A 141,753-nucleotide genomic window follows, 5' to 3' on the forward strand; every position below is an offset into this window, starting at 1 on the left:
CACACCTGCACCTGTGCAGAGGTTGAAGGAATGGACGGATGGAGGCCCGCGGACCCGCCTGCCTGGAAGCTCACAGCTTTCCGTAGCAGCCAAGCTGGCCACACAGTGGCCCCGGGACCCCGGCGGTGCGCAAGTGGGCTGCTTGGGTCCGCGCCAGAGCCCTTCTCTAAGGAATGCCTTTCCCCCTCACTCCCTCCGTCTTGCAGCTGCAGGGACCTCTTGTCTCCCATGTCCTTGTACTCCAGGCGCCCTGCAAGGGGCCGGGTTTCCCTCAGCCTTTGTTAAAAGAACCAGTGAAGGAACAAAAGTTTGGCGGCCTCCTGCTCCAATACCCACAGGCCAGGTCACCGACTCCCTTGGTCCTGCTTGTGTTCAACTCGGGACGAACCTCCAGAAGGCAGGCTTTGTCTGACAACTAAGGACACTCCTGGAAGTCAGCACCTAGGTCTGTGTCCCTAGCCCCAGTCAAGCGCACAGTGGGTACTCAGTAACTGAACAGAGGTTTCTAGGAGACCCTCTTAGTGTCCTTGCCCCGGCCTAGCCTGCCTTTCTAGCCTACCTTTCCTGCACGACTGCCACCCCTCCCCCAGCCCTTGCCTCGGCCATGCTGCACTACAGGAAGCTTCTAGGAGATGCACAAAAGCTCAGTTGGTTAAGCATCTGCCTTTGGCTCAAGTCATGATCCCAGCGTCCTTGGAAGGAGTCCTGCATCAGGCTCCCTGCTCAGCCGGGGAGCCTGCTTCTCCCTCCCCCTGCTCTCACGCTCTCGCTCGCTCTCTTCCCCTCTCAAAGAAATAAAATCTTAAAAAAAAAAAAAAAAAAAAGAGGATGCAAAGTAGGTGTCCGCAGCAGAAGCCACACACAGTCCCGTCCAGGCCACCCGCCCGGGCAGACAGACACCAGCAGACACGGCTCGTAGCACATGGTACTCTTTATTGTGGTGCTCGGTGGAAACATCTGTAAACCAGCTTACTGTAGTGGGAACAGCTGTAACACATGCTAAGGCACTTTTATTATATAAAAAAGGGGCGGGGCTGGGAGCTCCATTCACTCCTTTGTGACAGCAACTGGGACCTGAATTCAGAGCTTTCTAGGCATAGCTTTCATATATCTTCATGATTTGTTGAGTTTTTCTTTAAAAAAAAAAAATGCCTTCTTTGCTATAAGTAAGTCTAAATGCAGCATATACAAAACAGTTAGGAATACAGGTAAATTCAGCAACCAGTGTAGACCAGTGTAGGACAAGCTACTCTCTTCTAAACGTGGTTCCCAAGGAAAGGCAGTGATAAAGACTTGGAATTTTATCATTTATTATAAGAAGGGGGCGGGGGAAAGAAAAAAATTTTTTTCTCCTTTCAAACACATCCGTGCAGCTGGCAGATTTTTAAAAAACCACGCTGAGTCCACGGTGCAGAAAATCTGCCCTCAGGCCCCAGTCCTAGAGTAGGTACAATGTCGTGTTGGAGGGCCACCGGCCCTTCACAACGCTCTGGCTGTCAGACTTGGGACAAGCCCCTTAACCATTAAATACATTTGGTCCCCAAGAATGTTGGGAGAAGCCACGGCTGGCCTGTCCCGCTTGGGCCCCGAGGCCCAGCAGCCCCGCAGTGGAAGGGGCCGGCTGCCCTTGGCAAAGGAGGGAAGGGGCTCATTGCACTGGAGACACCCTGAAACAGGAAGAGGACCCCTGTGGCGCTGCCCAGAGCGGGTGGGGAGGAGTGACTCTCCTTCCCCGCCCCCCGCATTCTGTGCCCGGCACAGAGGGGGCGTCCCGGGGCCTGCTCTCACCCAATCGCCCAGGGCCCACGGGAGTGGGGGGCCGATGGGGCGGAGGTTGTGAGGTCGCCGTGTGTGATTGCCAACAGCAGAGGAGGAGGGGGAGCTGGTGGCGGAGGTGGGGGAAGGTGACAACTCTTCTGCGGTGTCGGGCTATCAAAACTTCTTAGTCTGAAGAAAAATAGATTCGTAGAAAACTCTCTTTGCCCATCCCCGGTGGCCTGCCCTCCTTGCCTTGCCATCTTGTGCTGTGCGGCAAGAGAGGGCCAAAGATCCTGCTGGTCGCTCTGTTCCCAGGCCAGGGGCCCAAGACTCGGACTCTTTGGTATCAGGTTCTGGGGGTGGGAGGGGTGCGGGAGGGGACTGCAGTGGAGGAAGCCAAACACCCTCAGAAAGGCCTGGGGGCGGCGGGCGGGGAGGCGCAGGCCTGAGGTCCCCTCCCCTGGCCTGGTGGGACTGGGTGGGGAGGTCACGGTCACGGCAGTCCCGAGAAGGTGGAGGAGGGTGCTGCGGGGGCTGGAAAAGGGAGGCGGAGTCATCTGTCGGTCTGTCCGTCCGTCCCGGGCAGCAGGAGAAGACGTTACTCGGCAGCTTTGGCCTCAGCCCCGTCCGCCTTGCCGTCTACCTCCTCGTCCGAGCAGTCGCCAGCACCTTTGCGGGCCATCCGGCGGGGCACAACAAATGGCAGGTCCCCTCGCCTAGGGACAGAGGCACAGGGTCAGCCGGGCCGGCCAGGGTGGCCAAGTACAGCTCGCACACTTCGAGGCCATCTGTAGAGGGACACCGGGTCCTAACATCCTGGGGGAGGGTGGGATGGGGGGGGCAACGGGGAGCCTCAGGGACCACAGCCTCTCACTTCACTTCAAAGTGCTGGTGAAAAGACATCAGGAAGCTGACTTGACTGCAAGGGAGAAAGGCCCAGAAGCGGACAGAGTCACCCTCTGCAAGATGCCACCCTGCACACAAATGATCAAACTTCCTACAAAACAGGTGAAACCACGAGATGCAGAATAATCCCACCCGGTACGCAAATACCAACGCCTTCTTCCGGTCACATTAATATTAAGTACGGACTAGAATGTCTGCTCTTGTTGCTTTTAGGCTTAAGGGAGAGAAGTGAGAATTTTGGAGAAGAAGAAAAAGACCCTCTGCCTCCGCCACCTGATACTTCTTCAATGGTAACGTTAACGCTCCCCGACAACCGCACAGTAGGCCTCCCTGTTGGCACAGGCACGGGTGGGGAAGGACGCCGGGCCGCACTCGGCCACCACGGACCAGTCCCCTCAAACGTGCCAGGGACCAGCCGGGCCACCTCAAGCCTGGAAAACGTCTCACCAGGTTGGGAGCTGCCCCGTGAGCGAATTTTTCAGACGAGGTGGGAACGAAGGAGCCCAAGGGCTCAGCGTTTATTCAGAAGGCCGGGGATCAGCGCAGGGGGTGAGCGCCCGCCCAGCAGCGGGAGGACAGCGCAGCACCGGGCGCCAGGCCCAAATGGAACCAGCTTCTGGGAGCTTTGTTTGAAACACGCTTTTTCAAGCACATGAACTTTGGGGAGGAGAAGCAATGGCGCGACGGGGGCAGAGGAGGCGGTGGGGCTCACCTGAGCTTGTTCTTGAGGGTGCTGACCTCGCGGTTCATGGCATCGGCGGTCTCGGTGGCGTCCTCCAGCTCGCGCTGCAGCTTCCGGCGGGAGGCGTTGGCCCGCTGGGCCTCCTCCTCGGCCTCCTCCAACTGCCGCTTGAGCTGCTTCAGTCGGGTGGACGCCTTGTCGGCCTGCGGAGATGTGCGGCCAGTGGCCCTGGTCAGGGACTCTGGCGCAGGAGGCCCACCAGGCCCCGCGGCCCCGCGGCCCAGCGTGCGCGCGCGCACACACACACACACACACATGCACGCACGCACGCACACACACACACACACACACACCTGGTCCTTGAACTGCTCCGCGTTCCTCCGCTCATCATCCACCTGCAGCAGCACGTCCTTCAGCTTCTTCTCGGCCCGACGCACCTGCTTGCAGGCCGCCTGGCGCTCCCTGCGGGGCACAGACACGGTGGCTCAGCGACCCTCCTTCAGAGGGTCTGGCCACACGCCACCGGCTGGACACCCCCATCCTTAGGCCTCACTGGCATCTGCCCCTCGGGGAGGCCCCGAGCCATCCCCACTGAACACCCACAACGTGCTTGGTCTCCTACAGGGGAGGCACGGCGACTACCCCATTTCACAGAGGAAACGGGCTCAGGGAGGGAGGGGACACAGTCCAAAGAGCAGGTATGTAGCAAGGAAAGGGAAAATTGAAATCTGGGGCCCAGTGTGACCTGCCCATTGCCTCTAAATAAGCGTCAGTCTCGTTGAGCCCACAACCTGGCTGCCCAACCGGGCAGGAACCCCCACCTCTGTCTGATTCAGCCCCCAGAGACAGTCGTCCAAACCCCCAACTGTGGAGGTGGGCCGGGGTCTCCTACGCAAACTCCCGTGAAGCCCCCGCGGAAGGGATGAGCGACCGTCAGGAGGGGGACAAAGGCCTCCGGGACTCGGGCAGGAACAGAGGAGGCTGCAGGCTGTCACAGGTGATGGGCAGGAACACCTACTTGGTCTCGTTGTCCAGCTGCTCCTCCAGCTGTGCGATCTTGGCCTCGAGGGCGGTGATGGAAGCCTTGTACTTGGACTTGACCGTGCCCTCCATCTCCTGCAGCTTGACCTTGAGCTCCTTGTTCTGGCGCTCCAGCTGTTGCCGCATGTTCTCGTTCTTCTGGGCGTGGCTGCGCTCGAGGTTCAGGTCGGTGTTGATCTGGTCGATCTGCGGGAAGGAGGGCTGGTCACCCCAGGAAGGCCGGGGGGCCCTGGCTGGGGCAGAGGCGGGCCGCTGGGTCCCATAGAGCCCCTGAAAACACCAGGCCCTGGGGCCCCAAGCTCTGGACCACAGCCAGGGTCCAGAGAGCGAAACCAAGGGAGACCTTCACAGGTGCTGGGACACGCTCCCTGAAAGCCGTGAGCCCCGGGCTCCCGCCAGCCACTGTCTGGAAGGTGGAGAGCCTGGCGCGCAAGGAACGCCCAGGCAGCCCCGGCCCCGCCCACCTGCAGGTTCGCCTTCTTCAGCCGGTCGTTCACCAGCTCCGTGTTGCCCTGCTCCTCCTCCAGTTCCTCCTCCAGCTGAGCAATGCGGGCCTCCAAGCGCCGCTTCTCCTCCAATGCCAGGGCTCTGGGTGAGGGCAGGGAGCAGTGAGATGGGGCCTGTCCCAGAGGATGGGCACCCCCTGCCCTCAGCCAAACACGCCGCCCCACGGCTCACCCTTTGCCACTGCTGTTGGCAATCTCGTCGGCCAGCTCGTCCCGCTCCTGCTGGGCCTGGCGCTTGGCACGCTCAGCGGCTGCCAGTTCCTGCCATGAAAACGCAGACCGTGACCCGCTCGGCCCGAAGCCCTGCGAGCCCCCCACCCCCATTCCTGGTACTCTGCGGCACCATGCTCCCCGAGCCCCTGGCCCTTCCTCTCAAACCCCCTCCTACGTCTGCCTCCTCCACGAAGTCCTTCCTCGTGAGCCCCTCTGGCTCACAGGGCTGGGTCCTTCCTCTGAGGCCATGGCTTAGGCACCACATGTTTGCAAAGCCCCTATATCTAAGTGTTAGCAGCCAAGTCACGTGCTGGGGATGTAGAGATAAATGAAAAAACTGTCCCGTCCTAATGGGATGCTGGTCGTCCCTCTGCGTTCCGGGGAGACCAGAAGTCAGCGGGACGAGGCAGGGGTGTGAGTTAGGGCGAGAGCACGGAGTCCCTGAGAGCCAGGAGGGTAAGGTGGCCTCAACGGAGACCTACACGTGACCTCAGAGGGAGGGCTCACCCCAGGCCCAGGCAGGAGAGCGCAGCCATCAGGAGAGAATGGACGAGGACATGCCTGGACACCAGCCCCGCTAGGAACACCAGGTGGCCAGTCACCTCACACTGAAGACGACCGCCTAGGGCGGAGGGAAGCCTTTCTCCCTATGCCTCACGTGTGACGACAAAGGGGTGGGGGGACGTGTGGTGCCTGAGCGTTTGGGAAGGACCCCCCCCCCCCTTGCTCAGCAGGAGGTGGTGATTACCACAAAGCCTCGTTTCATGCAAGGGAGCTGGCCCCAAATGGTGACAATTTAATTCACACACATGTTTCAGTCACACCGGGAAGCCCGGCTACCTAACGCAAGCCTGTAGGGAATGTTTTCACGAAGCCAAAACCACCCCCAACCCACCGCTGCAGCTGGGCTAGGGGGCCGCCAGCTGGGCGGGTGGAGGCTGTGGGCTGCCCCCTGCTGGTGTCCCCGAGTGCCATCCTGGGGCCCGGCCCACCTCCTGCAGCTGGATCATCTCGGCCTCCATGCTCTTCAGCTTCTTCTCGTTCTCCTTGGCCTGCGCCAGGATCTCCTCGCGGGAGGCGCGCGTGTCTTCCAGTTCCCGCATGCAGTCCTTCATCTGCGCCTGTGGCGGGCGGGAGAGGCTTGGGACCCCCACCAGAGCCACCACCCCTCCCCCAGGAGCCTCGGGCCGCTTCCAGCCCCGTGCTACGTGTAACCAACCGGAAGAGGGCCAAATAACAAGGACACAGGTCTCTCTTATCCTGTGTCGTTTCCACACGTTTTTGACCATCAGAATTCACAAAGCACACCTTTGGAAGCTCTGAGTCACTGGCTACACGTTAGCCCAAGCTGCGGTCTGGGCTGCACTTCCTACAGCTTCCTGTTGACCTGAATCATTCCCCGGGGACACCCGCTTCTCTGGGTCAATGCCCACCTGCCAGGTCAGCCCCCACTACACGGCAAAAACTCATTTCCTTTGTTCTTCTCCTGTGATTGGTTTTAACTCTAAAGACCTTGGTCAAATAGGTTTTTCCTTTTTTTCCTTCTGCACATGATCCCAAACTGCGATTCCCCAGGCCAGATGGTACCAAGAACAACCGCCACCAAGAAGGGCATCTACACCCTACGACCTCGTCAACGGACAGAATTTGTTCTTCCTGCTGCTGGTTTTCGGGGTGTGACGTGGCTTTTCAGAGCTGTTTTTTAAAAAATTTGTTCTCTTTGGGGCGCCTGGGTGGCTCAGTCAGTTAAGCGTCTGTCTTCAGCTCAGGTCATGACCCCAGGGTCCTGGGATCGAGCCCCAGGTCGGGCTCCCTGCTCAGCTCAGGGGAGTCTGCTTCTCCCTCTGCCTCTGCTCCTCCTCCCACTCATGTTCACACTCTTAATAAATATATAAAATCTTTCAATAAACAAATGAGTAGACTAGAACGAAAGTCGTTCTCTTTAGCACTTATTTTGATGAGCGCCAAGTAATGTACGGACATAGGGATGAATCACCGTATCGTACACCTGAAACGAATAGAACACTGTATGCTAACTATGCTAAAATCATTATGAAAATAAAAAACATATACACAAAATCTGTCATCTTTATCGGTGAGGTGAGAATTTCCCGCGTGCGTGCTCTGTGCTCTGGGCCACACATGGGGTTCTGTGCTCAGCTCAGAAGCTTCGATCACTGTCCACTAAGACTGGATCGGGTTGGGACCCGGGCCGTATCTGGTTTACTCTGGAAATCTACCACCAAGTGATTACGTCCCTAACGTCACTTCCTTTCCAGGTTTGCCTGGGTTTGTTTCCTTGTTTAATGCACACACAGTCAATGATCTTACTCCAAGTTTGCTCTCTGTTCCAGGGCTAAGGGCAGCATCCGCAGAGAGGGGAGGGTGACGCCTCGCAGCGCTCACCGACCGCCCGGCCGGTGTCCCAACCCACCTGAGGCCAGCGCCACAGGTGCAGCCACGCCCAGTATGGCCCGAGAACTCACCTGCAGCTTGCGCAGCTGCTTGATGGCCTCGTCTCGGTTCTTGTTGGCAGAGTCAATGTGGGCCTCCAGGTCCTTCAGGTCCATCTCCAGCTTCTTCCGAGCGGCCACTGCCATCGAGCGCTGCTTCTTCTCGTCCTCCAGCTCTGCCTCCATCTCCCGCACCTGGCGGACAGGCGGACGGCTCAGGCAGCAGCACCCACACCCCGACCCTGCTCCACTCTGAGCCCGGGGGGGGGGGGGGCGGAGGGGGGCGGAGGGGGGCACCTCCAGGGGCCCATGAAGAGTACTGACCATAAAAGAGCAGGTCCCCGACCCTGGAGACAGGGGACTGGAACCTACAGACATGGGAGGAGTGGACGAGGGGCCCACCACAACCCAGGAGAGGAAAGAAAACGGAAGCCTGCCAGAAAAGGGGGTGAGCTGTGGGGGCCCGTCCACACCTGTCTGACCAGCTGCTTCTTCTTCTCCTCGCTCTGCTCATCGCGGCCCTGCAGGTCCCGCTCGAACTGGGCCTTCATGGCCTGCAGATTGACCTCCAGCCGCAGCTTGGCGTCCTCAGTGGCCTGCAGCTCGTCCTCCAGCTCCTCTAGCTGGGTCTTCATCTCCTCCACCTGCTGCTCCAGGGCCCGCTTGGACTTCTCCAGCTCATGAACCTGCCCCACCCCCACCCCCAGGGAATCCGAGTCAGGAGCGGAGGGACGAGGTCCCCAAGGTCCCTGGCCTCGGTGTCCGCTCAGCCCCTAGTCCCTGGGGACATCCCCACTCGGGTCCCTCCCTGAGCCGGCCGCCGACCCAGTGCTCACGCTCTTGCCGACATCATCCTTGGAGCTCATGAGGTCCTCCATCTCTGTGCGGAGCTGCTTACTGAGCCGCTCCAGCTCTGCCTTCTGCTCCACGGCCTCCTCCAGGGCCCGGGCCAGCGACAGCGCCTTGGTCTCCTTCTCCCGGGCCTCCGCCTCGGCCCGGTCGCGCTCCTCTGCGTACTTGGCAGAGATGGTCTTCTCCTCGGCCAGCAGCTGAGGGGGAGGTGGTCACCATGAGCCTCCTGCCCTCAGGGGGGCAAAGCACCCGGACCCATACTCCTTGGGGACTGGGGGTCCTAGGTGCTGGTCTGAGGGGAGGGGACCACGTAGAGCCGGCACCAAGCCATCGCCTGGGGTAACCAGGCGAGGCAGCGATCAGCTCTGTCAGCACGTTGTGAGGTCTGTTTCGTTTTCATCGTTTGATAATCACGATTCTGTATGAAACACGGCACCCTTTCCATGAGAACCCGCAGGGAACATTACTCTCTCAGAACCATCAAAGGCCCTGTTTTCCTGAACAGCTGATTGGTAGTTCCCTTAAAAACCCTGTCAATATGGGTGCCTGGGTGGCTCAGTTGGTTAAGCGACTGCTTTCGGCTCAGGTCATGATCCTGGAGTCCCGGGATCGAGTCCCGCATCGGGCTCCCTGCTCGGCGGGGAGTCTGCTTCTCCCTCTGACCCTCTTCCCTCTCGTGCTCTCTATCTCTCATTCTCTCTTTCTCTGAAATAAATAAATAAAATCTTTAAAAAAAAATAAAAAAATAAATAAAAAAAAAACAACCCTGTCAATCTGGCTGCTTAGAGGCCCAGCCTCCACCTGTGGCCTTCGTCAAGGATGCCCATTTACACCCAAGTTCTCGGGGTCCACCCTCTGTGTAGGCCCACCCGTGGCCAGACCTCATCTCCCCATCTCCCCAACCCCCCAATACCTCTTTATTCCCCAGACCCATTTCTTAATGGGCCAGAGAGTGAATGCTCTAGACTTTGCCGGACTCTGCTATAGAAACACGGAAGCAGCCAGGGAGCCTGGTGGGATCCAGCGCACCTTTACCCCCAGCAACAGGCACGGGGTAGTGCTTGGTGGGTTTTGGCAACCCCTGATGTAGTCTACTTTCCTCTCCTACTCCACTGCCTGGGTCTCTCTGTAAGCTGCCTCAGAGCTTTTGCAATGAGGCAGAGGGCATGACACATAAATAAAAATCCTACATCATAGGCGCGTCTGGCTGGCTCAGTCGGTAGGACATGTGCCATCCTGACCTCAGGGTTGTGAGTTCGAGCCCCGTGTTGAGAGTAAAGAAAAAAAAAAACAAAATCCTACATCAGAGTAAAACTGGTTCATTACAGACAATTTGAAAGACGTCAGACACAGGAAAAGAGGAAGAAACGCCCTGCCCCGCAAGGGGGACCCCTGCGTGCCTGGCCCGCGGCCCTCCCGAGCTAGGTGGTGAGGTATTCCCAGCCTCGCCTTCCCTGCGGCTGTGCCGGACCGGAAAGGTGCAGGGGGCGGCCCGGAGGCACCCACCTGATCAAACTTCTTCTGCTTCTTCTCCAGGTTGGAGGCAGTCTGGCGCTGGTGGTCCAGGTCCACGAGCAGGTCGTCTAACTCCTGCTGCAGCCGCGTCTTTGTCTTCTCCAGCTTGTCATAGGCAGCCACCTTCTCCTCGTAGCGTTGGCCCAGCCCCTCCAGGTCCTTCTGGAGCTTCCTCCTGGCTTCCTCTGCAGTCTCCAGGCACCCCACGCCGTCCTCCATCTTCTTCTTCATGTCCGTCACCTGGGCAGGAGCAGAGTTAGGGAGACAGCCCAGGCGTGGGGCAGTGGCAGCCAGCCTGCACCCCACGAGCGGAGGCCCGGTCACAGAGACGCCCCTCTTCCACCAGGGTGAGAGAAACGGGGTTTCTGCAGAGGGCATCTGCCTAGTGCGTGCAGCCCCAGGGGCAGCCTCTCTGTCGAGACGTACACCAAGCCACTTGCTTTTCAGACAAGCCCAGAGAGGGGAGCCCCCTCCATTGGCCTCTCGCCAGGGCTCCGTAGGCATCCATCCCGCCGCCCCTCCTCACACCCAGAGACAAAGCTGCCACGACACGCACCCACCAGCCACTCCCACCCAGACTGGAGCACAGGCTACGGGCCCACCCCCAGGAGGTGGTGCAGATAGATCTCCTGGCCTGGCCACTGAGGTCCTACGATAGGATGTAGAAGAGGGCTCCTGATCGATTTCTGGTCGCGGCCCTTTTGATAGTCTAGAAAACACCGACCTCCTTCTTACGTAATGATGTTTTAACGTGCATAAAATATAGAGGATCAGCAAGTAAACCAATACAGAAAAATGCAGTGGCTGGGTACTTCTTTAGACTGTGACAGAGTAACCCGTGTGCTCCTTTGTTAGCGTGTCAAGTACGAGCTCCCAAAGTGGCGGGAGCGCCATGACATCCCCAAAGCCCGCCACAGCTCAGACACGGTGACCGCTGGTTTTCCTTCACGCCACATGCACTGCCGCTGGCGTGGGCTTACGGCCTACGTGCGTGACGGAACAGAACACTGATGTCAGCCAGACTGATGGAAAAACAGACGTGAGGTCTCCTCCATCCACGTTTACAGACTCCTGAATTCTAGCCGGGACCCTGGCTAGCAGCTCTGGCTGGAGAGGGCAGGAGCTCCCCAAGGGAGGGCGCCTGGCTCGCAGCACCTGGGCCTCCCTCCCGTCCCCTGTGCAGGTGGGTGCCCAGCCAGACACTGCCCAGCCTGCAGACTCCCCCCAGTTTCCCTGAGTCTCCAGGGGGGCACAGGGCATCTAGGGCAGAGCCGATACCGAACCTGAGCATGGAGTGTGGTCATCTGCTTTTCCAGGTTCCGCTTGGCCTCCTCCTCCTCTTCCAGTTGCTCCTTGAAAGAGTTCTTCTCATCCTCCATCTGCTTCAGCTTGGTGCTCAGGCTCAGCTTCTGCCGGTTCTCCTCCTGGAGCAGCTCCTACGCCGAGACATGTGGGGCGCCGGGGCTCAGGAGACGCAGGGTCAGAGCCTCACGGGCCCCACACCCGACGGGAGGGAGGAGCCAGTCTCTCTGATTCGGGGGACGGGTCACAGAGGAGCTGGGCCTCGCCGCTGTCTTTACCTGTGTGTCCTGCAGCTGGGACTCCAGGGCAGAGAAGTCCTTGGTGAGTTTGCTGGACTTGCTGTCAGACTGGGTGAGAAGACCTGTCACGTTGTCCAGCTCAACCTGCACGGGCACGGGAAGGACAAGGACCATGACTGCTCTGGCCCCACCTCAGCCATCAGGCCAAGGGCGGGGGGGGGGGGGTTGGAGTCACGGGCCGCGCCCCGAAGGCCTCGCTCAAGAAGAGAGCGGGAGCCCCAGAGATCCAGGCCAAGACTGAGGCGCAGCGGCAGGCATCCCCGCCCAGGCCCGGGTCCCAGCGGAGGCCTCACCTGCAGCTTGGTGACCTTGTCGGCCAGCTCCGTGCGCACGCGCTCTCCCTCGGTGAGCTTCACCTGAAGCTCCTGCAGCTGGGCCTCGGCTTTCTTCCGCTTGTGCTCAGCGTCCCCTTTGCCCTGCAGCAGCACCTTCACCTCGTTGGCCAGCTCCCCTCGCTCGTTCTCCAGGGTCTGCTTCGCCTTCTCCAGGTTGGCTTTCACCTGTGGGGACGCAAGCCACGAGGTGGAAAGGGGCAGCTGTGCCCTGGCAGGAGGCTGGGAGAGCTGCCCGGTCCAGATCCGGAGTCTGCTCTCTCGGCCGCGAGAACGCCAGAGGGCCAGCCCAGGGGATGCATGCTGCCAAGAGCCCCAGGCCGGACGCTCGGGCCTGACCTGCACTCCTCACTCAGCCGGACGGGACATGCAGCACGTTGTCCGCAGCTCAGAAACAGTCCCCACCCGGCCTCCCTCACGCTCAGATGTAACGGGCTATCATCACTGATACTAGGGCTTCAACATATCAGAAGATGAGGGAAATTATAGTTGCTTAGAGTTGGGCTTCCAGTAGAGCCTCTTTGAAATCTGATGTTCCGAGTGATAATGTGACGATCTTCCAGAAAATATAAAAGCGGCATTTACAGAATCCACTCAACCACCCCATTCTACCGTCCACCAAGCTGGCTGCAGGATCACAGGCACGTGGCAAGGGGGACCACACAAACTCGAAGGTGTGTTGGGTGGGGAAAAGCTGAAGGGCAAGGGAAGGCTGCCACCAGAAGGCGCCAAGATGGACAAGGCATGCCTCTTGAGAGCATTTTACAGGCCGCCACGCAGAAGAGTCTTTGACTTGTTGGGCCGCCACCAAGAGTGGCTTCGCGCTGGGAGCCACGGCAGGCAGAACATGGTCTTGAGAACTGCCTGGCCCGGCCGCCTGCCCAAGACTAGCAGGATTAACATCCCAAGGCTTCCCATCAAGACTGCAGCTGACCAGGTGTGGGTGCTCCAGAGAAAACCCTAGGGTCCTCTGGCACTTGGCACCAGGCCACTCCAATTCCTGGAGGCCTTCTGGTCTGGCGGGTCCTGGACAAAATACTGACAGTCATTCTCGAACAACTTACTGAATTCTTACTGTTCATATGCTTTACTGGTCATCAACTCCAACTGTCGCGGATTTTCATGACACAGATCTATCACTTGCCTCCTCTACAGATGAGAAAACTGAGGCACAGGGGTAGCTACTTGCCCAAGGCACACAGCCGCTTTGGGCTGGAGTCTGGAGCCTCTCTGCTCTGCAGGCCCGGCCCAGGGAGGCAGCCAGTCTCCGGGAGGGCCCCCCCCCACCCCCGGGCACCACCTGCAGTCGTGGAGCCCGGCCCCAGGGAAGCCCACTCACCCGTTTTGCCTGCTCCAGCTGCTCAGCCAGTTCCTCCACGGCCTGTGAGTGCTTCTGCCTCATCTCCTGGATCTGGGCCTCGTGGGTTTTGGCCTCGTCCTCGAGGGTCTTCTTCAGGATGTTCACTTCCTGTTCGCGTTTGGACCTGGAGAGAAGCACCCTCAGGATGGAGGCCGGGGACCAGGCATGCTGCCGCCCTGGACTCTGCTTCCCCGGCTGCAGAGAGGCCGGCAAGGGGCACTGGCCACCCCAGCCTTGCTGCCCAGTGGCCTCCCTCCTTGGCCGTGCACCCTCCAGCCCACCTCACAGACCCACTTTGTGGAGGAATCGGCGCCCCGCCCCGGCCTCACCCCAACTCCAAGCCAGCTTCCTCAACAGGCCTCCCACTCTGCTCCAAACTAGAGAGGAGCTACTGAGGGGGCACCACCCTCCCTGCCCCCCACCCCCATCCTCAAGTGACTTGGCCACTTGGCTGCACGGCGCACCTGAGCTCCTGCTGGGCAGCCGTGGAGTCCAAAGTGTCCTCCAGCTCCGTTTTCAGAGCCTCCAACTCCTCCCCGAGGTCCCGCTTCTGTTTCTCAGCTTTATTCCTAGAAGCTCTCTCAGATTCCAGGTCCTCCTGGAGCTCAGAAATCTGTGACTCCAGCTCTCGAATCTTCTTTAGGGCCATGTTCTTCTGGGTGGCTTCCTCCTCCACTCTGCCAAAGAGACAACAACATCAGGAGGAGGCTCTTTCCACCTTAGGGAGCAGAGTGTGCAGAAAAGGCTTTGGAGAGGAGCAGCCAAAGCCACTTCCAGAAGTCGTAACCATGGCCCGCCCTCTGGTGCTCCTCTCGGCAAAAATATCTGAAGCTTCCCAAAGATTTAAGAGCAAAACCACTCTGTAAACTGAAAAACCCCACAGAAGAATCACTTCATTTTCCAAACTGAAATTCAGTGCTCTAAAACGTAAAAATAAATGAATAAATAAGTGAAAATTAAAAAGGAAATAAAATGCTACAGTCCATCATTACAGCAACTAAGGAAAGATACGAAGGTGCCGCAGATACTCTGGGGGTGATAATCACGTGAGTGCAGGTTCATTAACTGTAGCAAATGTGCCACCCTGGGCTGGGAAGTGACAGTGCGGGAGGCCGCGTTGGGGGGGCGGGGGGCGGGCTGCAGGGGTGTATGGGAAACCTGTGCACTTTCTGCTCAATTTTGTTGTGAATCTAAAACAAAGATTTTCTTTTCCTTTTTTTTTTGGCATGCCTCTAGCCAGAAAGTTTAAAAATGCAAGAACGGCAAGGCCTACGGTGCTGGGTGACGTTGCAGATGACCTCCGGGGGTTACAAACAGACGACAAAGCAGCCGCACACGTGCCCTTAGGGAACGGGACAGGTCTTGCTGTGGGATGGCTCCAAGAGGGCAGCTGTGCGCACGGGGCACACGGCGGCAGGTGCCGGCACCTGCCGGCAGGGGGCGCCGGCCCTCACCTGGCCAAGGCGGCCTGCAGCTCCTCCTCTTTCTTGGCCAGCTGCATCTTGAGCTCGGCGATCTGGGCCTGCAGCTCGGCAATCTGGTCACTGAGGTCAGTAGAGTCCCCCTCTAGCTTCCGACGAGTCTTCTCCAGCTCCTGACGCTGCTTCTCCTCTCTTCGGAGGCGCTCTGAGAAGCAAGCCAGGGGAGACCGACAGAGCCCTCAGCGTCCACAGGTTTTTCCCATCTTTGTTTCTCATTGTTACAAAAAATACTGAAGTTTTTGTTATAAAACATACGTCAGCCTTAAAGGATCATGACACGCAGACACTTGTACCCAAGGCCTGGATGAAGGAAAGAACATCCCCGAGCTGCCACGTCCGGTGTCACCACAAACCCTGCCAACCTGCCCTGCCAGGGACCTACGCTCCCCTGCACATTGTGCTCATAGTTCCCTTGTTTTCCTTTAAGGCTGTACCAGGTCTGCCTCCCTAAAAAATAGGCTTAGTTTTCAAGAACCTAAACTGTGTAAGGGAAAGTCCTGTATGAATTCTACAGTCAGTGCGGGGGGTCAGGGTCCAATGTCTGGCTTTACGATTTCCACTAGGACGTCACTCAGGTAACCTCTTAACCCTTCTGTGCGTCATCTGAATACAAGGATAATGAGACCACGTGCCTCGTTAGGTTGCGAAGCCCATGGGCATTAATATCTGCAAGCACTCACCACAGCTCCTAGCCCACAGTCCGCACCTGCTTTTGTCACTCAAGAGTAAGACCTTGAGATTTAGCAAGTTAAGTGTCACTGCAATTGATCCACGCGGACCAGTCTAGTGTTCCACCGGGTGAACATACCACAGCTTATCTCCCTGTGCTACAGCGGAAGGGCATTCGGGTCGGGCTCGCAGTGCACCCTCCGGAACGATGCTGCCGTGAGCGCTCTGGCCCGGAACCCCCGGTGCGTGTGGCTGAGAGCGTTGGGTTGGTTGTAGGCACGTGAAGCTTCAAAGCCACCAGGCAACACCAGACCGTTCAGGGCCACCTCCCAGTTCATGCTCCCACCAGCCGTGTGTGTGTGCACGCGCGTGTGTTCAGACTGTTTCATATCTTTGTTAACACTGGTCAGTGTCAAACTAAGAAGCCCCTCTCGGTGTTTGCCTGCCCGGTGGCTGTGCCCTCCTAGACCTGGATGACTGTGTTTCAGACTGTTCCCGGGTGAGGGAGGGAGTCCGCGGGGTGAGACCCCTCTAGCACCTCACTTCCCCTTTGCCGGCCTGACTCGCCTCATCCCCTCCAAACATGAAGGGGGCAGGCGGGGCTGGGAAAACCCTCCTGGTGGTCAGCCTGGACAGTTTGGGCCCTACGTGTGCAGGGAGTCGACATCTGTCCTGGACACGTGGGGTGCCCCGAGCCTCTGCCGAGGGAGCAGTGGTTTCTGGCATGAGCTCAGAGGCCCCACAGTGGTCCCCTCTCCCCTCTCCGCTGTCTACACCTCTCAAGAGGCAGGGGTGAGAAATCCTCAGACAGACAAAGGCACAACTGGCCACCTGCCCCGAGTCAAACAACGGTCTCTCGCGGCATCTGTCCAACCCAGCAGAGCACGCATGGTGTGCCTGCATGTGTGATTTAGGGTAGTCCCCGTGGACGCCCAGTCACTGTGACCCTTGGAGGAGAAACTAAAGGCCACAGAGATTAAGGGAGAGCTGCAAGGTGACACAGCTGGTAAGCAGCAGAGCTGGGGTCAGACCTAGGACCTCTTAGGAAGTCAGTCTTGTGCAACTCATGGCACACGACAGGAAAGAAATGCCAGAGTGTTCTTCTGAGAGCCCTTCACGTGGGCTTCCTAGCCCAGCCAGTGCCCGGAGCCTAGACTCCTGTGGGGACCAGAGCTGTCCCCGAGGTTTTCAGGGCAGTGGCTGGGGACTGCAGACTCTGAGCGTGCCTGCACCCAGTGAACACTGAGACCAGCCCAGTGTTCCTGCTCCTGGCGGCAAGGCCCAGGCGGGTCCCGGAGTGGGGACACCTCAGTTCCTGCCCACCACCCTTTTACCCTCCAGGTCGGTGATCATCGCCTCATGCTTGTTCTTGAGCTTGGCGAGGCTCTTCGACTTCTCCTCTTCTTCCGTGAGGTTGGTGGTAAACTCGGCTATTCTGTCTTCCAGAAGCTTCTTCTCCTGAGGGGCCGAGGGTGGGTCAGAGCTAAAAGTTAGTTGAGCACAGAACACTTCAGCTCTCCTCAAATATAACTTGCCCGGAAATTTAGGACTGAACCAAGGGGAGGACCTTAAATACTTGACACACTAGGATTTTCTGGATCAAAGGATAATTCTGAAAGGTCACTAGCCGGCGCCTGCATGGCGCAGTTGGTTAAGCGACTGACTCTTGGTTTCGGCTCAGGTCACGATCTTGGGGTCCTGAAATCAAGCCCCGGGTCAGGTTCCACAATCAGCAGGGAGTCTGCTTGAGATTCTCTCCCTCTGCCCCTCCCGCTTGTGGTCTCTCTCAAATAAATCAATCTTAAAAAAGAAAGAAAAAAAGTCACTAGCAGCCCTGAATTAGCTGGATAAGCTTCCTTAGGATCTACAGATGTGGGTGCCCAAGGCCTTCCTGGACCTGTGTCACCCGTTTGGGCTCAGGTAAGAAGGCACCCAGGGGATTCAGATGCAATGATTCTACCCTCTCTGTGCCTGGCACTCGTCCACTGGGTGGGCTGTGACCTCCGCCTTCCTCGTGCCCCCAGAGCACCCTGGCTGCTCCCCCCCCTTTCTGCCACATGGCGACCGCTGAAGTCCTAATTTCAGCGGGTCCCCGACCAGGCTGACCTCACAGTCCCAGTACTAAACAAGCACCAACACCACCCAGCCTGGGCGACTCCGTCTCGTGTCACAGAGTCTACAGGCAGGTGTCCTGCCACATCCACCCCACCCCACACTCGGAACTGAAGATGGCCTTCTGACCCTGTCTCTCCTTCTCCTGACATGACTCTGGGCTTTTATCTGCTCGCCAGCAGACTGTGACAGGGACCTGACTTGGCTCTAAGAGACTCTTAAACAGCCACTACCCTGGGGACGGCTGGAGGAGGGCACCTGCGCCTCAACACTGAGCCACCGTGGTCCCCAAAGCCCCCCGGGGACAGATGTGCAACACCCCACAGACGGCTCAGCTACAAGTCTCGGGTCTCAGAAACTTGCAGAGAGCTTTACCGAGAAGAAATGCCAAGCCTTGCCCTCGGGCCCCACTCAGCGGTGAGAAACACCCCTTCGGATAGGACGCTGGCACCCGGAGGACACAGACGCCCAGAAGAGGACCCATGACAGCGCAGATGCTGTGACCGTACGAGAGGGAGAGAGGCGGTGGGCCAGGAGTCTGGCCTGCGCCCAGCCGCCCGCCCGCGCGGCTCAGCACTCGGGGCCTCCTCACCTTGGCCAGTTTGCAGTTCTGGTCTTCCATGATGATCTGGTCTTCCTCCAACTTCTTCAGCTTGGCCTCGGTGGTCACCTTCTCCAGCTGCAGCTTCTGGCGGGCGCTCTCCTCCTCCTCCAGCTGCTCCTCCAGTTCCTGCCACGGAGCCGGGGAGATCGTGAGGGGGGCTCACGGGGAGACCGTGAGGTGGGGGGGTGGGGGCAGACCACACGGCCCCGGCCCACCCCACACTTGTGTGGGGTTCCGTCTTTAAAACTGGGGGACGGAGACGGAGACAAGGGACCCTGGCCAAGCGTGTGCTCGCTGGTTCTGAGATGCCTCCTACCAAGCTGCCCACCAGCAGCGCAGGCAGAAGGCAGAGCTGATCGCCCTGGCCCCGCGGACCGACCGCAGCGAGGACGGAGGGAAACTGAACTGGCTTCGCTGCTCCATTGGCAGTGCTCGCTACCTGCACAGAGGAGCTCTCAGAGGCCGCCCCAAGCGAACGGGCCCCAGCGATTTCTGCGCGCTCTCCGGCTCCCGGGGCGTCACGCCCCGCCCCCTCTCCAGAGGGGTAAGGGGGCTTACCTGGATGTTCTGCTGCATCTTCTTCTTCTCGGCCTGCAGGTGCTGACAGCGCTCCTCCTCCTCCTCCACCCTGGCCTCCAGGTCGTGGCAGATCTCTTCGAGCTCCTGCTTCTTGGCGGTCAGGCGGGCCCGGAGCTCCTCGGCCTCGGCGCACAGCTCCGTTTCCGCCTGGAGCTGCTCCTGCAGCTGCAGCTTCTCCGCCATGAGCTGCAAAGAGCGCGGGGACCGCGTGAGCCCCCCGCAAGCTCCTCAGGCCCCGGCAGCACAGAGGCTCCCGCACTCAGGCTTCCATGGGGAGGAGACAGCGACGACCGGAGCAATTCCCGTCTCAAGGGTGCCGAGGCTCCCAGGCACTTCCCAAACGTCGCGTTCCAGATCCTTCACCGCTACCCCGGGAGCTGTGCACCGCCATCCCCGGGAAACAGGCTGGGAGAGGTTCCCCCAACTCCCGTGAGCTTTCCGCCCCACTGGGCGCCTCCCTACATCACAGAACCCCGAATGGGGGTCTGTGGAGAGATGAGCCGCTGGTGACAGTGACCCTCCAAACACGCCCCGCCTGCCGCTGGCCAGCAGGTGGCAGCAGGGGGAGCCCCGCCCCCAACTACCCGGGCGGGGCCTGCACACACCCACCTGGGACTGGAGCGTCTCCATCTCCGTGAGCCTGTTCTCGGCCGCCAGCTGCTTCTCCCGGACCTTCACCAGCTCCTCCTCCTTGGCCATCATCTCCTCCTCCTGCCGGCTCACCTGCAGCAGCGGCTTGACCTGGAAGAGACAGCGGAAGAGATGCTCGGCTGAGGATGCCTGCTCGGGCCCTCCCCCACGCCCAAGGCAAGCTGGCTGGAGCGCTGGGCAACTGGACCCGCTGGGGGAGGAGGCGCAAACACACCATCTTTCTGGAGATCGATTGGGTGCTGTGTGCCACAGGCCCCTGACCCAGGGACACCACCCTCATGTGTGCACGAAGACGTGGACAGCATGTTTACAATGGTGGAACACGAGGAATGAGAGAAACACACACCACGGGAAAAGCAGCCACCTAAAACAGCAAATGTCTCCAGGGAACAAAATGCTGACTTTTTAAAAAATGATGCTCGTGCAGGAATTTTAAATGGAAAATACACGAAACACAAGACTGTTTATGCAAGTCAGAGCTCAGCTAGGTAAGAATGCATATGGTTTACAGAGCGGAGACTTAAAGGGGGTAAACACAGACAGTGGAATAAACAGTGAAACGTCTACTCTGCCCGGACGCTGGCTAGGGGTTGAAGGGGGCATGTGTGAACCTTCGTTTTCTTCTTCACGCTCTTTGTCAGTGTAACTTTTTGCAACGGCCACAAATTATTTATTACAAATGAAAGCAGCCCAAACGACATTCAAGATGGAGATTTTTTTTTTTTTTTTTTTTGAGAGGCTAGGGAGGGGAAAGCCTGTCCAGCTGTGTGCACGTTCTGACCCACCGCCCTGTGGCTGCTTGGGAGGACAGCGCCCCCAGCACCCGGGGAGGCCCGGTGGCCAGGCTGTCCATGCCAGACACGTGCCACGGCGTGCACGCTCTGGACCCCCGACCTCGCAGGGCATGCCCAGGGGCGGGGGGTAGAGGCCAAGGCTACACCCTGCTCCCAGGGCCCTGGAGTCCCGCCCAGAGGCCGGCGGGAGGCTTGCCTGTCCCTGCGCCACAACAGAGGCTGAGGGCGCTTGTGGGGCCGCAGCGAGGGAGGCCCATCGGAACCCACCTTGGTGAAGAGCCTCCACCACTGCCAGTTGCGCAGCTTGAGGTAGGCGGCACAGTTCCTCTGCAGGACTTTCATGGCTGTCAGCTGCTGCTGCCGCTTGGCAAAGGCCCTGGGGAGAGGAACCCCGTCAGGGCAGGGGACCGCACACCTCCAGCAGACGGGAGGCCTTTCCAGGAGAGCTGACCCCTGCCCGCCTGAGACGCCTCAAGACACAAGTGTAGGGAAGGAGCCTGGCCTTGGGGGCGAGTCCTATGGGTGACCCCGCAGAGGGTGACAAGGACCTAGGTCACCAAGGGGCAAGTGAGTTCACGGGGTGAAAGCCCCTGTGTGAATTAGATCTGCGTCCAGTGTGACTCCTGGTCATTCAGGAGACGTACTGACTTCAGTGTCCCACTCTCCTGCCACCCTCCCTCAGTGGTCTTTGACTGGTGGCAAAATGTCAGCAGCTGATGTCCTGCAAAGGTGGGCTTAAGATGTCAACTTGGGGGGCCTTGGGATACATGAAGGCTCCACTGGTCCTAACACCACAAAGCCATGCTCCGCTTCCCAGCGTTCCCAGCTCACAATGTAACATACGGCCCCAAGCACAGGTATCGGGGTTCAGGAGACCAACATGCAGCCACCACACCCACTGTCCTGCGGCAGGTGAGCCCCACTCTCAAAGGAGCTGCTCTGGACTCGAGGACGGCCTCCTGTCCCGGGAGCACAGGGGACTCTGGGGACACAGTCTGGGCATCATCCCCACACGAGGGACACAGTGAAGAATACTGGTACGCAGGACCGTTTGGGGCAGGCAAATCAGGCCCAGAGTCACCCGCTTCCCAGCCGGTCACTTTAAACCTCAGCCCTAAATCCAGAAAGCAGGGGGCAGAGAGCTCCACCTGGGTGTCCCTCAGACCGACCCCCGACCAGCGTCAGTGCCCCTGTGTAGCAGGAAAGCCGGGAAGGGCCCGAGCACAGGCAGGCTGGGCGGAGGCGGGCCCCTCCAAGAACTCACTTCCTGGCCAGGTAGCCCCTGCAGCAGGCCTGGAACCCGATGATGACATCTGTGATCTTCAGGTCCCGCTCCTCCTCCAGGTGGGCCAGCACACCAGCCCGGAAGAAGACCTTGCTCTGGCCAATGCGGTACAGGTTGCTGTCCAGCTCCAAGGCTTTGATCTAGACGGGAGCAGACAGCCCACTCACCACGTGCCACCACGGGGCCCTCGGAGCAACGCTGGAAGCCAGCAGTCTGTCCCAGAGAGGCTGTCCGTCAGCGGCTGCCTCTCTGCTGGGCAGCCTGTCCCCCGGAGCCCAAGAAGGCGGGGCTCAGAGGATGCTGAGAGGAAGGGCTGGGGGCTTCCCGCACAGAGCAGGGGACGCATCAGACTGCAGAAAAACACAGAACCTCGACATCAGAAGGACCTAAGGGTCTTCTCTCCTTCTACCTCCTGCCTCCATGCACTGCCATCACGGTCTACCAGTGCCCGGCTGGGCCACCCTTAAACCAGAGGTGGTTTATCGTCACCAAGACTAAGACACACTCCAGTTCAGGCCAAGCCCAGGACCAAACATTAATTACGTGACCTGGGGCTATAATCTCTAGGAGGAGCCCCTGCTTCCGCAGCTGGAAAATGAGAATAATGCTTTCTTTAATTAGAATAAAGTGAAGAAATCAAGCAAGTAATAGTGCCTCGTCCCCAGTATGGCTGTGAGAACTGAACGGGAGAGCACAGAGCTCGGCACAGGGCAACACGTGCTGCGGACTGAACAGAATTAGTGCTCGTTACCATCACTGAGCGGTTGGGCACAGTATGGGGCTCTCCTGTTGACCCACCGAGGCAAGGGTCTGCCTGTCCGCCTGTCCTCCTGGGAGACAAGGATTCAGAACAAGCTCTGAAAAGGCAGAGCCTGGAATGGGAAGAGTGAGATCGGAGCAAGCTTCGGGGCCCCCAAAAGGCCCCAGTCATCCTGGAGAGGCCAGGGGAGGAGCAGGGAAGAAGGCGGGTAGAGCCAGCATGGGCATCGTCCCTCCCTGCCCCACCCCTAACCTGGACAGCCTCGAGAATGGGTGGCCCACACGCCCTCCCCGGTCACGCCCTCCTTCCCACGGGCTCAGGGCTGGTGAGCGCTGGACAGCAGGGAGTGGTCTCCTCCCTCCCATCCCCACCTCCCTATCACCTAATGCGGGGCTTCCCACGTAGGAGGTGTCAACTCCCTTCTTCCCTTTTCTCTTTCTGACAACTCCCCAACCCATCCTCTCTCTCTCCTCTTTGGAAAGAATGCAGAGGAAAGACAACAGGAGGCAGGGGTCACTCACCCTGGACACATAAGGAACAATCTGACACCTATACAGTAGGAAACAGGACGGGGGGGAGCGGGGAGCGGGGCGGAATCCGGCCCCAGCTTGGCCACTGAGCCACCGGGGGCTGTCATTTATTCTAGCAGAGTTCAAAGAGCCTGCTGCACATCAGGCACTACTCAAAGGGCTGAAAAGAAATGTCCAGAAACAGGCACTGTGGGGGCTGGGGGCCATGCTCCAGGCCGGCTGCCGCCCCCTGCCACCCACGCTGAGCGTGACAATCCAAGGAGATACGAGTGCGAAAGCTCGAGAATGTGCCCCAAAGGAAGGGACCGGCTCCCATCAGAGCCTGCTGTGGCCGCATCGCTAGTCTCCGCACTGGCCTGGTCCCGCACGCCAACCCTGACCATCCCAGGGCCGAGAGGGCCGCCGCTCGGGGCACGCAGCAGAATCAGGACTGGAGCAATGGCAGGACAACAGTGCAGTCGTCTACCAGCGAGAAGGCCGCGTCCAGGCACACGGGCGCCGCCATGTGCGTGCGCACCCCACCCCCCCCCGCAGCAGGAGGCAGAGGCGGCAGCTCTACTCACCATGAGCACGCACGCCTGCTTCCCGTCCATGAAGCCCTTAGGAATGGAATTTGGTGTGAGGATCTCGTACCTGAGGAAGAACAAGAAGCCTGGTCAGTCTACCCCGTGCCCGGGTTCCTGGGATGCACGGGAGAGAGGACCATCCCTACAGGTCAGCGCACAGAGGAATCCCTTCACAGAGTCTCCCAGGGAAGGAAGATATTCAGCAAACCCCACCCTGCTCTTTCCTTAGGCAGAATGACCCAGAAAGGCTTCAGTTGTTCCAGAACGTGAATGGAAACTCACACTGGACTGTTTCGGTCACTCGGGGGCAAGCTTTAGGTTGGGCTCACCAACTGCGAACTGCCCGGTGTCCGCATCTGCCACCTTTCCCCTGAGGCGCTGCAGGGGCCTCTGACAAGTAGGATGGCCCCAGAAACAGAGGGCTGCATCATGCCGGCAATGGCACATAGGACCGTGTCATCGATGTCCCGCTCTGTACACACAGCAAGCAGCGCAGGGCTCTGGGACCTCCAATTCTACAAAGTTCTTCAAGCACCCCGGCCCCCGGCTGATTCCTCTTTATTTTCTCCTCCAAGATCCTCGAACGGTAGCGAATAGTGCCAGGCCCCCGAGTCATGAGGGGTGACAGCCAGCAAGATAACAAGACGGGGAAACCCCTTCTCATACAGAGAAGGAACAGGACAAGCCGGCCAGACCCCAGCTGTACGGGGATGAGGAAACGCTCCCTCGCTCACACGGCCCGCCACAGGAGAGGCAGGCTCCCGGCCCCGGCTCACCTCTGCCGGAACTCCTGGAACACCACCCTGTTGGGGAAGCCCTGGCGGCAGATCCGGATGCCCTCCAGGACCCCGTTGCAGCGCAGCTGGTCCAACACCAGGTGGGGATCCAGTTTGCCAGCCTGGAGAGAGAAACAAATACACGCGGGTGGTCTTGCGTTGGTGTCCGGTGTGGACGGAGAAAGGTAGGGCAGGCCCCTCCCGACTCAGCAGGGTAAACGCCCCTGGGAGTGGGAGTGGGAGCCTTCGCCGAGGCTCTCAGCGTGGGAGCGTGGGGAAGCACCACTTCTGTGCAGGGAGACACACAGGGGCCGAGCACCCGCACCTTCTTCTCGTGGTTGGGGATGATGCAGCGGACGAAGTTTGGGTTGGTGTTCCTCAACGTGGCCATCAGCTTGGCCAGCTGCTCTTTGTAAAGCTGGCCCACCGTCCGGAACATGCCCTTCCGCGTCTTGAAGGCCCCGGGCAACGCCGTCTCTGACATGCCAGCCACCTGGTCCAGGCCGATGATGCGGTCCACTGCAGAGACCACCCAAAAAAGCACATGAATGCCCAGTGGTCCTAGTGGGGGGTGGAGGGACAGGAGAGACAGACAGACACACCCAGACAGGAGGAGAAGAGACTACAGAACAGTGAGACCGCCTCTACTTAGAATCTACACAGAGAGCTAAGGTCAACTCCAAACGTTCAGCAAACTTGACTTTGTAGGAAGAATAAAAAAATTAAAAAAAAAAAAAAAAAAAAAAAAACTTGACTTTGTGAAGAGGAGACAGGAAAGGGTTTGGAGAGCCTGCAAGGCCACTGGGCAGCGGGGTGGGGTGGTCCACTGGCTAACCCCACGTTCATATCACCCATCTTCAGCCCACTGTGCAAGCTCGTTCCCAAAGAGATGTAATAAAGCTGCAACAAGATCTCAAAAGAGCAAGCGAGGCTACCTCACTAGGCTGGCTCGAAGGAGGTGTTAAAACTTGACCTACAGAATCCTGTAGTTCCACAGTCCCATTAAGAAAAAAAAAACCAGTATCCTGAATTCACACTGACCTTTACCTAAGGGCACAGAGCTGGGAGTTAGAAAGTGGGAACTGTAAAGCTACCTACCATGGTTATTAGGACTCTGGATGATTCCCTCACTGTCGGAAGGCCTCCCGTGCAGAGCCCTCTAAATCGGGGACTTAGGGGAGCCTGGATGGCTCGGTTGGTTAAGCGTCTGCCATCAGCTCAGGTCATGATCTCAGGGTCCTGGGATCGAGTCCCACACTCAGCAGGGAGCCTGCTTCTCCCTCTGCCTGCCCCTGCCCCTGCTTGTGCCCTCTCTCGCTCTCTGACAAATAAATAAAATCTTTAAAAATAAAATAAATTGGGGGCCTAGAGCAGCATGTGACATCAGGAGCAGACACATCAGCATGTGTCCCAAAAAGCCTGCAGACCCCTTCCCGCTCTTGTGTCTTGCTGGGTCTCCTAGCTCACAGGTCTTTATCATCTCAAATGCCCTCCCAGGAAGTAGCCCTTAGCGCCGTGGCACATGCCCAGAGCAATGAAGGAACCGCTTCCTCCGAGGTGAAAGCAAAGGAACAAGCAAACCCAACCGCAGTGGCTGGTGATTGGAAGTCCATTTTAAGCAAGAGGCAATATTAAATTTGAAGGCAATATTAAATTTGAAGGCTTCTGCTCCTGGTTGTAAAAGCTAAGGACTCTGTGACAAAAAATCTGTTTCCTATTCCTCTGTGGTCAGACCTCTAGGATTTATGTGAAGACAGCAAAAAGAACAGGTGCTCAAGACAGGGGCCGGGTGCGAGGACAGACTCGCTGAACCGGTCAATTAAAATGGGAGGCATTTCTGACCTCACACACCCAGGGCCCATTTCACTGGCTACGGAAGGCTTCCTGGGAGTGGGTGGCTTGTGAAGGCCACTCCGATTGCTCAGAGGAAGGGTGAATGTGCCCCATGATAACCGGCTATTTCAGGTGAGCGCGTCCTGCCCCCTAGAGGCCTGGCCCAGAAGGAGCAGGCCCTTGCTGAGAGCGCCGAACGAAAGCACACAGGCTCTTTTAGCTTTCGGGTGCACATACACACAGCAGGGCAAAGGACTCCTAAAACTCATGCTAAGACGCCCACAGCCATTCAAGCAGCAAGATGGTGTCGCCTTCAGGGGGTGGAGCTCTGAGAATATGAATTTTTATGCTGCCCCCCCCCCCCAAGATCTAGATTGACAGCCTGCCCACAAGCCAGGGGCAGACCGAGGAAAGGGACAGTCAGGCAGGAAGAGCCAAGGGTAGGAACACTCGGTAGAAGCGTGCCCCCACACAGCCCTGGATGCACCGCACACAAGGGTCAGCACTCCGGGTGGCCAGTCACCTGGTTCTAGGTGGAGAATGGGAAAGCGTTGATAGAAATAGGCTCTCTGGGTGCTCTGCATCTCTGCAACAGAGAGGTTAAAGCAAAACCAGGCAGAGGCAAAGGAGGAACCGAGAGAAGCAAGGAAAAAGAACTCCTGGGCCACCAGCCTGCCGTGGAGAGGTGGAACCACAGGACGAGACACGCGTGTGAGGAGGCGCTGGGCGGCCGTGGCATTCCCACGGGTGGGGGCCCGGCCTTCGTCCCGGGACCGCGGCAAAGGCAGGCAAGAAGAGGCCGGCCACGGCCACGGGGAGGCAAGGGTGGGGGGCAAAGGGCGTACCATCCTTCCACAGCTCTGAGACGAACTTGTCGGAGGACTGGTGCAGAAGCGTGGCGATGTTGTCGTTCAGGGGGTCCATGTTCTTCATCAGCCACTCATCGGCCTTGTAGTCCACCTGCGAGAGTCGGGGGCCCAAGTCACAGGCTGCTCTGGGGACACAAGCACTCCGAAAACCAGCCGGCCCCACGGGCGGAGAAGTTAAAAACACCAACACCCCTTGACCTGGTATTTCCTTCCCCCGGAAAGAAATGAGTGAGGAGGGCAGCAGGGCATCAGCAGGACTTCTCGGCAGTGGGACGCGGAACAGGGAAAACCTACACACAACACAAATATCCAGCAATGGGGGACTACCTGAGAAATCTGGGTTGTGGCGATATAATAGAATATCCTGTTTATATTTTTTTGTTTGTTTGTTTTTAGGTAATATACACATAAGGAAGAAAAATCCTGGCAGGACAAAACCAAAATGTTACACTATTCCTTTTAATTAACAGGGCAAGGATTTTTGCTTTATCTTTTCAGGATGCCCGAGTTTTCCCTGAGCTTGTATTATTCTTATTTTCTGACATACATTCTTAATGAGTAATCCATTGCACTTTCACTGCAAAGACCCCAGAACGATACCGAGTGCAGGCCACCTCGGCCTCCCTCTTCCTAACCCACAGCACGGCGCAAGGCGACCACCGTCCTGGGGCCGGCGCTCCTCTACGGCCCCGTCTGGAGGTTCTCCCACAGGTGCGCTGCCGTCGACGATGAGGTGTGTGATGCTGGCTTCCTGCTACCTCCAGGGAGGCAACGAAGCCCCCGAGACCGCGTCCTGGCCACCTGGACGCCTGCGCACAGCCAGCACACTTGTCCCTTCGGTTGCTGCCCTGCAGCCCAGGCGTGGACGCACGCGGCCAGTTTCACAGTTCAGGCTCGCGCCAATGGGCTTTGCGGTGTGACTGGTGTTTTGCATTATAAATAATACTGCAGTAAGAGCCCTGTGAGCAGCTCTGCCCGTGCATTTCTAACAAAGATAGAGATGGAAATGTAGGCTCAGGGACATTACCTTAGCTAACTATAGGAACGGGACTGGTTGGTTTGGAGGTTTTTTTTGGTTTTTTAGTGGGTGTTTTTAAATTCAAGAGCTGTGTGCTTCAGCACCTGCAGGAGCAGCGGACGAGGACCAGGGCGAGGACCAGGGCGAGGACCAGGTGTGGCTCCAGAGCCGTGAGAGCTCAAGGCTCGCCTGGCCCGACTCATCACGTGTTCTGGCTGCAACCGTTAGGAGCTTCAAAGCAAGGAACACAGAACTTGCTGAAACCAGCTTTATTCTAAGTACAGATCTCTGTGGACTCGGGACACCCCTCCTCAGTTCGGGATGAGAGCAGTTTTGCCATTTTGTCGCTGGGCATCCTTGGCCCTTAACGAAGCTGTCACCCACAGTGGTGTCTCTCAACCAGGCCACTGTGCCCCCATCCCCTGTTTGGCAACGTCTAGAGACCTTTCTGTCACATCTAGGGAGAGTGCTACTGACCTCTGGTGGGTGGAAGCCAGGAGTGCTGCTAAGCATTCCTGAATGCACACGACAGTCCAGGACACTGCAGATGTGCAGCTGCGACATCAGGCGTGCGGAGGCCGAGCAGCCCCACCCAGAGCACTGACCTGCACCAAGCACCAGGCTGCCCCAGCTCACTGAATACACCTAACACTGCACAGTGGTGCTTACTGATTTTCCAGATGAGGTGACCAAGTCTCAGAGAGGTTAACTGGCCCAAAGTCACACCACTGACGAGTGGCAAGGTTCTAATTCAAACTCCAGCGTCTGCCTTTAGCACAAATCTCCCTTCTGCGCCCGGAAAATGCACCTAATGACAAGACCCGAGTACCAGTCCGAGCACCATACAAGACTGCTGCGAGCTGCTCGTACAACGGCGCACAGGATGGGGCTCCGTGAGGTGTGAGTGCCATGTGAATGCTGATTCCTGCCACGAGGCACCCCGCTGGACAGGCACTGTCCCCTGCCCCGCCCACAGGGCTGCCCAGCTCCTCGGCCTAGACAGAATCACCTCCACCTCCCCCGACGAGGTCCAGCCGTGCGTGTGCTCGCCTCACCTTGCCTGCATAGTGGATGATGCAGAAATCAGCTTTGTCCTTCAGCTGCTTGGGCTTCTGGAACTTGGGGTGGGTGCCCTGCTCCTGTACCACCTTCTCCACGAAGCTCTTGTCAGTGGCTTTGGGGAACCAGCATTCCTCATCCAGCAGGGCCAGGATGCCAGGGGGCCCTGCCTGGGAAAAACACAGCATCACACAGGTGAGCACGACACGGGGACCCACCCCATCCCTGCCCTCACCAGAGGCCAGAGGTTAGGATTCAGAATCCCCAGAAATCTCAGCAGAGGATAGGTGGCACTCGCCCCCACAGGGAGGGTAAAAAGAAGCATTAGCAGAACTTAACTCAGGAATTCTAGTCTAGGGGTACCTGGTTGGCTCAGTGGGTACGGCACGTGACTCTTGACCTCAGGGTCATGAGTTCGAGCCCCACATTGGGCATGGAGCCCATTTTAAAAAATAATAAGGTTCTAATTTAAAAAGAAACTTCTGACGTCTAGGCTGTGGCTGATACACTTTACCAGGTGATCCATCACGGAGTTCCTCTGGCTTAGGGCCCTGGAAATCATCTGGTAGGTTTGACGGATGTGCACCATGACCCGCAGGCCCAGGAGCTGTCCTCAACAGGCACCTGCCCCCCCTGGAGCCACTCCTGAGACACTGCCCCCCACACTGTATCTGCACCATGATGTGGTGAGATGTGAGACTTTGAGCAAGTCCTCCGAGGAAGCCCCCAGAGCCCCAGCAGGACAATGAATTGATAAGACAGACTGAAATGCTGTGGAGCCTGGCTGATGAGACTCAAAGCCAGATGGGATCTGGCTCATTGGCAAACGCATGTGATTTAAGAAAAACTCACCACAAAAGTAAACTGCTTCACGTTAGGATCATGAATCATTTCAACCCCTGCCCCCAACCTTAACTAACACTTCCAAATGCACAAACTCCCCCCCTAGATCTTCCAGCTAACTGGCATTTCGGTGTAACTCTCGTTGTACCCATTTTCAGCAGCTCAGGGCTCTGGGAAGATGTGAGTTCAGTGCTTTAACTCAATTGAGAGATAACCCAGAACAAGAAACCGCTCAGGCTCCATGAAGGAGCACATCCTGTCCAACCTAAAACACAAGCAGATGACCCCAACCACACCTGCAAGAGCATTCGCTACAAAGTGAAGGAAAAGGGGAAGGCTCTCTGGCTCCCACCTCCCACCAACAGCCAATGCTGTGGGACAGAAGCTCTAGTGCCCAGTTAGTCCTAAAGGGGGGCAGACTCAGCACCTGTACCGGGAGCAGCATTCATCACCCTAGGTCTGCCCAATGCCACGCTGCAGCAAAAGCACCTGAGGACAGGATGCTATGACTACCAGCAAGCCCGTTTCTTTAAGACAAAGAAAGGCTTGTTGAGCCCACCCGTCAGGTAAACGCTGGGTGGTCTTCTGGGACTGAAGACAGGATACTTGGGCACCAGCCACAGCCCCACCGGGCTGGCAGCTGGGCGAGGCCCCCAGGCCCCGGATCTGAGTCCGAGGGCCTATTCCTGCAGGCGGCATCGACAGGGAGAGGAACCAGACACAATCCCCCACACTCCAAGTCAACGTGGAGTGGGAGGCAAGGCGCCCCACACACCCCCCGAGGGGACGATTGACAAGCCAGGTCTGAGGTCTGAGCAGGTCTGGCTCTTACTGGCTTCTCAATGAGGTCGATGCAGGGCTGCAGATCGAGGCCGAAGTCGATGAAGTTCCACTCGATGCCCTCACGCTGGTACTCCTCCTGCTCCAAGATGAACATGGTGTGGTTGAAGAGCTGCTGCAGCTTCTCATTGGTGTAGTTGATGCAGAGCTGCTCAAAGGAGTTCAGCTGCAAGGAGAGAGGGCCACGTCAGAGGGGTGCCCGCCCTCCCACCATGAAGCCGCAGCCTCTCGCGGGGAAGTGGGACGGGTATTTAGGATGGACCTCCTTGGGCAGCTCAGTGCTGGCCCCCGGGGAGCCCAGACGGGCAGGTGCCTTCCCTTATCAAACCCAGAGCAGGGGTTCCTCACTGCCTGGGGCCCATGGACCTTTCTAAAAGTTTGGTAAAGCCTCTCTTGGAACAAAATTTGAAAATGAATAAAATAGCTATTATGTTGAAATATAATTATCTAAATACTGTGCCATACCAATACATGGTGCTTCCTTATTAATAAGCACAAGCTGCGGGCTTCCTAACTTCCAGGGGTTTGAGCGTGAAGGACATCGCAACATCTCCACCACTGCTGTGATGGGAAAGCATCTGACTTCCACTGGAGACAGACCCCGGGCGCTGCCAGGGCAACTGTGGCTTGTGTATCTTGCTTAATTCACAATTCAGAAGAAACGCATCACGTCAATGAGACGTTAGTGAGAACTAGAGGTAATCCCCCCCCCGGCCCCCCACCGAGCTCATGGTCTCTCTGGAACCTGCCATGGACCCCAGGTTAAGAACCTCTGATCTACTGCAAGTATCATTTTTCCCAGCCAGACCTCAGTCTTCATGGGCAGAAGACAGTGTCCTGTCCCAACCCTCAATAAACAGTCACTGAAAGAGTAAATCTCAAAAAGCACCTACCCGTGAAGGCTCCCAGGACACCCACTAAAAGGTCCCCGTTCTCTCTTAGCACTGCCACTAGGGAACAGGTGTGCTTGTTGGAGCTTAAAATATGCCCAACTGATGTGCCCTGTCTCCACACGAGGGACGAGCTGGCCCACTCGGACTGCCATGGGGCCAGAGGCAAGAAGACTCCACGCCCAGGGAGAAGGTGGCCAAGAGAGCACGAGAGAGGAGCTCACATCAAAGATCTCGAAGCCAGCGATGTCCAGGATGCCAATGAAAGAGGCGCCCTGCCTCTTGGTCTTGTCCAGAGCCTTGTTGATGCGCAGCACCAGCCAGCGGAACATTCGCTCGTAGGTGGCCTTGGCCAAGGCCTCGATGGCAAAGTCAGCCTGGGGTGGGGGAGGGAGGGGACACACCCAGGGGGACAGAATGTCAGGCAAAGGAGCCTTTAAACCTCGTAACCCTTTGCTCCAGTCACTCCACCTGCAGGGCCCTCCCCCAGGGGGACAGCCCTGAGGACAGGGAAAAAACCTTCATGCACAAATACGGTCACTGCAATGTTACTTATGACGACACAAAACTGAAACAACTTAGATGCCCAACAATACAGGCATTGCATTAAGTACTTAGACATTTGCAGAAACCTTTGTAGGATAAATAGGGACACACTGAGGTATCTGCAGAAGAAGTGATAAGGTGTAAGAGGTTTCCCTCAAATAATGCCATGGGGGAGGCGGGGAACTAAGATTAGTGATGAGCCAAGACCGGCCGGGGGTCAGCAACTCGAAGCTGCCCATACAACAGGCACCTGGGGCTCATTACATTGTCCTGTTTTACAAATGCTGGAATGGTTCCACAATAAAAAAAGCCAGGGTGACAACTAAGTTTTAGAAAGAAAAAGCATTGGGGGCGCCTGGGTGGCTCAGTCGGTTAAGAATCCGACTCTTGATCTCAGCTCAGGTCTTGATCTCCAGGTCATGAGTTCAAGGCCCACGTTGGGCTCCACACTGGGCATGGAGCCTACTTAAAATAAACAAGTAAAATAAAAATTAAAAAAAGAAAAAACCTTGCAGGAAATAAAGAGCTGCCCAATACCTGTCACTGGTTAGGACTGTGACAATTTTTTCTTTTTCTAGATTTTTCTATATTTTCTGAATCTGAAGTATTCACATAGTAGTTTCGTAATAGCAAAAATAAAGGCTCTTTAATTATTAGGGAAATGAACAGTTGGTAATAATTATGCACACTGTCTTTTGAAAACCGCATTCTTGGCTGTGGCGGGGCGGCTCTGTGGAGCGTCGCCCGTGGGCCCACAGCCGCCACGTGGGGTACCGTGGACGGCAGCCCTAGGCAAAAGGACTCATCAATGTGGACTCCAAAGTATTTTTGAGAGGTGGGAGTATAGCACCTTAAAAACGCCCACCACCAGTGGCAACAGAGGGGCCCGGCTGGGGAGGGACCCCAGCTCCTGGGGGAGGCAGGCCCACTGATGCAGCGCAGCCAAGGGCTGTCTCTCACCACGGGCAACGAGACAGCAGGTGGTGGAGAGACAGCCGCTTGGCACGGCCTTCGAGGGCAGTGGGTGCCGCCATCCAGGCACCTGAATGAGTTGTGCTAGAGAAAGCAACGAGTTCTTGCTTCACTCTACACCTGAGCAGGACATGCGTCCACACTCGCCGACCCATCAGTCTCAATGTCAACTCGATGCAAAGGGGCGCGATGTAACCACGGCCCTTCCCAAGCCAGTAGACTCGGGCAGCCTCCTGACTCCCTGGGGCCAGTTTTCTCATGTTCTCACTGGGGGGTAAACACCACCTTGCTCCCCGAACCGCTGCGAGGACCGAATGAGGGACCCAGGCAAGGTGCCTATCACAGCACTGGCCCGGAGCGGGCCCCAACTGGCCACTGCAGCAACCCTGCTAGGAGGCAGCCCGAAACCCTGGCCAGAGGGCATACCTGTTCCTTAGTCTGAGCCTTCTGGACATAGTCCCGTCCCACCTTGATGCGTGGGGTGAGGATCCCTCTGGTGAAATCCGTCACGTTGATACCCAAGAGGTGGGACACTTTCTGGGCAGCTGCGATTTTTCAAAGAGTGAGGAAGGGAGGGGTGAGAAGTTTCAATTAAACCCGAGAGAACAAGGCCCTCTGCTCAACCGAGAGGTGGTAACTGAGCGATCATTACCAGGACAACTGGCTCCGGGCCCTTCCTCAGCAGGGCGCAGAGTGCCCAGCTCTCCCCTCAGACCCCGTGGCCGTGGTGCCTCCTCACTGGGGGCCCGGGGCCGGTTCCTCTGCACATCCCTGGCCACACGGTGAGTGGGGAAGTGGGTCCTACCCGCAAACAGGACAGGGAGGAGCTGGGGGCGCAACATCTCTTACAATCCAAACACGCGCGTGTTACGTTTTTTCAAAAGCCCCAACAAGGGCACATTAAGGCTGACAGCTTAAATGGGGTCATTTGCAGTGACTCGGAATGGCAGTGGCCGAGCAGCAGATGTGGGGATGGCAGCAGTCCATGGTCCTAACATGTTCACGGGGAAGGCACGCATGAGATGGAGCATCAGCAGAAATCACGGTTTTACTAACTGGGACAACTGGTTTGGCCTCCAGAACGACGGAGGGAAACCCTGGTCGGCAGGATCAAGGGCTTTCCTAATTCCTTCTGAGGCTTACTCCCTGAAGACACACCAGGGTCACATTTGTGTATATTTTATAAAAAAAAAAAAAATACAGAGCATGGGACGCCTGGGTGACTCAGTCAGTTAAGCGTCTGCCTTTGGCTCAGGTCATGATCCCGGGGTCCTGCGATGGAGCCGAGTCAGGCTCCCTGCTCAACCGGGGAGTCTGCTTCTCCCTCTGCCTCTGCCCTCCCCCCACTTGTGCACACACACACACACACACACAGTCAACTAAAAAAAAAACAAAAACAAAAACAGAGCAATAGCCAGCCATGAATACACATAAAATGAAAAAGAAAGGTTTGGCTAGAATTCCTACAAGACTTCTTCTCCTGAGCAAATCCAAACCCAGACCGCGGGCCCCGTGTTCCAGGTGACAGGACCACAAGCATTACCTGTGTTGTCGGGCATGGACGCCTGGTCGGTGTTACGCTCCTTCTTAAAGACAATGTTGCCGAGCTGAAGAACGCCCGAGATGACTCGCAGCAAGCCTTTGGGGGGCAATCAAAGGCAGCTCAGAACCAGGCGGAGATTGGAACAAGCCCCTGGGTAGGGGCAGACACTCCCTCAGGGGCCCTTGAACAGGACAAGCCATGGAGAGCCCATCACCAGGGCCTCCGGCAGCCCTCTACTTGGACCCGAGCTCTGTTAAAACTCCCAAAACTTCTAAATGGACCAAGAACATGCCTCTGGCCTCAGGGTCCACTCCCTATTTTTATAAATGAAGTTCTATCAGACAAAACTGTGCCCACCATTCACATACCGCCCGTGGCTGAGCCAAGGTGGCTCCAACCCTCACGCTAGAGAACAGGGCGTACTCTCCCTCTCCCCCAGTCTTTCCAAAATAAAGCTGCAAGGCCTCTCTACCCTCCTTCTGGGGCAACCGGAAGACACGGGCATGTCCCGCCCTTCACCAATGCAAAGACCCCAGCCCCGGCCTCTTTCCATACTCCACCAAGGCAAAGCAGGAATGGAGCAGAAGACCCAGGCCCTGAGCAGGTAAGCACCTGGCCTTATTCTCCTGGGCATAAATGCCTGTGGTACCGCTGAGGGCGAACAACCCTGACGCTCAAGTCTGAGGTACCATTTCCCACGTGCTGGAGGCCTCCCTCCTGGCCTCTACAGGCCTCCCCCCGAGTCAGAGCCAAGAGGAAGCTCTCCCCAGGCCTCAGCTGCCCCAACGCCTCCAAGGGCGCAATGACCAGCCCCCCGCCTCCCCTCCTTCAGCCACAGGAGGGCCAGCTCTGTACCCATCTGTTCCTCTTCTGGGATGCCCATAATCCTCATGGCCTCCATGGTCTCCTGGAACATGTCCTTGTCCTGCTGCCCTGGGATGGTGACGTGCCCATTGGACAGGAAGCGGTATTTGTTGTATGGCTCCAACAGGAGATCAGCTGAAAGGGGTGGAGGGCGAGGCGGGTCAGTGAGGGGCTGTGACCAGAGCTCTAGGCAGCGCTCCCACCTCCAAGGTCTGGGAGAATGGGAAGCACCCCTAAAGGCCTGAGAAAAGCCCAGAACTGCAGAGTAGCCAGGAATGCTCTCCCCTCGGAGCGTGAGACTCCCCTCCATGTAGCCTCTGAGAGCATCAGGGCCCCCCGACTCAGAGAGGCAGACTCAACTGCCCCGGCTTTTCTCTGGCATGGTCAGAACAAAAGGCCAAGGCCTCGGAAGGGGGGTGTTTGCATTCCCCAACTGCAACGTGTGGTCCGACTGGGGCCGGCAGACCACAGGCCAGGCTGCTGGGCCCACCACTCACTCTTCAGGTGCTCCCCAGCCCCGGACAGCAGGTAGTAGAAGATGTGGAAGGTCCGCTCCTCCTTGGCTTGGCGGATGGCACGAGATTTCTCCAAAAGATCTTCGCAAACGTTAAGGAACCGTGCACGCAGGAGGGAAGGCAACTCCCCACTTTCCCCACCCCTGTCAAAGGCAACTGAACTTCACCAGACAGCAAATGGCAAAATAAAACAAAAGCAGTCTTGGCTCTCTCCTTCCGGGCGCAGAGCCTGGCTAACAGCAGCTCCCACACTCGGGAGCCCTGTCTTTAAAGAGCCCCCTCGCACAAGGCAATGGAGAGCAGGAGCTTCTCAACAGCAAGGCCATAACGCCTATGCCAGGGAGAAATAAAGTAGCACCTACTCAAACCCTGCCCCTCGGGGAGCCACACTGGAGGGTCTTCATCATCCCATCCCTCCCGAGGCACAACTCTGTCCTGCTACTAAAGAAGAACCTGAGTCCAGGGCCCGGTGTTCAATGAGCTGCTCCTGGTACTCCTCCCAATGCCACAGGTGAGGCATCCCAAGAGGCCGAATGAGGGGGGCAGCTGCCGGAATCAGGCTGCTTCTCCACCAAGGTCTCATCCCTCCCCCCCAGACCAGACACCCCGGCTGCAATTAACCAAGGATACAAGTCTCAATGTTGGCTCCAACGATATAGCCATTGACATCGAAGTTGATGCGAATGAATTTGCCCTGAAGGATAGACAGATGAAGCGATCAGAGGCCCCCTCATCCAGCCTGAGGGACAAAAGCCCACTTGGGAGGCCAGGGGCCCTGTGCCAGCACTGCTTGGGTACGCGGGACTCAGAGGGCCACGCTGCTTGAAGCCCAGGCCAGGACAGGGTCAAGAGGTGCCCACGACCCTCCGCTGAGGCGCACAAGTGTTCCCCACTCCCGGAGCTAGCCCTGGCTTCTAACTGGCCGTGGGCTACAAAGGGACAATTGGCGGGACCGGCAGGTAACTCCCCACTCTGTCCTCCTGCTTTTTGCCAGCCAGGTTGAAAAGGCCACATATGCAGAGCCACAGAGACTGGAGCAAGACCCAGCCTACTCCATGCGACAGGCCAGGAAGGCGACGTGAGCCGAAGCTGTGGGTGGGAGCCCCTGCCCCACAAGCTGGGTGCGGCTGGCCACTACTCACAAATCGTGAGGAGTTGTCGTTTTTCACAGTCTTGGCATTCCCGAAGGCCTCCAGGATGGGGTTGGCCTGCAGCAGCTGCCGCTCCAACTCGCCCTGGAAGGGAACCCAGAGGTGCAATGAAGGCCGGGCAGTGGCTTGGGCTGTCAAACCTGCCGCGAGGCAGAGAACAGTGGCAGAGCCATGTCTACATGCCCACCGGGCCAGGAACAGAAACTTCCAGATGGGATCCGGCCATGACAGCCTCGACCTGGCCCGTGTCACTCGAGAGCGACCTTCCCACCAGGCCTTTGGAAACCTTCACTAGTTTGAACTTCCTTCCCAGGACCGACCAACCACTGTTCCTAGAAAGGTAAGGTGGGTGGCTCTCCCCACTCTAGGGAGCCTGGGGCGACGGTCCAGACCGACTGTGGAGGACACATCGGGAAGCAGCACATGAACCAAGGAGAGGCGCCATTTCTTCTCGTGCACAGAGTCCCCACCCTCGAGATACAATGGCTTCTCTCTGCCCTCCGTGCCTCTAGGCCCCACCCGAGACCCAACAACATTTTTTTTTCCTCTTCACAGGACAAGGAGATAGAGAACCAGCTCCACAAAAGATACCAGCTCGTTTCATACGTGTCCTAACAAACACTGCATTTTCCTTGCAGGACCCTGTCGCAACATCCCCCAAGCCTGCTGCCAGCATGTCAGGTGTCCGGGGGGGGTCAACAAGACCCACTATGGGTTCCGAACTGCTTATCAATAACACCCACGAACTCTACTTGTAGTCTCATGAGACTGAGCGGTTGACAAAACACCCCCTTATGCCTTCGTATCCCCGGGTCCTCATGAGACTCAGGGTAAGCAAAACCGAGTGGCCCCATTTCACAGAAGAGAAAACTGAGGTCGAGGGAGAGAACATGATTTGCCCAAGGTCACCCAACTATCAACCAGCAAAGCAGGTACCAATTCAAGTCTACCTAACACCTATCGGTCACCCCCACGGCTCCCGCCCTGCCCCAGCCTTGCTTGGAGCTCTACCCGGTCAGGTTAGATCAATTCTGGAAGCAGCCATCACCTTCCCAGCAGGCCACTGGTTGAGGAAAATTCGGCTCTCGTTCACCTTAATACCTGGGTTCTCTCTAGGGGGAAAGAACATCACACAAGGGCCAGGCCAGCTTCTGTATATTTATTAGCAAGGCTGGACTTAAGCCAAGATTTTCCGGGAACGGCTGCCTGTGAGTGATGAAAAGGAAAACTGGTAGTAGCAGGAGTTCCCAGGAGAGTAGTGACGTACAGCCTTCCAGGCACACCTGCTGCAGACGAGACTCGTCTGCAGAGCCCCGAGTCAGGGCTGGAAGCCCACCAGAGACTGGAAGGGGCCTGGGCAGGCCCTCCTCCTCCAACAGCCAACCTTGGCCAGGGCTCCCCCCGACCCGGGGGCCTGGGAGCCTTCTGTTTTCACACCACACAGATATGTGAAGGAGGGTCAGCAGAGCCACGTAGATGGGCAGGGGTCAAAGCCACTGAGCAGACCATCTGTGTGTGCTTGGCACCAGCAGTCCCGGGGCCCGGGGCCCCCACCCACAGGGCTTGGGCGGGCCTTCGAAGCCCAATTTGGATGAGCGCCGCACCCCCACCCACTAAAACGTTCCTCTCAAAGCACAGGCCAGGCCGCCAGGCTGGCAGAGCCACTCCCATTCCTGTTTCCACAGACGGATGGGAGTACGGTCCCCACCAGGGCCCGCCGCCGCCGGCCCCGACTTGGAAGCAAAGCTAAGGTCTCTGTTTTGGGACCACACGCTGTTGCCGTGGAACAAGGGGCTGCCGGGCCAACCAGGGAGCAGCCGCTTCAGAGGCCAGAGCCAGGCTCCATGCACACAACAGTGAGGGCTAACCTCTGGATTCTTTGTTGACCCATAACTGTGCACAGAAGAAACCTTTATTTTTCAATAACATTTGCATGCTATGACGTTAGGAGGGTCTGTTGGTAGCCCATGCTCATAAGGTTTGGAATTACCCATCTGGTTTCTGAAGGGCTTCACTGGCTGGCATTTCTGCCAGTAGCTTCCAACTAGTATATAAAAACCAGAGGGCGAGGGGCGCCTGGGTGGCTCAGATGGTTAAGCATCTGCCTTCGGCTCGGGTCATGATCCCAGGCTCCTGGGATCGAGTCCCGCATGGGGCTCCCTGCTCAGTGGGGAAGCCTGCTTCTCCCTCTGCTTCTCTCTCTCTCTCTCTCATGAATAAATAAATAAAATCTTAAAAAAAAAAAAAAAAAAACAGAGGGAGGAAGAGGAGGAGGGGCCAAAAGTTACCGCTCAGGCTACGGATGTCGACCTGGAAAGTCCCTTCCCCCCAGCTGTGCCTTGCCAGCCTTCAGCCCTGGCCAAAGCCTGGCCCTCCCATGGCAAGGTGAGGTTTGGGACATTCCAGGGGGCAGTCTTGGGACAAGCGACTGGGTCACTGCAAGGGACAGCTCTCGCCCAGTGTTTGCCCTGACAGGCTCCACAACACAAAGGCCATAAACCAAGTTCAAGTGTCTTGTGCCCCAGCTGTGTGTGGAAAATCACTGTACGGCTTCGGGCATGGAAATCAGCCCAACTGTCAGTGGCCTTCACAACGGAGGGCCCAAGCCAGTAATCGGAAGCCAGAGGCAAGCTATTCAACCTCTGCAGTTGGGGACGGAGTGCCCATCACACACTACGACCTGAGACATAGGATGTGACAAGTTTGCTCCCAATTATCACCCCACCCCCCGGCACACCGTTGTCTCCAAGCCAAGTGCCCGGGGCCTGTGGCCCCGCTGCATCTGGAACCCCAGACAGAAGGCACGTGGGTTTCCGTTCTTGCTGTCTCCCATCCTGTCTCCTGTCCTCCAGGGCAGGGACTCCAATGTCACCCTCCAGAGACACAGACACACACTAGGCATTCAATAAACAGCTAGAAAATGGATTTTACTGCAAATTCAGAGACAGGAAAACCACAGCTAGAGAACTCCTAACCTCACAGTTCTGTTTTGAAACAGGCCTCCTGAAAAGAATGAAAAATGGGGGGTTGGAGAGACGGAACAAGAAGAACTTTATTAGTTTCTAAATATAACTCCTAACACCCCACGGAAAAAGATTCAGAATGTCTTGAGAAGTTTGGCACATGAGAAGTTACTTTTGGTGCGATTCCAGAAGGCTGTACTCATTAGGACGTTCTGCAGGACACACCCCAGGTCTGCATGCAAGAGACACACACCCCTACTTACTGACACGCGCTGCACACAGCTCCCCAGTAGGGGGAGCCACGGAGACACGGCGCAGGTTCCCCCCCCCATGGCTTGAGGGGACACCTTGGGCACTTAAGATTTCACAAGGAAGCTTAAGAGTGTGTGCTTAAGAGAGAGAGAGAGAGCACCACACGGGCATGCTTAAGACGGATCACCCCCAACTCTGGGAAGCTCCAATGTGGGGCGTTCCGGGCATGGCTCCTGACTGGCACAGTGGCAGCAGGTTGGGGGGGGGGGGAGAGAAGCCAGCTCCATCTGGTCCGGACATAGAACATGTGGGGCTCCGGGGGAGCAGACGCCCACTCCACTGTGTGTCAGTCAGGGCTCGGCACGGGGCCTCACGGCTGCCGTGCACACAGAGCAGTTCTACGCCCAGCCAGAGTTTGTGAGGACAGCTTCGGGGACGAGGCCCATATACCCACTCGGCAGGAGCTGACATTTCAGAGTGCACAGGAGGTCACTATGTGTCACACCCCGCCCCTTCTCCCGAGACAGTCAGTGAGCCGAGCCTAGGAGAACAAGTCTAGCCGCAGAAAGTGACAATGGTGTGGAGTGAAAAGCTGCTCAGAAAAAAATTACATAATCCAAGGGCACACGATGGGCAGAACACGCATTCCCGGTGCAGAACGTGCAGTAAACGTGCAAGGCTCACCTAGCGAGGACACTGCTGAGTTCGACCATAATCCATCAAGAGGGAGGGGGAGAAAAAGGGAAGTGAGATGACTTGCCAGTTGCCCTTCCTCTCTTCCCTGGGGGACTGTCCACCCAGAGGCCTTTCAACAGTGGGGACAAGCAGCAGGGATTCAAAGGCAGGCCTGCCCGAGAGGCCTCAGGTTTCCATCAACTTGAGAACCAAGTTTTGGAATCTCTCTGCCGACCTTGGGGGTGAGGTCTCACAGCAATTAGCTGCCAACACCAGGAAGTGCGGCTTCGCAAAACCCAGTGGTCTCCCATTTCCACAGCAACTCAGAAAGTTAGGAGGCTGGGGGGCGGGGGGAAGCGGACTGGCTACCACTGGACCCATTCCCAGGATGGCCAAGCTGCAGCCACCATGACAGTGGGTCCGGCCTCTGCTCCGATCCCCAAAACGCTCCAAACCACGGACCACTAAAGCCTCTTCCTCAGGCTCTTCCGTGGGAGGAAGGCCCGCACTCACCTGGTCCTTCTTGCTCTTGTGTGAGGAGGCCACGTGAGCCAGATACTGAATGACTTTCTTGGTGTTCTCGGTCTTGCCAGCTCCAGACTCACCCCTGCCAAGAGAGCCAAGAAAGTTCTCAGGGGAGACATGGCCAAATCCCTGAGGTCTGTCCCTTTCCCAACGCACGCTGCACCACCGCCAGCTCTACTGGGTGTCAATGAGGGACCCACCCCTAGCAGCAGAAATGGGAACAGGCAGATCTGTGCTAAGTTCTGGAATCCTCCCTCTGGCCCCTGCCCATGGCCCTCCGGAGGCCTGACAGCGGGGGTACATCCATGCACACTGCCTGCCCTGGTCACTTGGCTGCCTTTGTGTCCCCACATCTCAGGAATCAGTTTTAGGCAGCTGTTGACTCAAGAGGTCAAAGGCACTTAAACATCTCCCTTCGGAACCACTTGGGAGGAATGTTCCGTACCATCAACTCCCCCAGCAGGCAACGGGGGTTTTTTATCTCCTTGTTAAGTTCAGAGGACCAGGGAGAGCAGCTCCCGTGCAGTGGAGAAAGCCACTGTTCAGAGCCAGAAGGAAGGTGCTCTAGAGGGGCCAATCCGTTCCCAACTGGCTTTGTTGAGAAGCCTCCTGCCCCTCCCTGCTACGAACTTCCCCACACTGTGCACGGGCTCCTCCAAGGGGGGCGAGCCAGTCCTTAGCCCTGAAATAAAGCTCATCCATGCTGTGAGGCTGCTGAGCAGCAAACCTACTCCCTTCGGGCCCATCCCTTGAGGAGGGGGCGGGGGCTTGACTGGGAATGTTACCCATCAGCCTGGGTTTCAGTAGGAGCCCTCAGAGTCAGAACAAATCGGGGTTCCACCACCCAGACGGAAACACTTACGTGCACAGAATGGACTGGTCCTCTCGGTCTGAAACAAAGGAAACATCCAGGTTAACTTCTGCCAGATCCAAACGCCTCCCCCTCGGGCTTCTGAAGAGCTGCCCATTGCCCAGGAGCAGAAAGCCTGGCCTGCTGCCCTTGCGCAGGGGGCCCTGCACACCAGCCGGCGACACAGACCCGATGCCTCAGTCGGACGAGGGACATCCACAGGTGGCAGGAACTCAGACTGCCCACCCTGGCTGCCTGCCCGCCCCTCGGAAACCACCTCGGGGAAAACTCCCCAGGAGTCTGCAGCACCGAGTGCTGAGGCGGGGGGCCTGCCCCGTGAGCTCAGAATGGGGGGTGCGGGCCGGCAGAGAGAAGGCCTGTGCAGGTGTGGTAAATACCGTCCGTCCCCCTGTACGTAAGGAACGCCGGTTCAGCGCCTGGGTGCGGGCTGGGGCAGACAAGGCTGGCTTTGCAGTGGGACAGCCCTGGGGTACTGCGCCGCCTCGGCCACGACGTGGGTGGGCCCGCAGATGTGTGCCCGGGTTCCCGGAGCCCCAGGCCCCCCTGTGATGGGGAGAAGCCCCCCTGCGGCGTCTGGCACGTGGGGGCAGCTCAGAAGGAACAGAAGCTGTCAGCATCACAACCTCTGACCAGTCTCTGTGACAACTCAGGTCTCGAGACCTGGCTGTCAGGAACTTTCAGCAACGGTCTCCAGCTGTGACTCAGTCAGCAAGGAAAGACGTAAACAACTCACTCCCCTTGCGCGTTGGAAGTACAGGAACGTCCACACTTTGAAAGCTAAGTTTGACAGAAATGCTTGAAGACATTTGGGCTGACCTGGTTCAGTGTGGGAGGTCCAATTTTAAGCAATAACTGAAAAGACAAACTCACTTTACCCCCCCTTCATCCCACCCCATGTAACACCCTGACTCCCTGAGGTCAGAGCAGCCGAATGCAGGACCAGCCTACTTACTAATATTTGAGCTGCAATGAGGCATTTCAATCCCAAGTCTGGGCTTCCCTATCCATAAAGTAAATATGCTACTGGCTCCCTGGCAGGATTAGCTTGGAAAACAGAAATAACAGATGAAACAGGCCCAGCAAGTAAAGAGAATGAACTCCACAAATGGCTGCTATTTCTTTTTCCTTCGTTGAGGTCGCCATGATGGGTGGTGGCGGCACTGTCAGGGCGGCGGAAGCCCTCGCCGAGGGGCGCCGGGGGAGTCCTAGGGGAGGGGCGCCGGGGGAGTCCCAGCGGAGGACTAGTCACCGTTGGCAGTAGTGGTACTGCACAGAAACCAACATTGGTGATCTGCCGCTGGCTGGCCAGGGCCCTGCAGAAGGGACAACGGGAGAGTGACTCCCGGCTTCCTGTGTGCGTGGCCTCAGGAGACAGATTTAGCTGTTCAACACCCAACAGACACCGCTCAGCTCCATCACCTGCCCCTTCGCCAGGAGAGCCGCGAACGTGCCCATCTCAGCGAGCACGCAGGGCTGGGCATTTGCTACCATCTCTTCCCCCGACTGTGGGTCATTCCAACACAAAAATAAGCCTCACATCACTGCCCCCACCCTCCTCGGCAGCCCTCCCTCTAGCCCCCTAAGTACTCGACAGTGTGGGGTGGGCAAGGGAACTCGGCCAGGCACCTTCACGCACACACCCCACACCCTGCGCACCACTGTGGACCTGCTCAGAGCAGGCCCCCGTCAGCAACCTTGTTCCCCACTCCCCCTGCTTCAACATTCCCACAGAGCAGTGTCCTTCAAGACCCTGCAGCAAAGGCTGGAGGAACTTCCACAGTCTCCTAAGACAGAAGGGACAGGGAGGCGGCGGGGGCGAAGGGTCGGGGGAGACAGGGCCGTTTCCATCACCTGCCCCCTAACATCGGTGCGGTGACCAGCAAGGTCTGGAACGAGCAAGGCTGTGATCCCCAGCCCTGGCCTCCCCCGCTGCACCTCCCCAGGGCCGGTCCCAGCTGCGGGCATGTTTAGTCACTGCTCCACAAGTGGGCAAGAATGTACCTGCGCGTGCCGGCGATGCTACCATAAAAGGAAACATTCCCATCCCTTCCAGAAGGAACCGTTTTCCCAGGGCTGTCCAGGCCCCGTCCCTGGGATGGCTGGAATTCCTCTAATTGTGTGAGGAGGAGTCAGTCGCTGGGCTGCTGAACAACAGGAAGCAGAGCCCACAAACACACACACACATGCGTGCGCACGCGCGCGAGTGTGCACACATGCACACAGACATGGACAAACTGCATGGGGACATACAATGTGTGTGAGCACGTGTACACAGACATGAGTATGCACACGCATGCCCACAAACACAGGTGCACATACAGCTATGTGCGTGGATACACACACACAGGCCTGCACGCACTTCAATTTGCAATTCTAGCCCCAAACTCTATGCAATCTCCATCCACCCCACCATCTCCAGTCCTTCCTCTCCTGACCTTTCACCTCCAATACCTGAAGCACCAGGGTCAGCACAGCCTAAAAGGAAACACGCCCATACTTTCATTTTACACTTTAAAGAAGCCTTACTTCACTTTGCCAGGATATTCTTTTGGGCAAATGCTTCTGCAGAGGAAAACCGATGGAGGCCCCTCACGTTTCCTCAGCTCTTGTCCCCACCACTTGGCACCCCAAATCCACCTGCCTGCAGTGAAGGACACCGTAGCCCCACAAGTCTGGAAAGGTCTCCTCAATTCTTACAGTGGGTTTGGGCCTGTAATCTTGTGGTTTCACAATAACCCGAGGCAATGGATAAGGCAGGTACACTGTCCTTGGTTTGCATGTGTCTCTTCTCACAGCACTTCTGACTTGTTCCTGAGCTCAGAAGCATCTGTTCTGGGTACTGGGATGGTTAGAATTCTCAGCAACCAGTAAGCTCTCTGCCTGACTCAGTTTACTCTGCTACACCCCTGGTGCATTCCAGCAGGGACCCTCCATAACACCCACTCTCTCGGCCCTTCCCCACACGGTCACCTCAAGCACACAGAGTTCAGCCCGCTCTGTTCTGACTGAAGTCCTTATTCGGGCCTATAAGGACTGAAGGCTTATTTGAAAATGCCCTTCCTTCCGCCACAACAGGAGACAGCCAGCCAGACAGGAACCCCATGGAACCACGGGAGTGCAACCTCCAGAGACAACCCAGTTCTGGGAAACGGGTTCCTTGCCGGGATGAAGGCCTTAGCCTGACTGAGGCCCCTGAGCCCCTCCTGCCTGGTCCCTAACTTGGTGGGACTTGGGTAGAGACAGGACTATGAATCTTTCCATCGTCGTTTTTCTACTCTTTAAGAGAAGCAACAGCCTTTCCTCGGATAAAATCTTCTTGAATTCCCCCTTTGAAGAATAGGAGATAAACACCAGAGCTGCCTGGGTGGTGGAGACAGGGTTCATCAGAGCACACTGTGACAACCACCGTCCAGGCGTCCGGAGGAGCGACAGAAGGGAGAGGCCAGCATTCAGATTTCCGCCCTGCACTCCCCCCTGGAGATGCCCGGCCCCTTGACCTCTCAGAATCAGAGGCCACGGCTTCACCAGCAGGGCCTAAGGACTGAAAGACATCAGTGCCTGAAGCACGCAGGACACCACAGGCACCTGGAAGCATCGTCCTTAATAACCCCAGGCCCTTTGCACCTCCGGAGCTCTCCACTGTTCACCCTCCACAGAACAACAAAAAAGGTTTTAAGTTACATGTTCAGCGATGAGGCCATTCTCTCTCCTGATTATATTTTAAACCCCAAACGCCCCGAGGGCTTTCAGAGCTGATACACACATTCAACACAGACAGGTGTTTCCAGCATGCTCGGAAGGCCCGACTCAGGTGGGCAGGAGGGGAAACCTGCCCCCAGGTATCCTACCTCAGGTACAGAATTATGCCAGGGGGCTTTATCGCTCACTTCCCCAACGAGAGGAGCTGCCAGATTCTTGTCCATAAAAGGCCACAAGGCTCACAGAGCGGTGACATCAGCCCCGACAGGAAGTAGTACAGAAGGAAGAGACCGGGCCTCGTCCACCAAGAGCCACTGCTGGGACTGACTCATAAAATGCTCACTGAGATAAGGCGTCCCGGGGTTCCTGCGGGGCTGCTCTCGGGGTCACACCTGGAAGAGCGCTCTTCCCTTGGGACCCGTGTTCAAATCAACCAGGCCTCTTTAGCAATGGACATGGGCCAAGAAAAAAGCAAAGCAAAGAGCAGATTCAGGTGGGGTGACACGCCTGCATGGGGTTGAGGCTGATGGGGTGACCCATGACAAACAGATCTCAACTTGCCACCACCCTGGGGCTCCTAACTGTGTGAACCCCCGCTTCCCATCACCTGGGACAGGACGCACTGGGCCGACCAGGGCCAATTCCTGGACTCCAGAGTTAGTTCTCCGCAGAATCCCGTGAGTGTCAGGGTCTCATGGGCCAAAATGCAAAGCCTTTCACCAAGTTTGAAACGAGGAAAGACCTGTGGGTTCAAGCTCAGAACGTGGGGGGCTGGGAAGGCCCTGGGCCACCAGCAGGCCTGCCTCAGTGCTGCAGAGGAGCTGTCCACTCTCATGGGAAGTGTTTTCGGGGCCTTACCAACTCATCTGGGACTTTCCCCAAAGCCAGCCCCCTTCACGAGCTTGGGTTACAGGCGCTTGGGAGGCGAGTCGAGAAGTGAGAAAAGCTGGTGCAGATGGATGCTCCGTGTCAGCACAGGCTCAGGCCCCCCTGGGTCCCGGAGCCTCTGCTGCAGAGCCACCCCCCGCCAGCAGCTCCCAAGCACACGTGCTCTCTCCACGGCACAAAGGTAGGCCCAGACCAGGGAGATGCTGATCAGCAGCCACCCCAGCCAGAAAGCAGCTGGGCTTGGCCCAGTGTCTCCACCCACATGCTCCCGACCCCCCCAGGTGAGGCCGTGTTTGAACCCCGTGGAGGAGGCCCACGTCTCTAGCTGCAGGAGGCCAAGAATGGGCGCCTCCCCCATCAGGCACCCTCGATAATTAGAAAAAGCCCCGGGGACTGCACTTAACTTTCATTATGGTAGAAGGCAGGCGAGGCCCCAAACCAGCCCTCTCTCGGCCAAAATGCACCCAGCTGCTCACACAGGTGAGCTCCCAGCGCAGGCGCAGACCTGCCAGAAACCACTGCTGGCTGTTCAGACACCTTGTCCACGGGCGGGGCTGGGAGCGAGAATGCTCTCTGTGTGGGGCTGCAGCTGAGACAGCGCTGACAGGTTTGTCAGGGTGGAGGGAAATTCAAAAGTCACACGTGAGTGCTGACAGCCCACAGCAAACGCCACCGGGACGCTCAGAGAGACCGGACACCGGGAGGCCAGTTTACCTTGCTCTTAAACCACATTCCACTCAGGGAACAGTGCGGGGGGGGGGGGGGGGGGGAGGACCTGAGTCCCATGCCAGCCCCCGTTCACAGCTCTGCAGAGGGCTGGGCTGTCAGGGAGGGACGAAGGGAGCACAGGAAGGAAGGACAACAGGACCCTGGGAACGAGGGGGACACCACCAGGCAGAGCTCAGGACACATCTGGCCCCAAGTCAGAGCACAGACAGGCCTGGCTTTCTGAAATGCACCCCATGGTGAGTTTCACCAGGCTCGTTGGAGAATGCAGGAACATCCATGCTAGGAGGTGAACGGTAATGGCCGCAGAGATGCATCCTCAAGAAGCCAGTGGCTCCAGTCGTCTTGAGAAGGGGGGGGGCGATAAAACGCGATGAGAAGCGTGTTGGTAACTCTTAGGCCAGCTTTCGCTCCTGGGACACAACCTCCGTCCTTGGCTTTCAGCTTAGACCCTGGCCCTACTGTATTTGTGGACCAGCTCAGGGTGGAGACCAGATCTTCATCGAGTCACAGAGACTGGCCGGAATGACACCTTGGGCCCTGGCCAGCCCGGGTTGTCGGCCAAAAGAACACCAAGGATCCGCAGAGTTTATTGCAAAGGTGGACACTGGGCCAACAAGCCTTGGTCAAGACCAAAGGAATTTTACAGAAGCCACTTAGAGAATCCCGACTGTCACGCCTGCAGACTTCAGCTCTCTTACTTCTCTTTAGTTTTAGATCTCATCTGACAGCTTAATTCCAGAAACCAGGCAGCGGAAGGAAAGCAACCCTTTTCTCTGAACACACCAACGTTCAGTCCTGGCCTCCTGGCATGAGGCTCTACTGGAGTCTTGGAGCCAGAACTTGAGAGAACAGGAAAAACGGCTGGTAAGCAGCATTCACAAGTAGCGAGGAACATGCCCAGGGAGGTTAAACGCACAAAGCAGCTCAGCCATTACAGACTTTGCAGGTGACTTTTGGTTGGTTGTTTTGGGGGGGCGGGCCACAGAGACACTGAGGCATGTTTTCAACCACCCTCAAAATTTCAGGGTCCAGGAGGGCACTTCATTCTTGTCACCCACTTCCGGTGGGCCAGCGCAAAGCACAGCGGGCCTACTGGGTTGAATTAAAAATCAAACAGAAAAGCCTAAATAAAACTGAATCCTTGAAAAGGATCCATGAGCCACAGATTCCTCCTCTAGAAAGAAGATTTTACAGAAATGAGACTGACAGGCATGCCCACATTATAATTAAGCAGGCTCATTCCAAGGACAGGGCTTTCCTTCTTCGGCGGGGGGGGCGGGGGGGGGGGCGCTGGCCAAGCAGCCTCCTGGGATCGGCTCTAGAAAAGCCGTCCCCCTGTCCGGGCTCCGCTGGGCCCAGGGCTGCGGGTCACAGTGCGGCACCCCAGGTCCCCACCACAAATCGACAGGGAACCCCTTCAGTCACCACGTTCTCCTGAAGCCCACCAAAGCCACATCGGCCCACAGGCCTCCTGCGGCCCGCTTGGGGTGTGGACAAGACAGGACAAGCTGGAGACGGCTTCTGCCCGCGCACGCCCGTGTGCTATGCGGCCGCTGTAGGGAGGTGGCTGGCAAGTCACTTCCTGTGCGCACTGCCCCCCCCCCCCGGAGCCCCAACTCTCGCAGGCTGCTCTTGGAGGAGATTAAGAAGCCGGCCTGGAGGAAGCATTTGGCTATCACCTGCGTTGAGCGAGCAGGAGCGTGGAGGGAGAGAATGCAGGACGCGGAGGGCAGGGGAGGATTCGGTCAAGAAGCTGCATTTCCAGACTCCTCCCGGCTACCTTCCAGAGGGCACTCGTCCATTACAGGCCAGGCACCTGACACACGCGCCTTGTTTCATGCCTGCAGTGACCCTCCAGGGAGGGTTCTTTAGGCCGGGAGGCCGACAAGGACAGGAAGGCTCCGTGAAAGCGGCCCCCAGTCAGGCAGGAACCGATAGAGCCAGGCTCCAGCCCAAATCTAGTGCGAACCCAGCATGCTCTTCTCCGCATGGGTCTTGCTCACAAGGCAAGTCGCTCTAAGGCTGAGGCGCACAGAGGCCCAGCAAATGTGCTGGTGACCTACTGTGGAGGCGCTATGCCACTGGTCAAAGCCCCTCACGCTCGGCCCGCAGCCCCCAGGCTCGCTGGGGCTCTCTGCTCCGGCCGGAATCTCTCCCCCTCCTCCTCCAGTGCCCTTCCCTGCCCCTCAGGACCGCCTCCGGGTGGGGCCAGGTGACCGGTGACCATGCAGGCCTGGGGCGCGACCCTGTGGGGTGGGCAGTGGGGGCCTGGCTCCCGACCTCCCTGCAGACAGCGGGGCCTATGTGTGCGGCAGGGGGCAGGGCTGCCTGGCCGGGCCCTAGCCTCCGGGCCGGCGCATTCCTGCTCCAGAGGAATCATCCCATCTGTGGCTTCCTCAGCCGCCTGTCCTGGTGAGCATGTTCGCAGTCAGGCTTCACTGTCCCCTGGAAGCATTTCCCCAGTGCCGCACCCACATGGCGCCTTTTTTTCCCCTTAGAAAGGCCTCGGAAAGCAGACAGCTCCACGGGGGCAACTGGCAGGGAGAATGTGGACAGCGAGTGAGGGCCTCCAGCCAGCCAGCCGTCCTCCAAACAGCAGCTCGAGAACGAGGGGCAACGGTGCCCCCGGGGGACAGGCACTAGGTCGGCCATCAGGAGACCTGGCTTCCGGGGCCGACTCTGCGGGCACTGGACAAGTCAGTAACGTGTATTTCTGGGCCTATCCCTCCCTTCACCCGTGAATGAGAAACCTCACGTTCAGATGTGAAGGTAGCGCTAGAATTCTACCCCCCACTGGCCCATGAAGGTCAGTCAACCACTGACAAGAGCTCGGACGCACACCGGACACTGAGCGACTGCTTGGTGACCAGCCCCTTCCTGTGCAGCTTCTGCCGAGCAGAGGTGGGACTTGCACGGAGCAAAGGGTTATATAGTTCTCAGATTAGCTGAGGCCTGGAATCAAGGCAGACCCTGCTGCCGCTCCCCCCCCACCCCGGAAATGCTGGGAGCTCATTAAAATACCATGAAGTTGCCCAAAGTGAACCAAACCTGGCATTCTACCTAATCAACAGAGAAGAGGTTTTCTTCTCCTTTCTCTGGGGAGAGGACTGTGCTCAAGTCGATCTTTTAACGGGTCGGTTCTCTAAGAACACGCACATACCCTTACCCACCCCAAGGGGGACCCTGGAAGGCCAGGACCCAGAGAAAGCCAGGCGTGCCATTTCCCAACCCGGTCACACCTTCTACAGACCACTCACTGCTCCTGCCCCCATGCCCCTCGAGGGACAAGCCACAGGGAGTTCAAGCTCCTCCTCGGCGCCTGCCTTTACAGAGCCCTGAGGCAGGGAGACCCATTAATGGCCAGGACAACAAACTAACCAAACGGAAAAGCCAGGGTTGGGAGTGGGAGGGTGCACCAAAGAAGTCGCCACAACTTTAATTAAACCCAAGGTCAAGGAGGAAAACAAACAAAACTGCCGGGCCCGTCCAGGCTGCCCCAGAACCACTTATTGACACAAACCTGCCGGCCTTTCCACAGGATCCGACCTCAGCAGTACCTTCCCGACCACGCCTCCTCCCCAACTCCCAAGACGCCTGACACCTGCTGCGGCCGGGCTGGTAGCAGGTGTGGGCAGCAGCTTGTCTTGTTACGTAGCTGCGGCCCCAGGTGTCTGGGTACAAACATGTCTCGTCCCTCCACCTAGCCCAGTGCCAGAATCACGTACTGGACCTCATGGTGTTCTGGCACTTTCTACCTCCTGGCTCCACAGACTACTGCAGGGTGCCGAAAGCTGCCATGCCCCATCCCGTGCCCACGGCAGACAGCACTCGGCTATCCCAACATTCCTTGGCACTGAGTCTCGGCTCCTTGGCAAGCCAGGGCCAGAGGCACTATTGATCCAAGGGAGTCGACACTCAGTATAACTAATCTGCAGGCCTTAGTCCAGTGGTTCTCCAGTGGGGGTGGTTCTGCCCTCCAAGGAACATTTGGTAGCAATGTCTGGGGACATTTCTGGTTGTCACCATGGAGAGGGAGGGAGCTTCTGGCATCTGGCGGGTTGAGGCCACGTTGCTGCTGAACCTCCTGTGATGCACAGGACAAGCCCCCCACCCCCAAGAGAGGACTCTCCAGCCCCAAGTCAACAGCTGCCACGTTTGAGAAACCCTGGCTTAGTCTGACAAACAGGTAGAGTGACCATATAATTTATCATCCAAACTGGGCTGCTTTTTTAAATTTTTTTTTTTAAAGATTTTATTTATTTATTTGACAGAGAGAGACACAGCTAGAGAGGGAACACAAGCAGGGGGAGTGGGAGAGGGAGAGGCAGGCTTCCCGCCGAGCAGGGAGCCCGATGCGGGGCTCGATCCCAGGACCCTGGGATCATGACCTGAGCAGAAGGCAGACGCTTAACGACTGAGCCACCCAGGCGCCCCTGGGCTGCTTTTTTGAAAATGAAAATGAACACTATTACTACAAACTGCAGGACAACAGGCACACATCAGGACTCACAGGCAAACCAGAGCATTTAGATGAAAGACACGGAGGTCCCAGGAACAGGCAAAGAACTTATCTCATAAAAGTCCCCAAAGACACCAACTACCCTATTTGGCTAGTATGTCATAAGCCACAGGCGGTTCAGGGAGGAAACCTTTTCCTAGTTCCTGTTTAGAGAAAAAGCAGAAAAGGAACGGGCTGGCTGTGCCTTTTCAGAGGTAAGTGGCAGAGAGCAACCCTGTTTTCCTACACAGCCAGGGCTAAGGAGCTCATCCTCATGGCCCACCGACCCCGAGGCACCAACGTCCTCACCTAACTTAGGGCGAGAACCACCGCTCCTCTCTGGAACTTTCTTTACTGGTGAACCTTCTTATCATGATGGGAGCAACTTCTGTTAATTAACTTCCTCTCTGCTCCAAGAACAAGAAGCCTGTTGCTAACTGCTTTGCAGGTCAGCCGTGTACAATGAGAAGAGACTTGGAAATGTTCTCAGTCGGTCCCCACGGGGGCTCAGGGCTGCAGTGAGTCCAGCATTACAGAGGGGAGGGAAAGACTCGCAGACTGAGGGCTAGAAACTACAGGGACCCTGTACCCGCACAGATCATTCTGGCTTCCTGGGCCCACAAAGGACTTCCATCGCTAGTCTGCAAAGGATGAAACACCCGCCCACTTGCTCTCATAATTTGGGGAGCTCCCTGCTTCCTATCAAGGCCATTCTGTTCCAGCCGAGACTTCCTGGTCAACACGAAGGAAAGCTCCAGCCCTCTGCTCATCCCTTTCTTTTTTCCAATGACCTCCAACCCTACTGCGCTGGCTTTTTCAAATTTTTTTGTTATTGGACAAAAATTGGACAAATCTCTTTAAGAAAGAGTCGTGCAGGCTGTCGGAAGAAAGGCTGGGAGTCCAGTTCCAAGACTCTGACCGCTGCTGCCGTGCTCTGCGTCACGACATCACTCTTGCCATAATGGCTTGCCTGAAAGTGAAGGAAGCGCGCATGCTGGAAAACTGTTCAAATCTAGGATCCCGCGGTAGGAATGAACCCGAATTCAGCAGCACAGAGCTCAGGAAGACTCCAGGGTGAACTTGCATCAGGCCAATTAAGAAAGCTAGGAGAAAACTGACGCATAACCTCTAGAGACACAGACTCAGGCTCTTCTGGAATCTCACAAGAATGTTCTCCCACCAGACTGCTTTAGTTAGCACTTTAAAACAGACATCCTACTTTAAAACTAAAGGGCTGGATTCCTCCAGAAATTTTCATAGACATAAACAGAAGCCAAAGGCTAGGCCAAACTTGTACGTCCTGCATAATTCATCCAGCTTGGCAATGAAATGCCTTCCCCACCACACTGTGTGTACAGTACGAGACAGACCCGCTCATCACCCCTTCAAACCACTACACCAGGGATAAAGTTTGCTAATGCAACAAGGTTCTCGACCACAGCTGCCCAGCTTCACTGCAAAGTTCAAAGAACGAAATCATGCACGTGTATAAGGATTTGAAAAACCACTATCAATGAGGTTGTGAGCACAAGCCCCCCACCTAGAAGTTGGGTTTGACTGGGAATTACATGAAATGCTACCAGAGGCCAAGCACCTGGCTGAGCTCGAGAATATGAAGGCAACATGGGCCCCAACCACATCTAGGAGAGAAAAACAAATGTGTAAACACCTAAGTCAAATAAGGTATCACCAAATCTAGCCCAGACGTCCTCCCTGGAGGGCAGGTATGCTTCAGTTCTTGTCTTTAGCAAGAGATCAGGGACCTGCCAGGCATTGCAAGCAGCCAGCATGGGCAGGGCGGCTGGACACAGGAAGGCCTGGGAGAGAAATGTAAGCAGGCCCGTGTGGCGGCAAAGTCAGGGGTAGGCGGGAAGCCAATTACAAAGAGCACTGTGTGCTGCTAGCGGGTTCAGGGGTTACCTCTGGGGACATGAGGAGGCTTTTCGAGATTTTTTTCCAAGATTTCAAATCAGAGGGTTTGATCGGATTTACAATCTAGAAAGATGACCCTCTGCTCAAAGTAGAGGGAGGGCTCTATTAAGAGTGAAGGTTAAGAGGTCACAGCGACAGTGCAGGCGAACACCCGTGGAGGCCGTAACCGAGGTCAGGGCCACGGGATAAAAGAGGAGTAAGGGGGGGCAGAAATATGAAAAGAGATGAAACCTATAGACGGTGCTGACGGACTTGAGAAAAGAGAGCAGAGAGCGGAGGAGCAGCCAGGCTCTGGGCTTGGGTGGCTGGAGAAATGGCAGCCAGGGACGAGGGGCCGGCACTGATCAGGTGACAGTCCCAGTCCTCAGCTGGAATGTGCCAGCAAAGCCAGTCAAGTGGATGGGTCTGTCATCCAGAGGAACACCAGAGAGAGCAGCGAGACCTTGAGGGGCAGATGTGCGGGGACAGGGGAGAGGCAGGAGAAAACCACACAGAGGGGCGGGCAAAAATCAGGAGAACCAGAGAGACGGTCACACAGGAAGGAAGGGCTTTCAAAAGGAGTGGTGAAGATTGTCCAATGCTGGGGAGAGGTTAGGTAAGATAAGAACACATGAGTACCACGGATTTAGCAACGCAGGAGGGAGGGTAACCTCGGTCGGACAGTCTGGAGAAGGGTGGGGAGGCCTGTGGAGCAGACACTTCCTCTGCAAAGCTCCACTGTGATGAGAGCAGAGACAAACCACAGGGGTGCAGAATCCAGGAGAGATTTAGTGTCTGTTTCTTAAAGATGGGAAAAACCCAAGCACATTTCCAGACTACGGGAAAAGAGCAAGAGAAAAGCCGTGAAAAACAAGGAGGAAGAGGAGTATCTGGCAGAAGAAGGGGCCTGGCAGTGACGGGACTGGCACAGAGAGTCTTTACAAGAATGAGAAATGGCGATAATTTGAAAGGGTATTTTTTAAAGCTTCTAGAACATTCTCTCAACATATAAACATGTCCTTTGATAGCCATTCGCCTTGGCTCTCACACACTGACTCAGAGACCTCCGCAATGCACGGCACCACCACAAGGGCCGTCAACGCTGATCCAGCCCCTAGATGACCATGACACTGAACGTGAATGAGCACCTGCAAAGGTGTCCACAAGGCTGCAGGGGAAGGCTGAGCACTCACCTTGCATCATACTCCTGTAGGCGGTGTCTGTGATGGCATAGATGTGGGGGGGCATCTCATGCCTCTTCTTGCCCTTGTACATTTCCACAATCTCTTCGGAGTAGATGGGCAGGTTCTTATAAGGATTGATGACCACACAGAACAGGCCTGAATAGGTCTGAAGAAAAGAGCAGCAAACAGAAATGGGTTAGGAAGTCTTGAGTCTCAGTGGTGTGCAAACTTCATGACAAAGCGTCTGCCGCCAAAGACCCGGAGTCGGGCTGACATGAAAGCCCCCCTTGCAGCGCCCCCCCCGCCCCGCTCCCTGCTTCCCGGTCTGTTGCAGGTGGAGGGGCACCACCCCCAGCTCTGCTCCTTTGGTGAGGGTCCTCCCTCAACTGCGTGACCGCTGCCGCTTTGCGTGCCAACGAGCAGGCGCCTCGGGCAAGACCCATAGCAGGCCTCGCAGACAGCAGAAGTCCAGTTACAAAACTCTGATCCAAGGACAATTAGAAATGTGTCATCGTGAGATGCACAAAGAGAAAAGGATTTGGCTGCAGCAAGCAAACTGTGCAGAAACACAAAGTATTCTACCCTGAAGGACTCTCATAGATATTCAAGCCTCAACTTTTCCAGGACTGCGGAAAACTCGTGGCACTCCCCACCCAACCAGATCTTTTGTGGGCTAGTATATCACGGACAGCCCTCTCCCTTGAATCTTCTAGAGACATTCACGTAACAACCCCTCAAAAACTTAATCCCTGTGACAGGTGTTCAGTTGGGGGGTACAGCTGTGTTTAAGCCTCTAGAGCAACCCTAACACCCTCTTCCGAGGACAATGTGCCACAGGCCCAGAAGCAGCCATGATTCACACACACCTGCGGTCAGCTGGTGTCATGACAGCTAAAGGTCATGAGGTATCTTCTTGGTCAGGGGCCAGTTCTCTGAACTCTTGTCTTTTTGTTTTCATCATCACGTTACCTCACTACCCATGGTGGCGCCCCTCATTCCAACAGCAACCAGCACCTAAGGGGCGCTGCGCACCGTGCAGGTCCCGCCCCTCTCCGGCCCCGCCCCTTCCAGTCCCGGCCCGCTCTGGCCCCGCCCCTTCCGGCCCCGCCCCAGCTGAAGAGGGATCTAGTGGCTGAACCTAAAGGCGGGTTCCAGGCGGGGATGAGTTGGGAGGTCAAAGGCCCTTCCCAGCCATGGCCAAGGGCTATGGCACTTGGACTTCCCAAGCAGAACTTAAAAGACTAAAAGCAGAACTTGGGAGGGGCCCAGTAACTTCCAGGGGCCTGGCTGCGGAAGAGCGGCCAAGTTTGGAAATGACCGAGTGTGTTTAGCCGCCTCTTCTGCTGGGAGGCCAGGGACTCGGGGCCCTCGAGTTTCCTTCTAACCGGGATAATCAGCAGTTTGTTTTCCCTCCAACTCCTCTTTCACAAGGGACCGGGAAAGCTCCGAAGCAAAGAGGTCGGGACGCGGTGTTGGCCACCTGCGGCGCGGGTATCACAGGGAGATGAGAGAAAAGCGGAAGACTTCTAGTTTTCCCTCTGTGGGACTGCCGGGATGAAGTAGAAGGCCAGGGAGCAGTGAGGTCATCCCAGGAGCTCAGAAACAATTGAGCTCTGTTCGTGGGGTTTGAGAAAACCCACACTCTAGGAAATCAGCCCGATGAAAGCCAAGGACACATGGCCACACTTTTAGGGCGTGCCTCCGGGCCAGATGTTTGCAAACAGCTGGTCGTGAGAGCAGAAGGGGACTGGAGGCTCCTGGGGAAAGGCTTTCTGACAGCTGGGTGGGCAGACGGTCCTGTGGATGGTTCTCTCTACAGAGCTTCAGAGTTCTCTGAGCTAATCCCATCAATCCAGCAGGTGTGAGCCCTGCAGCTCAGGTGGAAGGATGCACACCTGTCCTCGAGCCTCCCTCTGGATGCTCGTGGACGTGCAGACACGGAGAAAGTAGCTCTGCTCCCCCCATGGCCACGCCAGGGAGCTGCTCCATTCACGGGCCACAGAGGCTCTTTGTGCCCAGCCGCCCCCTATCCCAAGGCCTCACCCCCCGGGGAACAGACAGAGCAGCTGTGGCTCAGGATTAGCCACACCGCCCACAACGCCAGGCAAACACACTGCACAAAGGCTCCCGGGTTGCAATTTGGAACGTCGTGTGCAGAGAGGTGGACCGTGAATGAGGCAGCAGCCCCTGCCCACCGGCTTTGCTCCGCCCCCCCCCCCCCCCCCCGGCAGCTCTGCACCTGCTGGGGTCCCCATTAGGGCAATTGCAGAGACAATCGACTTCCCTTCTGGGGAAGATGCTTAGGAAGGAGGCTGGTCTGAGGTAGGAGGAACTGCACACGGGAGGTGACAGAAACAGGAATGAATGCCTCCAACCAGAGTTCTGCCTGCCTCCAGAGTAAAACCCACGCTTTCAGAGGAAAGATGAAGCCACTAACATTGAACGCACTTCACTAACATTTCCCCCTTGTGGGAGAGCAGACTGCAGCCAGCTGATACAGGCCACTGCAGGCCCCCCAGCGTGTGTCACACTCAGCAAATCCCTAGTAGGACACAAGCTGAACAGAGACACCAGTGAAGGCCATGCAGAGGACCAGCTACCTTCACCAAGAACAGCAACAGCTACTGAGCCCAGCCCTGCAGTGAAGCAGATGTGGGCTGGCTCTTGCACACGTCTCACCAGGGAGGAAGTGAGGCTCCTTGTGGCCTCAGTGTGTGGCCAGGAAAGGATCTGAACCAGGTCCTGGAGGCTCCACCTCCCATGCCCTTCACCGCTCTGCCTCCCTGAGCAGAGCCCATGTCAGCTCCGGGGCACAGCAGAGTGGGTACAATAAGCTATGGAGCCTGCTGAGGGGGTGTCCCACTCCCAGACAATGGGACTCGGCTCCCAGCTGCCCCAACAGACAAGCAATGCTTCCTTCCAGGCCCCCCGTTTTCCTGCAAGTTGCCAAATTCTGAATTTCAGTGGTCAAGATCCCTAGGGACAGAGGCTTTTAATTTTGTTCATACAGTGCTCTCACCAAGGAAGAGAGAGCCGGGCTGAGGGTCAAGAAACCCGAGCTCCAGTCTCAGGCTGACCCTGCGCTGGGTTCTGGCCCTCTCTGGGCCTCAGCTCTCCCCACCTGCAGTATCAGCAGGCTGGACTAAGCTGGTCGACAAAGAACGACTCTTCCAGAAAGACCATTCTGTGTATGTCCTTACTGGTAGGTCCTGACTAATCAGGCTCATCCCCAAAGGGAGGTCATCAATGGCAGGAAACAAGAACCTCGTTATCATGGACCAATTTAGCAATCAGCAAGGTAACACAGCGCTGGCATGCAATCCACCCGGTCAGGAGCTCTGGACAATCCAAGATGGTCCGTGGCTCCACAAAGGACTTTGGCACATTGCAGGGCACTCAGAAGTACCAGTCCAGTACGGTGGGATAGGGCCCTATGGAAACGTGTGGTGACATCGGCCTGAAATTGTACAGAAAATAAAATGGCTGACTCTTTGGGGGCCCCTCACCATCCCTGTACCAGGATAAGCCCAGCATGTCCTTTTATTACATGTGTGATCATGAGCCAACCCCTGGGTCCTGGGCTTGGTCTTCCCATTGAGAGGGTTATAACACTCTTGAGATGTTTTCTTTCTCCAATTCAAACAAATTTTGAGAAATGTTTTATTCAGCTCCAAGACCAAGAAGGCAAGGTGAATACAACAGCATATTTAAACAAGGAGCTTTTTTAGGAATAGTAAGAGCCAGGTATTTCTTCCCTACCTGAGATGAAACTAGAAGGAAATACCTTGGAACTGAGCAGAAGAAATAAGAATTAGAACTCTGTGACCCTAGGACCATTAAGATTGCGGAGCCTATTACATGGGAGATAGGAAAACACTCCTCTCCCGACCGTTTTCTAAAGCAGGGATGAGCGGTCTTTCTGCAAAGGGGGCCCAAATAGTGCAGCAATGGAGTAGAGCAAAACTTCTAAAACCCGGCTGCATGGCTGCCAGAAAGGGCCGCTCCTTCTCCGCTGCATGCTCTGGGCCTTACACGTGCCATTCTGGGCTGCTAAGCCTGGCACCAGAACTGAGGGTTCAAAGCCTCGCTCTCGATGCTCGTCTCTGCTCAAAGCGCACTCCCTGGGGAAGCAAGGCACACTGACAGGCCTCTAAAAAGAACGAGATGGCAGAGATTCTAAAAAAGAGACTGGGCAAAAGGGGAGGGGGAGGAACGAGGTGGGAAACCGGGACATGGCATCCCTCGCTTCAGAAAGAACTACCCTTCCTATCTCCACCAAGACCGAGGACCAAGGCCCGTGGGTGGGCATAGCCCACGCACACCATAATATTCTCCCTCCACGCGCTCTAAAACAGATTTCCTGGTGTGTTTTTGGCCAGGCAGAGAAAAGATAAAATAGAACATTCCATGAGGACGCTCGCTTGCCCAAGTTCGAGGATGTCACCCAACTTTCTTCAAGCCCCCTACTCTCCCAGAGCACGAGCGCCCAGGCAGGCGAGGGGGACGGGACAGAGCCAGGGTTCCCGCCTCCAGCCCCAGGCCCCACTTACGTAGATGAGCCCTGAGTAGTAGCGCTCCTTGAGGTTGTGCAACACGGAGGCTTCGTTGAGGCAAGTGAGCTCTGCCATGTCCTCCACCTTGGAGAACTTGGGCGGGTTCATCTTCTGGATGTCATCCTTGTTCACCTTCACCTTCTTCCCGTTCTCCACCAGCTCCACGATGGCCTCCTCGCCCACCTCCTCCTTGAGGCTGGCAGGCTCAAAGCCACTCTTGTCGGAAGGCACCCATACCAGCTTCTTGGCAGCCCAGTCGGCCTGGGCCAGGGGGTTATTGATGAAGTTTTTATCCACATAGAGATACTTATCGGCAGCTTGCTGTGCCATGGCGACTCACAGTCAGGACCTACAGGAAAAGCAAGGGCGAGAAGTGAGACACAATGACCTCAGAGGGAAAGGCCCACTAAAACCCTCTGATCTCAGCAAACAGTGCAGCAATGGAGTACAGCAAAACTTCTAAAACCCGGCTGCATGGCTGCCAGAATCTTCCCACTCTCCATTTTGGGGGGAAAGATATACATGACTGAAACAACAAATCATCATCAGAGATTGTGTCAGAAATTCACGGGAAGGTAGATCCTAGGATCCATCCACAATCAAAACTAATGTATAAACTACCGTGGTGCCAGGGCACCTGGGTGGCTCAGTCATTAAGCGTCTGCCTTCGGCTCAGGTCATAAATTCCGGGGTCCTGGGATCGAGCCCCGCATTGGGCTCCCTGCTCAGCGGGAAGCCTGCTTCTCCCTCTCCCACTCCCCCTGCTTGTGTTCCCTCTCTCTCGCTGTCTCTCTGTCAAATAAATAAAATCTTAAAAAAAAAACTACCGTGGTGCCGAATGATGAGCCTAATTTGAGTCTCAGAGACAGATGTAACTATAGTCACCATGCTACACGCGCTGAGGCAGAAAAGAGAACACACACTTTAGGAGGACTTCCAACAAAAGCAAGTTTCTAATTAGCCCCCCAAAAAAGTCAACGAACTAAAACCGCACATAGTGGAAGTTGCCAGTTTAAAAGACTATTTCACGGAGTCAACCAAGAGGGGAAAAAAAAACAAAAAAACCAACACACCAATATGTTCCCAAGAGATGCTAATTCCATCTTGATAATACAGCCCAAAGAAATAAGGCGAAAAAAAAGAAGTCAGGCTCCAGGAAACATCATGAACTGTAAAAGGCGAAAGATTTATGCGATCTGAAGAGAAACATCATGAACTGTAAGAGTGCTTCCCTTCTGGGCCACTAATGCGAAAGGCAGCCCTCAAATCCATGTCCAGGAGAACTTAAGCACATGTGTGTCTGCTTTTTTCAAAACTCATTTGCGAAATAAAGAGGATGAAATAATAATCCCTTACACCTGTGTGGTTTAATGGTTTACGAAATGCTTTCACATGCACTTTGCTATCTCGAAAGATCCTCGTTGGGACGCGTGGGTGACTCAGTCAGCTAAGCATCTGCCTTCAGCTCAAGTCACCACCCCAGGGTCCTGGGATCAGGCCCCGAGTGGGGCTCCCTGCTCAGTGAGGAGCCTGCTTCTCCCTCTCTTCCCCGCTCGTGCTCTCTCCTGCTATCTCTGTCTCTCTCTCTCTCTCAAATAAATGAATGGAATCTTAAAAAAAAAAAAAAGATCCTCAGGATGCCTGGGTGGCTCAGTCGGTTAAACATCTGCCTTCAGCTCACGTCATGAGCTGAAGGGTCCTGGGATCGAGCCCCACATTGAGCTTCCTGCTCCTCGGGGAGCCTGCTTCTCCCTCTCCCTCTGCCTCTGCCCCTGATCATACTCTCGCTCGCTCGCTCTCGCTCTCTTTCTCTCAAATAAATATAAATCTTAAAAAAAAAATCCTCGTCGTAACTGTGTGTGGTCGCCCAGGGGGGACTTGGGACTCCTGGTCCCATGGCCCTTCCATAGGATAACCACAGTGCTTATTCCTGCTCAAAGGCTCAGACCGAGACCTGCTAGGAGGACAGCTGGTTTAGGTAAACGGAGCGCAGGACTTTGAAATCATGGTCTGAGACAGAGCCAGCCCACAGCCCAGAGGAGCAGCCCAGCGGCTCACTGCCCGGCTCACAACGCAGGAAAGCCTTTCCCTTGTGAGGTCAAGACCCCCTCCCCAGGCCCAGGAGGCCAGGAGGACCCCAGATCCAAATCCAGAGTCACACAGGCTTTCACATTTCTAGATTCCAACAGGGACTTGGCTACCAAGGAGCCCGGAGGTTTGGGAGGGACAGAACAAAAGGAAAAGTCTGGGCTGCCCAGGCCTTCTTATCTGGGCTCATTAAATGCTTTCCAGATCAAGACTAAGGGGCTCCCCTGGACATGTTCCAGGAGAGGGGCTGTTTTCCAGGAAATCTGCTCGCTCGCCTCCCCCCACCCACACAGGAGGGAAGGCAAGTCCATGGAACAGAGCCTGGCAGCCTCCCCAGCAACCTCAGCTGGTGGCTTTGTTTACATTCCCAGCCAAGCAAACCCTAGCAGCCCCTCTTGGGGGATCAGGGGCATCATTCACCTGCAAGGACCACCCCGAGAGAAAGCAGCAGTCCACAAGGCAGGAAGGGACGGTCTGGCCTCATCTTCTGTTGTGGGGCTGGGGTCTCAGCAGTCTGCAGACCCCAAGCCACGCCAGCTTACTTCCGGCTATCCCGGCTCCCACGCCCCCCAGGCCATTCAAGCAAATGGAAGGCTTCCCTCTGCTGGAGTACATACTAGCTGCCCTCTCCCTCTCTGCCATCCATCTGACCACTAACTAGCCAGGCAGCCTCCTCAGTCCTAGGACCCAGGCTCCTGAAACCAGTCTCCCCATAATCGTGCCACTGCCCTGCTTGAGGACTTGGAAGGATCACAGAGCACAGGGCTTCACAGGCTGCTGGTTCTGAACCTTTTTGCAAACTTCAAACCCAAAATGGACAAGACAATCACCCATCAACATGCAAAAAGGGATTCACTTGAACCCTGTCCCCCCAAATTCCTAAGTCCCCTGCTGGTTATGAGTTCTACTACTCCAGCCCAATGAAGACACCCAAGGATATCACCTGCCCTTTATGAGATCCCTCCAAGAGGAGGGAAAGGGGATAGTCACATTAGATAACCTACCAGCATCAACCCCACTGGACCATCAATCACCCTGCAAAAGATCTTTTATTATCCCCAACTTATAAATGAGGAAACAGGCTCAGAGAGGGCAAGTTACTTGTACAGAGTCGCCTAGCCTAGTCACGGTGCAGGGCACTAACCCAGATCACCGGGCCCCCCGGTCTGGGCTCTCCCTGGCACACTTGTGCTGGGGTCCCACGGAAGAAGTCAGATTGGCATCGGAGCCGGGTCAGACTCAGCTGACACGTGGAGTGGGACACGGGGAGTGTGGGGAATACATTCCACAGCGTTCAACACACATTTACTGAGTGCTATCGGGCAGGCAGGGAGGCTGAGTGAGCCTTCCCAGCGTGGACCACGTGGCCGGTTCAAAAAGCAGAGCACAGTGGAACTTTCTCACTCCGTGGCCTGCTACTGTCCACAAGAGCTGCCCATTGGCGAGGGCACAAGGACTTCCGACCTCATCAGACTCACTTCATCCCAACAACAGCAGCCCTGGGGGGACCCACCCAAAGCAGCCATCTGGTGGCTGGGCAGCTCGGCAGCACAGCAGCTCCCTCGGGTTGCAGGCGCTGGGCACCGGCGGCTGGGCACTGGGGGGCCATGAACACAGCAGCTGTTGGCAAGGGACAAGTCCACCTGGCGACTCGCTCTGCCCTCCTTCCAGGCCGGTCTACCCCTGATGAGACCTGGAGTCTGCGCTTCCTGGAAGGGTAGGGGGTCAGACTGCGTCCCCTCAGGACTGGGCCAACACAGAGGGCTGCACCCCTCTGCCTCCGGGGGCTGCCAAGGCTCCCATGCATGGTAGGCCTAGGGCGTGCATCCCTGCTCACCTCCCTGCCCCTCTCTGAGCAGAACTTTTCATTAAACCCGGCTGAGCCCTGTCCGGCCAGGCCAAGGACAGAGCTCTCTGGTGTCAGCAGCTCTGTTGGAATGACGTGGGTTAGCAGCGGCGCCAAGATCAATACGTGGGTTGGACGAGGCGGGGTGGGGCACGGAGGTCACCATGAACAATGGGGTGTATTAAAGCCCTCCCACAAGCACAGACGGGAACACCCACATTCAGTGACCGCAGCTGAGCTCCAGGGTCCGCCTGAGTCGGGGGGAGGCCCCTGGGCCCTGGTGGCTGCGGACTCGTGTGCGCCCACAGGGCTGCCAGCAGTGCAGAGGGAGTAAGCCGTCACGGTCCAGCGCTGTCAGAAATGAAAGGGGGCATCAGGGAAGCGACACTAGCGAGGCAGTGGCCACTTCTCCCCTCCCTGGCCTGGGACCATGCTAAATGGCCTGACACTTTGCACAAAAGAAGACAAAATCAGAGAGGGAGACAAACCGTAAGAGATTCTTCACTCCAGGAACAAACTGAGGGTCGCTGGAGGGGAGGGGAGGGGGGTGGGGGGGGAAATGCAGTGGCTGGGGGAGGGGCATTCAGGAGGGCACATGATGTGATGAGTACTGGGTGTTATACGCCACCGATGAATCCCTAGACTCCACCTCTGAAACTAATCATGCACTACATGTTAAGTCATTGAATTTAAATAAAATTTTAAAAAATTTTTAAGGATTTTATTTATTTGAGAGAGAGAGAGAGCACGAGAGGGGGGAGGGTCAGAGGGAGAAGCAGGCTCCCCACTGAGCAGGGAGCCCGATGTGGGACTCGATCCTAGACTCCAGGATCATGACCTGAGCCGAAGGCAGACGCTGAACCGACTGTGCCACCCAGGCACCCCTAAAATACAATTTTTTTTAAAACTATACATAATGTAGAAGTTTTCAAAATGAGGGGCCACCTGGGTGGTGCAGTCGGTTCAGCGTCTGCCTTCGGCTCAGGTCATGATCCCGGGAGTCCTGAAGTCCAGCCCCAAGTTGGGCTCCCTGCTCAGAGGGGAGCCTGCTCATGCTTTCTCTCTCTCTCTCAAATAGTTTTCAAAATGAAAGAAAAATATCCCCATAAATTCCTGAGACCCTCCCCCTAAAATCAGTTTTCTCTTCTTTTATGGTCCTTCTAGTCCTTGTTCACAGAAAACACGTGGAGATTTTTAATGATCATAGGCAGAGCATGGGTTTCACGTTGTGGATTTTTCCTATTTATTGTAACTGTTTCCCCATAGGGCCACAGATTTTGCTTGCTGATCATTTTCATCCAAATGCTTCACTTTCCAGCTAAACATAGAGAGGCTCTGAGAAGGAAGTGATTCACTCAGTCACACACCTGGAGAAGCGAGGACTCATATTCAGGACTCCTAACTCCAAGGCGTCCTTGGGAAACACTTTTAATGGCTGCATAATATTCCAAAGTGATTTGGGGGGGGTAAAAAAAAAAAACCCACCACCTAACTAGGTTTTTTTTCCTTATATGGTGGGCCACCTTGAGATAAATTCCCAGAAGTGGAGTTACTGGAACAAAGGAACATCCAGACATTTTTATGGCCTTGAGAAGTATTATCAAAATGCTTTCCAAAAGGGTTGATTGGTATGCACGGCCACGTGAGCAGCACGCCCATGTGGCAGCAGCAACACCAGCACTAGGAAAACCGTCTGCAGGAAGACGCTCGGGGGTTCGGATCAGGGAACCTCGGGGAATTCTGGAAATCTGCGGGACGCACAGGCCAGCAAGGAGTTAAGGAACAAGAAGGCAGCTTCCCCCACTGGAGAACAGATCCGGTGGAGGCCGGCACTTTCCACACCAGCTGCCTGCGGGTGCCTGCCCAACTCCAAGAAACCCAAGTAGTTGCCTTTTTAGGCCATAATCGAGAGGACACGACCAGAGGCTAAATTAGGACTCTCAGGAAATGATGAAACTGAAAGTAAATAGGTTGACCAAAAACCTCTGCTTTCGACCCAAAATGTAATTCCTTGATTGTCTGCCTTCTCCCCTTCCCCGCTCCCCCCCACCAGCATCCATCTGGACCTTTTACTCCTTCCTGTTTTCCCAAGGACCCCTCTCTCTCCCTCCCAGCTTCCCGCCCTTCGCTTGGTTCTCTTTTTACTGACTTGTGTGCCTGTTTCGAAAAGAAACAGCTAGCCCCTTAAAGACAGAATTTATTTGACTGGGACAAATCACTGGTCCAAACACTGTGAGCTTGTCCATTCCGAGACAACGAGGGTCTATGTCATGCCTTCCATGTCCAAGTTCTGGGCCTGGAGCTTCAGGTCCTCCCATCCCATCTCAAAGCTACCCTGTCCGAGGGCCTGCGAAGCAGCTCTCTGGCCTCACCATCCCCACAGGTGAGGGCAACGAGGCCCACACGGGTCACAAAACCCAGGTTCAAACACAGACCCGCTGAGCTTCCGCCTCAGCTGCCTCCCCTGGGAGCTCTCTGGTGCTCTCTGGGGAGAACACAAACCCAGAACCCCCTGGTTCATTAAGCAAACCAGGGACACAGACACTAATCATGCCAACTTGAAGCGGCAAACCCCACCTCCTGGTGCTGCTTTGTACCAAGGACCCTTCACACTCCTACCTTAAAGACTGCTGGCACTAAAAGAAAGGTGAGGGGTCTGTCTGACCTCGGGTGAGCCATTTCCGTTCTCTGAGCCAAGGTCCCAGTTCAGAGACCCGGTGACCTCAGCTCAGACACCGGAAGCCCTGTTCCAGCTCCATCACCAATGTTTGTGAGCAGGCTCCTCTGCTTGTTTTTTTATCCCCACCCGAACCCAGAGAGCACAGGTGAACATGTCCCTTCTCCTTTCTCCATCTAGCCATTGCCTCTGAGTTAGCGAAACTATCAAGGTGCCTGAGGTTCTATGAAGGCGGCTGCTGAAGTAATATAGAAATTGTCAAACCCCTTACGATTTACTTATTCAATGAACTCATACATACTGAGGGTCTATGTGCAAAACTATGGTGACAAACGTACAAAGGACCCAAGGAGTTTATAACGTAGCGGAACCTTCGCTGTGGAAGGGAGGACCATGTAAACAGCCAACGCCAACACAAGACTCAATGAAGAAAGACGAAGGAACAAGTCACTCGCTGCAGGAACAGAGAGGAAGGGGTAAGTCAATGGAAAACTCAAAGTGGCAGGAGGTTCATGGAAGGGATGGGATGTAAACTGGGTCCTAGATGATGGGAAGCGTACTGGGAGGGGAAGAGGTGGTACCCGGCCAAGGGAGAAGAGGGGCAGTTCTTCATGAACTATACAATGATGTGATGGGTTAAGACAGGGCTCCCCAGCCTCGGCACTGTGAACACCTGGGGCCACGGAATTCTTTGTCATGGGGGCCCCGTCCTGTGTATTGCAGGGTATTTAGCAGCATCTCTGGCCTCTACCCACTAGACAAGAGTGCATTCCATCCCCAGTTGGGACAACGAAAAATGTCTCCAGACACTGCCGAAGATGGGGACTGGCAGAGCAAAATGGCCCCCAGTTGAGAAGCACGAATTTAAGGGGTGTCGCAGGAGTAAATACTGCACAGAAGCCAGACTTCAGCTTAGTAAACCCGCTCGGGAGTCCAAAGTGCGCACTTCTAAAAACAAGTTCCCCAGTGAAAAGTGATTCCCAGGACCCACATAGTGGGCCCCACCCACTATGGATGGCACTATCACCAAGGAGTGACTGTCCCTACGATGCACTGTTATTTTAAGGGATCTGACCTGAGCCCACTACCGGACTGTACTCTAAAGATTCCTCAATGTCCCGATTTAAAAAAAAAAAAAAGAAAAAAATCAGGCAAAGGGGCCAATGTGCCTCCCCAGGCAAGGCACAAATCTCCGGGAACTCCAACACAGCCACCCAGCTGGTGATGCACAACCTAGCCGGCCAGCATGAAGAGGTCCAGGTGAACCACGGAAGGCAGGCGGCCATGCTGGGGTGGCGGGGGGTGCTCCCCTGGCTGTGCCGGCTCACCCCATAGCCTGGAAATTCCATCAAATGCCATTTATTGAAAGGTTCTGACACATCAGGATTAGTCCCAGGGACGATACCCATCAACGTATCCCAGCCAGAAATCTCCTGCAAACCCGTGCTAATATATCTGAGTGCCTACCAGTCGATGTCTCCACCTGGAGAACACACGAGCACCATCACATCTGAACTCCCCCAAACCTGCACTCTCCTCTGGGTCTCCATCAAGACCCCATCTGTCTGGTCACCCAACCGTCACTGTAAACTCCCTCTGGTGGATCAGCAAAGCCCTCTGTCATTCCCAAGGCCAGAGCCCTGCTCCAGGACTTGCACCCCCTCCTTTCTAGACTGCATAGCCTGCCTCCTTCCTGGCCTTCCCCAGAGTCTTCTACCTCCTTCCAATCCAGACCCCCTGCTGAGTCTCTGTGCGTGCTATATCCTATTTTATTGACAATCACTCGCCAGTTCAAAAGAGTTCAATGGCTCCACATCTTCTCCAGAATAAAATCTAATCATCTTTTCATGGTGAATAGGCCCTTCCTGGCCCTACCCATCAATCTCCTCCATGCTCTGGCCCGGCCTCATAACTGCGTCCTGTTCACAGCCCCCTCTGCTCATGCCACCTCCTTCTCTGCACCAGGAGCCCTCTCTCAAAGTTCAACTCCAACGTCCTCCTCCAGAAGGCCCTCCTGGATAGCTACTAAAGGACTTCCCATGAGTAATCAACAGCAGTTTCATCTGAGCACAGGACGCAGGTCTCACTCATGTCCTCGATTTCAGATGTCTAGCACAATGCCTGACCCCAGCAGGTGCTCAGTTAAAGTTCCCTGAATGAATGTATGAGGAACATGGCAAAGAGAAGGAAGGAGTAATGGGGAAGCTTTCTAAGAAGCTGGAAAATCACCTTGAGCTGTGCAGAGGGCCACAGGGTTCGAGAGAGGACAGGAACAAGGAGACCCAAGCTGGGAACACGCACAAGTCTCACAGCCACTTAACTGGCATTTATGGACTAGCTCTTACATCCCCAAAACAAGAAGGGAAAGAGAGCATAGTGGGGCTTTCAATCCACAGGGAGAAACAGGAGTGAAGATAATTTATTGGTCCCCAAGAAGCTTTGCATAAGGTGCTCAGTTTTCTGGGACCTTCTAGCACCTCCTGACTAACCAAGGTGGAGGCACCCACCATCTACCACCAGACACACCAAAAAGGACCTCGGCTGGTGTGGCGTGGCCTCTGCCCTTGTCGGGACCCATGAAAAGGCCTCAGGCTGCCCTTCCTGCCTCTCCCAGAGCCCTCGGTCCGCATCTGCTAAGCAGGCGCTGCGGACACCGATTTTGGAACCCACTCTGAACAGACAGATGGAACTCGGAAAAACCACAGCGATACAGAGCACCAATTCTGCAAATCCCAAGATAAGTTTGTAATTAATTCACTGTATTCGAATGGAAAGGGTATAAATTTGGAGTCACACGGACTCGGATTTGAATCCCCCACTCAATTCCTTGTAACCTTGAAGCTGTTCACGCCGCAATTTCCTAGCTTTAGAGTGAGGGAAAAACCTGTATCAGAGGAGTTGTAACTCAAATTGCTAGGAAAGACTTGGACACTGAATAAGAACTTCCAGATCTCGTCCTCCTGACCTAATTAACCCAAATCCTTCTCTAGAATGACACCTGGGGCCTCTGATAAGTTTCCAGAAGTTCGGTGACTCTTTCTCCGGGTTACACGGGTCCACAGAGAACGACATGGCACAGCATGCTGTCGCCCAACTAGTAATTTAGCACGAAGGAAAAGGGTTCCATGGCCAAAGGAGGTTGGAAACCTGCCTCCCCATGGCCCTCCTGCCTAGGAAATGCTCCGAGGAGCCTGCAGTCAAGGAAGCCAACTGCACTTTGTCCAATCAGGCTAAGCACCCTGGGCTATCCTGCACAGTACTGGCCTGGGAAATGCTGGTCTGGTGGGATGTGCCTGAGGCCTTGGGCAGAAGAGCTGAATTTGAGTCTGGCTTGGCACTGACCAACTGCTCCGCTATCAGGCTCGAACAAGATAATGGGCCACAGGAGCCGCCCTGCATAAACACGGGGGCTATTAGAACAATCATCTACAGGGAGGAACCGGCACTCTGCCACCCAGGGCCAAACTTACAGCAGTAGTCCACCCTAAGGTGCTCATTCTCCCCAGGATGCTGAGGTGGGGGAGGAGGAGGGGGTAGGGGGGAGGAGGGAGGGGGAAGGGGAGGGTCCTCCCAGCGCCCAGAGCCCAGGAGGCAGAAGCCGCTGAGGACTAGGAGGGTGGGCCCCCTTCCTCCCCACCTCAGGAATGCTGTTTGCTTACAGAAGAAGCTGGGACTTGTTGCGGTTAGCAGTATTCCAACTCAAGCCTGTGTTGATGCTTAGCAGATAAGAAAACCAGACCAGAGACAAGTCAGAGGAGGAATTTAGGACCAGAGCCCCAGAACCCACCCCCTTTGCCCTCCCCTCCACAGAGATCACATGGAAGGGCTGCCCAAGGACTCCTCAGGGCCCGGGGAACACTGCCTGACTACAGAAGGCAGGGCCTGGGGTCACTTTGGCTTTGCTCTGCACCCAAGGAAGCCAGACCATCAAAGATGACACCAGAGGGGCACCTGGGTGGCTCAGTCGTTGAGCGTCTGCCTTCGGCTCAGGTCATGGTCCCAGGGTCCTGGGATCGAGCCCCGCATCAGGTTCCCTGCTCAGTGGGAAGCCTGCTTCTCCCTCTCCCACTCCCCCTGCCTGTGTTCCCTCTCTCGCTGTGTCTCTCTCTGTGTCAAATAAATAAATAAAATATTTAAAAAAAAAAAAAAGATGATACCAGAGGGGCACCTGGTGGCTCAGTTGTTTGAGCAGCCGACTCTTGGCTTAGGCTCAGGTCATGATCTTGGGGTCCTGGGATGGAGCCCTGTGTCTCGCTCTGTGCTCAGCGGGGAGTCGGCTTGAGGATTTTCTCTCTCTCTCTCTCTCTCTCTCTCTCTCACTCTCCCTCTGCCCCTCCCCTCCTGCACGCACATGCACTCTCTTTCTCTCCCTCTCTAAAACAAATTAATTAATTAAAAAAAAAAGACACCAGAACTTCGTGCATAGTAGAGTCCCTCCTCCTCCGTGGGTAAGGACGGAAAGTGGGCGAGACAGGGGGAGGGAGGGGAGGGAGGAGCTGGAGCTGGGGCTGGAGCTGGGGCTGGGGCTGGAGCTGGGGCTGGAGTGGATAAGCACAGCAGGTCACCCAGGATCTTATCAACTGCGCTGAAGAATGGATTTTAGTGGAGGGACAGGGGAGGCCACCTGGAGGTGGGGAGGGATGACATCATCTGATTTGTATTTTAAAGAGATCACCCTCTCTGACCTCACCTGGAGGGGAGAGGAGAAGTGAGCAGCTGCAAAGAAGCCGAGAGGACCCAGAAGTGGGCTTGCAATCTGAGAGAGGGCAGAGTCGCAGGACAGGGCTAGGGAGAAAGTGGTTAAATGCCACAAGAAAGGGACAAATGAAGGCACAGGTGGCACCCTCTGATCTACTACTGGACGCAGCCCAGCTCAGGGAGAAGCACGAGTCAATGCCCACTGCAGCCATTTCCTCCGAAGAAAGAAGTGACCCGGCATCCCAGGGCCTCTCCAGCTTAGACCTCGGGCATCGCATGTCACCCAGACCAAAGTGCCCAAATGGGTCCCCTCCTAAGATACCATCCCTGTCTTCCGGGCCACAAGACACATTCTGTATGAATGACTCAATCAACCAATCAGGGCAGAAAGCGGAGCGAGAAGCCAGCCCCATGGTTCCATTCAAGAATTCTGCCACGGAGCATGCCCATCCTGCCTAAAGAGAAAGGTCCTCACGGCCTTAGAACCTGACTGACTCCTACGCCCAACGCCTTCCAGCCCCACCTCTCCCGTCCCCTGCCGCTCTATTCCAGACACAGCTCCCCCAGGGGAGAGCCTGTGCTCTGCGGCCGACTCTCCCATCACCTGGGCAGCCTTTCCTAACAAGCCAGTAGATTATTCATCGGGCTCCCTCCCCTCCCCAGACCGTTTCCAGCATAATCTGCCTTACACGCGAACCACGGCTTCTCTGCCTGTCTTCCCATCAGCCGTCAGACTCCTTGAAGGCAGGGACCGTCCCCTCCTCCCCCCAGACCCCAGACGCTGGTGCTGAGCCCAGGGTTCACAGAGAGGTCCTCAATCAATGCCTGTGGAAGTGAGCCGAAGCGCTCAAGATGCTTGGGTTCATGGCTCACGTTGTGTCTTCTGGAAGCCGAGCTGTCCACGAGAACAACCAATTCCAAAGGTAACCCTCCCAACCCCTCCTGTCTACCACTGGGGGGCGGGGAGCACGGCAGCAAGTTTACACAGCTTTCACTCAGTGGGGAGGCCCCCAGCTGGACCTGCAGTAAGTCATCCACATTGGACCCTTGACTTTGCTTAAATTGGTTCAATATTTGCGTAGTGAGATCACACACGGGCCAGCCTCCCCTCTCCGGGGATGAGCTCTCACTCAGCCACCACCGAGCAGAGCCTGCGAAGAGAAGCATGCAGTTTCAGATACCAGGACTCTGAGCCCCAGACTCGCCCCCAGGTGTGACAAGGTTGACACAACTGCTTGGCCACCTTCCCGTTAGGAGTTGCGCACTGAGCACACGGACCCTGCCCTCCCGCAGACAGCATCCCCAGAGCTTGCCAGAGGCGGCACACGCGCGCACGAGGGGCACCGTGAACCCTCCGGTGGCCCGCGGCGGAGTTATTCCTTCCCTTTGGTTCTGTTGATAGGAGGCTTTTTCTCTCCTCAAGCATGTGAGCAGAGTTTGCTGAAACCCAACACAGAAAAATAACCATACCGAAAAGATCTAATTATACGGCCACTGTCTCAATGGGAAAGTGCAGGACGCTGGGTTTCCTAAGTTCACATCGTGACGGCGGGGAAATGCAACCCCGGATGAGAAACTAAAGATAATCTCTGAAGACCACTGCGCCCCGAACCCACCAGGCCGACAGCAGCTTGTTATTCTGAGTGATGTTTATGTTTAAACACACACACACACACACACACACACACACACACACACACACACACACAAGCTCTGAGCAGTGGAGCCACTACCAACAGCCATCCCAACCCTATTCCTGCTGGGCTGAGTGCTCGAAGGCCGCACATGGGTCCCAGGCACCGCCGGAACCCTGCGGCCCAACACACGGAAGTGCTGAATAATACTCATGAACTGGAGTCATGGGGAAGGTTCCAGCCTCCCAAAAGGTCCGAAGTCCAGGGATCAAACACCATAGACTCTCTGCCCATTCGCAGGGTGCCTGACATTAAGACCAATAATCCTGCACCTACCGTCCAAACAGAAGTGACTCTGGTGTGGTTCGTTTGCCCCTTGAGCTCGGAAGAGGTGGCCTCCAGGACCTTATCACTGTCCTTCCCCTTCCTCACCCCCCCCTTCCAGCTAAATCTGACATTCATTTGTTTCTAAGAGACACATGACTGGCCAGGGGTCAATCTTCCTGAATTGATCAAGCCGTCATTTGTCATTTAAGTCAACTCTGATAATGAGCTTCTCCACTGAAAGGAGACAGCCCTTCCAAACAGTGATAACTAATTCATGACCTTCCCAGAGGGCGTCTTAGAAGGAACCCGACTCAGGAGGCAGCCAGATGGGCCCTACAACTCCAGAACCATCACTTAACTAACAGAAGAAAACTGCCCGGTTGCCTTGGTGCCCTGGGCCTTAATTCCTCCATTTATAAAAGGGAGGTGCTACCAGCTCCTCCCCCAGGACAGCTGTGAGTCCTTGAGAGCCTGTGGGGGTGCAACCCCCACCCCAGGTCTAGCGGACAGTCCCAGCTCTGCGATGTGGTCAGAGCACTGCTCAACTCACAGAACTATTGTGAGGATCACAATAGGCTAGCGGAGGAGCGGTGCTTGGTGGTGCCCTGGGCCTGCAGGCCGAGGCCCCCCTCTCCACAATCTTCGCCTCTTCTCAAGAAGTCTGTGTCGCCGCTGAGCTCATTATGAGTCAATCACAAGCTCTGCCCTCACACAGCCCACTTGGAGGGGTCTGAAATCACATCCTGCCTAGCCTAACTCAACATGATTTATTCCACCCCAGGAATGTAGCTCATTTCCCAGAATTTTGTAAAGAACTTTAAAGAGTTTGATCTTGCAAGGGACTCCATTTACAGGCTCAGCTGGAGTGGAGGAGACTTGGTTCAGTTCAGACCTGTAGGCAGGAACCACACAAAGTCAGGGCTAAAAGAGGCCCCCTGAGCATCTCATCCTGGAGTGCCGTTTGTTTTTTTTCAAATCTCAACCCACAGCAAAAAAAAAAAGATAAAAGATAAAAGAAAAATGTCATTTAAAGGCTTTTAATCCCGAATACACACAAACAGGTCAAACAAAAGCTCCACGATACGATATATACTTGGTATTTTCCATTTGAGTCTATTTTGTTTGATGTTAAAAAACACTGGAAGTAATTTCACGACCCACCAATGAGGTTTCAGTTGACCGTATGAAAAACGCCAATCTGACTCAGCTGTCACTGGGTAGATGAGGCTCGGACTGGTCCAGTGACTCGCCCAAGACCACAAGTTAGGCCAAGCAGAAGCTCTGAGCCCAAAGCCAAAGCAAGGCTCTGTGGGGGTCAAACCTCCAGCAGGTAGGACGGCAGTCATCTGCCATGTGCTGGCTGCGTTCCATCACCCACTGCTCCATCACCTGACCCTGACAACCGCTGTAAAGCCCAGGCACACATCCTGTGACTCTGCCCTATTCCTGCTCCCCACCCTCTCCCTTCAAAAACCACACACAGAGGCTCAGGAAGGTGAAGCAAACTGCATGGATATGGACATTTAGGAAACATCCTTTGAGGACCTGGAGCCCAGCGGGGAAGAGGGCAAGGACAGCGCTCCCCTGGTATGCAGAATCCCAGCAGATCCGATCGCTACAGTCGGAACATCACCTCTCCAAGCCCCAGCCCTAAGCTAAAGAGACACCCAGAAGTGACACGATATTAACAGCTTAATGCAAGAAAGATCATTATCCTACAGGGATGAGCTCAGAGAGGGTGCTCTCGGCATACTTATGTCCCTGGGGTGGCATAACCTAACCCTGTAATGAACAGACCTTCATGCCTGCTAATAGCCTACTGATGGCATCTGTTTACACACAGACACACACACACACACACACACACACACACACACACCACGTGCTCGAGGGCACACGCTCTATAAAATGGAAACCCAAAGTTCTCTCCAGATCAGTGGTTCTGAACACTTTCGGCCAGTAAGGACCCCTTTGAGAATCAGTGGAAGGCAGGAAATCCTTTGCATACCACCTTATGGAGCTCACCAAGACCCTCAAGTACAGTCCATGGACTTTTAGGAGCCCCCCAGTTACAATTTCAAAGGCAAAAGGACACTGGAGTGGCCTCCTTCTCCACCAAGGCAACATGAACAAAGACTTGAGAGGACTCTCTTCCTTTCCCTCCAGAGGGGTAATCAGGATCTCACAAAAGGGGTCAGACAGGGCAAAAGACAGTCAAGACAAGTCAACGGTGAAAGTTGTGGCAGCAAGTGGGGGAGACTCAGGATGGAGGGGGAAGGAGGCCACTTCCCCTGAGCTGCTCTGGATCACCCTGGACTGCGGGAACAAGACCTCCCAAACTGAATGGCAAACAGCCTCTCCTCCCTACATCTCCATCGCTTGGGACGATTCTCAAGTGAGCCAGCAGGTGCCAGCCCTAGGCACACAGGCTGCCTGGAGGACAGAGCCAAGCTCTCCAGAGAAACCAGGGTGGACAAGCAGCATCCCAGAGCCTTCAGCCTCCCTGGGGAAAAATCACCCGAATACTAGTCACAAAGTGAAGATAAAACCCACGAATCTCCCACTTTACAGAAAAAGTCAATTCCTAGAGAAGGCTAATTAATTCCTAGAGAAGGTTGTGGTAGCACCCTCGTCTGAAAGGCGGGCCAACCCAGCTGTCCTTGAGCAGGAAGCCTGGCTGGCATGACCTCACCTCGTCCTTCACCAGAAACCTGGCGGCTGCTTACTTTACCACCCACCAAGAACTGCTCCTTTGCCCAGGCCGAGGTCTGCTTCCAAAGGGGTCAAGGCTGAGCTGCGAGTGCGAGAAGGAAAGAGCGGCGCTCCCCGCCCCACGCAGCTGCCAGACTGGGACCGGGCCCACCCCAAGGCACGTGCACACGCACACAAACCCAGACACACACAGACAAGTGTGCGCGCACAGCCCAGGGATACGGGATCGGGGCCGAGGGTGACACTTGTGGAGTCGGGCCGCCCTGCGGCGAGCGCTACAGTCTCTACTCGCAGGTTGAGGGAATATCTGGGGATGTTACTTAAATGCCCCAAACCTCCCTTTCTTCATCTGTAAAATGGGCATCACGAGGCCCACACCCCAGGGCCATGCTCACAAGTAACTGCTAGCACTTGGTTCTTGTCACAGGAGATCCCGCCAACCCACGCAGAGATCCTGGGCAGTAGGTTCTAGCCATAGCCTGTTTAGCAGAAGAGGAAACTGAAGCCCAGAGTATCTAAATGACTCGCTCCAGGGCACACAGGGAGTACAGCTGGTGTCTGTGCCCTAGAGGTCCGACTCCCAGCCGGCTCACCACTTGGTTCACCCCCTGAGCAGGTGCTGAGGAGGCAAGGACCTGAGGTTTGTCAAGAGCCGAGAGCAATCATCAGGAAGAGGAAGGAGCCTGAGGTGACCTACCGCCACCTGCCCTGTCACACAGGTAGAAGCCGTCCTCCTGGCTAGTACCCAGCCCCTGGGGCGGCCACATTTCCCTGGCAAACTCCTTTTTAACTTGACTCCCCCCCCCCAATCCCTCCCAGCTGTCCCCTTCGGATCCCACTGAAGAGCCTGGAATTTAAAGCGCCTGTAGTTGTCAGAGACCTTCAACCACAACCAATTCGGAATGTCCCAGGTCCAGGAGCACAAAGGCTGCCTGGTAAAGCCCCCGGAAGAGCTCTGAATCCTGCCCCTGATCTTTGCTCAGGTCCGCACACAGTATCACATTCTTCAGATTCTTGTTTGAAAGCCAGAAGGGGGGAGGGGGAGGGGGCTCCACTATTTCAACCTAAGGATAATTAGAGCCTGTGACTTGTTTTAAAGGGGAAGAGGGCCAGCCAGCCTTTCCCAGCCTCTCTTGGATACATGTCTGCCGAGGTGTGTGATACTGCAATAGTCCGCACACACAGGGCTTTGCAGCCTAGAAGTGTCCTCACTTTGAAGACACGGAGGCTCCGGCGCACAGGGCTATTAGGTGGTGGGAAGGGATGCTGCCAGATCCTCAGTCTTGCGCTCAGAGGCCCCTGTCCATTCCTTCTCTGACATGAGGCTTGAAGGGCTGGCCAGAAAGTCAGCAGAACTAACCTCAGCTGGTTTGGAGGAAGGAGCTGAGATGGTTGGAGGTGAGAAGTCACAACACTGATGGGGTCCTGTAAATGCCACAGTGCCCAGCAGCCACTAATTAATCCCATAATGAGGCATTTTTCGTGAGCACTTGGCGCGACACAGCCACCTCCTCCTCAGCCTGGCAAAGGCAGGAAACAGTCAGTGGGCGGCAGGCCCAGCTCTGGGCAGAAGGCAGGCTGAGAGCAGGGCACTCTGGGCTGGCAGGCAGCTCAGAGGGAGGCGGCATCAGGAAGCAGAGGGAGAAAAGCTAGTTTCCCTGAAGGAACCAGGCTGACCAGACCTCACACGCCTGGCCACGCATCCCCACCTGCTGCCCACTGACGTGTCTCAGAGGGACAAGGAGGGCTGCATTTTACACCTGGCCCCATAAGCCAGCGAGGCGGCCCTGGGCCTCACTGCTCTAAGGCAGTGTACAAAAGCATGACCTACAAACCCCCAGCTTCACAAACACTGCCCCCCCCCGCCCCCACTGAATAGGTTAAGAGGGATGAGAAGGCAGGACAGGCGATGAAAGCAGATGTGGACCATCCAGGAGCAGGGGAGGATCTGAGGTCTCTCACTTGCTACCTGGGGCTTGGCACTTAGGTTCTTTGAGTCTCAGTTTTCCCAGCTATAAAATGGGAACATTAATACTGCCCCCCCCCTCGTGGAATTGGGAGACACTTTCATTGCAACAACCTGAGCCTGACTTCAAACTTTATAGTGATAGAAAAAAATTGAGGGGAATAGGTTTTTTCAAATGGATAAAAATACATATATTTATTACAGACTGGCACTGTGCTGGACAAATTGTGTATAAATAGTGATGCCCCGGTGGCTCAGCTGGTAGAGCCATGTGACTCCTGATCTCAGGGTTGTGAGTTCAAGCCCCAGGTTGGGTGCAGAGCTTACTTTTAAAAAAAAATCTTTTTTTAATTTGTGTATAAAATCAGCATGTAAATAATAGACCCAAACCTCACTGAACCTCAAAATCCTCTATGGGGATGCTCACTTTCCTCATTCCAGAAACGGGGAAAGCAAGTACGGGAAGGGTGTGCGGCTTGCCAAGGTCAAAGAGCTAGCAGGTGGGAGGATCAGGGCAAAGGATCCGATTCTGGAGCCTGCTGCCTATGACAGAAGTACGAGACAGACACACATCCCAGTGGTTAAGCCTCAGAACCCAAAGAAATAAAGCTTTCTCCCCAAGGTCATACAGAGCCAAGTGCTGGTGCAGATGCTAAGCCAGCATGCTTGGGAGAACATACTCACTGTTTCTCAAGCATACATTAAGTGCCAACCATGGGCGAGGCATGGTACAAGGGCCCCGGGAGCAACAAGGGAAGCAAGCCCCAAAAGCAGGCCAGCACAGAGAAGTGCCAAGAAGCCCCCGGTCCAGGGGAGTGTTGAAACGGCAAGGGAAGCGTTATCTGGACGCAACTAGGATTTTAAGTCTCAATTCCTACACCAGCATTCTATAAAGTGTCAGCCGTCACTGTGTAAGAATCAGAGGACAGAAGCCATATCTCCAAGGACAACTGGCTGGTCGACAAGACCTGGGTGAGGGGTGCGATCACCCCGGGAGGGAGGCGCAGTAAGCTGGAAAGAACCACCGGTCCCTTCCAAAAGCCCAGTCACCCCGCACCTTGATCACAGCGGCACTGGGCAGCAGAGAAGAGGAAGCAGGGTAGAAGGAAAAGGTGCTCTGGTGAACGAGGGGCAGGTGAGCGGACAGGTGAGGGCATGGGGACTGACACGTACTGGGACCCACCATGAGTGGAGTTCACAGAAGGCTCAGGGCCTTCCTACGTTAGCTAGTCAGAGGACACTGACGGGGGTTATCAGCCGCACTATACAGAGGAGGAAACTGCAGCTGGAAGCAGTGAAATAAACACCCACGGAAATCAAGAAAAGTCCCTCGCACCCGGAAGAATGGAACGACTGGCCCTGGATTATTAGAGACCACCGCTGATACACACACCCACTCCCTTCTCCCACTACGGACTGAACTGCGTCCCACACCTCCCCAAATTCACCTGTTGAGGCTTTAACACCCAGGGACCTCCAAATGGGACTGTTTGGGCGATGGGCCTTTACAGAGGTGATGAAGGTAAAATGAGGACATTCGGGTGGGCTCCCCAATCTGCCCGGTGTCCTTGTAAGCGGAGGAGGACAGGAACCACCAGGGCTGCGCGTGCACAGAAGGCAGCCGGCCGCAAACCAAGGAATTGCGGACTCCCAGGGAGTGGGTGACAGTCCTCTTGTCTAAGCCAGCCTGGGGGACTCCGAGCATGCCCTCGCGTGACCGTGGCTTGCCTGCCTGGCTGCTGTCTGGTTCGCACCCCCTAGAATGTAAACTGCAGACTCTGGCTTCATCCAGACACGGGCCCCGCACCTAAGCAGTCTCCAGCACACTCCCAGCATTTATACATATTTAACGAACAAATAAACTGAGTGAAAATAACCCAGCTGCTGCCTCTAGAGTCACCCACTCCCTTGCCCACGGCCCGCTGACTACTTCTGCTTTACCTAACTCACTAGTCCGTGTACCCACGCCCCCTCAACACAGGAGTGGCACCTCACTGCAGAATGTATAAATTCCGGGGCGCCTGGGTGGCTCAGTTGTTAAGCGTCTGCCTTCGGCTCAGGTCATGATCCCAGGGTCCTGGGATCGAGCCCCGCATCGGGCTCCCTGCTCCGCGGGAAGCCTGCTTCTCCCTCTCCCACTCCCCCTGCTTGTGTTCCCCTCTCGCTGTCTCTGTCAAATAAATAAATAAAACTTTAAAAAATAACATAAAATAAACTCTACTCTGAGTTCTCACCAAAGACTCTTCCTTTAAAAAAAAAAAAAAAAGAATGTATAAATTCCAAGATAATCTCTAGCTTCTAACCACCACCGAACAGTGCTCGCTTCGGCAGCACATATAATAACCACCACCGAACAATAGTGTAAACGAGGTGACAGGAGAGAATCTACCAAGTGCTGAAATCCCCAGCTCGTGTTGTATTCGTATCACCAATTTTCAGTCAATATGTAGAAACAAATACGGTTAGGTTAAGGCGCTGGTTTGGGTTTGGTTTGGTTTTGGGTTTCTTGAGTGTGTGTTCAATGGGTGGCACTGAGGACAGGGACAGAAACTCTCCTCGCCCAGTGGCAGCCCGCACAGCCCAGTACTGATCCAGATCGCACGGCAGGCTGCAGAGGGGGCTTGGGGTGATGGACCAAGCCCGAAGGTGTCCCAGTGACCCCGTCTGGGGCCCGCCCCTGCCCTCTCATTTCCTGGGCAGGTGGGGTGGGTGACAAGCCTATGGCTCCTTTCTGAATTAAGGATTGCTCTCCTGTTCTCTAGGAAGACAGTGGAATCTGGGGCAGGCTCCCTTGAGCCAAGAGCTGAGGGACAGGGACAGTGCAGGGCTGTAGCGGGCAAGGAACACCTGCCAGCTAGCCACTGATCTGGAACGAAAGAAAACACCTGAGCAAAGACATCGCATTCCAGTTTCTAGACCCCTGACCACCCACCTTCTCCCCTCATGCCGGGTCCAGCCCCAAAGAACTCCCTTATCATTAATCCACTCCAAAGCAGCCACTAGGATTCTGAAACTTTCTCTTTACAACAAAACTAAACTGTTGCAACTTGTTGCTACAATCCAGCATCTTCCCTGGGCGGCAGGAGCCACAGCAGAGCCCAAGTGGCCTGCCAGGGGCTTCTGGACATTTCTGAGACCGCCCCTGCCCATCATCCCCTGCTGCCTCCTGCCCAGTCACAGAGCGGTCTCTCAGTAGGGCCAGAGGGGCCATTTCCCCAGCCTCCCCGTGGACAGGACTCCTTGGAGCCTCCGCCCCTCGCTTCTTCCCAGAGTGTTTTCTGGCCCAGGCCTGTGAACTGCACGAGCCACGGGGGGGGGGGGGGGGGGGGAGGGGGGGGGGCGGGGCACTGCTGGAGATCTTCTTCCAATAAGCCCAGAAAGATCTCCCGGGTCCTCGTTCCTAAGCTGTCTCACCACTAAAAACAAAGTGGTCTTCCATCAACTCAAATTGGGTGCCCGAACTGCCATTTCCTCCTGGACTCACCTGAGGGAAGTGCTTTTTCCCTGAGTCTAGACTGGAGCCCCTTGAGGGCAGGGCCTGGGACATCTCCCTCATCTACAGCCTCGTCTACATCCCAGCCACCGAGCAGTTTCTGCCCTCGAACTTAGGCTCAGGATGTATTTGCTGAATGAATTTCCAAAGAGTCACTAAAATCCGTGGAACTTTTCTGGCAATGTAAATAATGGTTCTTCCCCTTTGTGGACCATGGCATAGCCATTAAAATAATAATAGTGGAGACTGTTGTGACACAGGACACTTTATGTTGCAGTACTGAGTAAGTCGGGACCTGTACAGTATGCATGCCCCTGTGTGGACAGGGACCCCAGAGAGATGCAAGCAGTGGACGGGGTGAGGGGCAGATCTGCTTATCAGCTTTGTTATTATACTGTTTGTGCTATAAACACCCCTCCCCCATTGCACCTGAAAAAGGAAACTAATTCCAGTAACAGTTACATCTCTCCCAACACTCCATGAACGGTCTCCTCCCCAGACCTTCAGCTGAGAACAGTGTGCCGACCACACAACCAGAGGGCACAGGCAGAATGCCCAGCAGCCACCCAGAGGCTCAGGGCCTGGGAGTGGAATCCTGCACTCCCACATTTCACAGGAAATGGCACAGGGACGTAGACCTTAATGGGCCATATGTGCTACAGAGGGGGCTGAGTGGGGCTGGGGCCTGGGACTGCTAGAGAGGAGAGGGAATCCTTTACCACCTGAGCAACAATGCTCCCTGGACATTCCATACCACATCCCTACCTGCAATCAGCTCAGATGCCTCCTCCCGGAAGCCTTCCCAGAGCCCCCTAGGCCCTCTCCCCTGGGACGTCATCAGCTCCTGGAAACAAAGGACCCCGCTTCCTTCTCCTTCACCTCCGTAGTCCCCAGCACCCAGCCCAGTGCCTGGAATATAGAGTAAGCTCTGGGGAGTGCTAACTGAATGATGATGGTCAGACAAGCAAATGAAGACGGAAAGGAAGAATGCATGTTTGCAAGTGGGCTGAGGTCAAGAAGAGCCCGCTAGGTCAGGATGGCAGTGAAGACCAGCCAGGGCCCAGCTAAGGGCAGCCAGCCAACAGCAGCCAGGATTTACGCTGCTCAGCCATGGTTTGTCACCTACCCTCCCTTAGGACCAACTGCAGACATCTGAAGAATGGTCAGATGTGGTTAAAGGGGATGTCGGTAGCCAAGGCAACGCTAGGGAACCGGCAACCTTGCTCTGAGTAGCCAACCGCACTATGGGATGGAGGCCCCATTCTGCAGCAGCCCAAAGCTCTGCTGCTTTCATTAATCCTTGGCCACTAGTGCAAGAGGAGGCCTTGGGGACTGGCCCAACCTCTCACCGTCAAGTGAGGAGACACAAGTTCAGGAGTGAAGGGCATCTACAAAATCACACAGGGGTCTGGAATCAGAGTGCCGGAACGTGAATACCTGCTCAGTCTCCTCATCTGTAAAATGCGCTCGGAGGTAAAAAATTACATGAGATAATTCACGTAATTGTGAATCTGTGCCCAGTACACAGCACACGCTCAACAAAATGTAACTATCAGTACTGTTACTATCATTAGCACAGCTAGGACTTCAGCCCAGACATCCTGATTCCCAGGCCAATGCCCTCCCAACAGAGCCTCTTCCTTCCTTCCTTGCCCACCTTCCCCATCTTCCCTCCTCCCTGCCCAGGCAATTCTAGCCTCCGGGAGGTTGGCTCAAGACTCTCAGAAATCCCCAGTTACCCAGGGTTGCACAGGCCTGCCTCCTGTGATGAATCTCCCCCACAGCCCCCATGTCCCAACTTCCTGTCACAGGGTAAGACTCCTGAGGATGGAAATGGGCTCTCTGCCCTCCACCCCTACTGCAGCCCCACCAAGTCCAGCACAGTGAAGGCCATGCAGCAGGAGCCCAAGGAGTCTTTTGATGACTGAGATTCGACAAAGAAATTTGGGGTCAATACCCTCATACCCAGTAGCTGATCTTAAATATTAAAAACAGACGGGGCGCCTGGGTGGCTCAGTCGTTAAGCGTCTGCCTTCGGCTCGGGTCATGATCCCAGCGTCCTGGGATCGAGTCCCGCATTGGGCTCCCTGCTCAGCGGGAAGCCTGCTTCTCCCTCTCCCACTCCCCCTGCTTGTGTTCCTGCTCTCACTCTCTCTCTCTCTCTCTCTCTCTCTCTGTCAAATAAATAAATAAGATCTTAAAAAAAAATAATAAAAACAGACGAAAACTAGAAGCACCTGGGTGGCTCATTCAGTTAAACGTCTGACTCTTGACATCAGCTCAGGTTTGGATCTCAGGGTCGTGGGTGCAAGGCCACATGTTGGGCTCCATGCTGAGTGTGGAGCCTACTTTAAAAAAAAAAAAAGACAAAAACTTTAAAATGACTCCCTGCCACCACTTTTCTTACCCCAGAGATCTCCAGACAAGTGCCTGGCATGTGCACTTTGTCAGGTGGAGAGATGAGTAAATGGCATTCAAAAGCTCTGGCTGCCTGGGCATCCTTGCCCCCAGGCTTACAGGAAAGGCAGCAGTGACCCTAAACACTTCATACAACTAGGAGCTGCCCCTGTGCCAGGCACCGGGTAAGAACCTAGGGATCTAGACTTGAACAAAGACCCCACCTCTGACCCCCAGGTCCTCTGACCTCCAGGTCCTCAGTCTAGTGGGTTCTAACATCTTCTCCCCCATCCCAGACCAATTGGATTAAGTCACCCAAATCAGTTCCAATGTGTGTCTTTATGTTTATCAGACAGGAAGCTTCCTTCTCCAGCCCAGTGACTTCATGCAAAACACAGGAAGTGTGGTGGCTTTTGAACACAGGCAGCTCTAAATAAAGGAGCCTCTACAGCCCTGTAACAGCCTTCTTAAAAAAATGCTTCATTAACGCAGCTCAGATCAGTGTGACAAGGTAAACTGTACCGTGTGGTAAGGACGCGCAGGTTGAGACCGTGACAAGCTCGGCATCCGATCCAGGAGACCTTCTGGCAGGTTCTTCGGCCATCTTCATCCACACACTTTGTTATCAAGGGGCAGACTTCTTGGAGGCATTTAAAATCTTTAACATCTGACCACGTATTTCCTCCCACCCCCAGAGGACGTATGATGTTGATGAGAACGTGAAAGAGGAGGAAGGGGGGGGAGGAAAGAACTAGACCGCTTTCCGCATCTTTACGTGTAAGTTACAAGCCCCAGAAAAAGCAGGCATCTCCATGTTGCTGGCAGGGAAACTGAGGCGGCGGTCTAACAGTTAGCTGGAGAAAAGTCAACGGGCTGGTCCCAACTCTGCGTGTTCCCGAAGTCCTTGTTTCGTTCCCTCTACCCAGGGGTTTCCGTATTGAAAATACAGAAATCGATCTCCTCAGTCCTTACGTGACTTAAATTACTAGAAACGAGGAGCGGCTGACAGACAGGGGAAAGCCAGTACGGCCCTCTGAACGGCCCACCCTGCCGCCTGGCACTACCCCATGTGAAATATTGATTTTTGAGCTGTGGGAACTCTCAGCTGAAGGGGCCCTGTCCAACTGGAAGAAGTTCAGAGAAACCGAGAACACTTCCCACCCCATTTCTTCACCGTAGCGCCCCTCCCCGACAAAAAGAAAAAGACGAAGGGTGTGGAAGAGTAGGCTCTTGAGGAAAGATTAAAGGAGCTAAGTATGTGTTGCTTGGCTAAACAGTGCATAGAGGCCAAGAAAGGGAAGATAACACTTTTTAAAACACTTTTAAATGAGGCCACGTGATTTTGAGAGAAAGGCTCTGGCACTGAGTGAAACCAGGAGCCCAAGCTTTCTACCAGCTCACTGAGGGAGCTTCGGGCAAATGGCTCAATCTCGAATGGGGGGTGAAATTATCCCCAAGATGCCCTCCAGCTCACACATTCTAGAAAAATTCTAAGTAAATTTGGTAGGGAGAGTTTTTTACTGTTGTTCACTTTTCTTTTAAGCAGGGCATCGTTTAGAGCTACAGGCCACATCAAAGATGCAAAGCTCCCAAAATGTGAATGTCTACCGAGGTGGAGCTGAGAGGAACCTCCCCCCAAGAGGCCCCCTCCTCCTCTGGGCGGGACAGACTGTAAGGACCAGAAGGACCCAGGACCTCTGAAAGGCAGGGAGGAAGCAACAGGAGGCTGGTGAGGGTGGGGAAAGATCAGCTACACCCTCCACTTCCCCACAGGCCTCGGCCCAACCTGCCCCAGCAGGAAGCCACACCCTTCGGTGGCAACTTCTGGAAGGCCCTGCAAGGCTCCCTCCAGCCCCAGTGGGAGTGGTCCCCGTGGAGCAGGTGGAGATGAAGAGCCTCCGGAGGCCACTGAAGAGCGACAGTCCGGCCCGGACACACTCCTAGGAAGGCCTCGCCCTCAGCCACAGGCCATCCAAGAGCCTCTTTTGGGTCCACCTGCGGGGGGCTGGGTTGCAGTGTCCCATTCCGGGTGCTGAATCACCTCAGGCTTGAGAAACTAGATGGCAGAATGGGGCCCGAGAGATGCCAACAAGAGCCCGCCTCAGTTGCTTTTTAAAGAGACACACATCAGGTGCAAGAGGGCAGCTCCCCTCGGCTTCCCAAATATCTGGCGTCTTCACAGCATGAGGTGGGGAGCTGGGGACAGGGGAGAGGATTCCGGCGAGCATCCAGCCTTCACACCATCTGCCCATGTGGTGGCAGGACCATTTTAGACCCAGGCTCATTTTGTGTACTCGTGTGACTCATGCCATTCCTCCAGGAGACCCAGAGGCTGCCTGGCAGGGACACAGACCTGCCCGAGACCCTGATGGGGTCTTCTGCTGGCTTTGCCACAGAAAAAAGGCCAACTCAGTGGTGAGCAGAGGTAGCAGCTTCTCCAGGACTCAGAGCATCCAAAGCTAAGACGGTCTTTCTTGAGAAGGCCATCAGGGCCCTCCAATTCAAAACACCCTTTTGAGCACATTTTTTCAAGAATGTGGGCTTTTCCACTGTTATTAATACATTAAAAACCACAGGCCAGAGTCTGAGGGGCAACTAGGGACAGAGGGGAAAGGGGCACGCTAGTGGCTGCAGGGACCCCGAGTTTCAAAAAGAGAATTCAAGTGAATAAAGGTCCGGTTTAGCCCTATGGTCAGAGTGGGCTCCCCAGGAAAGAACAGCATATGATTTGGAGCCAGGGGAATTGTGGGAAGCCTGGCAAAACGGCATCCCGAAATACTTTCCAGACACACACTGCAGGCTTCCTTTTCATACAGCAAAGAAAAAGCAATCATCTATCATTTCCTAGAATATAAGGGAGTGGATCAGAATAGGCGTTTGTTTAAGGAGTTACTCTGGGGGCGCCTGGGTGGCTCGGTCGTTAAGCGTCTGCCTTCAGCTCAGGTCATGATCCCAGGGTCCTGGGATGGAGTCCCACATCGGGCTCCCTGCTCTGCAGGAGGTCCGCTTCTCCCTTTCCCGCTCCCCCTGCTTGTGTTCCCTCTCTCGCTGTGTCTCCGTCAAATAAATAAATAAAATCTTTAAGAAAAATAATAATAAGGATTTACTCTGGCAATATGATGTCACGGGGAAGAAAACAGGACCCAGAATGTTCCAGCCATGAGAGCAAGTCAGGCCATTTTTAAGACCCTTCCTTGCACACAAAAGGCACTCAATATGAAATTGGGAATCGAAAGCAATGCATTTTGAAGTTGAAACCTACAACACTGGCCAGAAGACCCCCTGATTTGGACAAGTAATAAACCTGAAAAGGCCAGGTAGTGAAGAGTAATGCTCACCCCCACTCCTGCTTCCTGGGCCCCCCTCCCTTCCCGGAGGCAACCACAATTACCAGCATCTCAGTATCTTTCCATGCAGAGTCCAGGCGACATACCCTGTTTTACAAAAAAGGGGAGCACCATATATCCTACTTCACACCTAGTGTTTTCCATTGGCACCATATCTTGCAGAGCGCGCCATATGAGGACTTACAGATCGGCCTCATTTTTCTAAGGGTTACACTGCAGGATCCCCACTGTAGAGCTGTGCCATGATTTATCTGACCCTTTGGGTGGGCAGTTTGCTTCTTTCCTGTCTTCTTCTATGACAATGCTGTAAAGAATATCCTCAGACACTTCCTCTCGCATTATCTGAGTTTATCTATGGGTTGAATTCCTAGAAATTAGGCAGAGGGACTATGCTCTGGCAGACACTGCCAAACTTCCTTTAACTTACACTCCCATCAGTGTAGGGCATGCCTTCACCACTGGGGCATCTCGGAGAAATTAAAATCACTGTAGTTTCCAGTTTCCCAGGCACTCTTGTATTTAACGGGTGGGCAAGATGTCTCTGTAGGGTGACGGGGCCCTTTCTATCGAAATTAAAATTTTCCCCCAACCAGAGCCAGAAGCCAGGTCTCCAGACCCTCGAGTCCTGTGCTCTTTCCATGTCACCCCTCTGGCTCTACCCTAGACCTCCTGGATCACAGGAAACCAGGTTTTAGAATTAAAACCGCAGTCTGCACACCTTCTGCCTGGGCCAGAGCCCTGAAACAAGGCTACTCAGCACTAGCTCATCACTGAGTGCATCCAAAAGCATCAGCGGACGCCTCCCCACCCCCCCCCCCGGCCACCCACCTGGGCCTTACAGTCCACAAGCACTCTACACACTCATGCACACACACAAACACCCCTTTTGAGAAAGCAGGATGAGCACTGTGCAGGAGCTGGGACCACCACCTACCCTTCCCTTCCCAGTTTCCTCACCTGCCATTCACACATTTTCTTAAAAACTGACATAGCCACTGTATATCAGGCCCTTTACACACCTTCCTTCTTTTAGTTCTCACCTCTAACCCTTCAGGGCAGGTACTCATTCCCACATTACAGAGGAGGGCCCTGTGGCTCCGGGAGGTGATGTGACCTGCCTAAGGTCATAAAGCTAATTAAGTGGCAGGGTCAGGATTCAAACTCTGCCTAGCTCCAAGGCTCACAACCCCACTCTTCCCAGCTCTAAGAATGGCATTCTGGAAGTCACAGGAGCACCACCACTTCCCAGCAGGCAGCCAGGGCTCCATTCCGTTGTCACCAGAGGACTTGAGCCCAGGAGTTCAGCACATCAAGGGTTAAGGCCGAGAGGCAGTGACTCTCTGGGGCTGCACAAAGGGAAAATGCACTTCCTGCCCCTGCGGGCAGAGATGCTGTTTTATGCTCAGCAAATTAGGACGTTTGTTTAATTAAGACGACACACAGATTTTGTTATTCTAAATATTTTTGGAACATGATGCTTGGGAGGAAGCTGTCAAGGCACGGATTTTTTTTTTTTTCTCCTTTGCTTTGGGTTTCTTTCTCCCCCTTCAAGGGAAGGGTAAGGCCAGGCTCAGAGGAAAACAACAGCCAACCCCTCCCCTCCTTTTGAAATAAAGATGTCAAGCTGGTAAGGGCTGTCTTAAGTACTTTATTGAAGGATTAGAGAAGAGGAAGTGAAGAAAGCACAGCGAGCCTGGTTTCTAGCAATACCCTAGCAGGCTACACAACAATGCCGCATTTTCTGAGTGCGCTTTTCTCCTTCTCAAAAGCTAACAGATCCTCGTTTTGTTTTTTCTGGAGCAAGAATAGGCAAAAGGCAGCCTGTGATTAACATGCGTCCTTCATCCTGCAAGAGGGAAGTTGTCCCATCTCCAACCGCTTAGGTTCAAAGATTTAAAAATTTTTTTAAAATGTTAAAAACCAGAGAGCCGGGACCCTGATCCTCTCTTCCCTCTATCCTCCTGTGCCCTTCAGGCAAAGCAGCCCCAAGGAATGCACCTCTGGAGCGGAGCTGCCCTTCCCTGCACAGAGCCTGCCAATCCAGGCACCTGGATCTGCCCACAGGCACTGCTGGGGCCTGCTGAGTGTGAAAAGTAGAGCTCTTCGGGGTCCCCCGCAGCCAAGTGGGGGGCACAGTGACTCAAGTTGCACGACACAATCTCTTGATTGCTCAGTTATGCACTAAATGAGGCTTCATTTTCCAACACTGAAGGCTAGCCTCAGTTTCCCAGACCTGTAGTGTGCCCCTCCTTCTGAGGCAGCTTCCCTCCAGGTCCCCCCTTGCTCCAGACAGAAGTAGTGGCCCCTTTCGGAATTTCTCATCTCTGGTGCTTGGGATACTCCTCACAGGCTGCCTTTGTATTTCAATCATTCAGACACTATTTCCCCCCCTGGAAGGGGGGCGGGGGGAGACGACTGGGAACTCCTGGAGGGCAGAGGCCTCTGGGATCTCGGCAGAGTGGGCTGGCTGCTTTTCTCCAGTCTCCATGACTCACCGGACCTTTCTGAGCACCATGTCATCTTGGCCTCACAGTAGATCATCTGCAGATTTGTCTCAGCATTCCCCAAGTGCCCGAGGGCTGGGGCCAGGTCTTACTCAACCTCACACCCCCCCCCCACCACCACCTGGCAGAATCCCTGGCACAGAGCAGTTAAATATTTGCTCAATTACACATCTATGTACCCTCCCCCTGCACCTCGCAGCCTTGTATATAAATTGACTATTTTAATCGAGTGATTGTCTAAACAGGCCTTAAAGCTGCCTCCTTCCTTACCAAAAGGGGACTAAACCTCCAGGTGAGGTTATCAGGTAGGTCTCAGTGGTGTCAAAAATGGCCACACTGTTGCAGGAAAGAGCTAAGGCTCTCTTCCCCTTCAACAGTTACTCAACAGTTACTTTGAAATCCTCTTAAACCCAGAAAAGGATGCAGTGAACCGAGGAGTTGTTGGGCCTCTCAAATGCCCAGCGGAGAGAGGCCGCCGGTCTCCAGGACCTGCCAGGACCTGGGACTTCCCGGGAACCCTACTCCCCACACCGGCTGGGTGGGGCTACAGACAGCAGCCGGGCCCTCACCGTGCCCCCGCCTCAAGGCAGCCGGCAACCGTGTCCTGGAGGGTACTGCGTTGTTATAAACGACTGGGCTCCCTGCAGGGATAAGGGGGTGCAGTCCTGCCCCGGACGTGGCCCCAGGACAGGACGGAGTGAGGCTCCCCGGCACAGAGAAGCGGGGGAGGCAGGGTAACAACCCCGGATCTGGCCCAACCGGACGATGCAACGGCGCAGGCCTGGTCCTAAAGGCGCAGGGCCCAGCTCCCTGCCCCCGCCGGCGTGGGGCGGCCCCCAGGTGCGGTGGAATCAGGTGCGCTCCGGCCCGCGCAGATGGCTGCGGGCATTCCTGGGCCTTCCTCCCCCGGGTAGCGGAAGTCAGAAGTCAACGGCTGAGGGGCTGTCGGGGGTGGGGGGAGTGCCTCCTTCCTGCCTCGCCCGGCACTCTCCGGGTCCCGGTTCCCCACGCACCCACTGCACCTCGCCCCGTCCCCCTCCTCCGCCCAGCCGATCGCAGCCGGGCGAATGAGGAAGTCGCGAGCGCAGGGCGGAAACTGAGCCGAGCGCAATGTCTGCAGCAGGACCGTCCGATTCTGACTCAGGCGGACGCCCTGACAGCTGCCAAACGGTCCCCGCCTGCCCGTTACCCACGCGAAAACGCCTGGAAACTTCCAAAGGAGCCGCTGCCCCGAGCTCCCCACCTCACGCTCACTCGGTTGGGTCCCAGGGACAGCGGCTCCCCGGAAGGGGTTAAAAAGTTTGCCCAACTTGGGCACTTGGCGAGGCGAGGGCGGGGCGCGTGCCCCGGCAGCAGGGGGAGGTCGAGCCTCCCGGTGCCCCGCCGGGGAAATGCGCCGGGCAGGGGGAAGGGCGGAGGGTTTCCGGGGAGCGCCGACCCCGAAGCCTTCGCCTGCTCCCGAGGCCTCGCCTCCAGCGGCGCCCTCCCCGAGCGTCGCGCAGGGGGTTCCCCCGGCCCCTCCCGGAAGGATGCGATGCCCCGGGCCGGCCCCGCGGCGTTCGCGCCCGCCCGCGCCGGTCGCCGGCCGCGCCGAGGCCGAGAACCACAAGTCGGGCCGCTCGCCCCAGACGCCGCGCGTCCCGTCGCCACCGCCCCCGCCCGGGGCGGGACCGGCCGGTGGGGCTCGCTCACCTGAACCTGGATCTGCGCCGGGGAACGGGCGCTGCTTCTCCCGAGAGGGCTTTCTCGAACGCTCGGGGGACGGCGGGGTGGGGCGAGCGCGCGAGGCGGGAGCTGCAGCAGGTCAGTCTCGCTCAGCCTTCCGTGCCCTGCCAGGGAACCGCGGTGATCTGCGCGCCTCACCGCACCCAGCTCAGCTCCTCGCGGCCTTCCCGCCCCGCCCTTGCAGCCGCCCGCCTATTCCAGCCCGGCGCCGGCTCGGGGGCGGAGCCTGGAGGGACGACACCGCCCACCCGGACCGCCTCGCCCACTCCAGCCCGTACCCGCTCTTGATCGACAGACACCTTGGCCTGTGGGAAGGGGGCGGGCGGAGCCTCTGGGTCCAGCGGGGTGGGTATTCATCCTCCCCCCCGCCCCCACCTCCACACGCTCCACCTTCCTCTGCGCTTCCTAGGCGGGAGCCCCGCCCCCGTAGGGCGGGCCCGACGAACAGCCGGGTTCCAGGGGGAGGATTGACACAGAGAGAGTCCAATCAGGAGGAGGAGGAGGAGGCTAACAGAGGGCTCGGGCCAGGATTTTGGTGCATTGCCGAGGCCGGGCGAGGCCGGGCGGGAACCGGCTGGGAAGGTCTGGGTCTCTGCACCCCGCCCCTCGAGCTGTTTTCCCGGTCCCATGTCATCCTACCAGAAGAGCAGATATTAAGTACCATATATGGGAAAAGTGCTATTTTACATAATTATGATGGCCTGCGGGGGCGGGCATGGACTCAGCCCCAGATCCGGTGCGGGCGCCCTGAGTTCGATTCCTGACCCTCTCTTTAGAATGGGCGCGCCGCGGTCTTCCAGCTTCCAGACCTTTCCTCAGACGGGCTCCTGCGGTGCACTTCCAAGGCTCTTCACCTGCACGGGATTAATTCGCACACTTCCCTTCAGATATTTGTTACCAGTGTTTCTTGGGTGTTCTTTTCGGATGGGCAAAGTCACCCTTTTTGATTACTTCCCGCTACACGAGGATAAAAACTTTTTTTATTTAAAAAAAATTTTTTAGGGATGCCTGGCTGGCTCAGTCCGTACAGCATGAGACTCTTGATCTAGGGGTTGAGTTCAAGCCCCAGTTTGGACGGAGAGCCTACTAAAAAAAATTGCTTTTAATTAAAAAAAAACGTTTTACACTTCTCTTTTAATCCATCTGGAATTTAGTTTGGTTGTGGAGTGAGGGAGAAATCTAATACAATTTCCCCAATAGGCAGTTGTCCATTCCTTCCTTATTCATCACCTTTCCAACTTATATGTGCTCAGACCTGCTTCTGAGTTGTATCCATTGACCCTTCTGTGTGTTCCTGTGCTATTTCCAAAATACTTTAATGATGGTAGCTTTATAATACACTTTATATCTAGGAGGGCAAATTTCTCATGACACTTTCCTTTTGGAATGTTCGTACTATCATGACTAAACTATAAATTCAGGAAAAAATGTATGATGTAAAAGCAAAAGAGCACTGGGGAAAAAAAAATTGCAACCCTAAGAATTACTACCAACAATATACAAAGAGTTCTTCTCAGTCATTAAGAAAAACCCCAAGTACTCCAAAATAAAAATGGCCCAAAAAAGGAACAGACAAAAAAGAAGAAACATAAATGGCTAATAGTTATGGGGAAAAAAATTAGTCATTAGAAACGCAAAGAAATGCAAATAAGATATCACGAGATGCCATTTGTCACCTAACAATTTAAAAAAAATTAATAGGGGCGCCTGGGTGGCTCAGCCATTAAGTGTCTGCCTTGGGCTCAGGTCATGATCCCAGGGTCCTGGGATATCGCCCCACATCAGGCTCCCTGCTCAGCGGGAAGCCTGCTTCTCCCTCTCCCACACCCCCTGCTTGTTGTTGGTGGGTTTTTTTAAGATTTTTTTTATTTATTTTAATTGCCAGAGAGAGAAAGAGCACAAGCAGGGGGAGCGGCAGGCAGAGGGAGAAGCAGGCTCCCCGCTGAGTAAGAAGCCCGATGCGGACCCGATCCCAGGATCCCGGGATCACGACACGAGCCGAAGACAGACGCTCAACCGACTGAGCCACCCAGGCGCCCCCACGCCCCCTGCTTGTGTTCCTGCTGTCGCTATCTCTCTTTGTGTCAAAATAAATAAATAAATTTTTTTAAAAAAATTAATAAAAGAATAAAAATGCCCAGTGTTGGCCAGGTTTAGAGATACAGGTAGGAAAGTAAATTGATCAACTCTCTCTGAGAATTCACCATAAAAAAATAATTAGAAAAGTGCACAGGAGCGCCTGGGTGGCTCAGTCGTTGAGCGTCTGCCTTCAGCTCAGGTCATGATCCCAGGGTCCTGGGATCGAGCCGCACATCGGGCTCCCTGCTCTGCCTGCTCCGCGGGAAGCCTGCTTCTCCCTCTCCCACTCCCCCTGCTTGTGTTCCCTCTCTCGCTGTTTCTCTCCCTCTATCAAATAAATACATAAAATCTTAAAAAAAAAAAGTGCACAGAGAGTGTTTTAAAAGGTACTCTTTTCAACATTATTTAGTCACTAAATCTTAGAAATAATTGTATAAGTGATTGATTGAATAAATGTTGAAACACCCATGTTTCAGAAATACCCAAAAAGTCACTAAAATTTTATTTAGATTTGTATTTGCGATTTAAAATATACTAAGTAAAGAAAAGCAAATTATAGAATGCTATTATAGCAGGATTTCATTTATTTTTGTGCAGTGTTGTGTGTCTATCTGGGTGTGTGTGTGTGTGTGTGTGTGTGTGTGTGTGTGTGTGTGTGCATGTGTGTATGTCTCAGAGAGACAGAAAATGAAGTTTAAAAAGGATTATATTGAAGTGTAAATAAGGTTTATGTCTTGGTAGAAGGATTGTGACTTTTTTTTTCTTTTGCTTATCTGTATTTCTAACACAAATATCACTTGCTTAATTTGATCAAAAGTAGAAGAAAATTACTCACTTTGATGTCACCTCTTCTAAAACATCTTCCCTGACCCTGCAGGCCAGTTAGGTGCTGGTCCTTTGTACAATCACATCACCTTTCCCTTATCTCTCTCACTGCACACTAGATTTTAATCCTCCATCCCCTGGCTGTTTCCTCTGCCCAGGCTGGGTGCTGCCTGAGGACACATAGGGGTTGTGCCTTATTTGTCTCTATGGACCTGGAACTAACACAAGGCCTGGCATAAAATGGTCCTTAGTAACTACTTGAGCAGGACTCAGCATCTATTTCCTTATCTGTAAAATGGGTATAATCACTGGGTCTTTCTTAGCCCCAAGGACTGTTGAAAAGAACACAGGAGACCTGGACCTCCAGTTGTTCTCTAAACTGCTAAGTAGGGGTACCTGAGTGATGAAGCATCTGACTCTAGATTTCAGCTCAGGTCATGATCTCAGGGTCGTGAGACTGAGCCCCGCATCAGGCTCCATGCTTGCTGTGGAGCCTGCTTAAGATTCGCTCTCTCCCTCTCCCTCTGCCCCTCCCAACCTCCCTCTCTAAAAAAATAAAATCAATAAACTGCTAAGTAGCATGCACTTACCATAGAGCATTATTGATAATGTTCATTTCCACTTTCCTCATATCTCCAGCCTCCTGGCTCCACCCTGTCCAGGGAACCGAGGTTGCTAAGAAGATGGAAGGCCTCTTTTGGCCAGGCCCTCAATTCTCTCCTCCCCATCCACTAGCCTAGATGCTTCCCTAACTCTGGAAACCCTGGTAACCCCTCCTGTATCTCCCAAGAACCAAGAATCTGTATCCTTGATAGTGTCTACTCTTGAAAAATTTTAGGAAAATATTTCATCTATTTTGTCTGAGAATTAAAATAATATTATGGTTGTTATAGAAAATACTAAAAAGAGAGAAAATTCAAATCACCCATAAACTTACCACCACAATATCGCATCTATTAACAAACACTGCTGTTTCCTTCAAATCTGTAGACACACCCATACATACTGAATAAAATTGAGAGGTCCAGGGGCGCCTGGGTGGCTCAGTCAGTTAAGCGTCTGCCTTCAGCTCAGGTCATGATTCCAGGGTCCTGGGATCGAGCTCTGCATCGGGCTCCCTGCTCAGCAGGAAGCCTGCTTCTCCCTCTCCCGCTCCCCCTGCTTGTGTTCCCTCTCTCACTGTCTCTGTCAAATAAATAAATAAAATCTTAAAAAAAAAATTGAGAGGTCCACATATATACATGGTCACCTGATACATTACAAAGGTGCCACTGAAATCAGTGAAGAAAAGATGGTCTTTTTTTTTTTAAGATTTTATTCATTTGAGACACAGAGATACAGAGAGAGAGAGAGAGAGAGAGAGAGCATGAGCTGGTGGAGAGACATAGGGAGAGGGAGAAGCAGGCTCCCTGCTGAGCTGGAAGCCCAACATGGGGCTCCATCCCAGGACTCTGGGATCATGACCTGAGCCGAAGGCAGATGCCTAACCATCTGAGCCACCCAGGTGCCCCAAGATGGTCTTTTTAATAAATGGTGCTAGGTCAGTTGCATGTCTACATGTGGAACCATGAATCTTCCCCCCTACTCTCACACCATTTATGGAAATAGTTCAGGATGGATCAGAGTCCTAAATATGAAAAGCAGACAACAAAACTTCTAGAAGTAAGCGTGGGAGAATTTCTCCATGACCTTGAAATAGGCAAAAATTTCCTAAGACACAAAAAGTATAAACAATAAGAAAAGACTGTGAGGGGCACCTGGGTGGCTCAGATGGTTAAGCGTCTGCCTTCGGCTCAGGTCATGATCCCAGGGTCCTGGGATTGAGCCCCACATCGGGCTCCTAGCTCAGAGGGGAGCCTGCTTCTCCCTCTCCCTCTGCCTCTCTCCCTGCTCATGCTTTCTCTCTCTCTCTCTCTCTCTCTCTCTCTCTCTCTGTATCTCTGTGTCTCAAATGAATAAATAAAATCTAAAAAAAAAGAAAAGACAAGACTGTGAAATTCAACTTAATTAAAATTAAGAACTTCTGTTCATCAAAAGACACATTTAAGAGAGTGAAAAATTGGGGTGCCTGGGTGACTGAGTTGGTTAAGCGACGGCCATCGGTTCAGGTCATGATCCTGGGGTCCTGGGATTAAGCCCCACATTGGGCTCCCTGCTCTGTGGGGGAGCCTGCTTCTCCTTCTCCCTCTGCCTGCTGCTCCCCCTGCTCATGCTTTCTCTCTCTCTGTCAAATAAATAAAATCTTTTTTAAAAATTAAATAAATAAATAAGAGTGAAAAATCAAACCACAGACTGGGAGAAAATAATCACAATACGTATATATCAAAGGACCTGTATTCCGAATTTATCAAGAACATCTATGTTAAGAAAAAGACATGGGTACCTGGGTGGCTCAGTCAGTTAAGTGTCTGCCTTCGGCTCAGGTGATGATCCCTGGATCCTGGGATCGAGCCCCCCATCACATTCTCTGCTCAGCAGAGAGCCTGCTTCTCCCTCTCTCTCTGCCTGCTGTTCTGCCTACTTGTGCTCTCTCTCTTCCTGTCAAATAAATAAATAAAATCTTAAAAAAAAAAAAAGAAAAAGATGAGGTGCCTGGTGGGCTCACTTGGTAGAACATGTGACTCTTGATCTTGGGGTTGTGAGTTCAAGCCCCACACTGGGGATAGAGTTTACTTAAAAAATAAATAAATAAAAAAGAGAAGACAGACAACCCAATTTTTTTTTAATGGGTAAAGATTTGTATATGGGCACTTATAAAAGAGGGTATCTAATTACCCAGGAAGCAATAAAAAGGTGCTAAACACCATTAGTTATCACAGAATGCAAATTAAAACCACAATGAGATAGCACTATCCTCAACCAGCATGATTAAAAGTATGATACGAAATGTTGGCAAGAATGGGAGCTACTGGAACTCTCATAAATGGCTTGTGGGAGTGAGTGTAAATTTCTACAATCACTTTGGGAAAGTGTTCCGTCACGTCTACTAAGGTTGAATATACATGTGTACCCTATGAGCCAGCAAGTCCACTCTTAAGTATATACCCAACAGAAGTGAGTGCTTAGGCCCAACCAGGTATATACAAAAATGTTCATAGCAGGGGCGCCTGGGTGGCTCAGTCAGTTAAGCATCTGCCTTCAGCTGAGGTCATGATCTCAAGGTCCTGGGATCAAGCCCCACATTGGGCTCCCTACTTTGTGAGGAGCCTGCTTCTCCCTCTCCCTCTGCCATTCCCCCTGCTTGTGCTCTCTCTCTCTCTCTCCCTCTTTCCGACAAATAAATAAATAAATAATCTTAAAAAAAAATGTTCATAGCAGCTTAAAATAGCCAAAAACCAGAAGGAGAAAAGTATTCAATGATAAAAAGAATATATGGAGTATGTTCATACAATGGACTAACAGGAAAAAGAACAAAGTAGAGTTAGCATGTAAAGAAATATGAAAATGTGGGGCACCTGGGTGGCTCAGTCGGTTAAGCACCTACCTTCGGCTCAAGTCACAATCCTGGGATCCTGGGGTTGAGTCCCATGTCAGGCTTCCTGCTCAGTGGGGAGCCTGCTTCTCCCCCTGCTTGTGTGCTCTCTCTCTCTCTGACAAATAAATAAAATCTTAAAAAAAAATACGAAGATGTAAATGCCCGTGAACTGATGAATAAATGAACAAAATGTGGCGTCTTCATACAATGGAATATTAGTCAGCTATAAAAAGGAACGAAGTTCTGACACCTGCTACAACACGGATAAGCCCCAAATACACTATGCTGAGTGAAAGCAGCCAGTCACAAAAGAGCGCATATTGTATAATTTCAGGTATATGAAATGTCCAGGATAGGTAAATCTATAGAGACAGAAGACAGATCAGTGGTTGCCAAAAGCTGGGGAGAGGAAGAGATGAGAAGTTACTGCTAATGGCTAGGAGGGTTGGGTTTCTCGGCGCATTTTGTTTGTTTTGGTTTGTTTTCTTTGTTTTTTTGAGGCAATGAAAATGTTCCGAAATTGGATTGTGGTGATGGTTGCACACTCTGTGACTATGCTAAAGACCTACTGAATTGTATACTTTAAAGAGTTGGGGTTTGGGGTGCCTGGGTGGCTCAGATGGTTAAGCATCTGCCTTTGGCTCAGGTCATGATCCCAGGGTCCTGGGATCAAGCCCCGCATCGGGCTCCCTGCTCAGTGGGGAGCCTGCCTCTCCCTCTCCCTCTGCCTCTCTCCCTGTTCATGCCCTCTCTCTATATCTCTGTGTCTCAAACAAATAAATAAAATCTTTAAAAAAATAAAGAGCTGGGGTTTTTTGCTTTTTTTTTTTTTTTTAGACAGAGAGAGTGAGCAGTGGGGGAACAGAGGGTGAGGGAGATCATCTCCAACAGACTCTACACTGAGCACAGAGCCCAACACAGGGCTCTATCCCAGAACCCTGAGGTCATGACCTGAGCGGAAATCCGGAGTTGGATGCTGAACTGACTGAGCCACCCAGGTGCCCCTGAATTGTATACTTTATTTACTTACTATATATTTATTTATTTTTAAGTAGGCTCCATGCCCAACGCGGGGCTTGAACTCACAGCCCTGAGACCAGGAGTCACAGGCTCTACCAGCTGAACCAGCCAGCCTCCCTCTCCCCCTCTTTATTTATTTATTTATTTATTTTTTAAGATTTTATTTACTTATTTGACAGAGACACAGCGAGAGAGGGAACACAAGCAGGGGGAGTGGGGGAGGGAGAAGCAGGCTTCCCACCGAGCAGGGAGCCCGATGCAGGGCTCGATCCCAGGACCCTGGGATCATGACCTGAGCTGAAGGCAGATGCTTAACCATCTGAGACACCCAGGCACCCCTGTTTTGTTGTTTTTAATGAATGAATCTCACAGACATACTGTTGAGTAAGAGTTTAGATACAAAAAAAAAAAAGTAGCTACCATATGAGTCCATTTATGTGAAGTTCTAAAACAGGCAAAATCAGTCTCTGGTGACAGAAGCCAGAAAGGAGTTTCGCTCTGAAGAGAGTTTGTAAATGGGAGGGGCCCACGGGAGCCTTCTGGAGTACTGGAATGTTCTATATCTTGATCTGGTGGGTGGTTACTCCAGGTCTACACATGTAAAATTTATTGATTTGTGCACTTAAGACTTGTGTGCTCTGCTGACTGTAAATTATACTTCAATGAAAAGGAAAGTAATAAAATAAAATTGGAGCAAAATATAAATAATTGGTAAAGATGGATAAAGAGTTTGAGAGTCCTTTGTACTATTTTTGCAATGTTCTGTAAGTTTTTTTAATTCTTTTTCTTTCTTTTTTTAAGTAAGCTCCATGCCCAGCGTGGCGCTTAAGTCAGGACTTGAACTCACAACCCTGAGATTAAGACCTAAGCTGAGATCAAGAGGCAGACGCTTCACCGACTGAGCCACCGAGGCCCCCCTCTATAAATTTTTTAATTATACAAAATTAAAAGTTACAAATAACCTAAAGAAAGAATTATGATTTGAATGATACTCTATATACGGTTTTGTATTCCTGCTAATTATTTTTCTCTGCAACATCTTGGGAGCTCACCCACCTATAAACATACTTTGGATTTCCCTGACTTAAAAACAAACCAGAGAGGTGCCTGAGTGGCTCAGTCAGTGAAGCGTCTGCCTTTGGGTCAGGTTATGATTCCAGGGTCCTGGGATCGAGCCCCGAGTGGGGCTCCCTGCTCAGCAGGGAGCCTACTTCTCCCTCACCTCCCCGCCTGTGCTCTCTCTCACTATCTCTGTCTCTCTGTCTCTCAAATAAATAAAATCATAAATAAATAAATAAATAAATACCAGAAAATGGACTGTTACCTAAAATATACAAAGAACCCTTAAAGCTCAACAATAATAGAATGACAAGATTAAAGAATGGGCCAAGACCTTAACAGTCACCTCACCAAAGAAGAAACACAGATGGCAAACAAATATATGAAAAATGCCACCATGTCATCAGAGCAATGCAGGTTAAAATGAGGTACTACTACACACCTGTTAGAATGGCCAAAATCCAAACACTCAAAAACACCAAATGCTGGCAAACATGTGGAGCAACAGGAACGTTCACTGATTGCTGGCGGGAATGCAAAGCTACTTTGGAAGACAGCTTTTGGCAGTTTCTACAAAACTAAACATACTCTTACCATACGATCCAGCAATTGCGCTCCTTGGTATTTACCCAAAGGAGTTGAAAACTTACATCCACACAAAAACCTGCACACAGATGTTTACAGCAGCTTTATTCATAATTGCCAAAACCTGAAAATAACCAAGATGTAGGTGAACAGGAAAATAGACTATGGTACATCCCGACGAGGGAATATTACTCATCACTAAAAAGAAACGAGCTCTCAAGCCATGAAAAGACATGGAGGAGGGTGCCTGGGTGGCTCAGTTGGTTAAGCGACTGCCTTCGGCTCAGGTCATGATCCTGGAGTCCTAGGATCAAGTCCCGCATCAGGCTCCCTGCTTGGCAGGGAGTCTGCTTCTCCCTCTGACCTTCCCCCCTCTCATGTACTCTCTCTCTCTCTCATTCTCTCTCTCAAATAAATAAATAAATTAAAAAAAAAAAAAGAAAAGACATGGAGGAAACGTAAATGCATATCACTAATTGAAAGAAGCCAGTCTGAAAAGGCTACATTCTGTGAGATTTCAACTGCATGACATTCTGGAAAAGACAAAACTGTGAAGACAATAAACAGATCCGTGGTTGCCCGGGGCTGGGGTAGGGAGGGATCAATAGACAGCACGGAAGATTCTTAGGGCAGTGAAAATACTCTGTGTGGTACTCAAGTGATGGATACATCCTACGTTTTCCCCTCCCTCTCTTCACAGATTTCTCCAGAGCATGAGTGGTCTGCATCAGGCCCTCAGATCCCTCACCTTGCTCTCACTCACCTCCAGCGCCTCTTCTCTCTAAACTGCTCCTCAGAGGTCAGCAAGCTGAATGCCTCACCCAGCTCTGGCCTTCCTAGACGGCATTTGAAACTAATCAGCATCCCCTCCCACCAACACAGACTTTCTAGAAACTTCCCAGAGGGACAGATCACCTTCCTTGTTCTCCCTTCCACGATTTCGCCCCAGCTCCATGGCCAGAGTGGACACTCTTGCTGGAATGCACAGGTGTGGGCTGCATCTGTTTATTAAAGACAGTGTTTCTTCCAGTTAGCTGGTACCTGTGTTGTACCTATTGTTCAGTGTTTTTTGGTTTTTTTATAATTATTTTTTTTTAAGAATTATTTATTTACGGGACGCCTAGGTGGCTCAGTCGGTTAAGCGTCTGCCTTCGGCTCAGGTCATGATCCCGGGGTGGTGGGATCGAGTTCCGCATCGGGCTCCTTGCTCAGCAGGGAGCCTGCTTCCCCCCCTGCCTGCCTCTCCCCCTGCTTGTGCTCTCTCTCTCTGTCAAACAAATAAATAAAATCTTCAAAAAATTATTTATTTATGTAATCTCAACACCCAACATGGGGCTCGAAATCACAACCCTGAGATCGAGGGTCGCATGCTCTACTGACTGAGCCAGCTGGGCACTGCAGCCTGGCCTGGAGCCCAACACGGGGACTTGAATTCATGACCCTGAGATCAAGACCTGAGCTAAGATCAAGAGTCAGACGCTCCACTGACCGAGCCGCCCAGGTGCCCCTTGCTTGGTGTTTTCAATAGCACCTCCACCAGAGGCTCACATTTATTGTTTTACTGAGTAGCGGGCACTCAGCTGAATGCTCTATCTAAGCATTATCTCAGTTAGCCCTCACAATCGCTGTGAGGGTAGATACAAATATCATCCCCGTTTTACAGAGGAGGAAGCACAGGCTCAGGGAAGTTGAGCGGTTTGCCGAATTCACGAATTCACACATCTACCAAGGGGCAGAGCCTGGAAGCAGCCCACATCTGTGGAACTTCAGCTCACCTCCTCTCCCCCTTCTCGGTTGGTGCCCTCTCTCCTGGGCTTCTAACCCACTGCCCCACTTTGAGATATTATCTCCATGGGAATGACTTCCAAACCCCTATCTCCCACCCCAGCCTCATCCTGATGTTGGGTCTATTATTTTACATTTATTTTTATTGTCATATGATACATACATGAAATTTACCACCTTAACTGTTTTTGAGTCCACCATCCATCTCCAAAACTCGTTTTATCTTGCCAAACTCAGACTCCCACCCATTGAATAGTAACTCCTGGAAAACAACCATTCCACCTTCTGTCTGTCTGACTTTGCCTCCCCTAGGTCCCCTCAAATCACATAGTATTTGTCTTTTTGTGTCTGGCTTATCTCACTGAGCATGAAGTCCTCAAGATTCATCCATGCTGTAGCAGGTGTTAGAATTTCCTTCTTTATTAATGCTGAATTATATCCCATCTATGTATACACCACATTTTGCTTATCCATTCATTCATTGATGGACACTTGGGTTGCTTCTGCATTTTAGCTACCGTGAATAATACCACTATAAACACGGCTATACAAATCTCTCTTCTGTTTTGAATTCTTTGGGGAGTATATACTCAGCAGTAGAATTGTTTGATCGCATGGTGATTCTATTTTTATTTATTTCTTTATTTTTAGGACTCACTCTACTGTTTTCCACAATGGCTGTACCACCTGACCTTCCCACCAACAGTGCACAAGGGCTTCAGTTTCTCCACGTCCTCGAAACACTGGTTATTTCCTGGTATCTTTTTCCTTAATTAAAAAGAAATATACTGTCAACAAAGGAGATACGTACAACAGGAAAATAGGTGACATTTTTCTGGTTTTTTGACAGTAGCCATCCTAAATGTTGTGAGGAGGTATCTCGTTGTAGTTTGGATCGGCATCTCTCTGATGATGAGCGATGTTGAGCATCATTTCATGGCCTTATTGGCCATTTGTATGTCTTCTCTGGAGAAACGTCTACTCACATCCTTAACCCATTTTTGAATTGGGCGGTTTGTTTTTTGGTGTTGAGTTTTAAGAGTTGTCTACATGTTCTAGATATTAATCCCATATCAGGTATAGGATTTGTAAGTATTCTCTCCCAGTCTGTGGGTTGTCTTTTTACTCTATTGATAATAGATTCTCATGCACAAAGGTTTTTGATTTTCATCAAGTTTAATTTGCCTACGTTTTTGTTGCATGTGTTTTTCAGTCTTTTTATCTTAATTAACATTATTTTTTAATGCTAGAACAATACATCCTAGACTAGACAGAACACCTTGGGGAGTATAGACAAGAAGTGAGTGACATGGGGGTTTTTCTTAGAATTGGGTGGCCAGGAAATTGGGGTGGGAGAATTTTTACTGAAAAACCCTTTAATATCTCTTACATTTAGACTCATTTGAATGTGGGCGCCTGGGTGGCTCAGTTGGTTAAGCGACTGCCTTCGGCTCAGGTCATGATCCTGGAGTCCCAGGATCGAGTCCCACATCGGGCTCCCTGCTGAGCAGGGAGTCTGCTTCTCCCTCTGACCCTCTTCCCTCTTGTGCTCTCTCTCTCTCATTCTCTCTCTCTCAAATAAATAAATAAAATCTTTAAAAAAAAATAGACTCATTTGAATGTATTATCTATTTATAAATCAAATTTAAATATGAAAACATATGCTACACATTAAAATATACATATTATAGGGGCACCTGGGTGGCTCAGTCAGTGAAGTGTCCTGGAATTGAGCCCACATCAGTCTCCCCCGCTCACTGGGGAGTCTGCTTCTCCCTCCCCCCTGCTCTTGCACTCTCGCTCACTCTCTCTCCGCCTCCTCAAATAAATAAATAAAATCTTAAAAAATAAAATAAAATATACATATAAAATAATACGAACTCATAAGTTACAAAATATAAAAAAAAAATACACACACACAGAAAAATATCTAAATTACCTATAGTTCTCTTACCCGAGATTCTCGATGTGCTTCCCTATTGTTCAGTGTCTGAATGATGAACTCCCACCATCCTGGTTCTTGCCAAACCTGTCAGTGCACCTGAGTTCCAGCTCTGCTCACATTTCCAGCCTCACCATGCCAACCAGACTCAAACCCAGAGGCCTCCCTCGTCCTCCCTCTTCCCTGGGAGCCTTCAGTCTTCCCGAGACCATCTCACCCAGGTTTCTTTTCCTTCTCGATGGACTCTCACTGCCTTCTGTCACTTGCCCTCCCTTCCTCCCCTCTAGACCATGATCTTAGTGTTCAAAGTCGACTCCCTCTTCCCCTCCTCCCCTCTTCCCCTGTATTTTCACATCCTGAGTTGATTGCCCAGAAGCTCAGCTATAAGCGTCAACCCAGCCCAGATTTACTGAGCTCTTCCGGACAGGCATGGTGCTAAGGACTTGGCACATAGATTGCCATATTACCTCCTCTTCTTGGTTCTTTGATGTGGGTACTATTATTCTCCCCCTTTTCCCAGATGAGGAAACCGAAGCACAGAGGAGTCAAATAATGTGCTAAGACCACAGTAGATCTCTCAGATTCTTTTTTTTTTTTTTAAGATTTTATTTATTTATACATGAGAGACAGAGGCAGAGGGAGAAGCAGGCTCCCCGCGGAGCAGAGAGCCCGATGTGGGACTCGATCCCAGGGCCTGGGATCATGACCTGAGCCGAAGGCAGACGCTTAACCGACTGAGCCACCCAGATCGAGTCCCGATCTCTCAGATTCTAATAACATTATAATTATGATTTGTTCATTACTCTCAAGAACCCAATTGTTGGGGCGCCTGGGTGGCTCAGTCGTTAAGCGTCTGCCTTCAGCTCAGGTCATGATCCCAGGGTCCTGGGATCGAGCCCCGCATCGGGCTCCCTGCTCCGCGGGAAGGCTGCTTCTCCCTCTCCCACTCCCCCTGCTTGTGTTCCCTCGCTCACTGTCTCTCTCTCTCTGTCAAAATAAATAAATAAAATATTTAAAAAAAAAAAAAAAGAACCCAATTGTTATTATGACTTTTTTCCCCCTCCTTTTACAGAGGAGAAAACTGGAGCACAGAGTGTTAAGTAACTTGATCGGAGTCTTTGGGCTCACAGGTGGCCAGGTTGGGATTTGAACCTAGATACTCTGGTTGCACAAAATCCAAAACCTCTCCCTTGGTAGACTGCCCTGGCCCTCAGTGACCCTAGAGCACCTCCCGCTTTTCTCCAGCCCAAGAACCTTTCTACTGTTTTCTGTGCAATGCCCACACCGCGAGCCTGGTTGGGGGGGGTGGCCCGCAGTTGTCTCCAACCTCCTGGTAAGCCCTGTCTCTCCCTGGTTCTCTGCAGGGCCCTGTACCCCAAGCAGCAGCCATTCCCTGCACTCCGAACCTGCCCACTTTACAAACTGGCCACTGCTACACCACGACTTTCATGCCTTTTCTGCCAGTTCTGCCCCCTGGAGCCCCCACCCACCTGCAAGACCCCATCCCCCACTAGAAGGTGACTTCTCCCTCTGCTGGACCTATGGCGTGTTTGCATCTCTCTGAGGGTCCCTCTTCCTTTCTGTCGCGTGTCTGTCTTGGGCCCTCGGGGTCAGAATTCAGGCTCTGCCTCTTACTGAACCTGTCTGTGCCTCAGTGTCCTCATTCGTCAAATGAAGATGATGTCATTGCAAAGTAGACAACTGGTGTCAAGCACCCACAACACAGCTTACCATTTGCCAGACCCTGTGGCAGGGTGGGTGGCTGACAACCTGCAGTCTCTGGTCTCCCAGTGCTCACACAGTACTGACAGGACGGCCGACAGCATGGCACTGTAGGGTCCTGGCGAGGCAAAGCGTGGCACCTAGGGGATGGGGGAGGAGTTCATTCTGGGCACAAGGCCCAGTGGGGAGAAAACAGACACTGTGCGGGACTCTGAGCAGCCCAGTGTCGGGGTGGGAAGAGCCAAGGAGCAGGAGAGGTTGGAAGGCCTGCTGCAGAAAGCGGGGTTCTGGCACCAGAAGCACGGGGGCGGGGGGGGCATCATCCTCATCTGGGAGCTTCTTAAATGCAGCATCTCACTACCTAGCCCAGACCCACTGAACCCAAGTCTGCCTGGTAACAAGCCCCCCGGGGTGGTTTGCATCATCTTCAAGTGTGACGAGCACCGGGCTCAATCGCGGGCTGTCCACACCATCAGACATCAGAATCCCCGGCGAGATTTTAATGAAATCAGAGGCTCAGGACGTGCATCCTGAGCACCTGTATTTTATAAATCCGTTATTCATTCAGCAAATGATTACTGAGCACCAGCCACGTGTGCTGTATCACTGGGACCGTGCCTTCTCCTTCCCTGGAATGGCACTCAGGGTTCTGTCTCCATCGTGCGCCCAAGAAACGGTATTCCATGAACCTAGTGCAAGGTCTCCCATGCCCAACTGACGTCTTCTGTCTCGGGCCCATGGCGTCTCCAGGCCTCCACTCAAGGATCTCCACATCCCCCTTTCTCTTGAGTCTTTCAGTATGATGAATCCCTCAGGAGGCCTCTCAAACCCTCCCCAGGGGGCAGAAGTCCTCCCCTGTGCTCCCACTGCACCCTGGCTTTGCTTCAGTCCTGGGACCCTCAGGCCCTCAGCTTGCCTGCCTCGGGACAAGCACTCCTGAAGGAGAGCTCAAGGCTCTGTTGGTGCTGATATCCCTAGGACCTGGCGTGGTTAAATGTTTGTGGAGCAAATGAACAAATAAATAAGCTAATAAAATAAGAATAGAGGCACCTGGGTGGCTCAGTAGGTGAAGCATCTGCCTTCGACTCAGGTCATGATCTCAGGGTCCTTGGGATCGGAGCCGCATAGGGGCTCCCTGCTCAGCGGGGAGTCTGCTTCTCCTTCTCCCTCTGCCCCTCTCCCTCCTCCACCCCCTCCCCCTCTGCTCATGCTCTGTCTCTGGCTTTCTCTCTCTCAAATAAATAAATAAAATCTTTTTTTTTTAATTGGGGGAGTTAATTTAATTTTATTTTTTTCTTTAAAATTTTTATTGTTATGTTAATCACCATACATTACATCATTAGTTTTTGATGTAGTGTTCCATGATTCATTGTTTGTGCATAACACCCAGTGCTCCACGCAGAACGTGCCCTCTTTAATACCCATCACCAGGCTAACCCATCCCCCCACCCCCATAAATAAAATCTTTAAAAAAAATAAAATAAGAATATATGTGAAAGCAGTACACGAAGACTAAGAAATACAATTATCCATTCATGGGTGCCCCATGGTATCTTACCACAGAAAGGTGCTGGAGAAAAAATAACCATGCTTCTGGGTTTTTGGTTTTGGGTTTTTTTTTTTTTTTGGACAGCTTTATTGAGATATAATTCACATACCATACATTCTACTCATTTCAAGCATACAGCTAGTTTAGTGGTTTTTAGTTCGTTCACAGGGTTGTGCAACCATCACCACTTTTTAATTCCAGAACATTTTCATCACTCTCAAAACCCCCATGTCCATTAGGAGTCGGTCCCCATTAGCCCCCTGTCTTCTCCCCCAGTCCTAGGCGGCCACTCATCTACCATCTGTCTTTGCCTATTCTGCACATTTCACATAAATGGAATCATGCAGTCTGTGGTCTTTTGTGTCTGGCAAGAGTCTTCAAGGGTCATGCCTGTTACAGTACGCGTTAGTACTTCATTCCTTCCTATTGGTGAGGGACACCCCACACTGTGTTTTCCCCCCCTCAGCCAGTGACAGTCCCCGACCTTCACGCAGGTACATAGCATTTAGCTTCTGCAGCAGGATTTTCATCCCAACTGCATGGTTACTGTTGGAGGAGGGGGGTGTTTATCCCCATTTCGCAGATGAGTCAAGTGAGGCTCGACAGAGCAGTTGTGACTTTGCCAGAGACCACAGGCCGTTCAGTGGCAGTTGTAACTTGAAGCCCTTTGCCTCTGCACCCGTTCTGTCTCCCTTCACAATCCAGTCTATATCACATGTCTCTTTTTCCCTCATAAACCCGCTGTTCAGGGCGTCCACAGCGCCCTACGGCCACGAGGCCTTGGGCACACAGAACTTTGGGCGTGTGCTCAAGGTTTTAAGCCTTTATCTTTCTTGTCTGCGTTTAGAAGCAAAGGTCTGCCCTTTTCCCAGCCCCAGAGCAGACAGGCCATTTCTACGTCCTGGGTGTGGGTGGTAAGGACATAGCCAGAGGTGACTGGGCTCCAGAAGTCCTCGACCTCGCTGTGCACCCTGCATGAGAGGGGCCTCTGACACCTGCCCCAGGGTCACCCAGACCTCCCGATGGCCACTTCCTTCTGCTTGCCACGCCCCTTCCTCCCCAACCGCAGAGAACCTTCACAGCACTTACCACACTGGGATAAATGTGTTTCACGTCTGCTCCCCCAAACCTGTGAGCTCCAGACCTGAAGCGTCCCTGTCATCTCTGTATCACAGAAAGTGACACTTCCTAGGAAGTCAGCCAGGACTGGTGGAATGGATGGATCTTCCCATGTTTTAATAATAGTGTCTACAAGGGGTACCTGGCTGGCTCAATCAGTAGAGCATGAGACTCTTGATCTTGGGCTGGTGAGTTTGAGCCCCACGTGGGGCGTAGAGATTAGTTAAGAAAAAAGTTAATAATAATAGTGCCTACCATCTATTACATGCTTACCGCAAGACTTTTTATCCTGACAGCAACGCTCTGATGTGGTATCTAATCTCCTTTTCACAGAAAAGGTAAAGCTGACAGGCCCAAGGTCATAGACAGCAAGAGACAGAACTGTGATTTAAATCTAGACCTATTTAGGGAGCCCGGGTGGCTCAGTCGTTAAGGGACTGCCTTCGGGTCAGGTCATGGTCCCAGGGTGCTGGGATCGAGCCCCGCATCGGGCTCCCTGCTCCGCGGGAAGCCTGCTTCTCCCTCTCCCACTCCCCCTGCTTGTGTTCCCTCTCTCACGGTCTCTCTCTCTCTGTCAAAAAAAAAAAAAGATCACATATTGTGTGATCCCATTTATATGAAATGTCCAGAATAGGCAAATCTATGGAGTCAGAAAGTAGATGAGTGTTTGCCAGGGGCTGAGGGGAGGACGGAACAGGGAATGACTGCTAACGGGTATGAGGTTTTTTGGGGGGGGATGACGAAAATGTTCTGGAATTTGATAGTGGTGATGGTTGCACAACTCTGCGACTATACTGAAAACCACTGAACTGTACACTTCAAAAGGGTGAATTTTATGGTATATGAATTATATATCAATAAAGCTGTTATAAAAAGAATAAAACTAAATAAAAATGAAGTGACCTTTGTCTCTCCCAGCTCCATGGAAACAGGTATGTGAAGGGGAGACCCACCAGCTGGTGCACCCATCCCACGCCCATGCTGTGACAGAGCGTGGCCTCCTCTGAGCCCCATGCACGGCCCCTGCAGCCAACCTTGGCATGTTTGACTAGTGGGAGTGTCTCTCAGCCTCTCCACCCTTCCAGGGTGCATTTTTACCACTTAGCCCTATTTTATTTCCATGTAGCAAAAGACTTCATGGTCCTAGAGCATCCCTTGCCGGCAAGTCAGGCCACGTGGTGCGATGTCCATTCCAAGATGGGAGAGCCATCTCGGCAGCCCTGCCCAGCTGGGTGGCCGTAGAATCAGGGTGACGTCACAGGATTGCAGCCATTCGGAGCAAATGCAACTGGGACCCCTGCTGCTAAAGCAGCTGGAACGGAAAGACAAGCACACAGGCTGAGTGACTGACACCCAGACATCTGAGTTTGAATCTCTGCTCTACCACCTACGAGCTGGGTGCTCTTGAGCTTTCTCTTAACTGCCTGGAGCCTCCAGTTACTCACCTGAAAAAAACAAGGGTGATGATTTCAACCTCACAGGACACTGAGAGTTTCCTGGCTATCCACTACAGTCCATTGAGCCCAGTGGCCTCAGCATCCCCTGGGAGCTTGCTAGAAATGCAGACTCTCGGGGCGCCTGGGTGGCTCAGTCGGTTAAGCGTCTGCCTTCCGCTCAGGTCATGATCTCAGGGTCCTGGGATCAAGCCTGGCATCAGGCTCCCTGCTCAGCGGGGAGTCTGCTTCTCCCTCTGCCTCTGCCCCTCCCCCCAGCTTGTGTGTGCTCGCTCACTCCCTCTCTCTCTCTCAAATAAATAAAATCTTTAAGGAAAAAAAAAAAAAGAAGAAATGCAGGATCTTGGGTCCCAGCCTTTACCCCCAAAATCAGAATCTACATCTTAACATCAGGCCCAGGGGATTCGTATGAAAGCAAAATTTGAGAAGCACTCGTGAGAATTAAATGAAACCAGGCAGGTGAACACCTGGCCCACGCAGGTGCCACCCGCATGGATGTTATGGTGTTTTATTGTTATTTAGAAGGAGGGCTGGACTGAGGATCCCACGCTGCCACTTCCTCACTGTGTGATCCTACACTACTCACTTGACCACTCTGGGCCTTAGTGTGTCCATGCCCCTTCTCACAAGATTGGTGTCATGAAGCTCATCTGGTAAAATGTGTGGGAAGGTGCTTTAAAAACTCGAGGACTGTATGTGTACACAGTTAACTTGGCCAGTGTGGAGAGAGAGCGACTTGCAAGATTCTGGAGATAGAGAAGGTTGGAAGCAATGCCCACGCATCAGCTGGAGGAGGGGCAGAGACCCTGGCAAACAGACAGGAGTGACTGCAGAAGTGCTGTCTGGCCCACCAGAACCCTGTTCACCTTGCAGTCCTATAACCCAAGGGAATGGGGACAAAACCACAAAGATCGGGAGGTAGCGGCCAAGGTGAGGTGCGGGCTCACAGCTGGGGGCCTCCTTGTAAACAGGGCAAAGAGCTCCTGCTGCAGAAGCGTGAGTGCCGAGGACAGCCCGCTGGTAAATGCCAATGTCCCATTTAGCTGGCCTGCAGGGGGCTAGGGATTCCTCCTCTGCTTACCTACAAACCCCTCTCCATGGCTGGCCCACGGGATGGGCCACGATGTGTTTGCTGAGAACAGTCCTACATACTCACTCCCGAAATGCTCACAGCGGCCTTAGGAAGTAGGTCTCTTTCAATTCCAAATGGTACAAATGAGGCCGTGGAAGCACAGAGAGGTTGAGTGACTTGCCCAACACCACAGGATTAATAAGGGGTGGAGCCAGGCTTCAAGCCGGGACCTCTGGCTCCAGGGCCCCTTTCTGAGCAACACTTCAACTGCATTGAATAATAAATAAAAATAAATAAATAAAATTTAAAAAAATTAAAAATAAAAGACTTTATTTTTAATTTTTTGAAGATTTTTATTTATTTATTTGACAGAGAGAGAGAGCACGAGAGCAGGAACACAAGCAGGGGGAGTGGGAGAGGGAGAAGCAGGCTTCCCGCGGAGCAGGGAGCCCGATGCGGGGCCCGATCCCAGGACCCTGGGATCATGACCTGAGCCGAAGGCAGACGCTTAACCACTGAGCCACCCAGGCGCCCCTTTAATTTTTATTTTTTTTTTAATTTATGTATTTTGAGGCAGAAGCAGACTCCCCGCTGAGAAGGGAGCCCAATATGGGGCTGGAGCCCGATGCGGGGCGGGAGCCCGATGCGGGGCTCGATCCCAGAACCCCAGGATCATGACCTGAGCCGAAGGCAGTTGCTTAACCAACTGAGCCACCCAGGCGCCCCAAAAGACTTTTTTAGAGCAGTTTTAGGTTCACAAAAAAATTGGAGATTTTCCCATATATCCCTCACCTGTGCATAGTCTTCTCATCGTTAACATCTCCCACCCAGCATGGTTGTGATGTTATTTATAAAAAACATATATAGTTGGTCATTCCGAGAACACAATGTATTTCTCATATTTGCTCTTGGTCAAGGTTCCAGGCTCCCAGCTCCTAAAACCCTTGGAATTTCCTAAGCGTTGACAGCCACAAAAGTGTCTTTTGTTATGTTAATGAGGTGACTTTCGGAAAGCACCTGGGGATGGGGGCTGGTCACCAGTGGAGCCAACCCAGTGCAGAGACGGTTGGAACTTTCAGTCCCCCCCCACCCCCCGCTGGCCTCCGGGGAGGGGAGGGGCGCTGGAGGTTGAATCAGGGGCTGATGGCTAATGATTTAATCAGTCGTACCTTTGTAATGAAGTCTCCATAAAAAGCCAAGAGGATGAGGTTCAAAGAATTTCCGGTTGGTGAACACAGAGATTCCGAGAGTGATGTGGATGCTCCGTACCCTCTCCCCACACCTTGCCCTATGCCCCTCATCCCTCTGGCAGTCCTTGAGTTATAGCCTTTTATAAAAAAAAACAGTGATCTAGGGTGCCTGGGTGGCTCAGTTGGTTGAGTGGCTGTCTTCTGCTCGGTCATGATCCCAGGGTCCTGGGATCGAGTCCCACATTGGGCTTCCCGCTCTGCAGGGAGCCTGCTTCTTCCTCTGCCTCTGCCTGCCGCACCCCCTGCTTGTGCGTGCACACTCTCTCTCTCTCTCTAATAAATGAATAAAATCTTAAAAAAGAAAAAACAGTGATCTAGTGAATAAGCAGGTTTCCTGAGTTCTGTGAGCTTCAGCAAATTAATGGGACCCAAGATGGTGGTGGGGGGGGGAATCTTTGGAAGCTCTGATCTATATCTTGTGGGTCAGAGGCACAGGTGACAACCTGGACTTGTGACTGACCTCTGAAGTGGCGGGGGCGGGGCAGTCTTGAAGGACTGAGCCCGTCTTCACCTGTGGGATCTGACCCTGTCTTGGTAGAAGTGGCAGAACTGAGTTGAATTGTACGGCACTCAGCTGGTATCTGGAGCATTGCTTGTTGGTGTGGCCCCCCCCCCCCACACACATACTGGAACTGGTGACAAGAACCCTTATTGGTGGGACATTTGTAAGTGATGAACCTGCACTGACACATCATCATCACCCAGAGTCCATGGTTTACATTATGGTTCACTCTTGGGGTTGTACATTCTGTGGGTTTGGACAAATGTAAAATAACATGAATCCATCATTGTAGATCATACAGAGTCTTTTCATTGCCGTAATAATCCTGTGTGCTCTGCCTGTTCCGCCCCTGCCCCTACCCCTGCAACCACTGATTTATTTTTTACTATATAAAAGTATTTTACAATACTTTTGCCTTTTGCAGTTGTCATATAGTCGGAATCATACAGTATATATGTGGCCTCTTTAGATTGGCTTCTTTCACTTAGTAATATGCATTTAATGTTCCTCCCTGTCTTTTCATGGCTTGATAGCACATTTCTTTTTAGTGCTAAATAAATAAATAAATAAAATTCACCTACCAATACAATTCACCTACCAAAGGACATCTTGGTTGCTTCCAAGTTTTGGCAATTATGAATAAAACTGCTGTGAACTGAACATCCATGTGCCGAATTTTGTTTGGACAAAAGTTTTCACTTTTACTGTCTTTTAGCCTAGAGATGGAGACAATTGGTTGGAGGCTGGCCTAAGAGCCATGTAGCAGAGAGATCAGGGCTGGATGTGGTCTTCTGGGACCAGAGAAGAAGAAGAAGGAAGCGGAGAAGAAAGCCTAAGAGGAGGAGGAGAAGTACTAATCCAGTAGGTTCTGTTCATCGCATCAGTCCAGCACAGAGGTCTGATGAATCAGGGTCGCTGAGCAATTTCAGGTCTGCCCTCTGGTTAGACACGTTCCAATAGCAGCCCTCATAGCAAAGCAGTATGCGCAGGTGCTTTATCTGTGGCAGTATCCAAAACCGTGTTCTTAGAGTTTTTGTTTCTTTTTTTTTTTTAAGATTTATTTATTTGAGAGAGAGAGAGAATGAGAGATAGAGAGCACAAGAGGGAAGAGGGTCAGAGGGAGAAACAGACTCCCTGCTGAGCGCAGAGCCCGATGTGGGACTCGATCCTGGAACTCCAGGATCCTGACCTGAGCCGAAGGCAGTTGCTTAACCAACTGAGCCACCCAGGCGCCGAGAGTTTTTGTTTCTTTACCTTCAAACCACTATATATTGGAGGACTATATCTTCTAATACAAATATGCTCACATAAATGAAACAGGTTTCCCCCAGATACTCTGATATCTTCTAATCTATTTCATTGTTTAAAATGCTGGTCATGACATTGACTTCATGGCACATTAATGGAATTTTATTGGCAATGTAGCTTTGGCAAGTTATTGAACCTCTGTAAGCCACCAGTCATACCTCAAAATGTTGTTCTAAGTATTAAGGGAGATAAGGTATGTGAAAAATCTAACACAGGATCTTTCACACAGATGAGGGCCCAAACCAGGGTTGAACCCCGAGCCGGGTTCTCCTTCCCACAATTCCATGCTGGCTCTCTAGAGAAGCCAAACTTGCTGGGTATGGCTTCCAAAGGTCGTGCTACTGGTTACAGCTGTCATTTGGGTAGAGGCCAGGGTCACCAGTCCTGGAGAATAGAAGCTGTCTTCACAGTCTCCTGGACCAGTGACCATCTTCTCTCCCCCCTCCATTGTCCAATTTATTTTATTTACTTATTTTTTTAATTATTTTTAAGTAATCTCTATACCCAATATGGGGCTCAAACCCACAACCCCCAAATCAAGAGTCACATGCTCCACCGACTGAGCCAGCCAGGTGCTCCTCCCTTGTCCAATTTAATTGAACGTCCATTTGCTGGGCACTGACTGGACACATGACTGTTCTGCCTTTCCCTTCCTCATCCTGGAACTCTCCAAATACTGCACGGTGTCTTCCTTACTTCATTCGGATTGCTCCTAAAATGTCACCTCCACACAACCATCCCTAAACACCTAAACCAAACAAGAATCAATATCCCTGTCTAGGGCAGACCCTTTTCCCTGGTTTAGTTGTTTCCAAGCGTTTGTCACCACCTAACAAATTGTCCACTCTGTTGGTTTATCCATTAACTCTTCATCTTCACTAAAACGTGAAGTCCAGGAGAACAGAAACTTGTTGTAAGTTGGTTCCCTGGTCTATCCCCAATACCTACAATAGCAGCTGGCCCCCAGCAGGTGCTCACTAAATGTTTGTTGAATCAATAAATGCCACTGGCCAAGGCCGGGGAGGTGGGCTGATGAAACAATGAGGATTGTGGGGGGCTGTATGGGTGGACATTTTGATGAGTGCACTCAGACAAGTATAAACCAAGTGCCTGGAAGCACAGAGAAGGCAGAGATCAACTCTTGACTGTGGATCAGGGAGGAGGCTGAGTGACCCCCAAGGCTGGGTAGAACTTCAAAGATGGAGCTGTAAGGAGAGAGAGTGTCTGTGTTGAGGCAAAGGCAAGGACAAAGTCGGAGCAAAGTTGGGAAAGAAAGGTGGTTGGGCACAGAGACCCATCTGTGGGACTGTAGCTTTGGGTTCAGGGTTGATGGGCAGCTGGGAAGAGGCTAGGGCAGGTTGTGAGGGCTTTGAATGCCAGGCTAAAAAGTTATCTGACAGTGTCCTAAGAAGATCCCTCCAGGGGCACCTGGGGGGCTCAGTTGGTTAAGCATGTGACTTTTTTTTTTTAAGGTTTCTTTCTTTCTTTCTTTCTTTTTTTTGTTTAAGATTTTATTTATTTATTTGACAGAGAGAGACACCCAGGCGCCCCAAGCCTGCGACTCTTGATCTCAGCTCAGGTCTTGATCTCACGGTCATGAGGTCGAGCCCCATGTTGTGCTCCAGGCTGGGTGTGGAGCCCACTTTAAAAAAGACAAAGAAGAAGAAGATCTATCCATCTATCTGTATCTATATCTAATATTCTAATATATCTACGTCTGCACACACACGTGGAACACACAAATGTACACACCATGAGAAACTCTTAAAACAAAATTTAAATACATATGTAAAATTTTAAGTTAAATATAAAATTTTAAATAATAAATATTTTTAATTTCATTTTTTAAATAATTTTGATTTTTTTTAATTATTTTTTTTAGGGGCACCTGGGTGGCTCAGTCATTAGGCGTCTGCCCTCGGCTCAGGTCATGATCCTGGGTTCGAGCCCCGCATGGAAGCAGGAAGCCTGCTTCTCCCTCTCCCACTCCCCCTGCTTGTGTTCCCTCTCTCGGTGAGTCTCTCTCTGTCAAATAAACAAAATCTTTAAAGATTTTTATTTATTTATTTGACAGAGGGAGAGAGAGAGCACAGTAGGCAGACAGGCAGGCAGTGGGAGAGGGAGAAGCAGGCTCCCCGCCGAGCACAGAGCCCGTCGCGGGGCCCGATCCCAGGACGCGGGGATCACGACCTGAGCCGAAGGCAGACGCCCAACCGACTGAGCCACCCAGGCGCCCCCCCCAAAATTATTTTTTTAAATGTAATCTCTAGCCCCAGTGTGGGGCTCGAACTACTGCCAGTAATCAAGAGTCACATACTCTACCGACTGGGCCAGCCAGGCGCCCCCCAAAATAATATATATATTTTTAAAGTTATGCTTTAATAAACTCCCACGGTTCACAGTTTGGGCATAAAAGGCTTTACGTTGAAAATCTCCCTCCCACTCCTGCCCTTCCTTGCCTCATCTCCTCCCCCAAAGAAGTCCCGCAGAAGTAACCGAAGTTACTGTGTTTTGCAACCCTCCATCTAGCAGGTGCGCGTTTACAGGAGGCCGCACTTGCGAAGCGGCTGTGTGGAGTGTAGGCGGTCCATGCCTCCGACCCACCAACAGGGCTCAGGGCCTCATTCCCCGCTGCCAGGTGGCCCTTCCACGTCTGCCCAGAAGCCGTGCGCGTTCCCCACTCCGACAGGTAGATTTAATTGAGCCCGCCCACTCCGGTCTCAGGAGCCAATCGAGCACGTTATGCAAATCTGAATCTAATTCCGCTCCCAAAGGTGGCGAGGAACAACAGGCCCGCCGGGTTCCCCTTTACTGCTTGTGCGCTGAAAAGTCTGGGAAGTTTCTGCCAGGGGCAAGAAGAACTTGGAAACCGTGGGAGCTGGAGAATTGGGGGCAGGGACGTAACGGGGACTGACATTGAGGCTTGAAGGACAGCTAGAGGTCATTTTGCCTGGACTCGGGGCTGACCCTCTCCCTCTGTCCGCGTCCTTCCTGCCAGGTGCTCACATAATCTTTGGCGGCAGACGTGGCCCAGCTGATGTGAAAGCCCGACGTGGCTTCATCGGAAGCAGGTCCAAGGTCTGGCTACTGGGCGTGGGGGAAAAGTCCCGGAGAGAATCAGAAGCAGGCTCAAATCCTGCCTCTGCCGCTAGTTAACTGTGTGCCTTTGGACAACCCCTGCCATCTTGCTAAGGAAGGCCTCAGCTTCCTCACCTGGAAAATGGGGGAGTAACAACACTACCCTCCTAGCTCCAATTTTAGGATCGATGGGCTAGTCGAATGAAAACGCAGATTTTGATCTCTGCAAGCCCTAGTGCTTGACAATTAGAAGAGTATCACTTTGAGGTTAGACGGACCAGGTGATCCCTTCCTGGTTTGCCCATTTATTTGCAGTGTGACCTTAGGCAGGTCATTTTACCTCTCTGACTCTTGCTTTCTTCAACTTTAAAGTAAAAAAATTCCAAGGGCTGTCATTAGGATTAAATGAATTCAGGTGTATAAGGCACTTGGCACAGGGCCAAGCCACATGTTCCTAGAACCATAGGTCCTCCTGGAACTTCAGTGTCATCATTTGAATGCCGGATACAACAATAATGTCTTCCCTGCCTGCCCCACAGGATAGCCATGAGCCTTAAATGTCTTATGACACAGTTTATAAATAGGAAAACATTATACCAATGTTAATTAGTGATCTTGCAAGGCAGCCAGCACACTGGAAAAAAAGCATGATGTTGGCCCTGGCTCTGCCTTTTATTCTGGGTGACCTTGGACATGTTATTTTATCTGTCCAAGGGTCAGTTTCCTCTCCTGTAATATGCCAAGTTTATAGGGTCATTGTGGACATTGGGAAAATGGTGTGTGGAGAGTGCCCACTATATGCCCAACGCACAACAAATTTTGATAAACAGTACCTATTATTACCAGTAAGTTTTTCTTTCTTTTTTTTAGAGGAGGGGAGGGCGGCAGGGAGAGAGGTAACTGTAAGCAGGCTCTATGCCCAGCACAGAGCCCGACAGCGGGCTTGATCTCACAATCCTGAGATCATGACCTGAGCCAAAATCAAGAGTCAGATGCTTCACCGACTGAGCCACCCACGTTACCCCACCAGTAAGTTTTTCTTTAAATGTCCCTGGATTCTATCTCCAGAACTGAGGCACTGGGAGATAAGGGTGGGAATAAGACTTGCTTCTCACTGTACATCCTCCTGTATCATTTGACTTGTATTATGGGAATGTATTATTTTTTTAAAGATTTTATCTCTTTCTATGGGGGTGTGGGAGGGATAGAGGTAGAAGCAGGCTCCCCCACTGAGCAGGGAGCCCGATGCGGGACTCGATCCCAGGACCCTGGGATCATGACCTGAGCCGAAGGAAGACGCCTAACCGACTGAGCCACCCAGGCACCCTGAGAATGTATTATTTTTTTAAAAAAATACATAAAATTTAAATTAAAAGTGGAAATACAATTAATTATATAAATACAATAAATAATAAAAATCAAAACATAACTAAAATTTAAAACTGATTTTTAATCTCATGAGTAGAGGCCTTGTCTGGGGTAAGAAGAAACCCAAATGCAAAGAACAACCTTGTGTCCGCAAATGCTAGAGTTTACCATGGAAAGGCAGAGTCATGATTTTTTTTCTAAGATCCAAGAGAAAATTTCCAAACCCTAACAAGGGGTCACCTCTGAAAGGAGTGACCATCCATTGGTGTCAACATTCTCAAAGCCACTCTGAAGTCATGTTCTATGGAAGGAGATGACCTGGATGAGGAAGACTTTGGACTGGATTTCCCTAAGCATCAGAGGTATTCAGGACTCAGGGTGAGTCACTCCTCCCCCTGGGCGTGCCCTCCAACCCCGATAAGGATGAATACCTCATAGCATTCCCCCAACCCTAGTGCCTTACATGGGTCTCGCCGAGCCGTGGGATGTCCAGCCAATCCACGCCCACACTTCTCCAACTGCCCCGGGATGCCTCTGGCCTTTGGACGGCCTTCCTGTTCTTCCTCCTCTGGAGGCCACGGTGTGAATTGACTACCACTACTCTGCGCCGGAGGTCCCCAGTCAGCCGGAAAAAGGCAGGAAGGACGAATATGAAGGCCCCAGACCACTTTCCCTCCTGTGTCCACTGTCACATCTTTACCGTGTGTGGCAGTAGCCCCAAAGTTCAGGTTCTGTTCATGAACTTTCACCTGCCTCCCCCTGGGAGGGACATGTGTCCTTTTCACTCACATCTCATTGGCCAGAACCATAGTGGGCCCGTCCAAGTGGAGGAGTGTGGGCCAATGCTGGGGAGGTACTGGAATATTTGGTGAGCTTTGCTGGGTCGGCCACCATCTTTCTGCTCAGCCTCTGACCCCCATTAATTCACTTTGGAACCAGAGGACATTAGAATGGGAGGGACCTCGGCAGTCATCTCATCCAGTGACTTCTGAAAGTCGAAACACAGCAGAATCTTTGGGTTGTTGTCAAAAACGCAGAGTCCTTGGTCCTCCCCCAGAACTCCTGAGTCAGAACAGTCTAAGATGGTGCCAGGGAATCTACATTTTTAGGAGCTTACCAGTTAATGCTAGCAGCAGCCAGGTTTTTGACCCACTGAAGGAGGCTCTCCCTCTTTTACAGATGAGGAAACAGGCCCAAGAAAGGGACAGTGACTTTCTCGGGGCCACGCGGGGAGGGAATGACAGAGCTCGGACCAGAGTCTAGGCTCCCTGCCCAGGGCCCTTAACACCGTCTCTTCCTGCCCCGGCTTCTGATAACAGCACCTAAATTCTCCTTCGGGGAGCCACCAGTCACCCTCTCTGGGTCCCCATGGTAGAAGTGGGGCTGACCCACTTCCCAAATCTGGAGCGGGTCCATGACTCAGACCTGACCAGTCAGAAGCCCAGGATATGTTCTGAGGAGGTTTTGAGATCAAGTCTGGGAGGGAGGAGGCAGCCCCAGGATGTTTGCTGCAACTATTTAGAGAAATCAGCTCTCTTTCCACTGAGGCTGCTAACTGGTTTGACGTGATACTGGATAGCCGGTGGCTGTCTGCCGTCACGTAGGGAGAGCCCACCTGAAAATAAGCGCTAACTGCAGGAAAGCAGGGCTAAGGGACGGAGAGAGGGACCCGATCGCGGCATCCCATACCTGCATCCAGCTCTGCTCGGACTTTTCCCTGTGGGAGCCAAAAAATTCTCTCTCAGTTCCCTGAGGTTGACATCTGCCCTGCAAATGCCTGGGGTCCAGGAGCACCACTGATTGGATGACGTGTGTCTACTGAGGGACATCTGTTGAGGGTCAGGTGTGAGATGCTGATCCTGCCCCTCATCAGCCGGGGACACAGGACCCACACACAGGCAGAGAAAGTGGGGCCCAAGACAGGTTCTAGATGGGCTTCACAGATAATCAGGTCTCACCTGATCTCCTCCCCGGGAGTGAGGCAGGGGAGGCCTAACCATCTCTGAATGATGAAGAAAGCTAAGCTCAGAGACAGAAGGCTGCTTGCCCAAGGTCACACCAGAAGTGACAGAGCTGAGACTTAGCCCCGGTGTTTCAACGGTCAGCCAGAGAGCTCAGCACTCCCGTGGGCTGCTTCTTGTGGGTTCTGCACTGCCTGGACCTAGAGGGGACATGTGCTGAGTGCCTGCCACTGGCCTGGCACTGTTCTGAGCCTTTCTGGGGTTTGCTCACTCATTCCGTACACAAGGTACCGAGAGGGACTGCTGGGGATGACGACCCCATGTTACAGTTGATCTAATAAGGCACAGGGCAGCTCAGGAATTTCACTGAGGCCACAGGGCCGGAGAGTGTCAAGGTCCGATTCGGGCCCAGAGAGCCTGGCTCCTGAGCAGGTGGTGGCTGGAAGGACCCTTCACCGCATGTTATGCCACAGCAAGGCAGGCAGGAGCTTCTCAAGCTGAGGAGATGGCTGAAAAGAAACCCGTGTCTGTGGGGGGCACGCAGGAAGGACTTCTCTGCTCACACAGACTTCCCTGGAAGGGCCCCAGGTGCGAGTCCCGCCTGCAAGGAGGCCTCACAGAACAGCCGGAGAAGCTGGCGGGGTTTCTGCTAAGAGGCAGGGAACGTGGTGAAGCGTGCTCTCTGGACTTCTGGGCGCCCCGCGGAACTGAAAGCAGGGTCTCGGAGAGAAAGTTGCACAACCCTGTTTATAGCGGCCTTGTTCCCATTAGCCAGGAAGTGGAAGGACCCCAGTGCCCGTGAGCAGGTGTGCTATACACGCACCGTGGAATCGCACTCAGCCTTAAAGACGAAGACAGCTCTGACCCAGGCTACAGCGTGGATGAGCCTGGAAGACGTCCTGCTTCGTGAAATGAGCCAGTCACAAAAGGACAAATACCTTAGGATTCCGCTTCTGTGGGGTACCTAGAGGAGTCAGCTTTGTAGAGGCAGAGAATAAAATGCCACGTGGAGCGCCTGGGTGGCTCCCTCGGGGAGGCATCCGACACTTGATCTCAACTCAGGTCTGGAGCTCAGGGTCGTGGGTTCGAGCCCAGCGTTGGGCTCCATGCTGGGTGTGAGGCCTACTTGAAAAACAAAAAACAAAAAATGCCCCCTGCCAGGGGCTGCAGGGAAGGGCAGATGGGGAGTCGCTGTTCAATGGGGACAGAGTTTGTTTTGCAAGTGGAAAAAAGCTCTGGCGATGGATGGCAGTGATGGCTGCACAAGTGTGAATGTTCTTGGTGCCCCTGGACTGTTCACTGGAAGACGGTTAAGACGGGACAGTTGATGTGATATGCGTTTCACCACAGTTAAAAATTAATTAATTAATTAAAAAGAGTGCTCTAGGGGCGCCTGGGTGGCTCAGTCAGTTGAGCGTCCGACTCAGGATTTCAGCTCAGGCATGATCTCAGGGTCGTGAGCTCGAGCCCCGCATCCGGCTTCCGTGCTCAGCAGCGAGCCTGCTTCTCTCCTTCTCCCTCTGCCCCTCCCCCTGCTCGCGTGCATTTGCTCTCTTTCTCTCTCAGATAAATAAATAAGATCTTTTTTCAAAAGTGGTCTTTTTTTTTCTTTTTTTAAGGGACAGCTTCATTTCAAATCCTAGCTCTGCCCCTCATGAGCCATGTGACCTCGGGCAAGTTTCTTTCCCTTTCTGTGCCTCAGTTTCCTTACTTGTGAAATGAGAATATTACCTAGGTCAGTAGAAGTATGGTGAGGTTTCGATGCCTCCATACCAGCGAAGTGCTCAGAACAGTGCCTGGAACCAGATAAGCACCCAGTGGTGTTGGCCAGAATTATTTTCATGCCAGTCCCTGGACCCCAAAAGGAAAATAATGAGTCTTTCTTCTTCTTTTTTCTTTTTTTTAAGATTTTTACTTATTTAATAGAGATAGAGAGAGAGCACAAGCAGGCAGAGCGGCAAGCAGAGGGAGAGGGAGAAGCAGGCTTCCTGCTGAGCAGGGAGCCCAACGTGGGGCTCGATCCCAGGACCCCGGGATCATGACCTGAGCTGGAGGCAGACGCCCAACTGACTGAACCACCCAGGCGCCCCGAGTCTTTCTTCTCTAGCCTCTCCGTTACTTTCCCTAACCTACCTACTTCCCACCAACCTAAGGACACCGAACTGTCCACGCCTCAAGCCAATGAGTGGGATCTTGGGAAAGACGGGTGTCACAGCCACCTAGTGCGAGCCCTCAGCTCTGCCCCTCCTCGTGCTGCTGTGCAACTTTTTGCCAGCTCACTTACCTCTCTGTGCCAGATTTTCCTCACCCGAGAAATGGGCGAACTAGTCCCTATCTCACCGGTGGCAGTGAGGATTAAGAGAAGGAACGGAAGTGCACAGGGCTGGCCCTCCCAGTAAGCACCGCATTTATCCACCCCTTTCTTCTCCCCCTAAACCACGGCCAGGGCCCAGGGCAGTGAGTTTCCTCACTTCCCAGGCTGTTGCTGGGTTGTAAAGGACCAGAGAAGTGTTGTCTCCAAGGACTTCAGTCCATGTGACCAGGATGAGAGTCATTCACAAAGGGCCACCAGCCCTCCAAGGCTTTCCGAAGAGCTTTTGTCTTCCTTGTAGGGCCTCGGGTGGGGGTCAAGAAGATGCCCAGGGCGATAAATAAAGAGGAAGCAAAAACAAAACTAAAGAAGTGTTTACTCTGAGATGAAAGTGCATTGCTAAACACTAACCACAAGGACTTGTGTACAGAAACCACATGTTGGGGATGCTCTGGAATGTCACAAGCTACAGTGGCAAGAAAGGCAGGTTGGGCTGGGCCCCAGGAGGCAGGAGCAGGACCCCATCCACGGCAGCCCTCTCGGGGACCCTGGCACCTACCTTCACGTCCCAGGTTCCATGAGCTCTCACACCCAAGCTCCCACAGCCTGAGCCATCCGCACCACCTCCCCATGTGACCGCCCCCTCCTCGGCAGGGCCCCTCTGCCCATCTGGAGCGTCTTTGCCCCCCACTCTCCTTAGTCTCAGTACCTCTGACTCATCCTTCAAAATTGTGTTTAGACACCACCTCTGCTGGGAACACTTCGCTGACCCCACCGTGCCCCCAGACCCTCATAACCCGTATGCTCATCTCTACAGCTACAACTCTACAAGGCGCATCAATTATCCGTGTACTTGTTTCTCTCCCCTATGAAGCGGCAAGCACTTAGGGGCAGTAGAATGTTGAGGACGTGGATTTGGAGCCAGACTGCCATGGTTTGAATCCCAGTCTCCAGCTGTGTGACCTTGGGTGAATGAAGGAATCTTCCCTGCTTCCGAATTCCCCTCTGTAAGATGAGGATGGTAGCAACATCGGCATTATGGGGACTCTGCCAATTGCTGAAGATGTCTATTCCAATCACACATTCTAGAACTGGGGAAATAACCATGGGATGGGTTTGGGGACCCATCTGGCCAAGTGTGAGACAGACCTAAGCTGACACTCCATGGATCATCTGATCTCCCCAAAAGCCCTTGCTCTGACTGGTGGACCACTGTGATGTTCTGGGTCTCCTGGAGTTCTCGTCAGTTTAGAGCCAGAAAAGTCTGATTATCTCTTTTCCCTAAGCGCAGTCACCTTAGTAAAGGGCTGGATGTGCCCTTGGGGGAGGCTGGGAGAAAGCTGTAGAGTGTAACTTCTTTTTTTTTTTTTTTTAATCTGTCACTCTTTGCTCACTGAGCTCCATTTGAAATTCTCAGACTGTTACTTTATTTCTTTTTTACTTTCCACTTGATATATGTGTGCAGCGCCCATTTTTCTTTTCAGTCCTAGATTGGCTAAATTTCTTTTCCTGCCAGAGAAATGGCAAGCTCAATTTTAAATGGCTCACACTGCTTTTTTTTTTAACATTGATCTTTTCTGTTAGTTTTTTTTTTATTTTATTTTAATTCTAGTAGAGATAGCATACAGTGTTATATTAGTTTCAGGTGTACAATATACTGATTCAATACCTCCATACATCACCCAGTGCTCATCATGATAAGTGTGATCTTAATCCCCCTCACCTATTTCCCCCACCACCGAATCACCTCCCCTCTGGTGACCGGCAGTTTGTTCTCTATAGTTAAGAGTCTGTTTTTCAGGGGCGCCTGGATAGCTCAGTTGTTAAGCGTCTGCCTTCGGCTCAGGTCATGATCTCAGGGTCCTGGGATCGAGCCCCACATCGAGCCCCACATCGGGCTCCCCGCTCAGCAGGAAGCCTGCTTCTCCCTCTCCTCCCGCTGCTTGTGTTCCCTCTCTCACTCTGTCCAATAAATAAATAAAATCTTTAAAAAAAAAGAGTCTGTTTTTCAGTTTGTCTCTTTTTTTCTTTGTTCGTTTGCTTTGTTTCTTAAATTCCACATATGAGTGAAATCATATGGTATCTGTCTTTCTCTATTTCGCTTAGCATGATACTCTCTAGCTCTGTCCACGTCATTGCAAATGGCAAGATTTCATTCTTTTGATGGCTAATATTCCATTGTATATATAGACCACATCTTCTTTATCCATTCATCAGTCGATGGACACTTGGGCTGCCTCCATAGTTTGGCTATTGTAGATAATGCTTCTATAAACCCAGGGGTGAAGAGGGTAACTTTTTGGCAGTGTAGTGGGGTCCCCCCTCAAGGGGAACCAGCTTCCCTTTATTCAAGGTGTCTGGGTGCATAAACTGGTTCAAGTCCAAGAACTGATTGATGGCATTGACTTTGTTTTGGTTACTCGAGTTAGTCCCTCTTTACTTGATGGAGAATTCTTCCACTTCCGTAGACCAATTAGGAATTCAGTAGACCCTCCATCCATTTCTTTTCTAGGGACACCAGGATCAACTAGCCAATGTCGTCAATCTCTGTGTGTTTAGATGGATTTAAGTAGGTTGATGTACTCAAAGTGCTAGAATGAAGCCTGCCACGCCATATGCAAAATAGAGGGGCTTTTTTTTTTTTAAGATTTATTTATTTATTTTGGAGAGAGAGCAGGGGGAGGGGCAGAGGGAGAATCTCAAGCAGACTCCACACTGAGCACAGAGCCCAATGCGGGGCTTGATCCCACAACCCCAAGATCACGACCTGAGCCGAAACCAAGAGTTGGATACTTAACCAACTTCGCCACCCAGGCGCCCCAATACAGTGGTGTTCATCACTGTCGTTCCTCTTTGTGCTCCTGTGCCCCACAGCAAGCAAGCACTTGATAAATGATTACAAAATGGGGCCACGAAGGGGTCCATGATCTAGGTCTCCTCTTGAGACATAAGCAGTGTTCACCTGTGATTCGGGTAAGACTGGAGGTCCTGGGGCATCCAACATGGGCCTCTCTGCATGGAGCCGAGAAGACTTCCGGGAAAGAACTCACTGGAAGGTAAAGGAGAGTCCAACATGGAGGGTTGCTTTGAGGGTTGGCCAACACCAGAGGAGAGTGTTTTGAACACAGAGCAGAGCAGCCTGAGATGTGACCCTCAGATTATCTCCCCTAGGCTTACTTGTTTACGAGTGTAGTTATTTGTTTTTATTCTGCCTCTAAGAAACTCTAGCTACATAGAGTTGAGTAGACAGACTTTCAGGGGATAGCAGTGATCTTTGGTAATTATGCAAAATTATTTTCTTATTTATTTCTATGCTTTCCTTTTTCTTTGTTTCCCATTCATCTTCCCCACACATGCGTGAATCTTGTGAATTTTCTTTTAAGATTTCTTGCATGTGTTTTGTTTTTTTTTTTCCTTGCATGTGTTTTCATTTTCAAAAATTATGGGGCGCCTGGGTGGCTCAGATGGTTAGGCATCTGCCTTCGGCTCAGTTCATGATCTCAGGGTCCTGGGATCGAGGCCCGCATCAGGCTTCCTGCTCAGCAGAGAGTCTGCTCCTCCCTCTCCCACTCCCCCCTGCTTCTGCACTCTATCTCTCTCTCTGTCAAATAAATACACAAAATCTTTTAAAAAAAAGTTAAATCTCGCTCTGTTTACTGCTTTGAGATCTATCTCTCTGTTGATGTAAGCACACCTTGTTCTTTGTTGCTGCTCTAACTTCCCTAGCACAGATCTGCCACATTTTGCCACCAGCAATGCAGCAACGAATATCTCTGCCCAGATTCTCTGAGAGATTTTGATGAGAGTTTCTCCAGGATGATTACCCAGGAGGTGGGATTTCTGGGTTATGGGGCATGCCAAGATCGGATCTTGCCAGATACTGCCTGATTGGTTTCTGGAACGGCTGTGCCAATTCACATGTTTGCAGCCATGCCTGAAACCGCCCAACTCCCCCGCATCGTCACCAACACTTGCAAGTACTGACCTTTCTAAGTTGTGCTGGGCGTGAAGTGGCATCTCACTGTTTCAATCCTTGTTAAAGGCTGTCTTCCCTCCTGGATTGTGAGTCTGTGAAGATGGCAGGTCCACACAGAAGGTACGTCTGTGTCCTTAACATTCTGCTCAGTGCCTGCCACACCAGGTAATTCCATTTGTGCTGTTGAAGGGGTGAACACTTACTCTCATGAGCCCCCCTCCTGAGCTCAAGCTTGACTCCTGGGGAGGAGAGACAGGACCATGAGTGAGCAAAAAGGAAGAGATGATCCCCACTAAAGCCTCAGAAGCCACCGGCCACAGAGAGTTCCCTAGGGTCTCCCAGACACAGATGGAGGGAATGTAAAGGAGCGGACGTTCCCACAGAGCCAGGGAAAGCCAGTGGGTTGCAGACTGGTGTCTGTGTTCATCTAGAAAAAAAGGGCTCTGCTGAGATCAGGGAAGCCTGGCCAGAGGCACCAGGCAGGATCCCCACAGGCCAACTTGAAAACTGAGGGAGAACAGAGCAGCTGCTACCAGGGGGTTGGACCAAATGGTCCTGGCTCACATGTTACTGTAATGATGATTATTACAATTTGGGGGGCTCAGTCCATTAAGCATCTGACTTGATTTCAGCTCAGGTCATGGTCTCAGGGTTGTGGGATTGAGCCCATGTGGGGCTCTGTGCTCAGTGCGGAGTTGCTTGAGATTCTCCCTCTCCCTCTTCCCACTCGCGCTCTCTCTCTCTCTCTTTAAAATTAGTAAATAAAATCTTTTTAAAAAATTGATGGAATAAAATGAAAGTCACATGCCTCTGAGCCCTCCCAACCAGCTCTGTTTGAGCCTCGCTCTTCTCCCCTGCAAAATGAGACTCCTGGGGTTGTTTTCATGTTCAAGTGAGAAAAGGGATGGATGGGAAAGAACTTTCTAGACTGCCAAGTGCATCCAAACAGATGGCCAAGGCTATATTAGGAAAGCAGAGACCTTCTTACAGAGTGATGCTGTTGGTCAGTGGGCTCTTTCTTCAGGGCAGTTTAAAAACCTATGGTTTCAAGAAGCTTTCAAATAAAGGAATGATGCTCTTAGCCCATCCTTTGAGGAGGGAAAGGGATGGGGGCAGTTGGTAGGGGAAGAATGGGGCTGAAATTTGGTTGCTCATCCTGCTTTCTAGATTGCCAGGACCTGTCTGAGAGAGGGGAGGGTCAGGAGCAGAAGCAGATGGATTCCAACCACTGTCTTCCCCTGGCCTAGCCTCCCAGAGGTCAAGGAGCTGACGGGGTGGGGACACAAAGCTCACTGCTTCAGCAAAGGGACAGTATTGGTTAGAGGGTAGATCAGGCTGCTGTCACCGAGTGGAAAACATCATTGCTTCCATGAGACAGAGATGTATTTCTATCTCATGTAACAGTCTGGGGAGGTGGTCCAGCACCGGCACGGCAGCTCAGCAGTGCTGGGCGCCCAGGCTCCTTCTATTGTGTAGCTCAGCCATCCCTCAGGGGTTGCCCTTATTCACATGCCTTCAGCCACAAAACTGCAATTCGTCTGTCATTCCAGGCAGAGGGAGAAGAGAGAGAGGAAAGGGGCTGACACATTCCTTTCCTATTAAGGACATGTGGTAGCCAGCCTCCAAAACTGTCCCCAATGATCCCTGACCCGCTGTGTTGTCCTTTCCTACACCGAATAGGGATGACTGTGTAACCAATAGGATATTTTGGAAAAGACAGAGGGTACCTTCCGAGGCTAGGTTATAAGACATTGCAGTTTCTGCCTTGCTTTCTCTTGTGTCGTTCGTGCTGGAGGAAGCCAGCTGCCATGTCCTGAGAACAGTCATGCCTTGTACAGAGGTCCACACAGTGAGGGAATGAGGCCTCCCACCAACAGCCCGTGAGAACCTGCCCCACCATGTGAAGGAGCCACCTTGGAGGAGGATCTTCCAGCTACGGTGCAGCCTGGAGGTAACTGCAGACCCAGCCGACATCTTGACAGCAACTTCCTGAGAGTCGCTGCATCACTCACCTAAGCCATTCCTAAATTCCTGACGCCCTGGAACTGTGTGAGATACTAAATGTCTATAGTTGTTTTAAGGAATTGTGGGAAAACAAGTTACTCAATACTACGTAACTCATACAGGTCACCACTCAGAAGGCACACACATCAGATTCATTCACATCTATTGGCCTCAACCCAGCCACATGGCCACATGTAGCTGCAAGGGAGTCTGGGAAATGTAGTCTTTAGTTGGGCAGCTATGTGCCCCGCTAAAACTTCAGTGATACAGATCCTTAACTTAATTACATCTGCAAAGTGTCTTTTGCCATATAAGGTAACATATTCACAGATTCCAGGGATAGGACGTGGACATCTTTGGGGGTCATTATTCTGTCTGCTGCAATGCAGAAGCTTGTACGTAAGCTTGTACTTCTGCACGTAATCAAGATTATCCTCAGTGGGAAAAAAGTCAATTTCAAGAGGTTACATTGCTGTGTGATTCCATTTATACAATGCGCCATGTGCGTGAACATCACTACAGAGGTGGGACCCTACAAGGGGCTAGGAGTGGGCAGCGGGGGTGGGCTTATACAGGTGCATCTCGTGGTGTTGGTACAGTTAAGTATCTTGATTACGGTGGTGGTTACATGAAGCCCCACAAGTGATAAAATTGCATAAAGCTACATGCACACACATGAATGCATGTATAACTGGTAAAATCTTGATAAGCTCTGTGGATCGCACTCATGTCAATTTCCTGGTTTTGATATTGTACTATAGTTAGGCAAGATGTTAACGTGGTGGGGGGAGGCTGGGTGAATCTCTAATTCTTTCAAAACTTAAAAATTTTTTAAAAAGAGGGGGGGCACACCTGGCTGGCTCAGTCAGTGGAACATGTGACTCTTGATCTCAGGATCGTGAGTTCAAGTCCCGCATTGGGTGTAGAGCTTACTTTTAAAAAAATGTAAAAAAAAAAAAATTATCCTGGACTCCCAGACTGGAGACCTGGCTTCCGGATTCTAGTTCTGGTTCTTGCCTTAATTCGTCTGCAGCAAATCGCTGGCCATCCCTAGGACTCTATCAGCCCATCTGTGAAATGGGGATTTGGGCATATGTCGCAGGTTTTCAAAGTTTTACGCCTAACAGGGAAACCTTTTGTTCAGATGCAGACACTGTTAGCACCCAGTACTGTGATCCCCCGTGGGACTTACTTCTGCCAGCACTGGTACCACCTCCCTGGAAGGCTCTAGCTGAGCTCAGGGGAGGCTGGAAGTGCAAAATCCTTGCCTCAGGATCCACTCTGCTTCCAACCAAGTTAGAATCCCAAAATGCAGACAGATCCCGGTCCCAGGAGGCAGGAGGGTCAGTGAGGGCTGTGCCATGCGGGGGCCACCCTGAAGCCCTAGTATATTTTGATAAGGAAGGGAGTAAATAGGGAAGCACAGCTGGAGAGGAAACCTCATGATCCAAGACGCCAGGAGCGACCCTGAGATGATAATTTGCTGTCCCCATCCTTCAGGCAGACCAAGTCACTTGGTGGTAGTTCTTTCCATATCTTTCCTTTTCACTCCAGACCATGTTCCTCTTTTGACCAAGAAAGTGACCCAGAAAGGATTGTGGTCACTTTCTTATCGGGCCTGTGGTGGGGGTGGGGCACACACGTCAGGCCCTTCCCCAGCTCGTGTGGCCCCAAGCAACTTCTCCAGGGAAGACATGGCAGCCCCCGTGGAGGCCACCGCTGGGCACCTCCCAAACTCTGAGCCAGACAAAGGGACCCCAGGCAATATCCTGAGGATAGGCCCCAATGGAAGCTGGGTAGCATGGTCCTAGGAGAGAGCACTAAGGAGGGAGTCCTAGGAGAGAGCCCTGGAGACAAGTCCAGCGCTGCCCTTGTAGAGTGTTTATCTTTCTGAACTTCAGTCTCTTCAACAGCATCCACACACCAGGATCCTGGGCAGGGGATGTGAAAAATCCCCATAGGCCAGAAACGATGACCAATCGTACCATTCAGCTAGGAGTTACCCTTCCAGTGAGGGCAAAGCCCTTGTTCCACATTGTGTCCTGGCACCAGGCACAGGGCTGATACATGGGAGGGACTCAGTAAATGCTGGCTGAATTAATGAGTTGGTGAATGAATGAATGAGAGCTTGGATAGGTCATCCAGTTTGACAATTGGATCCAACCAAGTATCAGGAATGGGCTTACTATGTGCCAGGAGCTAGGCAAGGCACTGAGGAAAATCACGAATAACAAAATTAAAAATTCCCACTTCTCCTTCTTCCCCTCCTTTCCCTCCTCCTCCTCCTCCTCCGCCTCCTTCTTCTTTCTTTCCCTTAAGAGCTGACGGCATAAGAGGGAAGCAGCCTCTGGTGCAGGCCCATGTATGTATTCCTGTGTATCCTCTGCTGGAATTCTTTTTTTTTTTTTAAGATTTTATTTATTTGACAGAGACACAGCGAGAGAGGGAACAAGCAGGGGGAGTGGGAGAGGGAGAAGCAGGCTTCCCGCGGAGCAGGGAGCCCGATGCGGGGCTCGATCCCAGGACCCTGGGACCATGACCTGAGCCGAAGGCAGACACTTAACCACTGAGCCACCCAGGCGCCCCCTCTGCTGGAATTCTAACTGGAGTCTCAACCCTAGGTCATTGCTCAGGCTGTCTGTGGTGGCGGAACTCTAGGCCAGCCTCGTGACCCCTCCTCCTGGCGCTCATACCCTTGTGTAATCCCCTCCCCATGAGTGTGGATAGGGCTACGATTTCCTTCTAACCAACCAAGCCTGGCCAACGTGATAGAGTGAGCATGATCCCGTGTAGGTGACTCCATTACTCACACTCTTCTTGTGAGGAGGCTCTGTCTCCCTTGCTGGCTTTGATGAGGCAGAGGGCCATGTTGGGGGCCCCAGGTGGCAAGGCTCTGAGGGAGGCTTCCCACTGACAACCAGCAGGGAAACAAGGGCCCTTGGTCTGACAACAGCAAGGAACTGGATTCTGCCAATTGTGGGAACTTGGAAGTAGACTCTTCCCCAGTCAAGCCTCAGATGAGACTGTAGCCCCAGCCAGCACTTTGTCACCTTGTGAGACCTCGAACTGGTAATTAAGCCATGCCCATATTCCTGACCCACAGAAGCTGTAAGATCATAGATGTGTGTTGTTTTAAGCTTCTGAGATTGTGGTTATTTGTTATGCGGCAATAGATAACTAATGCATCCTTCCTTCTTCCTGAAATGCCCTCTTCCCTATTCACCACGGTGGTCTGTCTTTGGGGGAGAAGGCACATGTTGTTTCTTGCCTTCGCAGAATCCCCTTCTTCCTCCTCTGATAACACAGCCCAGCTTCCATATGGGGGGCCACCTCTGTCCCACTGTTGGTTGGTCCATTTCATTCACATGGGGCTGACTCCACTCTCTAGCTCCAGAGTTTGACACATGACTCTGAATCCTCCCAGTCAGAATTCTCCATTTGTATGCCCATAGGTGATAGGTTCAAGGTTGAGTATGTGTTCTAAGCTGGTGCATTCAGAGGTAACTCTGGACTTTTTCTGAGTTTGCTACACTAATACTTGAGCTTTTTGTGCAATTGGTGTCATCTTGCAGAAAGAACCCTCTTCAGAATGGAGCCAATAGGAGGAAAACAGAGGTAGACATGGAGGGAGAAAAAGCCTTTACGATATTGCTCACTTGAGTACCTGGATCCAACCATGCCTGAAACTGGTAATCTACCCTTGGACATCCCACTCATGTGAGTCAATAAATTTTATTATTTCTTTAACCCAATTGAGTCAGGTTCCTGTCACTTGGAAAAGAGAAAGTCTTAATTAATATACTCATCTCTACAGGTTTATTCAATAACCCCCCTCCTCAAGAAAGCCTTCCCTACTCACACTGAAGGGCTTCTGCCTGCGACACCACTCTCCCAACTTAGCCTTTGGTTTTATCCTCTACTGTTACTCTTTTTTTTTTTTTTTAAGATTTCATTTATTTATCTGAGAGAGAGGAAGAGAGAGTATGAATGGGGGGTTGGGGGCAGAGGGAGAAGCAGACTCCCCGCTGAGCAGGGAGCCCGATGCGGGGCTGGATCCCATGACCCCAAGATCATGACCTGAGCCAAAGTCAGATGCCCAACCAACTGAGCCACCCAGGTGCTCCTCTCCTGTTGTTCTTTAGCATCTTGAGTGTGAGTTGTGATGCTCCAGCAAGATTTAAAGCACTTTTTAAAAACCTTTCTCTTGTGCCAGGCACATAGTATGTACCAACACAAAACAAAACTGACCCAAACCAAAGAGTATCTTTTGGATCAAAATGCAATGTTGTAAAGAGGTGGCTAAATGGACTGAGGGTCACTACCCTGCACTGGGCACCTATAGTGTACCAGGAACTCTCAAATGGACTCTCCCAGTAATCCCCCAGAGCTTTTGAAGTAGCAGGTTCAGTTAGTTAGGTTCAGGTTGAGCAAACAGTAGAATTCAGTGAATTCAGGGAAAACAGTGGTTCTCAAACTTGACCGCACATAAGGATCCCCCGGAGGGCTTGTTAAACCCAGATTGCTAGGCCCACCTCCACAGTTTCTGATCCAGGTCTAAGGTAGGCCTGACAATTTGAATTTCTAACAGATTCCCAGTATCGCTGACAAGTTTCTAACTGCAGGTCCTGGGACCTCACTCTGAGAACCACTGGATGAAATGCTATTAAGAAGATTACAGAGCCAGTGAGGGAAACTGAGTCAGGCCTGGAGGCTACACAGCAAGAAGCGAGCCCAAACCACACTCAGGGACAGCTTCAGGCAAGAAGATCCACTGTACGGTTGCCAGCACTGACACCAGGCACTGGGCACCCGCCATTCTACCACTGTGGCCCCCAGAAGGTTGCTGCCTCCCCCATCACTCCCCCCACCCTGCGTCTGCAACCGGGGTCTCCTGGGGGTTGCACGCTCGATTCCTAGCTGCAAGAGAGCCCAGGAAACGGAGGTGTGAAACATAATGTGGAAATTCTCCCAAACATAAGATTTTTCCCAAAATGTCAGGTGGCCACAGAGCATAATAAATGTCGGTTTAGTGTGCCCATTTGATGTGGGACAGGGAAAATGGTTTGTGATGAGGAAAATTCTTCTTCTTCTTCTTTAAGATTTTAAGGGGTGCCTGGGTGGCTCAGTTGGTTAAGTGTCTGACTCTTGATTATGGCTCAGGTCGTGATCTCGGGGTCCTGGGATCGAGCCCTGCATCACTCCCTGCTCAGCGGGGAGCCTGCTTCTCCTTCTCCCTCTGCCCTTCCCGCCTCATGAGCGCTTGCTCTCTCTCTCTCAAATAAATAAGTAAAATCTGAAAAAAAAAAAAAAAAAAAAAGACTGTAAGTAATCTCTACACCCAGTGCAGGGCTCGAACTGACCCCAGGCCTGCAGGCTTCATGGCACAGACACACAGAAAACCCAACGGAAGCCTGCGGGTCCAGGAAGCACAGCGTTCTCTCTGGCCTCACCTGCGCAGTCTGTTTCTGTTTGTCTAGGCCTCTTTCTCCGACTCTCTCATTCACCATTTTGTCTCTGGGTGTCTAACTTGCTTCCCCTCTCCTGATTCTTGGACTCTTTTCTCTTGCTTCTTCCTCTATGCATCTGACCCTCTCTCTTCTGTTACTCTCTGTCTCTGGCTCTCTCTCCCAGCTCCCTCTGCCTCCCTCCTCTCCCCGCCCCCCTGCCTCTCTCCTCTCTCTCTTCCCTCCTCCTTTCCCTGCCCCCTGTCCCCTTGGAGCTCAAGCAGAGACCCAGCCAGCCTCCAGGAGACACCAGGCTCCCCAGGGGCCCAGCAGGAAGTGCAGTTTCCCCTCTGACCCCATCAGCTGCTGTGGGGGATGCAGCGTCCCTCCCACTCTGTCCGCTGGGGCAGCCGGGGCGGCCTCCCTGGGGCTCGGGATGGAGCATCTCGCTTTTGAGGAGGACAGCCTTTACCAGCAGGGCAGAGGGTAGGGGGCTGGGCTCTGGCCCGGTGAGCAGGGGAGGAGAGCCCCATGTTCACTGAACTCCTCCTGGGTGTTGGCGCAGCACCGGTTTCTGGGTGCGGGCGGGGGTGGCGGGAAGGCGTCAGAGGCCACAGTCTGGTCCCCTTCCTGGAAGACAGCAGGACACATAGGGTAAGAAGTGGGGGATGGAGGTTGACAAGAACTGAAGTTTGAGGGGCCCGAGGGGCCTCTGATAAGAACCACCCCCATGGCGACGCCTGGGTGGCTCAGTTGGTTAAGGGTCTGTCGTCAGCTCAGGTCATGATCTCAGAGTCCTGGGATCAGCCCACGTCAGGCTTCCTGCTCAGTGCTGAGTCTACTTCTCCCTCTCCCTCTGCCCTTCCCCTCCCCTTGCTTTTTCTCCCTCTCAAATAAATAAGTAAAATCTTTAAAAAAATAATAAATGCAAATATATCTTTATTAAAAAAAAAGATCCGCGCCCCCCCCCCCCCCCGTGAATTTGCACAGCCACGAAGGTATTTTTACATCCCCGGGGTGACCCTTAGGAAAGGCAATGTGCCGCGTCAGCATCCTGGGTGGGAGGCCGAGGCCTGGGGTCTGACTCCATTTCTACCTTGCCGCATGCGTGACCTTGGATGTGTCACATAACCTCTCCTGGCCTGTTTCTTCCCGTATGAGATGGGTGTAAAAAGCCTGCTCACTGCAGTGGCATAGAGCAGATGGGGGACTATAGACGGGGAGAGGGGAGAGGAAGGAGCACAGAACCAGGAGCCCGGCTTAAAACCATCACACTGAGGATCTCAGGGCTGTGGAGGTCAGAAGCCCAGCACCGGTCTCACTGCGAAACCTCAAGGGGTCGGCAGGGCTCCGTTCCTTCTGGAGGCTCTGGGGGTCTGCGTTCCTTTGCCCTTTCCAGCTTCCAGAGGCTGCCCGCACCGCTTGGCTCAGGGCCCTTCGTTCCATCCTCCCCGACCATTCTGCTGGACCCACAGCTCCCTCTCCCCTGTTTAAGGGCCCACCCGGGTAATCCAGGATAATCTCCCTATTTTAAGGTCAACTAATTAGCAACCTTTTTTTTTTTTTAAGATTTTATTTATTTATTTGAGAGAGAGCGCAACAGAGAGAGCACAAGCAGGGGGTGAGGCAGAGGGAGAGGGAGAAGCAGACTCCCCGCTGAGCGGGGAGCCTGACGTGGGGCTCGATCCCAGGACCTTAAGATCATGACCTGAGCCGAAGGCAGACGCTGAAACACCCAGGTGCCCAATTAGCAATCTTAATTACACCTTGAAGTCCCCTTTGCATGGAACCTAACTGGTTCCAGGGATTAGAACATCCTAATGACCATCTTTGGGGGTCGCTTTTCTGTTCACCACATCCTGAAAGGGGGAAGGTTTAACATGCCCCATCTCATTTTAATCTTCCTAACAACCCTGGGGGGTTAGTGTTGTTAACCCCATTTTACAGAAGCAGAGATTGAGGTCAAGATGACACCAACATGGGGCGCCTGGGTGGCTCAGTCGTTAAGCATCTGCCTTGGGCTCAGGTCATGATCCCTGGGTCCTGGGATCCAGCCCCGCATTAGGCTCCCTGCTCAGCGGGGAGTCCGCTTCTCCCTCTCCCACTCCCCCTGCTTGTGTTCCCTCTCTCGCTGTGTCTCTCTCTGTCAAATAAATAAATAAAATCTTTAAAAACAACAACAACAACAAAAGATCACACCAACGTTAAGTTAGTGCTCTGGAGGGATTTGCAGAGGATTTAGATGTGAGCTCTCCCTTCACAGGAATTTATAGTGGGGGGGTGGGGGAGCAGGGCACATCATACCCAAAAGCAGAGAGGAGAGGGGTGAGGAGAGGGGTGGGGAGAGGCAGGGTAAGGGGTGGGAGGAATGACTTCTTGGTGGCAGATGAGGACCCTGACGCACCAGAGTCCTTACTGCCAGCAGGGCTTTGGCAGTGGGCTAAACCTGTGGTTTCCAATGTATTTATTTTTATTATTATTTTTTTAAAGATTTTACTTTTTTTATTTTTTTTTATTTTTAAAGATTTTATTTATCTCCAGGATCCTGACCTGAGCCGAAGGCAGTCACTTAACCAACTGAGCCACCCAGGCGCCCAAGATTTTATTTATTTATTTGAGAGAGAGAGAATGAGAGAAAGAGAGAGCACATGAGAGGGGGGGAGGGTCAGAGGGCGAAGCAGACTCCCTGCTGAGCAGGGAGCCCAATGCGGGACTCGATCCCGGGACTCCAGGATCATGACCCGAGCCGAAGGCAGTCGCCCAACCAACTGAGCCACCCAGGCGCCCCTCCAATGTATTTATTAGCAGCAAACCATTGCTTCCGATGGACCTCCTAAAAGGTCCATCGGAAGTGGAAACTCCTCACTCTGGCCTCGGAGGCCCCTCCTGACCTGGCCCCTGCCGATCCAACCAGCCTCCTGGCTCCCGCGTTCCACCCCATACCCACCACCCACAGCCCCACAGCCTTGGGAGACAGAGCTTGTTTTCCTTAAGTACTTCAGTTCACTCCCCCTTCTGGGCAGCTGCTTCTCCTCCCTCCCTCCCCTGAGGCAGTGCGCCTAGTGTTTATGAGCAGGGACTCTCAAATCCCAACACTGGCCCCTGGACTTCTCTGCTGTGTGTCCTTGGGCAAGTTACTTACCCTCTCTGGGCTTCTGGGAGGAGTAAATACAAGATCACGTAGCAGGCCCCCAGGGCACACTCTCCAAGCTCACTCTGTACTTCAGGTCGGGCCACAGGTGTGGCCCCTCACTGAGGCCTTCTCAGATACCCCACGTGTCACTGCCCTGCCCTCCCCGGCCCCAACAAAAAACGTGGAGAACGACCTCTGTGCCACGCTACGCTGGGCATCATGGGGAGACTCACAGGAATCAGACAAGGCCCTCCTCTGGGGAGCTCCGAAGACAGGAGCCCAGCCTCCAGGGAAGGGAAGCCCCAGGAATTTGTTCTCCAACATTCCTGCCCCAGGGCCTCAGGAGCAGGCCTCAGCCCCCCCATCCCCCAGATGGCTCTGAGCAGACCTCAATGGGCCCGGCAGCCGCAGGGGCTGGGAGCCCGGGAGGGGTGTCGGGGTGCAGACCGAATTTTGCTCCCCTGGCTCTGCCCCCATGCTAAGGGAAAAGAATGGCCCCTGGTCTCTTGACTCAGGAAGGCGGAGCATTTCTTAGCACCACTAAGAAGGAAGGGGTCGAGGCCTCCTATCCCAAGCTCTAGAAGGATCCACATTGTTGGCTAAAACCACAGCCCAGGAGAGGTCCGAGGGGAAATGGAGGTGTGAACCCGGGCGGGGAGGCATGAAGAGGACTCTCCCTCCCACGGCCACGCTGGCTCCCCAGGGGTGTGGGCGAGGGTGTGGGTGGGCTGCCCCCCCCAAGGCACCCCACCTCACAGCCTGGCCCCCATTCCCTCCTTTTCTCTGTTCTCAGATCTCTGTCAAATGCCTCATCTTCTGGCCCCTGTTGGCCAGGCCCAGTCTCCTATAACTCTTTTTTTTTTTTTTTTTAAGATTTTATTTATTTATTTGACAGAGAGCGAGTGAGAGAGGGGCAGAGGGAGAGGGAGAAGCAGGCTCCCCGCTGAGCAGGGAGCCCGATGCGGGGCTCGATCCCAGGACCCCGGGATCATGACCTGAGCTGAAGGCAGCCCCTTAACCGACTGAGTCGCCCAGGCGCCCCCAGTCTCCTATAATTCGTGCAGTGACCATGATGTGCCAGACACTGCACTTGCTAGGCAGCCCGGGGAGGGGCAGGATGCCCCAGGAGGGCGGGGGCTGCTCCCACTCTTGGGCCGTGTCCCCAGGCCCAGGACAGCCCCACAGCTGGCCAGGGGAGCAGGATTCCGTCCAGGCTGGCCTCGCTTCTCCAGCACCTATAGGCCTGCTCACTCCCTAGAGACCTCCGCCTTCCCCACCCCCAAACCCAGGCCTTGCTCTTCCCTCCACCCCTTCCAACTCCGGTGTTTGCTCAGCTGCCTGTGGGGACTGCACTCTCTCTCCACCCCCCTCCCTGGAGACCTGGGCCTGACACAGACCCCAGCGGAGGGGCCCCTGACCTTCTAGACTTTTCTTGAGCCAGCTCTCCTCTGCCCACCCCGACCCCATTCCGAGTGGTCTCCCAAATACAGACCCCCGAGGCCAGTTTCCCTTGGCTCCTGCTGGCCTCAGGCTTCCACCAGAGAAAAAGAACCAGTAGGACACGTATATATTGAATGATTGAATGATTGATTGATTGATTGATGGTAAGGCTTATGCGGCCATGGGAGCTGGCGAGGCAAGTCCAAAATCTGCAAGGCAGGCCATCAGGAAGGGCAGGTGGGATTTTTTTCCACCTCCAAAGCCTTAACTCACCCACACCTGCAAAGTTCCTTTTGCCATATAAGGTAACACATTCACAGGTGTCCGGGATTTGGATTTATTTTTATTTATTTTAGAGAGAGAGAGTGAGCGCATGAGAGCATGAGGGGGCGGGCGGGCCAGAGGGAGAGAAACTCAAGCACACTTAGCACGGAATCCGACCTAGGGTTCCATCCCAGGACCCTGAGATCACGACCTGAGCTCAAAATCAAGAGCCCATCACTCAACCGACTGAGCCACCCAGGCACCCCAGGGGTCTGGGTTAGGATGTGGCCATCTTTGGGAGGCCAGTATTCTGCTTACCACAGCAACCGCCCCCACCCACTCCAGGCCACCACCCTGCCCATTCCTTGACCATCTCAGTTTTCCACATGGTCCACATACCATCTGAGCCTGTGCGGGGGGCTGGGGGCACAGCGTAAGGGAGCCTGTGGTCCTCTCCTCCGGGGAGGCCACCGTCACAGGCCAAGGCAGCCACAGAAGCAGATGGCTGTGACACAGCGTGATTTTGGTGACATGGTAGGGGTGAGATCTGAGAAGGGGGGAAGGGCGGACTGCTTGTCCTCAGGGACAAGTGTTTCTCATGGGGCCTCCCATCCTGCGGCCCTTCCCCGCAGGGGTCGGTGGGGATCCTGCCGTGGCTAGAAATCCTAGTCCCCCTTGGGGTAAAGACCGTGGACTCCAAGAAACAAACTGAGGGTTCCAGAGGGAAGGGGGCGGGGGATGGGTTAGCCGGTGATGGGTATTAAGGAGGGCACGCTCTGCGTGGAGCACTGGGTGTTATACGCAAACAATGAATCATGGAACACGACATCAAAAACTAATGATGTAATGTATGGTGACTAACATAAATAAAACAAAATAATAAAACAAAAGAAAAATAAATACATACATACATAAAAATAAAAAATATAAAAAATAAAAGAAGTCCTAGCCCTCTGCAGTCAGCTTTACTGCGACCCTCATGGCAGGCAGGAGGAGAGGAAATCACGTTATAGTGAAACACAGATTTGCTAGGGAGTGGAATGCAAAATTCACCAGGTTCCTTAAGGAAACAGTGGGGACCTGAAGGTGAGGGGGCGTCTGGTTTTATTCTTTGATCCGCCTTCCCCCAGAGGCCCCGCCGGCGGCGGGGGGGGCGGGGGGGCTCGGGGCCAGAAGCGCACCGGAGCACCGAGCACCCAGCACTGAGGCGGGGCCGGGTGGGGTTCTCGGCCCCTCCTTCCCCCTCGCCTTCTCCTGGGCTCCCAGTCTGGCCTTCCTGAGCTCTCCCCAGCTGCTAAGTGCTAGGGACACAGGAGAGAGCCAGGTGGCCTGTGAAAGCAGACTCCTGGGGACAAAGCCAGGCTCCAACCCCGGAAGCCGAATGGACAGGGGCAAGTCTCCTTTCCTCTCCCCCAGATTAGGGTAACTCCCTGCCCTCACCCTCATCCCTGGCCAAAGGCCACAGGCTTGGGGAAAATCCTGCCTTCAGTTACAAAGCCACAGTTATTTCACCAGCTGCTGCAATTAACCACATCTGCAGCCCTTGGAGAAAAATCTCCAGGAAAGCAGCAACTGGATCTGCCTGTTCACCAGTGTCTCCAGTGACTCCTCCAGGGTCTAGCACATGGTGGGGACACAAGAAGTATCCCCTTTCTTCCTTTTTTCCAAAAATGCATACTAATCAGCCTACAGGTACTAGGCTGAGACTTAGGCATACCTATCTTCACTTGGCAGCTGAGGAAAGGGAGACCCAGAGAGGTTAAGTGACTTGCCCAAGGTCACACAGCAGGTAACTCCTAGTAAGTGAACTACCCCATTCTTCTACTGGGCCTTTCCCACTTGACCAAATCATCAAAGCGTGTAGGTACGGTGGAAAGGAAGGGGGTGGCCTGCAGGGGAGGCGGCCAGAACAGCAGGGTTTAGCCTGGAAAATGGGCCAGGGCAGGCTCATGGTGATCATCAAGGGTCAAAGTGAGGGACCAGGGAGAGTTTGGCTTTCATCCTGCAGGCCAAAGGGACCAGAAGTTTGTTCCTGTTGGGGCCCTTATGAAACCAAAGCTTGTCACAAGTACTGTTTTCCCACCTGAAAAAAAAAAATGGCACAAATCTGTTGATAAGCATTCATAATCCCAGTGTAAAGGGTTTGAGCCTTGGAGTCAAACATCTCTGGGTTGAACCCCCAGTGCTACCACTTCGCAGTTGGGGGATCTTGGCAAATGAAATCACTTGCCTTTTCTGAGCCTTAGTGTCCAGCTGGGGACACGGGGCTGATCCTACTCCTCACGCGGGGGCCACCGTGAGACCCCCAAGGGCCAAGCTGGGAGAGCACCCAGCACAGTGTAAGTAGCTGATAGTGGTAGCTACTATTATTATCGTTGTTGTTGTTGTTGTTATTTTTTTATTTGTATTACTATTGTTATTACTATCGTATTACTATTATTATTACGATCAGCCAGGCATTTGGGGATAAGACCCAGCACTGAAAGTCCCCAAGCCAGGGAGCAGGGCTCCCCGTGTTCTGTAGCCCCACCTCTCCGCACAGAACTTGGAGCTTCCTTTTGTTTCTGGCTTCCCAAGTGTCTGCGCATGTTCCAAAAGCTTAGGCTTACAGCTCATGACCCCCATGAGCAGATCACACTAAGCAGCATGAGAAAAAACCTGGCTGGAGACAGGAGACCCAGGGCTGAGCCCCATTCTGCCCCGACTGGCTGTGTGATATTGAGTGAGTCATTCACCGCTCTGGGCCACAGACGGGGCAGGTGGAAAAATGACTGGAAGAGCCTTTTCTTTTCTTTTTAAATTTATTTATTTGAGAGAGAGAGGGAGAGAGAAAGACAGAGAAAGCCCATGCAAGTGGGGGGAGGGGCAGAGGGAGAGAGCCTCTCAAGCAGACTCCC

The 141,753-nt window shown here is 53.4% G+C and overlaps 1 protein-coding gene and 1 long non-coding RNA gene across 2 annotated transcripts; both read right to left on the reverse strand.

Moving 5' to 3' along the window:
* Positions 1-913: 913 nt before the first annotated feature.
* MYH9 (myosin heavy chain 9) lies at positions 914-91,299 on the reverse strand. Its single transcript, XM_088025355.1, has 41 exons — positions 91,099-91,299; positions 59,715-60,066; positions 55,174-55,330; positions 42,247-42,274; positions 41,373-41,466; positions 36,961-37,053; positions 36,449-36,512; positions 35,801-35,899; positions 35,295-35,438; positions 34,440-34,535; positions 33,323-33,441; positions 31,603-31,755; positions 30,481-30,654; positions 28,802-28,975; positions 26,705-26,819; positions 24,352-24,545; positions 24,027-24,148; positions 23,248-23,317; positions 21,374-21,534; positions 20,377-20,485; positions 19,274-19,405; positions 18,644-18,850; positions 18,074-18,211; positions 16,704-16,827; positions 14,674-14,845; positions 13,684-13,896; positions 13,199-13,343; positions 11,821-12,027; positions 11,507-11,611; positions 11,210-11,362; positions 9,918-10,166; positions 8,396-8,608; positions 8,033-8,245; positions 7,593-7,754; positions 6,099-6,227; positions 5,066-5,154; positions 4,852-4,975; positions 4,365-4,573; positions 3,700-3,808; positions 3,377-3,549; positions 914-2,474 (listed from the first exon to the last, which is right to left on the reverse strand). The coding sequence occupies exons 2-41, from the start codon at positions 60,045-60,047 to the stop codon at positions 2,357-2,359; spliced, it is 5,883 nt and encodes a 1,960-aa protein (XP_087881481.1). The 5' UTR covers positions 60,048-60,066; positions 91,099-91,299; the 3' UTR covers positions 914-2,356.
* Positions 91,300-118,385: 27,086 nt separating this feature from the next.
* Positions 118,386-122,784, reverse strand: LOC148163816 (uncharacterized). Its single transcript, XR_015768733.1, has 2 exons — positions 122,569-122,784; positions 118,386-122,135 (listed from the first exon to the last, which is right to left on the reverse strand). It is a non-coding gene; the product is annotated as an uncharacterized LOC148163816 (long non-coding RNA).
* Positions 122,785-141,753: the final 18,969 nt, after the last annotated feature.

This window comes from Eumetopias jubatus, unplaced genomic scaffold, assembly GCF_037043125.1.
Source record: "Eumetopias jubatus isolate StellerSeaLion01/CBP00866 unplaced genomic scaffold, mEumJub1_p1.0 scaffold_8, whole genome shotgun sequence".
In the NCBI taxonomy this organism is placed as follows: Eukaryota; Metazoa; Chordata; class Mammalia; order Carnivora; family Otariidae; genus Eumetopias; species Eumetopias jubatus.

What these genes read in the sequence shown, in the direction of transcription:
- MYH9 (XM_088025355.1), bottom strand. Translation starts at nt 60,047, where the DNA reads ATGGCACAGCAAGCTGCCGATAAGTATCTCTATGTGGATAAAAACTTC. An exon ending in ACTACTCAGGGCTCATCTAC is followed by an intron (nt 55,331 to 59,714) that starts GTAAGTGGGGCC and finishes TCTTTTCTTCAG; the next exon opens with ACCTATTCAGGCCTGTTCTG. An exon ending in AGAAGCAGCTGGTCAGACAG is followed by an intron (nt 7,755 to 8,032) that starts GTGTGGACGGGC and finishes CCTGTCCGCCAG; the next exon opens with GTGCGGGAGATGGAGGCAGA.